Genomic DNA, 144,179 nt, shown 5'->3' on the forward strand with positions numbered 1-144,179 from the left:
CTCCTGCACTGTAAGTACAGGTACACATGCCTACACACAGATATCACACGCACACACACACACACTGTAATTTGATGACTTTAGATGCTAATGAGCTGTTGTGGTGTTTACCCGACACGCATGGTGGGTGTCGCATGGGGGCATCACTGCCTGTTTTTAATGATGTTTATTTGGCACACGTTTGAGGAGTGAATGAAGGGGATGAGGGGCGTGTGTGTGTGTTTGTGTGTAACTGACTGGCAGATGTTTAAGATGAAGGAGGGAACTCATCCAGCAGATATCTCCGGCAGATAACTGAACATGTCACGACCCGGCGTTCGAATGAGGAAACACGAGTGGCACTTTGTGTCTGTGCTGTTTGGGTTTTTCACTGGCATGCTCTAATTGTTATTCTCTTGTCTTGCTGATTGCTGAAGCGTGTTTGACTCTTTTGAACAGAAACAGATTTGTTAGGTTATCAAAAGGGCAGGCTTCAACTTGCATTAATGTTTCTGTGAAGTGGACCAAAATCCCTGAGCAATGTTTCCAGCACCTCGGAAAATCTCTGCCATGAAGAATTAAAGCAGTGAAAGGGTCTCCAACAACATACCAACAAGGTGTTTCTCACAGTGCGGGAGCCAGTGAGAGTATAAAAGATGATCAGAAACATATTTTTGCCACTAAATGATTTGTAGACAACAAAACTTTTAGTATGACATATTGGCTCTCACTATCTTGATTTTTTCAGAGCCAGAAAAGATCATATTTTGAGGAAAAAGCAGAGTCATAAGTTATTAGCAAAAACTAGGTAGCGTGGTTAATATGGTGCATCACACAGATACAGTTACCTGATAAAACAGTCCGAGTCATGTGGAAGCTAGAGCTTATCCCAGTTGCTACCAGCCAAGAGGCGGGGTACACCCTAGACCAGCGGTCCCCAACCCCCGGGCCACGGACCGGTACCAGTCCGTGAGTCATTTGGTACCGGGCCGCGAGAGTTGAGGCTCAGGTGTGAAATGTGTGGTTTGCAGGGTTTTTATCGGTTTTCAGCGTTATTTTGTTATTGTTTTTATCGTTAACTCGGTTTTCCTGGGTCTTTTCACGTGTGTTATGAATAAATCTTTTTTTCAGTACCGTTACTAGTTTTATTTAGTTGTATTTATCCGCGACACCTTAAAGGCCGGTCCGTGAAAATATTGGCGGGCATAAACCGGTCCGTGGCGCAAAAAAGGTTGGGGACCGCTGCCCTAGACATACCTATCCGGTTTTTAAGTGATGACGTGATGAATCCTGCTTCGCGTTTAATAAGGCAGTTGTGTATTTAACATGTTTTAATGCTTTGTATCTTATTTTAATTAATCTCAACAAGCCCCTAAAAACAGTCAGTGTCGGCCTCTCTCAGTTTTTATTACCGCTATTCATTTTAAAGCTCAGTTTTTAAAACCTTACGATGTAACTACAGCCCAGCCCATGCAGCGGTATATGAATGACTAACCTCGTGTTGTGGATGGATTATCTCAGTTGTTCTCCTGACTGAAGTTTGGTCCGTTTACAGCATCCTGCCATGGGATTGCATTTGTCCCTAACCATCGGGAACCCTCATGTTAACTTTTATCGAGTGGGAAAAAAAAGTTAGCGTTCATCCTCCAGCTTCACTGTTTATATTATGCTAACATAGCTGTGTTGCTAGTGATCACATAGCACATCATTATATCCCAGCTAGCACAACTTCAGTAACCCTACAAACGTTAGTTTCCTGTCTTCATTTATATTGGAAGTGACAGCAGAGCTGTACGTTTTTTGTTTCAGAAATCAGTCAGAACATGCTATATTATATTTAGATGGAAAATAGCGAGCTAACTCCGTTAAATTTCATAAATTCGGTTTTCATGGATGCCTGGATGTTAAACATAATTGTTACACCTGATAAAGCAGCAACGCTGATCACTTTATTACAGATGAAAGAATTTAGACAGTTTTTAACTCTCAGTGATGCCGCAGTGATCGTGTGACTTAGGGGCCCTGCAGCGGAGTTTGGGCCCAGGCACGGCTAATGACGTCAGACTTAAAAAGACCGAATGGTCTTGAATAAACTGGCCCTATCTTATCTTCAAGACCTCACAGTCTCTAGTCCTGTCTCTGTCTGCTCTCTTCTCTTTCCCCAAACCCTCAGTCGCTGCCCCTCCCTGAACCCAGTTCTGCCAGAGGTTTCTTCCTGGTAAAAGGGAGTTTTTCATTCCCACTCTTGCCAAGTATTCGCTGATTGGTTGTCTCATTATTGGGGCTTTCTCTGTATTATTGTAGGGTCTTTACCTTACATAATTTCAGTATAGAGAGATCACTTGGAAGGACTGAACATGATTTATTGAGACAGAAAAAATTAATGTGTTTGGCAATTAGACTCTGATGACCCATCACGGCAGAATGGAATCCCAGCAGCGATAGGATTTCGGAAAAGACCCCCGCCCCAGAATTTCTCCTATGTGATCGCACTAATAATCTCCCATTGTAGCCCAAAGATGCCCTACTGGCAGTTCAGGTCTGGTGACTGGGTAGTATGGGTTCGTAAAATCATTTGAAATGATTTTGGCAATTTTCATACTTTGAAGTTAGCCATTAGATGATGATAAGCTGTAACCATAAAGGGATGCTCATATCAGCAACACTCATCAGATGCAGTAAGCTGTGGAATTCACAAACTGTGACTGATTGGGCCAAAGATTGCCATGAAAAAGGTCTCCGCACTATTTCCCCACCAGCAGCCTATGTGAACCTAAGTTGCTGTAGCCCATCTAAGCCATGTATTTCACAGTTGTGCAATCTGCTCAAAAAAGCTTTCCTGCTCACCAAAGTTGTACAGACTTGTTTTCCAAGTCACCGTATGCTTTTTATTTAACTCCAACCACCCTCAGCTCTTTTCAGTCAGCAAAGCTGCTGTTTGTTGGAAGTCACTCACGTCCTATTTTTCCTCCATCCTGATATTTGATGTGAACACTGAGAACAGCTTTCGAACCGTGTCTGAGGGAATTTGTGCGTTGCATTGCTGCTGCGTGATTTGCTGATTGTGTGAAAACATGAGAATAGGCAGGTGAGCATACATGCCTGATGAGCAGATAATTTTGTAGTCCAAAACTTTTCTATAAGAAACAGTCAGTGCCTTGGAGAGTAGAGCATCTTTTTGCACATTACATCATAGAAACCTGAAAGAGAATCTCTTTGTGAGGGTGTTTGTGTGTGTGTGCTCTGACAGAATATAGATGGTTGATGTCAACAGATGTGACTCTGCTGAGTGCAAGAGATAACAATCAGTTTAAATGTGATCACATTTACAACACCATTTAAAGGCCCAATACAATTTTTATTTTTAAATTTAAATCAGTCTTTACAGTGAAAGGTGTCACATGCAGTCATTCGATTAGCCAGGTCTTCTCTTAGACTGCTGGAGTTACAGCTAGTAGAACACAGATGCATAAATGGATCAGTTGCAATTGCAGACTATTTGTCACCAAATATATCCATACAGTCAGAGAGTCACACATGAATGTATTACAATTGTTTCTGAGCTCTAATGTGCAGCTGTCATGTTAGAAATAAACGGTAACACCAAGTAGAAGAGTAGCAAGTATAGGAAACATGAAAGGACAGACTCCTGCACGGCATGTACCACCAGCAGAAAGAGGAAGTGGTTATAATCACATCACTGGACAAAGCTGGGCTGAAAGACAGCACAGGAACAAGCCTAAGATCTATGAGCACAAGATCCATAGATGCTGGGGTCTACCAGAGCAGCCAGGATCCAGCACATAACAGCAGGGTGCAAGATGCTAGCAGGAAGGGTAACACTGAAAGGCACCCGCATAGTATACAGAAATATCTGTGCTCAGTATGGCCTGGAAGTCCCGAGGTCACAATGTGACACGCCCTCCAGGGTGTTCGAGAATGGCCAAGATAAGATCATGTAGGACATCCAGATACAGGCTAACTCAATCGGACATAGTAGCAGTGAACGACTAGAGGATGAAGGCTGTAGTGATAGATGTAGCTATTGCAACTTCTTGTTTTTCACAAGAAGCTCAAGAAATACCAAACGCTGAAAGAGGATCTTGAGAAAATGTTGAGTGTGAAGACAACAGTGATAATCGGAGCACTCAGTGACCCGCAAGTTGGGCGAGTGGCACTGGCGGATTCCAGGAACAACATCCGAGACTCTCAAGCTCCCCGGACATTTCCAATCCTCTTCTAAGATTCTAGTTTCCAAATCCTTCATTTGTGCATTTAACTTATAATATGAACACACTGATGAGCAGGATAGAAGCACATTTTATTAAAACATCTCCTTTTCATCATTACTTCCGCAGGTGTTTGTGAGGGTCTAATAAGTAAATGGTATTATTTTGTCATTATGAAACAATGACATGCCTTTTTAATTGGCACAGCAGACCTTTCTCTACATATATTTCTGGGAAAACAAACACATGGCAGTTCATTAGTTTGCAGGAGAAGCGGTGCACCTGTTTCCTCTTAAAGTATGAGCTAATTTAGCTGTTTTTTTTTTCATACTGGCCTCTTTGAAGCCAGATGATTGAGATAAAAGAACACCTGATCCTGGTAGTCTGTTTCTTCATTTAATGCCACAATTAGCGAAGATGAGCTGGAATTTATGGTTGCTGTTAATTTTCTCTGCGTGACTGAGTCGTTTTTCCTTTGTCTCTTTTTTTAAACTGGTACTAAGAAAAATCATTTATCTTAGTCTGTAGGAAACTTCCAACAACCTCAGTGTTCCCACACTTTCCACCTGTTTTGTTTCACTCGAGTTATTTTAAATATTTGCTTTAGTTTAATTCCCCAATGCTGGTGTGGCCACAGGCAGAAAATGGATGAAAAAATGTTTTTAAAAAAGGTGAAAGACATGTGAAGTTGATCCAATGGTGCAGTAAAGAAGAAAAAAAAAACAGTCGGGAAGGACAGCAAATGTCAGGCAAACATCTCCTGAGTGGCTCTGCAGCAGAACTCCAGAGCAGACTCTGCATTATATGATTCCTGTGCACTCGATTGACAAATTAAAGCTATTTCCCCCCTGCCGTTTGTGGCAGGCACAGGCAACTTTTAGTTCCAATTCCACTTTGTCCATCTTGTTTTTCCTCTCATGTCTCAGAGGCTCCTCAGCCCCCATCTCACTTCATCTTCTCCCATCGTCTCATTTTCTTTCTTCCGTCCAGACACTCAGAGTTATTTCCCAAGCTTTTTGCTGTCTTGATTTTTAATTACAAAGTCTTTTGAGTGGGAGGGTTGCGGTGCGTCCGAGGTTGAGGTAATCATAATGTGGTTATTCATGTCACATCTAAAGGAAGGAAAGGGAAAGGTGGAAGTAATTGAGTCCGTGGCAGACGCAAGCACCTCTGCTACTGCCAGAGAGTAATGAGCGAGAGTGTGGTGGAGGCTTTGTTTGGATGTTTATCAGTCTGTCCATCCGCTTGTTTGTTTACTTGTCTATCACGGTGATTGCAGAAAGAATTAAAGATGCAATGTGCAGTGCTTTTGAAGATACTATGTAAACTGTGAAGGCTTGGAAAATATGCTTCAACTGGACACATCAACAGGAAAAGTATATTTTTTTGTACAGTTGTTATGCTAATTATGTGCTAAAAATTGTAACAGACCAATCCTTAGTAATTAACACCAATAAAAGCTCCTCACGAGCCCCAGATAATTATTGTTTTAGAATTGATAAAATGGCATACAGCTGCTGATTATGAACAGAGGTGGCAAAAGTACAAACATCTGTGACTTTAGTGGAAGTACAGATACAAAAAAAAGCTAACTGAACCTCAGGTCATATTAATATCATTATAAAATAATATTAATAGAAATAAGTGGAAATACAAACTTTATTTCAGCTTAGATTTAAATTCTAATGAATGTGCTCAGCTTGAACATTTTTTCTGTAGAAGACAAGCAAAGAAAAACCAAAGGGGGAAAAAAACAACAACAACTTTGCACCTAAATAGAAAAGTGAGTTTAGTCAGGGGTTAAATTTGAATTTAGCAGGTGGGGGAACCCTAAGAGGGGCTGTAGGTGTGGAGTGTTGGGGAAAAACCCCTTAAAAAGTCACATTCATTTTTATTTTGAGGGCAAGTACATTTTGAATGTGGGCTGTATTCAGCTGACCTGTGCTGCTGCCCTTTGTGGTTTTAGTGTACTGGATTCAACAAGGGAAGCAGATGTTGCAAGAGCTATCGTGGCTGAGTTCCCACCCCAGACAGTATTAATAAGATGGAATCCAGTGAGTGAATCTAATCAGCATCATCAGTTTAAATTTAAACTGATGTCCGCTACCTTTGATGCAAACTCACACTGACCATGAACAGCACAGCCTGTGTTGCCTTGTGCTTTAACACCGTCTTTAAGTGGCTCCCTTTATTATGTTCGTGCCTCTTCTGAAGCACTACGGAAGAGAATGTACCACCACCACAACTTGACATCTGCAACAAAGTGCCACTTTAGATTGTCACAACCTCCTTTTCTTTGCCTCTTTCATCTCTTCATGTGAAAAAAAGAACTTGCAGTGGACACACCAAAACGACTGTCTTCTCCCTGCCATCCCCCTTTTTTCTTTCTTTCTTTTCAGCTAACAGTACCGCACCCATCTATCGAGGCTTGAGACCAATTATGTGCCAAAAAGTGATATCCGATGTTTCTGTGTGTATTTTTCTAATATCTTTGCTTATATTGGTAACTAGACTACAGTCCACATGGTTTACAAAGGCGTTATATATATATATATATAAAAAGAACTTGCCTGTTTTTCAAGGGTCTTTATGATTACATTATAATCAATCTAGTATGTTTGGCAACTTAAAATATCTTTAGAGAACGGTGGGGTTACATCTGTTGCAATTTCCGCTGCTCTCTTGAAAGAGATGTCAGTGACTTTTTTTCTGCCAGGATAAATAAAGAATATATAGAAGTGACTTTGCCACCAACTGACTGCAACTTCCACCTTGACACAGTAGTGTTCTTTCTGGGTCAAAATGCTTTGATATAATTCATGAGAGATATATTTGACAGATTATAGGCCAACAAGACATTTACAGCAGTTTATATACCCATCAATCATTTTGCAGCAAATACCAGAAATCACTTTTTGGCAGACAATCACTTTTTCATGTGACACAAGCAGATTGACTGGGTGAGATATTTATATTAAAATGTGGGGAAGAAACGTAAAAAAAAAACTGTTAGAAAAAAATACTCAAGTTAAGTTGATACCTCTGAGAATCAACCTGGCCATTGCTGCTAATGATAAATGGAATATGTGGATATGGAAAAGCAGTTTCTGCATGTAGCTTTAATAAGGGAAATCTGTGTTTTTCTTCATCTGCCTGCATTTCTGGGGTATTCCTGTTGCTCTCTTCTTTTTGTCACACCTTCATTCTCAGTTTCATCATCACGCTACTCTGATCCAGTGATCTTCTTACCTGCCTCCTCCGAGTCGATCAGTTTCTGATCCGCACTCTTTAAGCCTTATTGCTATTCTGTCACTCTGTCTTTCAAGTCGTCATTCGTGCAACCCTCCTCCACCTCATCCTGGATGTTCTGGGATTCTGCTCCACCGCCAACTAGTATTATCTACACTCCTGGGTCCTGTCCTATTTCATGCCTTTGTTTTGCTATGTTGCCAATCGTCAGAATACTTATACTAATTACCCATGTGCACCAGTAATGTTCTCTACATTCAAATGATTCTGGGATGTCTCCTTGTCAATCTAAAACTAGAGATCATACAAAACACTCCCGCTTTTACCTATAAAGCTGTAATCCAAATGGAGGATACTGCGCATGGCAACAGCTGAGTTACCTCCTTAAGGCAGTGCAGTGAACACAGAAATATTAAACCACCAAAGGGCATCCCTAAACACAAACCTTCAACTAAGTTAGAATATAAACTGCAAAAATAAAAGCCTTCCAAACTTAAGTCAATTTGAACATGCCTGCATAGTGTCCCCAGATCGTCTGTGTGCAAGCCTTTCAGCAACAAAGAAATGGGTATTGATCATTTTATAACTGTGTTCCCATTTGGAAATTACCTCTTTGTCCTGAAGTTCTTCAAGTTTGAGGAAAATAACTTTCCAGAGCTTTCAAACTGCCATCGGTTTGTCTCTAAAGTAAAAGGCGAATGGAGCGAGTGACGTGACTTCTGCAAGCTTCCACCAAACCACGCATCAAGCATTTTGATGTCTGCATGCAGTTTTGCCCCTGAACAGTCTGTTTAAACTACTCTACTTGTCAGGAATGTACATACTCACCATTTAAACCTAATATTTGCTCAAGGTGGCTTAATACACTTGACTTTCATCTGTGACATACAAGTCAAAGACTAGCTTGTTGGACTCTGTGTTCATTAGTTTGCAGAGGTTATCTAAGTATTGAGCTTATGGTTGGGGCCGAACATGCCTGGTTGTTGCCTTTTGTGCAAGACATATCATTTATTATTTAAAGTTAGCATGCATCAAGCATTGCTTTGCACAATGCTTGATGCATGCTAACTTTAGCGCAGGAGGTTCTGCACACACTTGTTTACGTGACCACTTCATGTTCACATAAATGGCGCTGTTCTCCATTTCTCCTTTATAATGGAAGATAACAGCATGGTACCAACTGGTGATGTATGCGACTTATAACTGATAATGATACCTAGTCAGTGGGTCTGATTTGAGTGTCATATCAGGCACAAGTGCTCATTTTATTAAAAACGTTGTAGTCTTACTTCTGTGCCAAACTTTAAGTCAGATTACGACCGTCTCTACCATTGTAGCATCTCTCCCCTGCGTTCTTCTCCATTATTAAAGTTTCCTTTTTTAATGTAGTGGCATGGCCCTGAACTCTTCAGATTCACAAGTGTGATCATCTTCATTATTCCTGTTTTCAGGCTCTAGCCCAAAAGGTCTTTTGAGCTCCGCTACGTGCAGCCTTGAAACAACTTTATTGAGCAACTCAGGTGTTCAAGTTAAACTTTAAAACCACCTCTTGTTTGTCATTGCAGAACCTTTTCATCATCTTTGGTTTTTATTTGTTTTGATTCCACTTCCTCCTGTGAACTTTTTGCCATCCCTACCACAGTGTTTGTTACGATCAATGATCCCTTATTGCTCATTCTCTTTCATTGCTGCAATCTCACCTTTTGTCAGTCTTTCATTGCTTTGGTTAGGAAGTAACTTTCCTTTTAAAAAGTTCCTGCAACGTCTCAAATTATTGGGATAATGATTTATTGATGTTAAAACTGCTACTCTCTGCACCTTTTGAGCAGATTTTTTGTTCCTTTGTGTCACAAATAAAACCTTAGTCAGGGCTAAACTGCACAAAATGGTCAGCTAATTTCACCCGTCTCAGCAGCACTTTAATACACACTGTACTCGTGATAGTGATAAATTATCTAATCCTGAGAAGACCAACATTTGTCTTGTCCCTGTGGGTGCCAGATGAGACAATCAACCCGTCATATTTACGTCTGTACTGTGATTTAGTGAAGAGCATGCTGCTCACTTGGAACTGCTTACCTTCATCATTATGTCTCTATTGGATAGTAAGCATTTGTCTGTGCCAGTGTAAATATGTATAATAGGGAGCTACTGCTATTTTTGAAATAGTTATTTATCTTCTTTTTATGCAGCAAAATCCATCTTCCTCACCTACACACCTCATCCTCAGCAGCTCTAAAACAGGATTAACTACTTCAACATAAGTGTAATGTTTAAGTTATATATTCCTTTAAGCTAATATCATTTGTCCAGTGGATTTGAATTACAATCACTACCTCTTATTGCCACTTGATGGCAGTCTCAGAACACAGCAGGACTTGGTTAGCCTTGCGCATGCCAGAATACTGTATACGCACTGCATATTTGTATTTGCACTTCTTACAAGTGCCTGCAGTATCAGTCATGCAGGCGATCTGTCCACTGGCTCATTAATATATGAACAATTCTGGATAAAAGTGGAAATAATGAACTCTTTAATACCCCCTTCTTTTAAACATCTACTACATATTCTGAAACACATTTGCTCTCACAGTGCATGCATAATGCAGCATCAAGTTGGTGTCACATTCATGAATCGAATCCAGAAAGATTCACCTTGACCCGACTATGATCTGAAAACTACATTTTGTTTTCAAAGAACATATTTCGGCTCTGGCTGTTAACTTGTCATTGTGCAGCCGAACACTTTGAAACACTGCACTGCTGAAAAAGGCGCTCAGTGAAGTTGAAGTTCAAGCACTGAAAGAATATGAAACGCTGAAGTGCAAGCGATGAATAGCTCAGAGAAGGTCGGGTAATAATGGAAGCGCTGAGCGAAATTAACATCATTGAAGGGTTAAAAACCTGAAAGATGATGCTAATTTTGCATTTAATATAAGATGCGTGACCAAGAAAACTAGAACGTGCGTTAATGATGCTTGAGGGACCTGAGACCTGAAAGGGTTTGAGAGCCATAGGAGGGTAATTCTAAAGACATACCTGCCAAAAAACATCTGTTTATAGTGAGAAAATGCTGAAAAGAGTCCCAAATGGCATGTGTTCAATCCAGTGAAGACTGAATGGAGTGTAAGCACTAAAAGCAGAAGATGTGAGGAGCTTTGTCTTTAATTCAAATCTAAATGTCTGGCTGGGTCAGTGTCAGCTAGAATGTAAGACCTGGAAAGGACTTGAAGTGTAACTGCTGAAACCAGAATAGAAGGAAACAAGGAGCATGTTAGACAACTATTTGTTTGGACAGTTGGCTCTTCCTTTTATTGATCAGACGACGTGATGCGTCGCTGCACCAGCCTCTGTCATCAGCATCGATCTGTCATCTGTTTTTATTTCTACACACCCTGAACATGTGTCCGTCTCTGCGCTGACCGCCGGGTCGCCGCTCCGTCCCGACGGTCGCACTTGTCTTCTTACAAGGCTCCGGGTTACCATAGTGACACGACGTGGGTGAAGGAGCGAGTGAACCAGCGAGTGTTGAAGATGAAGATGAAAGGAGGTAGAAGGCTGTAATCAGATTGTCTCCTTCGGTCCTGCCTCGGATCCATCTTTTCGCCTCCACCGGCCCACGTCCCGCACAGCCAAACCCACCACCACATAAATCACAATTGGCCACAAGTCACCTCTCATTGCAGCAGCCAACCGCAGATCCACAGGAGGAGGGGGGGGAGTGAGAGAAGGTAGAGGGGGGAGAGGTTGCATTTAGACTTGGCCATGCCCAGACTCAGGCTTGCGGGCTGGGGGTGTTTAGTAGCCCTCGCTCCACCCCATTTCCACAGTCAACTTCCAGAAGGTCCACGGCTTCTCTACTGATATGGTTTCTTACAGCATGGTCAAATGAAGATTGATTGAGGGTTAATGGTGTAATGATTCTGTTTTACAGGCAGCCTGCTGGCACTTCTCTCAGTGAAAAGCCACGCTAAGAAGGCTACAGCCTGAGGGACCGAGGGCCTGTTTCTTTCTCCCACTTTTCCTTTCTCTAACTTCTAAATCTGTGTAACACTTTTCTCACGCCTTTAACTCCTTCACCCCGCGTTTTCCTCTCTCCTCTTCCTTCATCCCGAGTTTCTGCCGCTAATCCCGTGTGTTACAAAAGAACATAAAAAATAAAATAAAAGTTTCAGCAGTCGAAGCAGGACCAGCGAAGTGCTTCATAATTAGAAAACGGCTCATAATTACAGCGTGGTCACGGGCTGTTAGCTCGCTCACTCAGCTGCCCTGCGTGGGATGGTGGCCTCCCACGATGTGCGTTTGTGTGTCAGCCTCCCTCAGAGAGGTCAGGCTGAAACTGAGAAGGATAGCAGATGCGCTACCCCACACTTCCTATACACCAGCTGGGTGGTCTGCCAAAACAATGTAAACCTCACTCAAGGAACGACAAACATGTACATTTGGGAATATTTTGATCACACCGCTGTTTCTTCTTCAGGTGCACTGAGCAAAATATTCTTTCGCAAATGTTTGTAGAAGCAGTCTGCATGCCTATGTGCTGATTTTGTACACTTTCCATGGCCACCACGGAAGTGATTGGAACACCTGAATTCAATCATTTGAATGGGTGAGTGAATACTTTGGGCAATACATTGCCTTTCCCTATTCCTATGAAAATAGGCTCTAACTCTTCCACAGCTCTGAATTAGATCAGCAAAATGGATAAATGATGTGAAAAGATGAGGGAAAAAAAGGAGACAAAACACTGGTTGGAGCGCCAGTATTAGTTTAATGTAACCCATATGGGATGAGGCTATTACAGAAGCTCAGGTCTGAATCCTCTAATTAGCAACAATTAACACAACTTATGTTTTCTAGTGTCTAATTAAAAAAAATTGGAGATCACAAGATAACCCGACAGAAATCAAATTTTATTTTATTAATCTGGGTGTTTCCTAAAATTGTAAAAGTGAATTTCTATTTTCTTTGTAACGTCATCTTAACTTACATTTTTTTTCTACCTGTGCTGAATATACCCAAATAATTATTTTTATTATTCGAATATATTCAGGAGATCAAGTTTGGAATGAACTGAGTGACTGAGTTAGATTCCCGTTTGGCCTTTTTAAATGTTGTGAAATATTACATGGGCTGCTGCCATGTGAGCCGTTTACCTACATCGCTTGCCAGAAGGATGCAGACGGCGCCTTCTCGGTCTCCACGGCCACCCCCCGCATGAACGCTGGTTTCTGCGTCTGCCATTTGGCCTCCATCCCCTCCCATGACACCTGAGCATGTTAGTGACAATGGCCACAGGAGTGGAAAGTGGACATCTGGTGCACCTGTCCAGCACACACTCATACAGACTCCACAGCTCTCACAACTCCCGCTTCAGAGAGTGCACACTCAGGGTGTGTTTGTGTGTGATGATTTGGCGGTCATGCGTGGTGAAGCTAGGGATCATTGAGACCTGACTACTGGCTCGCCAACCAACTGGCCGACCATATGGATAGAAACTACTGCCCTCCTCTCGGCTCTCGCTCCTTCTTTTCGCCTCTTCAGCCCCGCCCTGCCTGCCTCTCGCCATGCTCCCCACCTGCCCAAGTATTCCTCCTTGCAGTAGCGCTCCTGCTGACTTGCTCATTCTTTTTAATGAATCATTGGGTTCACCTGCACCAGAGTGGAAATTCCACCCTCGTCATCCCCCATGTGTCACACTGGATTTTATTTCCTGCTCCTCGTGGAGATTTAGAGGGACAGGCAGGCGCGTGATGCATGGAAACTATTAGATGACATGAGATTTTAATCATTCCCCTGCTGAAGAGCGGGTGTTGCTTTAACAAATGATAATGTAAGGGAGAATAGAGTTTCAAAGATTTTTAAAAAGCTGTCAATTTTGATTTCTTTTTAAAGAATGCTGGCCCAGCAACACTGCTGACGAACTGAACCAGTCCTTAACAGCAACTACTACGTTAGCTTTTCTCATGAAGTAGAGAAAAAGCGTTTTCTCTTAAAGTATATACTTTTTATCTCTTTACTGAAAAAGTAAAGTTGTTCAAGAAGACTTTTTTAATAGACATATTACTAATAGTAGTGCTGTCAGTGTTATTCTCGTTAAAATGACGTTAATGGCATAACCGCATTAACGCGGTTCGCACCGTGCGTGGGGCTGCACGGCGTCAATGCGTTAGCGCGGTTAAGGTGCGCTAACGGAGATTTGCCGCGTTAATGCGGTTATGGCATTAACGTCATTAACGCTGACAGCACTAGTAATTACGAAAACAGTTATTTGTTTATTATTATCAACTAAAGGGAAAAACCAGTGCTTTTTAATGGCGAATTAAACGGCGATGAACAAAACTTATTTATATTTTCTGTAAAGGTTGTACTGTCCTCATGCAAACTTTATTCTGTGCCTACAAAAATACTTCTTATTATTAAGGCTTAGGTTAGTGTGGATGGCAATACAGTCATGTGAAAAAGAAAGTTTTCACAGGACTGTGCAATGCTGTGAAAAAGTACATCCCGTGTGTCAGTAGCTTGTAGAGCCACCACTAGCTGCAATTATTTTCTGTTTATCTTTATCAGTCTCTCACACTGTTGAGAAGACATTTTCTCCCACTCTTTTTGTGGCTTGCAGGCGTTCATGCATAGATTGATATCAGCATTTCGGGTTAAGGTCTAAACACTGGCTGGGCCATTGCAACATCTTGATTCAGCCATTCTGTTATAAATTTGCTAGTTGGCTTTAGGATCATTGTCCTGCTGCGTGACCTAATTTCATTCGAGCCTTCGGTGTTGGAAAGATAGTTTCACATTGAACTTTATAATATGTTGGTTAACAGAGGAATTAATCTTTGACTCAATGACTGGAAGGTGACCACATCATCAGAAACATCTTCACTTTACCTTCTAATATGCTATAGCAAATTAAGGCCAACTCTTGACACTTCCTCTACTCAGGCCAAACAATTTTAATCCGTTTCAGAGCTAAGGATATATATCGACTCTCAAAAGTAAAGAAAAAAAGATGAACAAACTTTGGATTAAAAGACTGCACACGGTGCTATATATAGCTACTGTATATTGCAAAGTCCCTGCCAGAGCTCAGCTTTCGTAATGCTTACATATGTGTTTTAGAAAATCTCTCTCGCTATACTGCAGCAAGGATGAAAGGCCTAGAAGCAGTTTGATCTGGACAGGTCAATAACGCTGCTGTTTGGGAAGTGATGGAGAATAAATACTATATCAAAGTAAAAGTAAATGCTAATAAGTCAATATTATTAACTACCTAACATTTACTTATTAAACCCAATAGTTTTACTGAATATCTAATGAGTTTAACATAATTAAGCAATCCAAAAATGGACAGCTTGGGTTGCTGTGGAGGAATTGTATGCAGTGTTGCCAACTTAGCAACTTTCTCGCTATATTCAGCAAGTTTTCAGACCCCCTTAGCGACTTTTTCTAAAAAGCGACTAATCTGGCAAACCTTTGCTGGTGTTATTGGAGACTTATGACGACTTTTTGACGTAAAAGCACGTATTGCTCTTACTCTTAGCAGGCAGCGGGTGCTGCCGTGGGCACCTCGCTCGTGCCAAGGTGCGGATAGTCCTCACGCAGCAGTGTTAGAGCAGATGTTCATACCTATGCGTCCAAATTGCAAATGGATCGCACATGTGTGAAGCCGTTGCTCCTGCCCTGACTGTAACGCAGTCAGTTTTTGTTTTACTGCTACTTTTTGTGGATCACAAGGTTTAAAACTAAAAAATACACACACAAAAGTAACTCTGCCAAAGTTCCTTTTTGGGGTCACTTTTGAAGGTCCCAAGCCCAGATAAAGGAGGTGGGCTGGAGTTGTGACATTAAAAAAAAACCCAATAATTGCTAAAAGAAATTTAATTTGTAGTTCTAAATATATTCTAAATGCATTTAGGGTGTTTTTTACTGTCTTTACATCCTTTCCCAGATGTTATTTCTCTCTCCTACAACTAGGTTACAAATACATAAGCATGCAAATTAGGCAATGACACCATTTAGTGACTTCTAGCCAGCCAATAGCGATTTTCCTTACTGAGGAGTTGGCAAAACTGATTGTATAGACCTTAATCTTTGCTAGCAGCTGTGAACAAACTGGGTGGCTAGATCACTCAATTCAACAAGTATCCAGTATTTGAGCTAAATTAACCAGGTGAAAGGCAACTTGACTGAAAATATCATATGAACTTTAAAACAGTCACGCTAACAATCATGCTAATGTCGCACCATTAGCCAGGCTGCCGGTTGCTAACACACACTCACTCTAGCCCTGCTATGGACTTCATCTGTGCTGTGTATAAAACAACAGGCTGTTAAAAGCTAAAAGCTACTAAATGTTTTACCTGGGGGTAACTGTAAAGTCTCAGTGCATTTATTAGAAGTGATAATACACGTTATTTGGTGTATTGCTACTCTAAAAATGTTCAATAGCACATCTTTAGATGACTTGTTAAAACACTGAGCACAGCAAAAAAGAAGCTAGCTTTGTTTTTGGCTCATGCTAGCTTCAGACATTGCTTTATATTTAGGCTACCTTTCATCTCCCTTTCTAAGAGATAAATAATCAATAATCAGATAGCCCTGCGATGAATGAGTGGAGATGAATGAGATCGATAATAAAATTAGAAAATGTTATAGTTTCATAAAGTTTAACGCAAACAGCTCCCATTGCATTAGCATCTGATTTCTATCCTCTGCCGCTGTGCTCTGTCTCACACAGCAAAATTTCACCATGTTATTGATTAAAAATCCTGGTGGTGTATGATGAGCTGGCTAAATCTAATAAACCCAACACAAAAATATTGCATTCACATCAAAGAAAACCAAGCCGTGGATAACAATACTTCTCTCCTCATCTCCATGCACCCCTCTGTGCCGGTAGGCCTCCATAAATCTCTACCACAGTCCTCCAAGTGATTTCTCTGCCCTTTTTATGACAAAGGTAACAATTAGTGTGAGTCCCAGTCAGCAGTGCTGCCTTCATACTTTGCTATCACATCACCCTGAACCTATTCCCAGGCTGCACTCACACGGCTTTGGCACAATGCTATTACTGAGGCCAGCCCATAGGAAATAGACTGAGAAGAGAGCTTATTGATTGTCTCTGTGTGAGAGCTCGTTGATTTTCTCTCTCACCTGTATCACCTACCTCTCTCTCTCTCCCCCCTTCATGTCTGTTGCTTTCTCTCTTCTTTCTCCTCACTGCATCACAATCCAAGGTTGCACCTGAGAGGAAAATCAGCCCACAATCATCCAGAAATACACACAAAAACGAAACTATCGCATTGCATCCAGCTATAGCATTTTTTTTTTCGCCAGGTGCATGCATGCAAAGACACCTGCATCCGAGTGTATACGCTTTATCTTTTCTAGTGCGTAACCTTTTTCGCGGTAGAGCGAAGGAATGTGTGCATGCGTGAAATGATGAGATCAAACCAGCAGTAATGCTCTGCTTGCTATCATTATTAAACCTTTTGATAAGAGTGAGTGTGTGTAGGGGGGAGATGGAAAGGCTGAGAGAAAAGGGGGGAAAAAAATCGAAGCCATTAGGCCTCTCCAACACTTTACCCTGTAGTACTCTGGCTGTATCTTTTTCACGTGGGGAGAAGCTTTTTTGGCTTTGGCTGTGAAAAGAGAGTCAATTTATTATCTGCCCTTTCCCAACTAATTCTATTTCAGTGCTCACTAACACACCATTGTTTGATTTACAAGAGGCCATTTAATATTCATACGTGCCCGGGAGACATCAGACAAGCTCTAGAGAGACAGCTGGAGATTTACTGGCTTTTTTTTTTTTTTTTTGCCATTTCTTGCTCGTGTCTATTTGTGATGGAATCGTGGAAACGTAAACTTGTTTCATCTGATTCCGATACGGTCGTCATTCGCAACTCAATCTCCGTTTTTCATTCTTTTATTTTCGTCTCTCTCTCTCTCCTTACATCTATTTCTGCCTTTCAGGTTCTGTTTTCCCTTCCTGTGTGTTATCTGAAGCTTTTCTGAGCCACAAGTACAGAAACATATCGCTGATGATGAGATGGGGTTCTTCTACCGCTCCGGCAGGCGTCGTGACACATGCCCTGACTTTTAATGACCTGCCCGCTCCTTCAGGGGAGCGCACGGGGAACAGACTGGAATCCAAAGAAAATCCAGTATTTCTGAATGTCATCAAAACTAAACAGCAAAATCCTTTAAGGTCTTTAAAATAAATGTAAAAAAAAAAAGAAAGAAGAAAAAGGAATGTATGTCAAGCCCAACAGAAGCAGCTGTGAATGTTGAAGAGGTATCTATGCGTTTTACGCTAGAAAGGGATTAATGGCGGGCGTTCGTTTGAGTGCAACCATGAGGCTTCTCCTCAGTGTGCATCTGCCTCAAAGGTGGAGCATGTTTCAGATTGGTTGGTGGTTTGAGGCCCAGATTCAACACTTCTTGTTTGCAGTGGCAGCAAGCACAACCTTTTTCCGTGACAGATCCTTATCCACACATGCCCTAACACACAGACATACATCGACACCTACATACGGGACTTGGAGAAGCTGAACTCGTGTGCACCATCATCTGCACTCTCCGCTGGTTTTGCGCGAGTGTGTATATATATTGTGAATTTGTGTGTGTGTGTGTGTATTCGTGAACATTTCTCTTTGAATCTTTGTGTGTTCGCGAATCCTGTCTGGCTGCATAGAGGGGCTGAGGTGAGTGATTGCCTTGTTTCTGTGGGCGGCAAGCTGTGGCGGTTTGCTCTCACTGTAAATTTAGAAGAATTCTTAATGGAACTCCAGAGCTGTCAGGCCTCAAAGTGTTGTACCTTTTTTTCCCCCCGATGAAAAGAGCGATGACTAGATCCTCCGTATACAACCTGATTCTGAAAGTCAGAAGAAGACATCAGTTAATGTATATGTGTTGTGGAAAAAAATACCACAGTGCTCTTAAACAAATGCGTTTTTGCTGAATAGATTCTGCTGTAAACTGCATAATTGAAGCAATGGGAGGTGGGAAAATAGTTTGTTAGTCTCATACTCTTTAACCATCAGTAAGCGCACAGTAATTAAATAGATTAAGTGATGCAACTCAGTCAGACTTGGACTGCAGTTGTTTGTAGACGGGTTGCTTTGCAATCAAAAGTGGGCAGCCAAAGCTGAGGGTGTTGCATGCTAAACTTCTGGATGTCCCCCCACATTTGGTGAAAGATCACAGATACTTGCAATCAGTCCCACAATGTGAAAAAATTTAACACAATCACTAGTGTTTTAGTTGCGTGGGGGTTGCTGTCTTATTTTTACCCTAGGACAGGGGTGTCCAACTCCAGGCCTCAAGGGCCAGTGTCTTGCAGGTTTAGACATGCCCTTGATCCAACACAGCTGATTTAAATGGTTAAATGACCTCCTCAACATGTCTTCAAGTTTTCCAGATTGCTGGTAATGAACTAATCATTTGATTCAGGTGTGTTGACCCAGAATGTTATCCAAAACCTGCAGGACACCGGCCCTTGAGGCCTGGAGTTGGACACCCCTGCCCTAGTGTGACTGAGCAGTTACTGAGCTATTGATTTAAAGTTAAGTTGCATATGTTGCCTTCTATTAGAACAGCAAAGCTATGACACCATGAGTGCACTGGGTCACTGGTGCACAGAGTGTAAGCTGATGAATTGCCCCATCTTAAAATCTGATAAGATAACCTTTATTAGTCCCACACGTGGGAAATTTGTTTTGTTATAGCAGAAAGTGGACAGTGCAAAGTTACATAGCAAAAAAAAAAAAAAAAAACACTGGAATAGGATAAGATGATGAGAATAAGAATAAGATACTGTACACAACTGAATAGAATAAATAAAAATGATGACATAGGAAGCTTATTGTGATGAATGATCAATTGGCATAAAAACTCATTTCAAAAGTAATAAACAATTCAGATTAAACATCAGAATCTGTAATTATCTATAACTCCATCCATTCATTTGATTAACTGCTTATTCATTTCACAGTTGCAAAGGTTTGGAACCTACATGTGATGGCTGCAGTTACAGCCACACAATGGTAATAGTGTTACAATAGAGGTTTAAATATAACACTACATTTACATTTTTCTTTCTTTAGATACAGGATTTAATTTACAGGATAATAAAGAACTGGTTTTGGTTTAGAATTCATTCATTTATACAATACATAATACCGTATTCAAAAATAAGTGCGCACATTTTAGTTTACAGTGTTATGTATGATTTAATCTTTTTGTTTTCTGAGTTACCTCAGTGGCAGCTGCTCCAGTGTCTTGGTTGATGAGCTAAGAGGTGGAAAAGGGGCGGAGCAAGCCTATATGGAGAACTGCAAATTGGGTCATACCAATACTCTGGATCATGGGGGGGGGGATGGAATTTGTTATGTTAGTTTCAGTTGGGTATTTGTGTGTTTTTGTGAGCTGATCAGCCACTATTTATGTTTCCCCTTTGTCTTATTCAGGTAGGCTGGTTTCTTTGAGTTAGTAGTATTGTTTGCTGTCAGCTTTTCAGTCAGTTTAACCAAGTTTGTTTTGCGGTTAAATAAAAAGTCTTTTTTTTAACTTTAACCTGCGTCTCATGTTCCTTCACTGCTCGATCCACTACACACTTACAACTAATGTAGAATTGCCTAGTATGTATTTGTGTGGACTGTAGGAAGAAACCCACCCAGGCACAGGGAGAACATGCCAACTCCATTATTAAAAATAAGTACGTACAAAAATAAAATAATACTACTCCTTCTTTACACTCTATTCTCTTCTCTGTGAAGAAGATCGTCTGATCAAGTGTGTCCATCTGTTCATCAACAGTCCTTCAAGTAAGGAAGTCAGTACGAATAACGATCGCTCCCAGCAGAAATAAGATCACTACAAGAATTTTTGCAGGATGGAGCCTATACCAAGCCTTCATGACAGGCAGGGCACACCCTGGACAGCCTTAAACTAAAAGGCACGTAACTAGGACAGCCGGGATAGGCTCCAGCTCCCTAAAAGAGGAGGAAAATGATGAAGAAAATGACGGCCGGATGGATGTACAAGAATTCTCTAGAAACTCCCAAAAAAGTTTTTTGTCTGCTCAAACTTTTATTTGTTTTTGATAGGATGTGGACTTTTCAAGCAGTGACTGTTTTTGAAGCTTTTCACTTACCCTGTCTTGGTGTTCCTAATTGGTCAGTTGGTTAGTTGCTCTTTCAAGATATGCTCATACCAGTGGCTGAAATACCCAAAATACCCATCGTTTCAGGAACCATAATGAAAATATCCCCTCATTAACTGTTTGATGCAGATGGAAAACATTGCTTAACATGGCACCCATGTTGAGATCTGTTGACCTGTCAAGGCCAGAGTATCCGAATCACATGCTTTTCATACTTTCAGAGATCTATCGGGCCCTTGCGTGGACACATCCGCACTCACCCCGTGCTGCTCTTTGTGTTATCCTGGACATAAAGACGATTATTTTAAGAAGTAGCGAGGAAATGATGTAGGAAGGAAGGAACAGAGACATGACGGGCGATTAAAAACAGCGCCGCAGATTACTTTTTGATAGTGTGCGTGGAGCAGGGAGGCGACAGCCAAGATGGATATTTGATTGGCTAATGCGTCGAGGCGGGTCGCAACAGAGGGCATCCCGTTCTGGCCCCGCTCGCTCGCCCGCTCTCCCTTTCTCTTTTCGCTCGCCCTCTCGTTTTCTCTCAGCCTTGACGGAACAAGACCACCCATTGGGGACGTCTCTGATCAATGCAGTCATTATCCTTTCTGCACACACACACACACACACACACACACACACACACACACACACACACACACACACACACACACACAGACGTAGAGGACAAATGAGGAAGAGATGTGCTATGACTAGGTCAGAGCAGCAGCAAATTTAAATGTGTCCAGTGAAATATGCTGGAGAATGTCGCACCATTAGCCAGCCTGCCGAGCGAGCCGACTCTCTGGCCTCAGGTACAATAACAGTGGAGATTTAGGTTTGCCTTTCTTCTTGGCTTGCTCTCTTCTTGTTTTTCCCCTACTGTGGCTTCTTATCCTTCTTTCATTTGTTCTTGGACAAAACAATTTGATTCTCACTTCCTGTGTGTACCTTTCTACATGTATTGACATATTTTCATGTACCTGTTACCCACATATGATTTAATCTCTACTAGTGTGTGTGTGTGTGTCTGTGTGTGTGTTCCCATCTGTACATATGCCGAGCGCGCTCAGTCCCAGAGGAATAGCAGCGATCAGAGTAGAGCAGTGTAATGATTCCTGTCTGTTAGCTCTGCACCACCTGTATGCACACCAGTGTTTGCCGACTCGACATAGCTGTTTGCCGTTTCTTAATGGCTTCGCCCAGCGGCAATACTCTGGGAGTTTAACAACAGCGAGCGGGGGAGAGAGTAAGAGGGGAAAAGAGGATGTTGTGGTGGAGAAGCCAGAATCAAATTGAATAAGCATGAGATTTTTGAAGATGAAAGAGATGAAAAGAGGTGGATGGAGGTGCCAGAGAGATCCTGATGGGGGCACTGAAGGACCTGCTATGATTTAATTTCCCCAGAGTGCTCGGGTTTTGAAAGCAGAGGACACGGCACCGTCTGAAATGCTCAAAAGATCTATTTGCGAGAACTCCGTGGGATGACTGAGTTTATGGAAAAATACAAATTAAATCCATTCTGCATGGCGGCAGGTTGCTCTTGTTGGTCTTACAAACACCTACTATGGAGTGAATACAGTTTACAGAGTGAAAGTGATGCCCCGCACGCATCGCTCCTCCGAGATGCACAATTTCGCTTTCAGAAATAATGACCACCTGCATGACGAATATGCTCTGGCAGGATACAGTATGAGAGTAAACACCACAGATAAGAGACCGCATGCACAAGTTGGATGTCTGCTTCTGAGTGTGGGTTGGAAAAGGCAAAAACCAGGCTGCAGTTATGGTGATAGAAGAAGGAAATGTTAAACAAGCATGCAGTGCCCACCGTAGATGCACAGACATCCACACCTACCTTAAGTGACTGCATAAAGAGTATTTTAAGAAGAGTAAATGCAGAAGCTCTGTCCAGATGATCATGTTGTGCTGTCATAGCCAGGTTCTTATTACAGTTAACAACCTGGCTGTGAGTCTTACACTGGCTAGACATGCATGCTTTATGCCACATTTCCTCTTTTTAACAGAATAGATGGTTGCAGTGTGGCTATCATCTGCACAGGTCACCCACTAAACCAATATAATACTGTTAGGGGATGAAACCTTTGTAAAAAAAAAAAGAAAAAAAGAAAGAAAATCAAAGTTCTAGTAATACTGCTGGAGGCCTCGAACTCATCACCCCATCATTGCACTCATGGGACTGAGGTTGTCAGCATGCTTCAAACGAAGCAGCTGCTGAATTGTTAAGGTGCCTGAAATGTGCCTCCCCTCACACTTCTGTGATACTGGGACAATCGATATTTATGACTTTCTTTTTTTTTAAAATTACAACCCACCGAGCACAACCTCTTCACAAAAGCAGTTTCCAAGTATGCAAAAAATGGGAATGAAAGCAAGCTTTTCTTCTGTGGGTCTGTCTTAGTATGCACATCCAAGTGCATCACCTGTTGCTAAGGCACTTTTCGCGTCACTTCCGAGTGTGGCAAAAGCTTCTGCCGTGTTTGTATCTGTAATTTGGAGGGAAGATACTCTACATGGTCTATTTATGGGAGAACACGTTCCATGTGCTGAAAACCACAAACACTGGAGGTCAAAACACTTGCTAACACAATATGCATCTACAGAATGTATATAAAAGAAGGATATAGCCATCGTGGCAACATCAATTGGCATTACATTAGAGCAGCGGTCCCCAATCTTTTTTGTGCCACGAATCGGTTTATGTATGACAATATTTTCATGGACCAGCCTTTATGGTGTCGCGGATGAATACAACAAAGTAAAATCAGTACCGGTACCAAAAAAAAAAGAAAATTTATTCATAACACACGGGAAAAGACACAGGCATCGTCTGTTGTCTTCATCTCCATTATCAGTCATCATAATTTTACCATCTCTGTGCAAGTCTGCAAATTTCTTTATTAAAATCATAAGATTCTTAAATCTTATGATTTATTTATATAATCAAGTCTCTCTGTGCCTGGGTCCTCGTCACAAAACATCACTGTTTTGTACAGTTGAACACAATTTAATCCCCACATTTGTGAAAGAAAAACAAAACACTTTTTTGAAAAGTCTGTAACAAAACCATCAAATCTGATAAAGGTTATTTAAATGCTGCTAAAGAAGAATGGATTGGAATTTGAAGAAAAAAAAATACATATCCTAACCTTAATTACTGGGGGAGAATAATGAATGATGCTCACAGTGAGTAAATAGTAAACTGAGTGCATTTTCTGGACAGAGATTCACTTTTAATGTGTATGTATAATACAATACAGATACATAAAAATACAATCCAAAAATAGAAGAGTCCTTGAAATGTACAAATGTACAAAATACTATTAAAAAATTAGAAAAATTGAGACACCTTGGCCTCTGGTACAATGTATACAATGTATGAAAAGATCTTTACTGCAGATGCTACTATGGCTTTGCAGATTTTTTTCTTTTCTTTTAACCTGAGGTTGGTAAATCTGTCTATCACATTTTGGTGGTCAAGTCTCTCAAGCATCTCTTTCTCAACTGACATCACAGCCAGGTGCTGGAGTCAGCTTTGACCCATGGTCCTTCTCAGCCAGTTATGGAGCTGACTCAAGACACTAAAAGACCTCTCACAGCTACAGCTGCTAACTGGGTTTGTTAGGGCAACCCGAATAACAGTTTTCAGTGTGGGGAAGATCTGATTATCCAGAAGATTGTACAATGTTAACATATCTGGAATGGCACCAGCCTCACTCTTGAGCTTCAAAAAGTTTTTGGCAACCGTGACTTCCTCTGACTGAAGCTCAATATGGTAATGCAGTGCCAGGGCTGACAACCCAGTTTGTTTAGCAGATTCTGTATAGCAGCTTTAATATAGGGAGAACACAACTTCCAGATTGTACGAGTAAAATTAGTTGGGTTTTTTTCTTTGCCAGTTTAACAGTTTCTGTTTTGCCTGTTTTGCGGGTGCTTTGCACTTTTTAGCACTTCTATGTTGGCTTTATTTTTCTTCCCCGGACATCCCCCCCCCGTGTACTGTATGGTGAGAGCTGAAATGTAGACAAAATACCTTTTATCTAGCATTACATTAGATCAGGGGTGGGCAACTCCAGGCCTCGAGGGCCGGTGCCCTGCAGGTTTTAGATCTCACCCTGAGTCAACATACCTGAATCAAATGATTAGTTCATTAGCAGGCCTCTGGAGAACGTCAAGATATGTTGAGGAGGTAATTTAGCCATCTGAATCAGCTGTGTTGGATCAAGAACACATCTAAAACCTGCAGGATACCAGCACTCGAGGCCTGGAGTTGCCCACCCCTGCATTAGATTCTGAGGTTTGAGGGAATTGTTTCTAGTTAGCTATTAGAAGGCTGCACTCTAATTAACTAACGCACTTATAAATATAACAAGGATAAATACAGCGATATGAATTTTCCATATCCTACAAAAAATTGTTGAGCAAATTGAATGTACACAAACAATAGGTCTACTACAAGTTTTCATGTAATAGTGCAGCTCTTATCATGTGTGTTCACTTTTGTCTTCTGCAAATTGAGGTTTTCCAATCAGCAGCTTAAAAAAACATGATGAATACGTTTGTTGAAAGCAAAAAAAAAGTCAAATAACCTTAATATTGTAAAAAGAAAAGAAACGAAAAGAAATGAAAGCACTACTCCCATATTGAATGAATTCATGCTGCAGAATGTAACCTCCCATCTTTGGTGAGCTAGTTACTCCAGTCAAAGCGGTGAGCTGATTGTTACATTAAGCCACAGCTTTTCAACATTTCCTCTAGATGCTGGGTTTGAATTTGGGACTTTCTGGATCTAAATGCTTCAACCAGTAATTTATCATGCAATGCAATCAAAGGAACAGATTTGACTGTACTGCATGAAGCCTGAACTTTGAGTCACCCGTGTTGGGTTTCACCACTTCTCCACACACTTTATATCGGCTCAGTCATGACAACTTACTTTCTCTCAGACAGACATGACATGTTTCAATATTTTGGCTGTCTTTCCCTCCATTAAGTCACAATTTCGATGTCTCGTGGAGATGGACAGAGATGTCTGGTTGCACAGTAAACTAGGACGCCCTATGGTCCTGTCACTGTGGGTAAATCAGAGGGTCTCATAGCTGTTCTCACCCACAGCACATCTTTGCACTGACATATAGCCATTTTTTTTTACCCTCCAGACGCCGCTAAGATAAGATGTCTACCCTGAGGGAGAGGACTGTACACACACTCACAAACAGAAACACACACCCAGACACTCATCCCATCCAATGTCAGTCGAACCCCTCTTAGAAGGTGATAGTTTTTGTTTGTCCGTGTCCTGCTGAGTTCTCCCCTGGAGCAGAGCTGACACCGGAGCAATGCACCTCAATCATCCACAGTCATAAACAGAAAACAAGTCTGGGACATCAAATGGATAAGGAAGACGAAGTGGAGAGGAAGGAGGAGAGGCGCAGACAGAGGAGAAAGCGACTTAAACAAAATACCCCGCAGGGGTTTGAAGACTTGGGTCATGAGGGTGATTGGAGGCTGCGGAGGGGAGGTATCACTTAGAGTTTTCTGGAGGGCACAATGCTTTAGTCATTTCAGTCACACTGATGGAGGTGCATTAATATTGGATTGTGCGATATCCATGCTTGACACAGACCAAGACTCCCAAAGAGAAGAAGCTTTTCTACACTGAGCTGTGAGCAGCCAACATATACAAACTGTGGTATGTTGAAGCCAAGTTTGCAGGTCAAGTAAGACGGCAGTAGAGGTCATGGGGCAGGAGTCCTCCAGTTTACTTGAGGCAAGTGAAAACTTTGTGGCAGACTTGAAAAAACTCTCTGCAACACTGAATATTCATGACGGACTAAACACTAAACAGCAATCAAGGTCGAAGTTTGGGCAACTCATTTTTAGTTATTTATTTAAAGTTACTAATGAGGGAGCTAACCGTTCTTGTGTTAATAAAACAAACCCTTCCATAATTTTTTAAGGAGCCTATTCAACCCTCCAAGGAGACCGTCTGTTTGTTTGCTTGCCTGTCAGCAAGATTACAGCCGAATTTCATGCGACTTAGTGCAGACACGGAGAGCTGGCAAAGAAAGAACCCATTACATTTTGGTGCGCATCCAGATCAGTTTCTTTAAAACTGCAACATAGGTCACTGACCTTGGGGGAGCTCTGTGTTCTCTTGAGTACCCTTTATGCATAAATGTATCAATGAAGCAAATGTGTTTTAAATATAGTGCACATTTTGTAAATCTGAAATGGCATCACCACGAGCTTATTTTCAAGCAGTTGTTATTTAGTTTTACTTGCGACCCATAGATCTGTCAGTGGTAGTCTTCTTCTTCCTATAGTGACATACTTAAAAATGGAATCTCATTCAGCCATTCAGTAAAGTTTCATACTATTAAAGGTTTACGCGCTGCCTTACATGCAAAAGATCTCTGGTTTCATCCAGGGAGGTGAGGTTGTGGGGTTGTGTCAAGAAGGGTATCCAGCCCAAAAAAGATCTGCCAAATCAAATAGCTGGGGATCTCCTCACCTACCTATCTGCCAACTGTACAGTTTGTACATATCCTGTTCTACCTCCTGAGCCACTTCAGCCCCTAAAAATAGCATAACAAATAATTTAAACTTCAGTAAGAAATTGGAGCTTTGCAAGCTCTGTGTGAACCATTTTTAGCGGCAATAAACTGATCGAATTGTTTTCTGTTTGATTTATTCAGTCTCTCATTGTGGATGACTCTTCTTCACAACGTTGCCTGAGTTCATGAGGTTTGCAACGGATTCATTCAAAGCTTTGTTAAGGTCTTGCCACAGTTTGTCAGTTGGGCTGAAGACTGGACTTTGGACTGTTGCGATTGTCCAAAGTCTTGATTCTTTTCTTTTTCAATCGATTCAAATTTACTGCTATGCTTGTGTTTGTTGTTCTGTTGCTTGACCCAATTTCATCCGAACTTTAGCTGTCGGACAGTTTGACTCTAGAATACTTTGATATATAAAAGTGTGTTCCGGAAATCTTTTGGGTTGTTCAGATGCAACTTTGCAAACCAAAACTGTGCTGCCATGTTTTTTTGTTGTTGTTGTTTTGTTACAGGAAAGAGGGTTTCTGCTGACAGGCCTTCTAAAAGAGCCATAGTTGTTCAGTCTTTTTCTAATAGCTCTATTAACATTTAAAATGCTAACCAAGGCCTGTAGAGTCTAGGATGTCGATTTTATCTATTTATTCATTTTTTTTACAGTTTCTCTGAGCATTGCACAGTCTGACTTTGGGGTATTTTGACGAGACATCCACTCCTGGAACGATTGTGCCACCCGAAGGCTCCAGCATCAATATGCCAAAACTCCTGCTTTTACAGAGATGGTCTCACTTGGTGACGATCAACTGCATTTGATTACTACTTACCTTCTTAATTCCTATGGAAGCAATAAAGGTGCACTTACTTTTTAACAGGACTGCCCTGTTTTTCACATGACTGTGTAATGCATAGTGACATTAAATACTCATAAACTGATATACCACAAAAAATGACATCGCTGTGGTGAAATAAATGGGTGAAATTGGACCCACTGTGTGTGTAATGGACCAAGTTGAAAAAGCAGGAGTCACAGGAATTATTAGAAAAACAGGGTTTTCATTTATTTAACCGAAAAATTATATTTACAAAAGTAATAAATGTTGAGCTCATAAAAGCGGTCAAAGAAACAAAACTAAACTCAGGTGAAAAGAACCGCAAACACCACAAACCAAACAACTGCCCCAACAAACATAACTGACCTAAACAGGAAATGACAGACAGGGTTATATATAATGGCTGATCAGACCACTACGACACAACAGGGGTAACTAAACAAAACACAATCATAAACCACAAAAACGATGCAATACAGTCTAGTTTATTAATAAACTAAACACCCAAGAAGAAAATCAAAATCTACTAAACCCTAAACTTGCATATTTAATTAAGTACAAAAGCTTTTTTAATGAAAGAGAATACACATTCTCCCCCTTCAGCAGGAAGTGGTGGTGCAGTCCAATCATCCCTCTTGTATTTAACTGCTTAAAACCCTGCCCACCACCTTTTGTCTGGCAATTCTCAGGGATCATGGCAGGTAAGAAACAAAGGTAGTCAAAAAATCAAACAAAGTAATGAACTGGTGTGCATACATAAGTAAACTAAATGTGTGCGCTTACAAATAGAACAAATGTACTTAAACCAATCAAACTAATTAGAAACCAAAGTGTGTTATTGTGTTCAAATGGAGAAATAAAAATACACAAGAGTTACCGACACTAGGGTGTGGCCATAGGTTTGGCCATCACAGTGTGCAAGCTGTTTATTTGTACGATATTATTAGAGATAAAGTATCTGAATTTCAGGAGTGGGACCACGCCTCCAAACACGCTCCTTCTGCTTGTTATCGATGTGTGATCTCCCAGTTCTATAAGTTGTTTGTTCTTGTTTTTCGTGCCCCACTCTTCCTTCCCTTTTCACTTCTTTACTTCTATGTATTGCATGGGGATCTGCCAGGCCCGGGAGCCGCTGCCAGGCCCGGGAGCCGCCATCAGTCCCTTTCGAGGCCTTCCCCAAACCGCAGCTCAATTCATGTTTAAGCCATTAAAACGCTGTCAAACCTAAATGAGGACGTGGGCCCAGCAAGTGAACACTACATTACATTCATTTAGCCAATTCAACAAACCAGTTTAATATTGTGCAAATTATTACATTCAAATACTGACTCCACTATTTCTAAACGCAGTGAATTAATCTGCCTTTTGGTCAAAACTGCAAATGAAGAGAAAGATTGCTGAAGATTGCATCAGTGCTTCGGTTTCTCAAACGTATTCAATTACCGTCTCCCTTATTCATCAACTATTTGCACAATAAAAGTGTAATGCATTTTTCTTTGTACTGGACATGTAATGAAAGGTTGTGTATTGCTCGATAAAGTCTTCAGCATCCTCATCCAATAACAAATATGACTAATAATTTGTTTGTTTCCTCTCAGTGACCAACTACCCTTTGTATGCAGTCAGTTGGGCTTTTATTGAAGCATGCCTCATATTCTCACACAAGAAGAAGTGACTGCAGATGCCTTCTGGCTAATGGAGTCATTTAGTGGAGAATGGTGGATTGTGCATAGTACTTCTGAGCTTCCATGCTGAGGCTTGCTGGAGAGGACTAGACAGCGAGTAACATTACAGGGTGTAATTACTTCAAGCACCATTAGGAACGCAATAACGTCTGTGCTTTGCAGAAAAGCCCAGTCCAGCATGCTCACTAAATGTGTTTGTGCTTGTGCAGCTTGCTTTATGTGTGTCTGCGCAAACAGGTCCTCCTATTCAAGTGATTAGCAAGTAATGAGTAGATTGCTCCAGCAACAGATTCCCTGTTTGCTAACAAAGTGCCAGCTGAGGTAATGACTTGTCACTACAAAGCACTCTGCAATAGCCTGCTGGCAGAGGCCAAAGTGCCACTGTGGATTCAGCAGGAAGGACTCTGTCCACTCTTTAGTTCATAACCCAACTTCACAAGTTACTTTGTAAAGAAATTTGTGAATTTTGTGAACTCCCCCAGTTAGTGAAAGGAACAAAATTGGCTGGAGTTACCAAAAGAATAAAAGATTCTTCCTGAAACTGATGCTGCACAGACAGCATCAGACAGAGCAAAACTAAAGTGCCCAAAACAGTCTGTATATAGAAGGAAACAAAACACTGAACTTGAATTTTATTACTTGCGGATCAGTCGTGTCACAACCCAAGCAGCTCCATCGTGTTAGCGTAGCGGGTGAATCATTCCTCTCAATACAGTTTTGGCAGACAAGTCACATTTGAAATTGATTTATTATATAACTACAGGTGGATGTTGGGTGATGGAGGGGCTAAGACAGCAGACAGCGATGCAGGGTTGTGTGTTTAGTATATGACATAAGGACAGATAGGGATGTTGGTGTAGATGACCAGCTCGACTTTTTTGCCTGAAATGTCTTGGAGGCTTCATGCCATTTTTCAGTGAGACTTTTGGGTCTGTAAAAAGTTCAGTGCGGGGAACCATTTTTATTCAGTCTATTTAAAAATGTAACTCTTTCAGACTGAGCTTGTACTTGAAAGAAGCGTTACCTCAGTGACAGTAGGTAAGCACCGACAGTATAAAATACGGATGTAGCCACAGTAAAGTCTTCCATTGCTTTTGGACTCTAAATTTTGAAGCCTCAACATTAATCTTTTGTCTTTTAATGTTAGTTTTTTGGAGCCAGAAGCTACCATATTTAGAGAGAGCTAAATTGGAATGCTAAATTATTAGCTAATTGCTAGGTTAGCTAAATTAAGCTGCCTTCTTTAACTGTAGTGGTGTAAGCAATAGCTTTGTCCCAGTTCTGGTATTAATTTTTCACGAAATCATGGAAAATTTAATTTAAGTATTGACCGGCATATAAAGTAAATGCTTTAAAAGCAAGTGGGGGCACCAGTTTAGCTCACTGGGATGAGCAGGCCCGCTCTCAGCCATACGGTCCTTCCAAGATCCCAACATCCACCTGGGCAGCGTTGGTTCAAATCTGACGCGCAGCCCTTTGCCGCATGTCTTCCCCGCGTCCTCTGCTTTCCTGTCACTCTTAACTGCATCTATCAAAATAAAGCCAGAATTGTTTTACTTAAATGTGCATTGTTTTACTTAAAGTAAGAAGGTAAAAGTAGCTATTCTTGTGCAAAGCTAACTGAACCGTAAAATAATATCAGTAGATGGGTTTACTTTTTTCCATTCTAATTATACTCAGCTGGAATCTGAGGAAAAAGTAGGAAAATGAAAAATATATATGTATTTTCTGTTGCCCACATTGTAGAGGGTGATTTTAACTCTAAACAGGAAAATGTGCAAATGTGCAGTACAACCCCCCCCAAAAAAAAAAAAAAACCCCCCAGCCTGCAGACACGTAACACAAGAGTTAAAATGGGATTCAGCAACGGGCGGCTAAAATTGGTTGTAATGGCTCAGTGTGAGGAAATGAGTCATAACTCACATTAATTTCTATTTTGAGAGCTCCAGTAGATTTTCGTAGTTTCCAGGCAGTGATCAGCTGACCTGCTGCTCTTTGTGGATGTATACAACTTAATTCAACCAGATGTGAGCAGATGTTTCATGAGCTTTTCATCCTCTACGCTGACAGTACACTCTTTATGCTGTCTTTATGAAGGTGGAATCCAGTCAGTTGATCTCAGCATCATCAGCTAAAATTCATATGAATCTCTGCTACGCTTGATGTAACCTTACTGTGACCATGAAACCACAGCCACTGTGCACCAGTCACACACGGTTCTTTACTTTAAATCCATCACAGAACAGCAAACTAACGTATTTATCCTGCACTAACCTGCAGAGGTTTTTCATGCAACCTTTAAATAACAAAGTGAGTCTACCTCAGCTTGCAGCTTGTTTCACAATATGAAAAAACATAATGTCACATACAGACCCAATATTTGATTTAAAAACACGAGGGCTTACATGTAAGCTTTCAATTTCCAGTTTATCAAACACCACTGAGCAGTACTTACCTTTAAATCTAACCTCTCTTCTTCCTCTCCTTTCCTGTCTTTCTTATCTTTCTCCATCTCTCTCTGAAGTTAGCGCTCTTTCTTTTCTCTCCCTGTCAAATACAGCAGCTGGACTTTCAGCTAGCAACACACTGTGCCACAAACTGCACACCATCAGTTTGTGTGTTTGCTGATGTTTGTTGAGCTGATAGAAATGTCGAATTTAAAATGACCTGATATTTAAAAAAGTCACTCGTTTTATGTTCGCTCTTCTTCTGTAAGGCTAGCTAGATGCTGAAGTACCGCAACTTATGGACACCTGCAGTCATTCTGGCTTTGTTTTTTTTAGTTTTTTTTAACAAATGTACCGCTAAATAACTAGTTGAGATAAAACCCAGTACTTAATGTTGTTTCTCAGCTGTTTCACTTGAGCTGTTCACCAGTTTTGGAAAAAGTTATCCACCACTGCCACTGTGCAATGAATCTTAGGATAGGGTAGGGTAGGTAGGTTAGATAATGCATTTCTAACAATACTGTTGCAAGCTGAGGAATCTTAACAACAAAGCACCCACACAGAGATCGAGCTTGCTGTTCTACCCCAAACAGATAGGGAGCGCTCTTTAATAAACACTTCAGCTATACTACACTGTATACAATAACTGTCGGTGAATTTATACTGCAGCGTGGGGATCCTATCCACAAAGGGCAAAACTGTTCTTTGTACAAAGCTGTAAATCTGCTTTCTTTAATGCCATAAAGCTGGACATTTCTACATGGGCGCTTGCTTTTAGAGCCAGCCTCACGTGGACCTTTGTTCGGGTGCTGGCTGGGCCTCCTAGAAACTTTTTAAAGTAATTTACCCTTTATTACCAGAAATGTAGTTCTGTATGTTGATCATGTATAACATCAGTTATTGTGTGAAAATGACCAAACTACTATTCAGCAGGACCGAAGCTAAATATACTGCATGTCAGCGGTCCCCAACCTTTTTTGCTCCACGGGCCGGTTTATGTCCAACAATATTTTCACAGACCAGCCTTTAAGGTGTCGCGGATAAATACAACAAAATAAAACCAGTAGCGGTACCAAAAAAAATTAGATTTATTAATAACACACGTGAAAAGACCCAAGGAAAACGATATTTTTAAAAAAAATTGAGGTTTAAAAAACCCTAAAACCCATAAATTTCACACCCGAGCCTCAACTCTCGCGGCCCAGTACCAAATGACTCATGGACCGGTACCAGTCTGTGGCTGGTGGGTTGGGGACCGCTGCTGTATATGGCAGGAAGAATCAACCCGTCTATTGGCACTAACAGGAAACTCTGTGTTAGAATGAGATGTTTTGCTTTCATGTTTATTTCAATTAGACTTTGTCGCTGATTATTTTTCTAATACCGTAATTAACCTTTTTGAGCAATTACCAGTTTTTAAAATATTTTTTCTGTTCCCAGACAATGTTTTCCATTATAAAACAATTAGCTGTGGTTAGGTCACACACTGACAGCAGCAATAGAGTCAGACTCAGGAGCAGCTTTCTTGTTGGTTTGTCTTCCTTTCATCATATTTTGTCATACTGACATGTTTATGAGACAGGAAGCTGGGTACTGGTGATATTTATGGGAGTAATAACAACATGATAACAGCTATTTAATGACAGTTGAAATGGGTGTCATTAGTTTTCAATTGCTTAATTTTCTCTATCAGTTAAGTAGTAGAGGCAGTTTTTTTTTTCTTTTTTTGACATGTTATGTTTAATATGATCCATTTTTTATATGATTATAGCCTGACAAGAGACAAAGCAAGGATTGTGATAAAGCCTAAATAAGAAACAGAATCATTTCCATCTGTGTAAATGCTGTAGTTACTACAAAATACAGGAAACTGTCATCATGTTCAAATGAAAACTCAACTCACTTAAAAAAAAAAAAACCTCAAAAAAAGTTTTTCCTCTCCTCAAAAGAAGGAATGCATTGTGGAGTAAATTACATATCACGGCATTGCTTTGAGAGGATTATTACAATTTGCAGGATTAAAAAGATGCTTGGTGTGTGGCCTTGTTAATTGCTGTAATAATGCTGATTCAAGGACCTCTCACTTTGAGTGTTGGCTTTTACTCAGAATTTACATAATGAGGACGAATGGCTTGCTGCATAGCTAATAAAAGATAAGCTGAACTTTTTGAGCTTTTTCTTGTCGCTGCTAAAATTGCAGATACAAAAGAGTCACGAGAAATTAGTGATCTAAAAAAGAAAAACAAAGAATGAGTCCAGCCATCATGGTATGCTGCTCGTCACAGCTGTTTAATCAGCGGGAAGTTTTCCACTCCATTACTCACTATGTTCTTTTTTTCAGATGTTACGTTTGTGTAATAACCACTCACTTATGTAATCTGCTTCACCTGCATTTAATTCCTGATGAACTGAAGTGTTAGGATGGAGGTGGATTAATGCCAATGGCATTTTTGCGCCACGGACCGGTTTATGTCAGACAATATTTTCACAGACCGGCCTTTAAGGTGTCGTGGATAAATACAACAAAATAAAACCAGTACCGGTACTCAAAAAAAGAAGAATTATTAATAACACACGGGAAAAGACCCAGGGAAACCAAGTTAACGATAAAAAAGTAACAATAAAAACCCTGAAAACCATAAAGTTCACACCCAAGCCTCAACTCTTATGGCCCAGTACCAAACGACTCACGGACCGGTACCAGTTCGTGGCCCGGGGGTTGGGGACCGCTGACTTAAATGACCCATAAAGCATTGGTAAGTATTGAATATGAAATGTTACTTCCCTACCTTTTTTGTAGAGTAAAAAAGGTCAAATTGGATTGGAATTGTCAAAGTGTCCTTTATCACATAAACAGATTTGTTTTAAATAATGAAATAAAATGTAGTCTTCAGCTTAAAGGTATACCCTCTAACGTGGGTGACTGCATCGGTGAGATGAAATGTGTAAGGAAAGGCCTGGTTGTGTGTCGGTGTGCATGTTTGTGTGTGGGTCAGAGACACAGAGTGAGAGATAAGAGGCCGGTAGTGGCTCCTGACTGAGAAGATGGACTGTTATGGCCTCATTGATCTAGATCTCTCACAGGGAGCTCATTCCAATCAATATAGAGAGAAGTGGGGAACGGTGCTGCTGCTGTTTTGGACCACCGCCCCTGCAGTATCTGCTCCGTCTGTCCTTCTAACTCTTTTTCTCACTCACGCCGCTTTCATACCACCCACCTAATTCTCCTCAGGCTATCACACAAGCAAATATTTCCGCTTTTGTTTGTCTCTTGTTAGACGACCTGCTGTGAGAAGATTTTTTTTAATCAAGATTTTGATGCTGTATTTATTACTGTGACAGAACCTTTAGTGGAGGTCGCACTGCCTGCCACCGCATCACCTTTTCTGCTTCCCTTGATCACATAACAGTTTGCATTGGCACACTGGATGTTCCTGTTGTGTGCATAAGAAACAAAGACAAAGGTTGCAAAAAAAGTATTTATATATGTTTTAAGATGCAGAAATCTGTCATACTTGGACAAATAGGTTGAAAAGGGCTCGATTAAAGGGAATAGTCTTGATGTAGGCCCAAAGCATCCTTTTTAGGTGTCCCGAGGCAGGGGATGAAAGAAAAGACGCAAGCATGTGCTTTCCTGTTCCCTTTTGTCCCACTATAAGTGTGAATCTTTATGTGGAGGGAGAAAAGGGGAGACTTGTTGATGCAAGGGTGGGCGTGGACGTGTGTGTGAAGGTGACAGAGGCACAGAGTGTGAATGAGAGCACTGGGGGAGGTGTTTTAGGGGGCCACTTTGGGTAAGGACACTGCTGAAAATTGAGGAGAGCCGACTGCCTTTTTATGTGCGTGTGCATTTGTTGTGTGGCAGAGAGGGTGTTTATGCTGCTGTTTTGTCTCACCTTGCGTCTCAGGTGGGATGCGGGAATGAGAGAGTGGCTCACGGTGGGCTGCGGACAAGCAGATAGAGAATAAATCAATAAGGAAGTAGCAAAGCAAGAAAATGAGGGAAGAAAGATGGGAGGAGGGAAAACAATTTGGTTGTCGCTGCGGAAAAGACAGGCTGGAAAATCCGTCTCGTCTCAGTGCCATGCTAGCTCTTGTATTAGAGTAATGTACAATCATTTTGAAGCCAGCCTGTCAGATAGTCACATTCCACAATACCTGCTTAGACGAGCAGCTTGGCAAAGTAACATTTTGGCAGAGGTGTTAGCAGGAGATAACTTTTAAAATTTCATGGATGAAAGAAACAAGTAACACTGGTGACCTTTTAGTTTTCCCATGTGGAAGGTGTACCGCCAAGACTGCACCGCAGTACACCACACTGCAGTCTTTTACACTCTGGCTTTCTGCTCCCTGGTGACAAATCAGCAAGGTTTTGGATGTAATCCTGCACACAAACCCTGGAAATTTACATGGACTTGAATAACAGTGTGAAAACTTCAGGGACCATACTTGTAACTTTTTTATTGTATAAAAAAAGTTAATAAGCTAATATTTTTGAACACTTGAACACAGTCAAATGAATTTCCTCTCAGTTAGACAGTTTGTTTTATGTCATTTTGAGTGCAGTTTCAGAAGGGATACTGTCAGAAATGGCACCTACTGACAGTAAGAAAAAAATAAATCCTTCATTTCTTTAGATTTTGCTTCCTTACAAGACTTTCTAGTCATATTTTAAAGTAGTCTTCAGCAATATTTCTCCAGGCTTCCTGAAAGTTTTCTTTGGACATTGGCTACTTTTTGCACACATTTTTGATCCAGTCCTTGTAGCTGACCATTTTCAGAGGAATATTTTTGCTAAGCCACTTGTTCAGGGATTAAAAACGGAGCTAACTCAAGGAATGAACCAGTGCTGCGTCTACACTTTGCAAAGAACCAGTTTTAAATTGTATCTTTAGGCGATGTTATTACTAGCAGCCTGTCGCAAAAACACATTTGTTTGACTGTCTTTGCTTGAATCTATGAAAAATGCCAAATCATGTTGACAGGCATAAAATGGTTACTCTGCACCAACGATGTGATTCCTATTAGCCATTTGCCAGGGTCTTTTCAGTGTCAGGTGCAGTGTGGTCTTAAAAAATTTGAGGAAACTGGACAAGCAGAGGAAAAAAGTGACAAGTGTTAGGCCCCCAAAAATAATATCTAGAGCAGATGAACAGTATCTGCAAGTCATAAGAAGCCATAAGAAGAAGGGAAAAATGCAGCAAAGGACATGCGAGATGCATCTGGACCTTGACTTAATCAATCTGCTGTTCACTGAAGCCTCATCAGAAATGGTCCCGGTTGAAGGTGTGTGGTAGATGAAAAGGCAGGGCACAACCAAACAAGAAGCTTTGAATGTCCTTCAAGAAGCCCAGAGAACTATTCCTGAAGACTACTTAGAGACATGACAAGATAGCCTAAGACAGCTAAGTCTATCTGTGTTGAAGAATAAAGTTCATTTTTACCAATTATTGACTTTCAGACTTATTAGAATTGCAAAAACTCTTTTTACATTTAAATAGTGTTTTGCATGTTCCTATAAATCGCTGCACCTATTTCCCATTTTCCAAAGTAAAGTATAAAGAAATGAGGGGTGGCTTGAAACTTTTGCACAGTACATGTTGCTCCATTTTGGTAATCACCAAATTAGAAGGGGTTAATTGATTATTAGAGCTTTAATTTAAAAGGGGCTTTATCCCATTAAGATGTGTTTACTTTTAACTTTTTTAATTTAACTTTAAAACTTTAGCCAAAAGTTGTTTTTTGTGCCCTGGTGTGAGCTTTAGGTCGACAAGAAGAAAACCCTGATAATGTCAGTGGGTTTGGAGTCGGCGTTATAAAATCAATGATGGAATTTGAAAGCATTGTTTACTCGTCATGGAGGGTTTCACCAAAGACGATAACAATTTGTATCATGGGAAGTGGTGCCTTTAAAGCTTGACAGATATAAGGAACTAAAGGTCACATCTCATATCTCAGCCACTGCCACACCAATATAGCTTCTTTATCTAACTGTTGTGAGTACTTTGCAAGCACAGTAGTAAACTGTATATCCCTCCAGATTCCATATAATATCTACTTTACTTTGTGCTGTTTCACACCATTAAAATAACTGCTGATTGGCACAAGCACCTTCGACCTTTGGTGTAGCACATTCAGCCGGTGCACGGCCTGAATAGTTTTAAAAAGCAGCAAACTAGGGCCCAATACGGATAAATCCATTACATGTTATTGCTACAACCCGTTTTACCTGAGACAAGTTTGATTTGTAGACTTGCACTCATACCCAGGGTGAGAAATTTTAACTGACATTACTTTCCAAATTTAGATTTCCATACTTGCCTATCTCAGTGTCAAAAAAGAAACAAGATCCAGTCTGTGGGCAGAATGAGCACAGCTTGAAATACCACTCCAACTCAGCAGAGACCTTTGATGTCTGATGTTCTTTAATGAAACATCTCACTCACATCACAGCACCCTATTAAATCCCACTCATACAGGGAGACAGGTAAAGAGTGAGAGTAAGAAAGCCAGATCAGGAGACCGCTGACCTTTGTGTGCATGCGTGGGAGAGAGTGTGTCTTTAAGAAGTAGAAAAAGAAGGGAATAAAACACCACTGGCATCAGACGCACCATGAGTTCAAAAATCTGATTTCAAAACAACTTTATTGCAGTTCTTAGTTATATAAAACATATCTAGTTACATCACAGCTTGTTTTGTGTACAGTGTGTACTAAAGTATGAAGAGTCAAAATTAAATTAACTTTATATTTTGATTTAGTTTACATCTTTATCATACACTAGTGGGTTCCACTAAAAAAAACAAAACAGTTTCATTGCCTGCAGACAGTAATGCACACAGTGCAATAGTCTGATAAACAGCCGTCACCTAACTGGACCCATGAAAAGAAGGCAGCTAAGCAAGGCAATAGAAAGAAGCCCTAATGTGATAACATACAATAGCACATATCCCAGTAAGTGCACAGTGGTGGTTTTATCCCAATAAAATTCCCAGACAAAGTTGCAAAAACCTTTTTTTTTTTTTTTAAACTACATTTAATAGTTTAACCAACAAGTAACCAGTAATGTGTGACGTTACCATCTCTTTGTTTTTAGTTGTGAGCACTTGAGCAGCCAGCTGCATAGAGCCAACATGAAAGAGCGCTTGTTCTCACATCAACTACTTTATAACTGTTGGAAAGTAGCATCATTTATGGTTTTACAAGATTTTGCTCCGTTTCAAAGTCTTGCGCTTGACTCTCTCTTTGCATAAAGAGTGCTTAAGTTTCTACGTGACAACAGCAGCTAAGATGGCGAGCTAATTCATTTAGCATCAGATTGATAATCTGAAAAGATAGCGAGCGTTAACCTTTGACTCTGGATATGACAGTTAATCAAAATACCATTGTAAGCGCACAGAAATTGCACCAAACACCAGGAAAGGCATTGGTGGAAAAATGTAAATAAAAGGTTTAAAAAGTTTAACTTGGATTTAACTTCCATGGCTTGTTACCTTTTTAGATTCCCATCACAAAATTAAAAAGGGATTTAATTTTGTTTTATATTATCTTTCTGAAATTATACTGTATGAACATTACATACACAAAATTAATGCTCGTTAATGAAAAATAACGTTAAATCAAGCTTTTTAAAAGCTAAAATGTTCATGCGTTTTAAGATGTCTGACAGAAAAAAAGGTACCGATTATTGCATTAGTTACATTTGTGCGTTTGGTCATCTATAAAAATTTCTCACAAGACATCCTGCACATATTTGTCTGTGGTCTACCATATTGGACATGATACAACCACCAATCTCTGAGTAAAAAGTTTAGCGTATAGTTGCTATAGTTTGTAACTGGTTGCAAAGAGGGCAACCAACTTGCAAAAGTGCAAAGCAAACCAGAAACAAAATATTTGCCTTCATAGTAAAAGTGCCTCAGTGCTACAGCAAACACATTTAATTAAGTGCAGATTTTCTTTACAAGGTCAACAGCTTCAATTTCGGTTCGTATCATACTTTTAACGGCCTTACTACCGCTCGGAGAGTAGTTGGCAAACTTGCATAATCCATGCAAATTACCGGTGAACGATATCTTCTACCTATCAAAGCACTGCTAAGGAGGTTTTGTCCAGCTGGTCAGGGATATCTTCCCTAGTGACTGGTGGTTTCCAGGGAGTCACTAACTGATCTCCCGGTCTGTGTGACTAAGGCTTTATTCGTTTGACCCTATGTTGTAACCATAAATGTCACACATCCAAAATGGGGGACAAACAAACATCCCACTGTTAGTGATCATGTGTCTGCAAAAACCTCAGTAACAACAAATCTGAAGCATCTCAACTATGGTGAGACACCATCTGAAAAAATGGCAGCTATGAGCCCCTGAGTAATAAAATCCAAATTATCATCATCACTGGCATCTTCACACACGCACGCACGAATCCCGAAGGACCTGCAGAAAACCCACTTTTACTTTAATCACATATACATGGACCCTCATGTATTATTACCATACACACAGTTTTATATAATCACTGTAAAAATAAAAGCTTCTTCTTATTTGCTGGCGACCGTTCTCCTGTGATATCAAGACCAGCTTGACCTCAAACAAAAAAAAAGAAAAAAAAAAGGAAAAAGCTGAATAAGACCAATTTCAAAGCAAAGCAATACATTATCTCTAATGATGTTAACAATGGATAATTTTAGCTAATCCCAGGTGATGATTAAACTGTTGGTAGTTTAGCCAGAGACGAGCAGAACTCAGAGCCACAGGTGCAGCGCAGCGGTGCTCAGACACACCAAATCACTTAGCAACCACTTTGCCTTATCACCCAGCAGTCACCGGGGTCCTGTTAGTGTATTAGCAGGGTACTCAGTCCTTTTCATTAGTGCCCCTGGCTCATATCTGCTTCCACCTGGGTCACAGATGAAATGATTTTTTCCCCCTTTTCCCCCTAAAAGGAGAGATTTGTTTTTTCCTTTTAGCCTTGCTACTTTTTTCTCTACTCTTTTCAGTTTATCAATGTACTTCACAGGGATTATTCTTCATCCTTCTTACAGAGCTGCATCTCCTTGGCTCTCTGTCCATGCTGTGTAGGGAGAAATCCCATTTATATTCTCCTTCATGGCAGGGTAAAGACCTTCTGGGATAGTTAAGTCCAGTTTCATCTGTTTGTGCGTGTGTCTGTGTGGACTCCCCTGCTTCAGATCCTTTGAGCTTAGACATCTTAATTTCCCAAAAAGTACAAATACAAAACCTGACATTTTGGGTTTCAATGTGGCAGCAGTAGGTACATCATATCTCTGCTTACTTCAAGCTCTATGAGGCAATTTTGTACCTGAAAAGCCCCAAATGTCAAAGGGGAAATGACTAGTTGAACTGAAAACATGTGATGAAACTTTTCCTTGGATTTAAATGTTCCATCCTCTTAATGGGATGCTTAAGTGCTTTTTAGCTTTGCATTTTTCAAATAACACCTTTAACCCTGGAGAACCCATGGGGTCAAATTTGACCCCATGGGTTCTCCAGGGTTAAATTTCATTCCCCCTTTTTTTTTTTTTTTTGCATGGATAGGAGGCAAGGAGACATCAGCATTTAGGATTTAAACTGATATGACGAATGTGTTTTTCCAGGAAACTTTGCCAAGTTCAACTAAGTTGTTTTTGAACGGCTAAATGTCCTCTTCAGCTCTCAATCCACTGACTAGTCTGTGGTTGGCTCCAAGGCACTGAGGGTACACGGGTCGTCCGACACACACTGCTGCTGCTGCTGTTCCTCAATACCACGGGCAAACAGCCTGATCAACTGGCACTGGACACTGCAGAGATAAAGACACACACAAAATGCACCATTTAGCCTGAATAACAAACCATCAACTTAATGACTATGTTCTTTTCTGTGAGACTTTACTGCCCATGTGGCCGCAGAAGCAACGGAACGGCACCCCTGTGTTAGGACTCGACACGCAAACTTGAAAGAGACAGTCTGACACGCAGAAACCTTTAAAGTGCCGCCTATAACAGATGGAGTATATGCACAGAAAAAAAGCTGTAAAATGGCCGGTGTGTTGTACAGTCTTAATTACTACCTGTGCCTTTTTCTCCTAAATGATACCTATATTTATGTCAGAACACCTGCTGTTTTCTTGGAGGCGTAAGCAGCAGTTAATATAATGGTTTATCTCTAGATTCTATTTATACATGAAATGAAAACACAAAATCAAGCAGAGGCATCTTCAGGTTGTAATTACATAAAAAGGTACCCTAGCTTGTTTGTAAGTATTTGTCTTTTAAGTTTAACTTTTGCTAAAGATGTACTTCCTACATGGCACTCTTTTTTTTTTTTTCCCCCTCCAACTTTCCTTCCGTCGCACCCGGGCTATTGCCATTTATTATCCAAGCAGCACTCTGGCTGGCTCACTCCAAGAACGATTAGTGGCGAGGAAGAGGCAATAAAAGGACGGACTTCTGCTTTAATTAAAGGGGAGTAGCCTTTTAACATGGGGAGGGCCGTTAAATTAGCAACATTACAGCGCCATGCATCATTGGCAAAGTACAATGGAGCATGAAATAAATGATGCGTCAAGCGGTGCCACGCCGGCTGTATAGAGATCTGATAGCGGGGAAAGCTGAAGTGTGGACAGGGCCAGAATAATGAGGGGGGCTAATTCCATTGAGTTGCCAAGATTGTACAGCGGGGAACAGTGAAAGACTCTCCTGACCAGAAACTATTGGACACTAGTGGTGCTAATGGCACTGCTGCTCTCGCTTCTGTCTCGCCACACAGGAGGACATCTTTATCACCAGCCCTTCTTTTATATTGACAATTTAGCTACACACAGAGTATTGTCGTTGTTAGATCTTTAAATCCTCTACATGTTTTTTCCTGCTTTTTCTTTCCAAATTCAAGTTTTCTCATATAACTCCTAAACATCTAGCAGACCACTCGAATCCTCTTTCGTTTTTAGCCAAATAGTAAAACTGTAGATTTGGGCATTATAGTTTCTTTGCTAAAAACCCTTCCTTTTGCCTGTACCTCTAACCCTAGATGGGTCACTGACAGATATTAAAAGTTTGGATAGCTTGTAGCCAAGCTAGCATTGCCATGCGAACATGTTATCAGCCTAATAAGGCCTCGGTCACTTAGGCCAGCGGGCCATGGACCGATACTGGTCCGCGAGTCGTTTGGTACCGGGTCACGAGAGTTGAGGCTCAGGTGTGAAATTGATGGTTTTCAGGGTTTTTTCGTTATTTTTGATCGTTTTTATCGTTAACTCAGTTTCCCTGGGTCTTTTCCCTTGTGCTATGAATACATTTTCTTTGTTTTGGTACCGGTACTGGTTTTATTTTGTTGTATTTATCCGCAACTCCTTAAAGGCCAGCTCGTGAAAATATTGTGGCGCAAAAAAAGGTTGGGGGCCGCTGACTTAAGCCTGGAGCCCAGTTGGTAAGTCCCTGGCAATCTCCGCTAACTAGGTAAAAATGTGCATTCCCCCAACCAGTTTTCTACTTGTCGAGTAGTTTGGTATCTTCCATGTTAACTAAAGTGACTGCAGCTAACTCCAGAAACCACTTGCAAACAGTTGAGGAAAACTCTCCCGACTGATGGTTGCCAACTGGTCTCCATGCCTGTGTGACTAGAACCTAAGGTCCATGTTCACCATCCTAAAACTCAGTCCACTTAAGCAGTCATCACTTTGTCAGCGGCAGCTGCTCTTTAGAGGACATTTCAGGATCTCGTTAGTTAGGTAAACCTTTTGTATATTGCCCACCCTCTAATATGCCAGTCAAAGGTATTCTTTGCTTGCACTGTTAGACACTTCTAGGTCTCTGGTCATCAGTCTGCTGACCTGTTCTGGCATGTAACCATGCTAATGTTTAACAATTCTCACTAAAAACAGTTATCTAAGGCTGATCTGAATGTCTCGATCTTTAATGGCTAAAAATCCAGGATTCACCGAAGTCATTGGGATCAAGGAACATGCATGTCTGAACAGCTTTTCACAGCCATCTACCCAGTACCTTTAGGTGTTTCAAAGCCATAAACGACCAAGGCGAAAAGGCAAAGTCACGGTCACCCGAGTCCACAGGCTTTTTTCTACGATTTCAGTTTAGATCAAAGCAGCGGCTAAAAGTTGTACATCTGAGTTTTACTTCAGTGCACTGTGAATACAGAGTTGTCAGGCATACAGAACATAATCTGTTTCTACTTACGCTTTAAGACATAATACTCAGGAACATTTGGGGCAATTTAAGCCAAGATTACAGCTTAATACCCAAAAGGAAAGTCTTTACCACAAATATCCAGCCATGATGATGCAATAGGTATGAGCCCTGCACGTATTTCAATACTTCATCCATTATACTGCTCCTACAATATTATGTGCTTCAATTCAGAACCATTTGCCAGTCGTCATCTATGCCGAGTGATCCAGGCCCGTCTTTACCGCTCCGCCGCACAGAGTTCATTTTTAGTGACAAGCTTCATAAGACGGTAAAAAGAAGTTATCGAGGTTTGCTCCTCTTTACCAGGCAAAGTAGAGTTTAAAAGCATTAAAATGTCTAATATATGAGCAAAACATTCATCACAACTTATAAATAAAAATGCATTTTATTGTTTTTCCAGTGTTTGTTTCCCCAAGTTTGAGAGATTTCTTTTCTTTTTTCATTTTTTTTTTTTTTAAACACCTTAGTCTATTCCAGGCAATTTCACATGTTCACTGCAGTCACCAAATGTTTCTATAAATCACCCAGAGGATCTTATACGAGTATGCAAATGTGCATCTAAGTAGACCATGTAACTGTACTGAAAGTCTTCCTTCTGGGGTTTAACCTCTTACCACAGAGGTTTCTTTGGTCCGGATATTCCCAGGTATTTAACCCCTAGTGGGATTTTCCGCTTGGAGGTGGTCCTCAGAGTTAATGACCCACCTTGTAATCATTTGAGTCTCGGAAGGGGTGTCAACATTATAGGTGCCACCTATAACGCTGCCCTGAGAGTCTGAGATTAAGACTACCATCACCTGGATGACATCATTCCTCACCTGAGCCAAATGCAGTATTTCTACAAGTCAGACCTTGGTTGAATCTCTTATGATGCCTCGTAGCGTACGTCGCACGATTGTCTGTGCAGTCACACATGATTCTGTTGTCATTTACCTGACTTGAATGGCAACCTCAGGCAGGATCTCCCCATCGCAGCTCCAGCTGCCAAGGGGAGTGCTGTAGCCAGTCTTTGTTGCAGGCTCGCTCAGGTCTTCCAGTGAAACCAGTATGTGGCGCTCTGGCTGGAAGCGAAACTTCCTCACCCGGTGGACCTCTACAAAAGGGTGGTCAAACTGGGGGAGAAAGGCAGAGACACATGAGAAATGATGAAAGGGGAGAAGACGGACAGATAAGATGGATAAAGGAACAGATGTTCTCACAGATGCTGCAGATGTTATGCTCCCGGATCACCTGAAAAGGTTTCAAAGTGAGCAGCTTGAGAGCCGACACAAGAGCTCATCTTTGTTTTAGTGCTCGACTAAATCAACGTTTCTTCATTCAGAGTCACAAGGAAATAAGACGTACTGAACAGTGAGGATGGAAAACAGCATTTTAGAAAAGAATTTCTAATTAGAATTTCCTCATAATAAGTGTCTCCACCAAAATTTTGAACTACAGCTCAGTATATAATGTATAAATGCTTGTCTAACAACAATAAATGAATGATTAACCCTTGATTATGGGGAACGGAGCCTTCAGTCGCTCTGCTCCTTGGCTCTGGAAATCTCTTCCTCCAGCAATAAGAAATATAAACTCTCTTCCTGCATTTAAGTCACAGCTCAAAACATCTGTTCAAACTGGCTTATTCGCTTTAGTGCTCATTTTATCTGTTGTCAAGTTCTGTTTTGCAATTTTAACTTATTTTATGTATTTTATGACTGTTGCACCTTTTATTAATTTTGTTCTTTTGTAAGGTGACCTTAGGTTTTTGAAAGGCGCCCTCAAATAATATGTATTACTATTATTATTATTATTATTATTATTATTATTATTATTATTATTATTAAAGTTTCACAGAGCAAGCACATCTACTATCACATGTCCCGTTTTTCCTAACACATGACAACATTATAGCCATAATGATTTACTGACATTTTATTGGAAGTTAAAAAACAATGGCATGAACAATCTTAAGCTGTTTTACTACACAACCATCTGTAACCATAACAACTGTTAAACACTGTTCTCACTGTTACAGTACATCATAACTCCTGTCTACAGTGATCAAAATGTATTCAACATTCATTAACAGAACACTAAACAGACAAAGAAATGCTTATGACACATTAGCCTGGTCGTTCAAAGAGGTTGTAGAGACCTTGCACATGTGGGGCATCCACACTTTTCCCCCACATTCACTGCAGCTCAGGTGCTGTTATAATATTATGGATGTGCCAATCACGCGTATGATCGTCGTTTTAATCTCAGTTTGCTCAAAATAACGACAACTAGTTCATGTTTTGGACAGTGTAGTCACATTGCAGGTTCTTGTGCATCTTCTGACCTCTGCATGACCTCATTTTGTGCACCATATTTCCCCAGTCATACAGGAAGCCGTTTGCACTTCACTGACTGTTAGATTTGTGTTTTGCTGTCATTTTTCCCCCCCCGCCTGCTCATTTCTTTATGTGTACTATAAGACACACGCTCCCTGTCATTCTTCATTTCCATTTGCTGTGCAAATGTACAAACCATTCATATGCAACACAAACCCTAGGAAACAATGCCGCTGTTGTTTTGTACATTATCATTGTCATTATTATTAAATCCTTTATTTGAACAGTGCTCACTGATCTCTTTTTCCAGCTATATATCAAAACTGCACTTTATGAGTGATCACAAATCAAGAACAACGTTGAAATATCCCAGAGACTGCTTTGTTTTCCTCAATTATAGCGAAGTATTTAAATCCAGTTTTGTCAAGTTCGGCATGAATAACACGCACAGCTCAAGTTAAAGTGTCCTGTGACCCGATATTCTAAGCACCGTCTTTAAATTTGATTAAGGAGCAGAGGCAAGCAGGCAGTCTTTGCAGCACTTTTTCATACACGATGCCACAGCGAGTAAGAAAAGAATCGCCTGTAATAAATCGTGATGGACCGTGACACACAGAATCGAGGCTTCCAGGTGGATAAGAAGTATGCATACAAACAATATCACCGTAATCAAGTGCAGACAAAACAGTGGATTGTACACTGACCTTACGACCTGCGAATGAGAAACAGGATTCGTTTCTGTATAAAAACCCATGAAAGGCCCTTTATGCTGTTTCACTTTTCTAAAATACCCCTGCGATCTTTCAAAGCCCAGCAGGTGCCCATCACTGCAGGAACCTGGGCAAGTGTGGTAGTGGGAACGCAGACGGGTCCCATGACTTTGTCAAGGTCCTCGTTGATCTCCGTCTACACTGCCCCAAACCAAGACCTCTTGTTTCCTGAAGATTTCTCAAACTGATGGATCCATCAGGAGAAACTTGGAGTTCACCATCTAGTTCAACATGCATACTGGAGGAGCTGGGGATCAAACCACTGACATTCTGATTGGTAGGTGCCCCATTCAGGGCAGGGATAGCTCAGTAGGTAGAGTGGTGGCCCCATGATTGGAAGATCGGGGGTTCAAATCCACTGAACGGCTACCCTGAGCAAGATACCGTCCCTACACACTGCTCCCCGGCGCCCAATTGCTGCCCACTGCTTCACTGAGTGAATGGGTTAAATGCAGGGAGGAATTTCCCCACAGGGATCAATAAAGTATACATTATTATTATTCTACCACCTGAGCCACATCCCCATCCAGTGATCAGAGAATCCCATTTTCCTGAAAAATTGCACTTAAATTTAGTTTACAGGCTCCTTGTGTAGAGTAAATATTGTATTTTTCCTACTGTCTTCTTACGGAACATCCTTATATCAACATGTGGCTGTTTTTCCTTCTTTTTCCAGTGACAGATGTAAACAGGCAAAAGGGAGAGATGCGGGTCAGATAACATGCAAGTGCATGAAAACTGTGTGAACGCTGGAGGAGTGAAGGAAAAGAGAAAAGAAAGATGAAAAGAAATTATTTTGTCAAAAATCCCCTTTCATCTCCGTCAGTGTTGCAGAAAGCGCACGGACAGAGCTGAACCTATTTTCTTAAACTTCACAGGGTGCCACTTTCTCTCTAAACTCCTCTCTGTTTTGTCTTGCTTTCTTTCCGTACCTTCCTCCCCTCTCTTTCTGACCCTCTCTCATCCTGAAAGTGGAGTGAAAGCCATTTATTTCACATCAGACCCGCTTTATGACTGCAGCCGCTTTGCATTCATGCTGGATGGTCTGCCTAAAAGGCTTTCTGACAAGGCCATGAATACGCTTAGTGGCTTCTCACTCCTTGTTTCTCTCTGCTTGGCTGGACAGTGATGCTGATATTAGCTGAACTCTGACGCAAAGTCCCGATCACCCTACTCATACTCGTCTCCTGTTCTGTGCCGCAAGTAAAGCGGCAAAGACAGCCTAGAGATGCAGCATGTCATCATTTTTCGTTGCCATTATCACATTCAGACATCTGCGATTCCTGGACGGTGGTTAACGAGACTTCTTTTCTTTTCCTTACACAGCTGTGACAAGTGAGTGTGTAATATAAAACAAGCTTTAAACAGCAATGCTAGCTTATCAAGCTCAAATAGCCAGGGCTAACATGCTCTCTGAAACATACTTCTATGTCAACATCTACTTACTATGATGATCGTAGCGTGTGTGTGTGTGTATATATATATGGACCTGTATGTACCCGTACCTCCTTAACAGACGGGCAAACAAACTAACCCCCCAGAAAAAATGTGCAAACTCCATCACACACACACACAGAGCAGTTATTAATGTCTCTGTGTTTTTAAAATTTCCCTTATGTGCCATTCAATGTGTGTTGCCCGTATGCAACACACTCGAATTTAGTTCGAGTTATCATTAAACACAGAATTTAAAACGTTCTGTGTAATCATGTAAAACAAACCAGTTGCTTGATTTGCAAACATTAAAAGGGAGGGAAATGTTGAAAACTGCTAAATAAACATCATGTATCATTTCATTAATAATTAAAACCAAGTGAAAATTCTGTTTGTTTTGTACCTTTACTTTGTAAAGGTGATTCAATGATCCGTGAATAAAAATGGAGCGGCATTAGTTGCACAGTCATTCAAACTGAATTCCCCAGCTCATGGAATAATAATGGCAATCTTATTACTACCATATATTCAATGTTTTTAAATGATAATTATTTTTTTAAATTAAGACACTGTGGTACTCTTGGTAATAGTGGTATTTGATTATAATTGATAGTTGCTGATTGTTTGGAAAAGTTGCTGATTGACAAATAAATATTCATTAGTTACATTGTTTGTTGTTGAAAACAGAAACAAAGAGCGACTTCTCCATTTGGGAAATTGGGACAATCGAGCATCGCGCTACCGTTTGCTAATTAGACCCAGACAAATCGGAGGTAATAGATAAACAGAACCAAACTGTGTCCCATTGCTAATATCTTGCTTTTGACTCTCAGCGTTTGGATTATAGCATTCAGGGGAAATCCTCAGCAGTCAAAGTCATTTTAATTCCTACATTCAGCAGCATTGCCAGTGAAGGCTGGTAATTTTATGTTGTGCATGCACATTTCTCTGAGTCATCTAGATGCTAAAATATTTAATTGGGACTGGAGACACGCTCCGTGTCACTCGGAGCAGCAAAATCTTTCCCTTTGCTTGATAATTTCACTGTAACAGCACCCGCCTCTGCGCTCTGCTCTGAATACCATTTTCTTTACTTTATCATGTTTGCCTTTCTGTGCCGCTGTATAATGTCAACTTTAAAACTGGAAATCTATCAAATCGTCGAATCAAACCACATCACAGGTAATATTTTACCTTTGTGATTTAAATATCAGGGCACAACTGAAAAGGAAAATCTGACATTTAGAAATCGCCTCACGATGCCGGCTTGGGCTAAAAACACTGGAAATTCACACTTTTACCAAGGCAGCCGGTGCAGATAAAATTACTTGAGATCCCTCTGAATGGGATAAACTTCCTGTGGTCCTTCCTGAGGTAATAATTACTAATCACTAGACTACCCCTGGTAATACTTGTACTATCCTGTGAGGGCATTAGTCTAGTATGAGCCTGCTCTCCCATACAGTGTATCCCTGATGCAGCGATTACCGGTGCCTCTCTGGACTAGGGTGGAGGTTATTTATGATACGTGGGAAGGCATAAGGGCTAAGGCATTTGAACTAAAGTGAACCAGAGTTGAGAAATTGAGCAGAGTCAGCAAAGGGAGGTGCTAGCACAGCAAGTGGGCAAACTCTTCCTTCTGCTTACTCGATTACAGGCTCAACACACTCAATCCATCTGTGCACAGACTGGAAAGTCATCATGTTGAACTCGATGCTGTGCGTAGTGTTTAACACGATGATTGACAGAGGACTGCTTCACCGTTATCTGAAGATTCCTTCTGTTATCCCTGCCGGATCCGAATTGCAGTCTTTTCCATTCAGTAAGATTACGCACAGCATGCCCCGCGCTTTACATTTATCGACAGTTTAGGCATATTAGGGGAAAAGCATCTTAACTGCTGCATGGCTATTAGGTAATAGCAAGTGCATTGAGATTTGATTGCACACAGCGCAGCTGCGTACGCCTACCTGATCGTCTTTGTTGGTGTGTCGAAGAAGGTGTTTGAAGAAGTCCAGGCGGGAGCAGTTCCTCACCAGGATCAGGTCTGCATTGCCGTCAGCGAGGTGGGCGAAGGGTGACAGGCCTTTTGGACTTCGAGGACAAGCGCAGCTCATGTTGGCTGCGTTAATGGCAATAAACTTTCCATGGATCTCATTCCAGTCACTGCTGTCATCTGAAACCAACATCAATGCATTTAGGTTTACAAGTAAGAACAGACTAGATGAGGTGAAGTCATTCATACACAGATGTTACTCCTCAAGCTGCAGTTCCTCTGATGGCCACTTGAGGCTGGCTCCAAAGGTGAGTCAATCCACACAGACTGATGTTAAAGTGCACGACTTTAGCTATAAAAAGAACGTCTTTGCAGCCCGTTTACATACACTTTTCCCCTTCTTAACATCTTTAAGGCAGTGTATTTTTTTTTTTAAATGACCCACCTGTTTGGATTTAGTTTGGGTGTAGCCACTTTGACCGTCACGTGTGTCAACAGAAGATAAAACTGTTTCAGCAGTCTGTTGCTCAGCGCTGACTAAAAGATATGTGCGTCTGCGAAGTGCACCTATACAGTTTATGGTTGCAGTTTGCAAGCCAACTTGGAAGTCAGCAAATATGGTGCTTTCCAGCTTAAACTTGTGCAGTTAAGAAATCAAAGGGTACAGTTGATGCATGCGTTATATATAAGTGTGTTAGGTGTTACATGCAGTCTGATTGCAAAACTGTGGGCACAAAACAGCTTAAGCTGCAAATTGTTCTGTGACACTTGCAAAGTAAACTTACATGTAAACACTATTAAATTGTGCGATTACTGTTGATTTGCATTACCTGTAATGCAAAGCAACCATAATTACCCTTTTGTGATCATAAGAGGCACGCAACCCAAACAGTACTTTTCACTTTAAACACACCTTTGCAGAAGAGTTCAGTTTCATATCAATGCTGCAGAGAGATATATTGCCTTTAACTCAGAGTTACGTGAACTTTACGCATGGCAGTCTTCTCCAATGAAGTTTGGACGCCTAAGCATAAATTCGTCCAAATTCCAAATTTCCAGAATTACTCCTGGAATTACTTTGGTAGAGCGTGCAGGAGATGGGCCACTTCTCCTCTCCAGCTCCTCACCTGACACACCTGCTCCATTTCCACACAAGCGCAACTGGACATCAAATAGGTTTACACACTAGGAAGCTGGCATTTGTTGTGTTTGAAAAGAATCTTTGCTACCAAGGTCAACAGTGAGTTCAGCGAGTTTCATTCAGTTGCACATTTCTAACTTTTGATTGCTGGATGTCAGCATCTTTCTCCTTAAAACCTTTAAAAACTTGACTTGGTTTCCAGTATTCCATATTAGGTTGCCAAATGTGTAGTAATCCATTGCACTGCTGAACCACACTACAGAGCTCCAAGCTGCCGGTGCTGTATGCTCCAAATAACCACACTCACTTTTATTTAAGTGCACTCCACTTGGAATTAAATGTGTCATGTTGATGGAGGGAAATGGTGAGTTAGCAGCAAAAAACTAAAAAAATCAAGCGGTGGTGAATGAGAAAAAAAAAAAAAAAGACTTTTTTCACAACCCCGCCTCAAGCGGTCGAAGGTAATCTTTTAAAAGTGTGAGGTTATCAGTTTGCTTTTGTCCATTTGTGCTTTTGCTTAACTTCTTCTGCTGTCTCTGCAATATTCAAACTCCTCCGTGTGACATTGAGACTCTTAAACGAACAAACCTTGAGCTGAAGAGATTTTAAGTTCACTGGAACTTTACCTGCAATTCGGCTGCAGCTCTGCCACATTTGCAAAAAACGCCACATTTTATTTCGTTTTGGAGAATTCTGAAAACCTCAAGCTATGTACTTGTACAACTGAGATAAGAGATGGAAAGAACCCTCATTGAGCCTGATGTTTGGCTCGTCCAGGAGGGTCCATTATCAAGCTGAAATGAATAATCTGTGCACCATCAGATATGTGGGTTTGAAATATTTTCTGCATTTTGCTAAGTCTTTATGAGTCCTGGGGTTAAGCTCCAAGCTTGTCACAGAGCAATAGTGATGCTGATGAGGGTCCATTAAGATCCAGATGTCTTGGCAGCCGTTCTCAGCGCAGCTACCCCGCTGACTGAGCCAAGATAGAAACTTCCCCGCCGACACCAATCTACCAAGGCTGCGAGTCTTCCGCTACGAAACGCAATTAAGCACGACGAGGTAAGGGTCAACAAAAGAAAGAGGAAGTCGTACAAAGGTGGAAGGCTGATGGGTTAACCGCGAGTTTGCTCGTTATGATTAAATGGCACGCGTGGCCTCCCGTACCGCGAATGACAGACGCGATGGTTGCACTTCACAAATCACCACTCTGTTCCTCCGAGATTAGTGGCTGTTTACTTGTGCGATGGCGTATCAAAGACACAGTGCTATCACCCACGGGACCGCCAGTGTCTGTCACCAGGGTGATAGTCGCTGCAGCAAGCTGGAAAAAAGTGATCACAGACATCCAAATTAGCATCTGACTGCTCCGCGAGCACCTCAGAGGGAAAATTATGTGATCTCGGAAAGCAAAACGATTCATTACCCACCCCCCCAACACACACAGACACACACACACACGTTGCAAAAGCAAACTTACAGAGGTGATAACGCGAACCAATGATAACAAGCCCACCGAGGCTACTTTAAAACAACAGTATTCTAATTGGAAAGCAGTGATGTAAAAGTTAAAGAACAACAACAAGACATCCAACGGTGGACTGTAGGCTCTGCGTTTGGAGAATGTTTCCAAAGGAGTGTTTGCTTTTGCAGGAGAGGCTGGCTCATTTGCAGTGAGGGAGTGTGTCGTGCCTCATTGATTTAGCAGTTGTCTGAGATTTCCCTCACCAGAGAAGAAGACAGGAAGAAGAAAAAAAAAAAAGCACAAAACAAACAGCAGCAGTGGCGTGAGGCAAAAGCCCCGTCAGTGCTGGCAGAGCCAAATTTTGTTCTGATTAGTGGAAACTGGTCACACGGCCTGCACAGATACACAAACAGGTTGCGCTTGCTTTTATATTTAAAACAGGCGAAAAATAAAAAAATATAAACACAAACACTCCAGAGGAGCCCCGAGTGCCAAATAGCCAAGAGAAGATACTGCTGAATTTAACATCCTGGCACTAATTAGAGAACACACACACGCACAGATCATCTGCAGCTCAGAGTACACACTAACACACACTAACACACACTAACACAGGAGTCAGTATTTCATCTGGCTCCAGAGGGCTTCTGCTGCGGTGTCGCGGTTTTGAGAGGGTTGGGGGTAATAAAGTGTGTGTGTATGTGTGCAAATGGTCAGAGGGAGAGCAGGAGGTGGCTGTCGTCCTCGGTCCTGTGCAGACAGAAAGAGTCCGACTGGGAACATGTAACCTCGCAAAGTAGGCGCGAGGGCTGGTTGCTGGAGATTCGGTAAATCAATAGATTAAAAAGGAAAGAAAAAAAGAAAAAAAGAAGGCGGCTCCAGGGGGCATAACAGGGGAGCTATGCACTGTCACTAAAAATCACTTTACGTTTTCTCATCAATAACTCATCAAGAATCTCATCAAGAATTTTGCCGTGCTGCGGGAGAGAAAGAGGAAGAAGAAAAAGGAGAAGAAAAAAAAAATCAACCCAACAGAAAACCCAGGAGCGAAATGTTGCGAGGGAGAAGATGATGCGGTTATTTACACTCAGTCCACCTCAGGTACTTAATCTTTCGCAGAAAAAGAGAGAAAAATGCAAATCTTCCCCTGTTTTATGTGTACGACTTCAAGGGAAAAGACAGCCAGCGTGGGATTGTCTCCTCTCTTCTTTCCCCCCTTCTTCTCCTGTCTCTATTCTTAAAACTACAGCCTGTAAAAATACTCATTTTCACATGTATCAGAAGCCTGGCAATGGTTTCAAACTAGACAAACAAGCAGATAACGAGGTAGAGAAATGAGAAATGCACTTTTTCCTGTGTGATTAAGGCGGTACATTTCTAGTAATAAACCCGAACCCGTACCTTTGCCTGGCTTTTCCTTCTCCTCCGACACGTCGCTGTGCGTGTCTTTTGATGAGCGGTTGTGCTGACAGATGCTGCACCTGAAATATCAGCGAGACTTTGATTAAAACATCAGTCTCCCTGCTGACATTCCAAACTTTAACAAGCCTAAATGATGCATTTGATAGGAATGCATTCGGTCCCGGCTCGGCTTATAAGTCTAAAGCCTTTTGTAGCTCGGTCATGTCACATTTTACGCTACAATAAGTTGTCGAGTTACACAGTGATGGCACTTTTTGGAAAAGGATGAAACTTTCCTGAAAACCCGAAATAAAGCGATAGCTTTTTATTTACCCGGATCGACACTGCAGCTTGTCCCTCGGATTCCCCACGTCGTCCTCGGCGGGGAGGAAAGAGACGGTGCCCTCGTAGTAGTTGTGGCTCAGAAAGGTTTTCACACCTGGAAAGGAGACACAGTCAGTGTGAGTGAAGAATCCAAATGTGCCAGTGTGTTTTATTTTGTTGTGATTAATTTCAACCTGAACTCTTTTGTTTTTTTTTAAGGTTTTACTAGAAAAACAAACAAACAAAACACAACACATCAGCTTTCACTTTTTAGGCAAGTATGTAACCCCCCTACCCTGCAGAACCACTTTATTGATCACTGTTGATTACTGCATAAAAGTTTGATTTTTAAAAACCAAAAAAAACCCCAAAACCTTTCTAGCTTATTGCATTCATATTATTTATTAATTGCACAACTCTCTTGCACAATGTCCTTTCTTCTTTAACTTCATTTTGATTTTCTGTAGTTGTATATGTAAAGTTTTTGCACTCCCTCACAGTGCTCCTGTGGCACTTTTATTTTAACTATGCTGTTTATTTATTGTAGGCTGCGCTACCTTTTATTCTTTATCCTGCTGATGCAATACAATTATTTCCCTTGTGGGTTCAGTTGTCTACCTATACTAACTACCTGTCCATCCATTCATCCACCCATCTGTCTCTTATTGCATCACCATATCAAATGCTGGCACTGTGTCCGAGCAAATATGCAAAGGGTGTTGTTTGGTCTTTGCTGCTATCGCATGCAGAGTTGTGTCAATATTTAGAGTTTTTTATATACTCCTCCTACAAATGATCATAACTGCCAAATTGTGACACCTGTAAGGATGCTGTGTTAAACGTGAACACAATAAAGGTGTTATTGTTATTTTTAAACAGGGCTAAACGTAAGTGATTTAACTTTGGTCAAGTTTTCCATTTGGGAACACGTCTAGACAGCTTCCAGGGTGGATGCTATCTTAGCCTCCTTCTGTCCACTTGCGCTGTGCGATTTTACGATAATCCTCAAACAGCAAAAGAGCAAACATCAAGCTCTCTTTCAAATTGACTTGAATTTTGCTTGGAGGATCATTGTTGGTGAGAGCCGGGCCTACAGCTACATCTAAGCACTTTTCTGCAGTTCACAGTGGAATGGTCCACAGTTTCCAAGCCCAACGGTAGCCCGAACCACTTCCATGTGAGTCCTTCCACTCCTTGAAATTGAAAATCAATGACCATTCTGACACACAGCACACATCACAGGCACCAAGTACACTGGGACATAACATGACTAGAGAACATTTTGATCACACCTCATTTTTTTGTGCCTACCTGCAACCAGGAAGTGTAAATTAAAGTAAAAAGATGAGTTAAAATTTATGGATTTCTATTTTGGATAAGTGAAGCTCAATTTTTGTGGATGAAAATTGCTTATTTCTGTTCAGCTGGCTCTAGTTTAGTTTCCCTATCTGTCATCATAGCGTTGAAGCCTAGACAAAAAAAACAATAATAATAAAAATAATAACAATAATATGTAGAGGTTTCTGCAGACCATCTCATCTAATCATGGTGTTAGGAAAACTGTTGATGCTGCTGCTGATGTCTGGACCCTTTACAAAGCCAGCAAGCCCTGGGATGAACTCCAGGTTAAATCTTTTTTAAAACAATTCATTGTGAGATTGATAGCGTTTAAGAACAGTGAGCCAAGAGTTAAAAATAAAAGGTTAAATGATCTAGGCAGATTTTAGAAAACTGATGGCCCACATACCTGCCAGGTCGTATCTGGCAGGGCCAAGCCATCTGTTCCTCTCACTGTCTGAAAGCACATCTCCATAGAAGCCGTAGCCAAGCAATGAGACTGAGTATCTGAGAAAGACGTCATTGTGATGAACTGAACACACATCCATTGGCTGCGAATCACCTGTTGAGATAGTCAAAAAAAAAATAAATAAATAAATAAATAAAAAAAAAAATAACATGAATATGAAACTAAAATTAGTCTAATCTTTCAAAGGTTGTTGGTTCTTGTAAGTTTTTCATATTCTTTCAGCAATTTCCACTCACCCACAACGATGTGTAAAGCAGAAGTAACTGGATCGTTGGTTCCCACTGTAGCAAAGCAGATACAGTCAGTAGACCCTGTTGGGTTACGGAAACAAAGATACGCTCCGGTTAAAGAAATAAAAATGACGTACTTCTTTAATTTACCAGAAGGTTGTATCCTCTCTTTGTTTGTCTGGGTTTTCAAAGATGTGGATACATCTAATCAGTGGCTCTGGAGTGTAGTGGTTTATACAATCAACTAATAAGTCAACGGTCCCTTTCCTGCTAATTATGCTTATATTTAATATTGAAAAAAGCACATCTTATTCTTTATGCTTTGTTTTTGTTTTTTAATGTGCCAGTATTGGTTTGGCTGTTTGATGCATCTTAGTAACTTTCACCATGTATTCACAGGTACATACTGAAAGGCCTTTTTCCTTTTAAATCCATGTCTTCCTCCTTAAGACAGGAAGTGGAGCAGATACATGATATTTTCCTGTCTTCAACTCTCAGTAAATCTAAAGGTTGCAATATACACTCAGGATATGTGATGGGTACTCTGTCATGAACGCCTTCCAGCTAATCAGAAGAGACTGTGTAGCAGCTTAGCAGACACTGTTGGCACTTAAGTTTTCCAAGATGCTGATAGTGTGTGTAAAACATACTCTCATAAATTAAATCAGTCCTTACACATCATAAGCAGGGTCACGTCTCTCAAATCTTTGACCAAGTGAAGGGAATTTAGTTGAATAATTTCACTAGACGGAAGCAAGGAGACATCGTAGTCATAAAGTTAACCGATCGGATAGCTCCAGGCTCCGGGCTATCATCAGCTCTCTTCAAGCAACAAATGAGGGATAAGAGGCATCCCCGCTTTGTGAGAAATGTTGAGTTTGACATTAAATCTTTCAACTTGAGAGGTAATCAGCCAGTATCTCGCTTTCTGCACCACATGGTGTAATTTCAGACCTATCTGCCCTACTTTGATCATCCTCAAGTGGTAATATAGACCTACTGCCACTGATGAAAGACGGAGAGCGCGAGCAAGAGAGCAAAGAGAGGAGAGTGAAATCTAACCAGTGATGTTTTGAGCTGGCTCACAGAAGCGTGACAGGGAAGATCAGGCCTGTCATTCAGTAGCGGACACACAGATGAGTATGAAGATGAGCTCCCTCTCTTGCTTTTTCTGACTTTCTATGAATATCACTTATCTGGCCTTTGCTTCTTCCCCTCCGAGCTTCATAATCACATCCGAAACACTTTCCGATTGCTCCTGACAGCCCTGCACTGCCTGCTATTTTGCTGAGCATAAAAAAAGGTGACATGTGCCATTTCAGTCTTCTAAAGCTACTCCGTAAAAGCCAGCTGACTTTGAATGAATATAACTGCTGCGCACAGATCTTCAATGATGTTTAGTGCTCAGATCTTCAATGTTTTATTCCCCTTAAGTTGCTCAACCACAATAGCTTGCTGGCATATTCTGAGGAGAGAGCATAGACTGTCACAAGGCAAATCCTCAGTGGAGATGCTCCATTTTTTATCTGTGTTTCCCCTAAAACTGTCTTGCCAGTAAAATCATCTCAGCAGTTAGATCATCTTTGTCTCTGGGAAAACAATGGACGCTAGATGCTTTTAAGAGCTGCTCCAAAAAGGATATTTTAGCTGTTTCAATCCTCAGTACATGAATATATTCATGGCTGCACTGGCAGTATCTTAAAAACAGCCTCAAACCAAAAAAAGCAGACCTTTGATTTAAAATATTTTTAATCAAAATTGTCTAATTTGTGTTACCTGAAAATGTTTCCAGTAGCAAAGAAAACTAAACGAACAAATTAAGTGTTCAGTTGAGATAGATGCTGACACCCAGCTGTAGTTAGTTCATACTACAGTTAGCACAATAAAGCAGCAGTGTCCCATCAGGGCAAGCAAGGGAAGGACTGCTTGTCCAGTGAAATCTATAAATAGTCATCAGTTAAAACTCAAGTAAATTCAATCTCTATTCTTTCATCTCAAACAGTGTTCTGTCTCATAAGTTTGCCCCTTTTGCATCCACTGTTTAAATTACTGTCATGTTGTTGGGCTTTTGTCTCAGGAAGCAGGATTAACTCTGCTTAATTCGGATTTCACTTGAATCTGTATTATATATACACATTTCATGGGTGTGTCCACTTCCTGGTGTTAACGGGCTGGAGCTGAGCAGGCTGAGAGACCAGCAACTTTTTCTGGTTGTTCTGTTGCACATTAAGGATAAACCTCTAGTCTGTGATGGGAGAATTATCTGAGACTAGCAAGACAAACTGCTCGTCTCTGGTCCCCGCGGGCTGAGATCAGTTATGATCTATGCATTTATTACAGTAACAAACAAGTTTCCTCTCGTTAACCACTGACATGTTTGATGTGGAGGATTTAGAGTGAAAACTTTTTTTATTAATAGGCAGGTTGACCAGCTGCAGACTTCAAGTACACTTTTAGATTTAGTAACTCTGAAATCACTTAGTTGACTGAACGACAGTTAAGTGTAACCAGCTGTTTAACTAAGATACTGACAGTTAACCATGTCACCCAATGCTCAAGCCTTTTTTTCTTTAGCAGTTTTGTTATTTATATATTTCAATATACTTTAACAGCAGTTGTGTTTTTCTGGACTTATTACACATAACGTCCTTGGGGATTATTAAAGTATTCTGCTTCTTATTAGAGATATGAGGTCCTCACATGAAGCCACTACAAACACTTTTTATAGAATATAATGCATTACTACCATTAAACAGTATGTAAAGCATTACGCTGAACTTAACCTTACACACCTGCAGCAATAATAAAATCCATATAACAGTCATGGGGAACATTTTTCTGCAGTATAACAGTGGTTATGTTCAGTACTTTACAGTTTTATGTGTACGAAGGTGTGTGGTATAGCTACTAAAGGAATGGTTTTAATACATTTCTTCTTCAATCATCCTTGTCAGCTAATGGTAAATATTTTAAGTATAATAGTAATAATATTTTTAAATTCTTCAACCAGGGAGGCATGCAGAAAGCTCAAAATTTCCATGCAGTGTGCAGCATAAATAAAAGAATAAAAGAGAGGCTGAACTAAATCATGAAACGCTATATTTTAGTGGTTTAAGATCTATTATTCTTTTTGGATATTCATCATCTCTCTTTGCTTTTCTGTATAAGTCACCCTGCACCACTGCAATCGAGTCTGTTCCTTTTATTGGATTTTATGATAACTTTTTGTTTACTCCCCAAAAATCTAATGTTGGACTCTAGAGGAAGTATTAGAAAGCCACGGCTCAATGCTGAAATATACAGCATCTTCACAGGTGTTAGGAGACTACCTTTCCTGTGCATATAGGGTGTTACATATGACCACATTAATAAATTAATTCAGGCATGGAAACAGAGTACAGCTGAGTTTCACCCACACCAGAGGAAAAGCAGTTTATAGCTCTGACTTTGTATTGAATGACCTTGTGAGTTCCATCTGCTAGCAAAAAAAAGAAAAGAAAAGAAAAAAGAAACATCGATAGAAAAGTAGTGCAATAAAATGTGTAGGATGAGTGGGTAGGAAGGTGATACTCAGTATGCAAAACATGTATGTGTAGCAATGGGTGTGATTTTTAAAGTATGATGCAGGTTTTCTTCATAAGAAATGAAACAAAAACAAACAAAAAAACAACAACTGTCCAGCAGATATGTTAAAAAAAAGAACATTTGATTGAAAGTTCAGTGGTAATTCCACAAAAAACTTTACAACCAATTCCTTTTAACTTTAGCCCACGGGTCAACTACCCACTCAATAATGGTTCAAACATGTAAACAAATGCTTTCACCAGGTAGCCATGGGCCCCAACACCATTGTGTTATCTCAGCCAGTGACAGACATTCATTCAATATATACCAGAAATTTTAGAAAAAAGTGGAAATTACACACTTAAAATTTTAATTTATCTGCTTGTGTAAAATGACAAAAGTCCAAATTGTGCTTGTAAGTGGCCTAAAAATCACTTACTGTGTGCCCAGCAGCTTTTTAAAAACCTATGTCATTAACATCAAGCTGTGCACAGGATAGCCTCATGCACTGTATTTCTATCCTCATGAAAATTAAAGATTTAAAAATGTCACTCAGCACGTTTCCATTTATGGCACTTGGACTGATTGACCCTCTGCAGGCCCCTGTTGGGAGCTCCTACCCTGTTGCCATAGAGATCATTGCTTTTAACTCAGAAACCTGGGATGAGAGAGTGTGAAGTTATCGCAATTAGACTCTAAATCATGTTCTGGTGCGATTTTAATGCATTTAAGACTTTTCTTTTAACTGTAGGACTACTTCAGTCCAATTTTATTAAAAAAAAAAAAAAAAAAAAATCCTAACCATCCATCATCCAACTTGCTGTAACTCAGTTATTTGAGACAGCAGGCCCTTATGAAAGAGTCACAATTGATTTCTGACAGCAGAGAAAAAACAAGTGTGACCTCAGTTCATTCAGCTGTGGGTTATGTCATGTGTAGACAGAACATAAAAAAAACATGGATTTTTCATTTGAGAACAAAAAATAAAAATTGTGTAGGCTAATCACAATGTCTCGGGGCGTTATGTTCTACAAAGGTTTGTGCTGCAAAGATTGTAAAGTTGCAGGTTTTAAAAAGAAGACCTTGACTTCAGAAGTTGGTGTTTACCTGTGATTTTGTAGTTTTTCCATCAAAAAGAAAAAACAAAAAAACAGAAGAAAAACCCCCCGGAAAAAAAAAAGACTAGAAAGTGACATCCATCCGCTCTTTTTAAAAACATCTTATTCAATCCAGGGTTACAGAGTAGATCGAGCCCATCTTAGCAATGGTGGGGAAGAGGCAGGACACATCCTGAATAGGTTGCTAGTACTAAAACATACAAAAAGTTGGCTACCTATAACATGCATGTCTTTGGACTGTGGGAAGAAGTCACATATCAGAGGCCCCAGTCAGTGGATTCTATCCCAGCCTTCTTGCCGTGAGGTGACAGTGCTAACCGCTGCTCCACTGACTTCAATACATTTCTAAATAATAAAGGCGACATTATTTTATCAAAATGTTGCTCAAACTTCAATGGAACATAAGTTTGTGATGAGTTAGTATAAATGTCTTCTGTCAATATTTTTTTAAATTAAAGTTTAACTCTTTTTTATTACATAAACTTCACTAGAAAAGTCCAATTTCATTTCAAATATTTATTTTGTGAAAAATAAGAGACTGAAGAGACTGATGCCACTCTGTCTGTACAATACATATAGAGCAGATTTCCCACGCATTTTTCATAGTGACATGATTCCCAAAGCTCACCTGCAGGAATGATTCCTATCCGTAAAGAACATGGCACCAATTCAGCATCCGGTTGGTTCTGGTCAACACCGTGGTCATTTTGCGTCCTGGCAACCAGCCCGTGAAGGACCTCACTGAACATCCCATCTCCACCAACACACACCACCCTTGGCAGAAAAATGAAATCAACAATTCAGTAAGTGTTTGTGTCATGACTCTTCTAATACACAGATTCCTGGTCATCCGGGAAGATCGACTGGATGTCACGTAATGACTTGTGTTACATGTACTTGAAATGACACACACATGCTAGAGGGAAAATAACTACACAGCTGGAGAACTGACAAAAACATCACTGAAGAGGAGGCCCAACTGTGCAAGGCCAGTAAATAAGAATATCACACTGTTCTATCAGGCATAACAGCTTCTCAAGACCAACTCATCTATAAATCTATAAATCATATGAGCTGCAGAGTAAAACCATAATGGACTCTAACCCTGCTCTGGGAGAATGAATAGCTGATGAATAGGAGCTGGAAACAACGGGGAACTCAGCTGGAAAGTAGGAGACCCTTTATATTCCATGATAAACTGTATTTTGCCATTGAATGCCAACTTTGGATCACAGACCTGAGCAGCTTCATGTACAGTTTGAGCTGAAAACCTTCATTTATTGTCAAGATTTAGATATAGAAACAGACAAATATATATATAAAAAAAAAAAAAAACTATAGAAAATGTTGAAATTCCAGTAAAACTTACTAGTGATATTGCTTCATTGTGACTTTTAACCACTTCATTTTACATTAACATCATCATTGACACTGGATCACGAGTATTGTTTTATACACAGCATGTGCTCCTTTAATCCTGTAGAGTGTCCCAGGGATTAGTCATGGGTCCTTTATTATTCTCCATTTACAAGTTACCTTCGGGTCAAATTTATATCCAGATGATATGCAGCTCCATTTCCCCTTCATAATTAATAGTGCTGCTAATAAAATTGCAGGTTTTTCTTAGAGAAAAACTTCCATTGGTCACAGATGTTGAGGCTTGTCAGTAGGGCTACCACGATTAGTCGACTAGTCACGATTACGTCGACTATTAAAATCGTCGACGACTAATTTAATAGTCGACGCGTCGTTTGATGCTTTGTAAGATCCCAAAAGACGCAGGAATAAGTAGTAGTATTTAAGAGTGTAATATCGGACTGAAACAGAAGATGGCAGCACTGCATGTACAAGGATGCCAGCTGCCGTTAAACCCCGAAGAAGAAGAAGCTGTGTCCCAGAATTCATAGCGCGGCCCAGCTCAGTTGTCAACAATGGTGGCAGCTAGTTAGTTTTAATATTACTCTTATTATTCTTTCTGGGTCACAAAATAAACGATTAACATATTTTCAGGCGAGAATGTAGCTGTGTAAACCTCAAACATCTGTTCAGTTTATCAAGACACCACATATTTTCAAAAGCGCTCCGATGTTTTCGGAGACGTCTGTTACCCACTAGCTCGATAGCTAGCCGGGGCAAGGCTAACTAGAGCCCGTGAGAACACCGGACTCCGTTTTCAAACCCACCGCCGTCTTTCGCTACTCAGGTTAAACATGATATATAAGTCACTTAGATAACTTAAAAATTATATTGTTTGGTTTTTTTTTAGTATTTTATTTGTTCCTGATTAAATCGGTTTGGCTGAGATTAAAGTTATAGTTTTTACACAGCTGAATAAACGTCAAGCAGATTAAACTCCATCGAAACAATCTGCAAATGTCATTAAAATTTAATAAACTCTCATCTTGTCTTTATTTTTAGTTAGCACATACCTTAAACGCTTAAAGCTGTAAGCTAATGATAATTATATAAGTGCAGACGCATGCTGGTGCAATAAGCAGTACTTTTACATCCAATGGATGCATGATCTGATTAGTCGACTAATCCCAAAAATAATCGGTGACTAGTCGACTATCAAAATAATCGTTTGTGGCATCCCTACTTGTCAGTAATTGTAGAAAATGTGTTACTCCACTTGCAAAAAAGCTCAACTTTCATGACTGTGAAATTAGATCAGACAAGTATGGAAGCCCGTTTCCGCCACAAAAAAAAAAAAAAAAAAGGATCCATAACTCAAAATTTCGAGTTATTTTCTCGAAATTTCGACATATTAACTCAAAATTTTGAGAAAAGCAACTCGAAATTTCGAGTTAGCGCTGCCAAGCAGTAATCTATGTGAATGACGTCATTTCCATGTTACCCGGAAGCTGAAGCCCTCAGCTACAAATGCTACAGCTAAGCTACCGGTATTACATCCAGTCGTGAATGCACAGATTGCTGAGTGTTTTCAGCCTGGCTTCACAAATGATGAAATCCCCGTGTTATTAGCTGAATCACATGGTGTTACTATCAGCAAACATACTTTAATTTGTTGGGATCCGTTTTTGAGTGCGCGGTCCTGCGCCATATGCTTCCGGGTAACAAGAAAGCGACCTCATTCACGTATATTTTTGATTGGCAGAGCTAACTCGAAATTTCGAGAAAATAACTCGAAATTTCGAGAAAATAACTCGAAATTTCGAGTTATGGATACTAGCTTTTTTTTTTTTTTTTAGTGGCGGAAACGGGCTTCCATAGACAAGAGGTTTGTGCCCACATGATGAATGTTCATCTTGTGACCATACACATCCATTTAATCACTTTTATTTTGAAATTAATCACCTGCTTTTAATGTTGCTTGTTCCACCTCCTTTCTTTGTTCCCATTTTCCTGTGAATATTTCAGCCAGATACATTTCCTACCAGCTAATTAGCCACCTAGCATATATACAGCCATCCTCCCCTTTCTTCCCTGCCTCACTGTTTAAAAGCAACTTTTAAGATTGGCTTGTTGGAGTTTTTAGACCCTACCTACCAGTGTATGACCCAAGCTTTGAACATTAAAACTGAGTTATGGATCATTACCACGAAAGAGTTTTGAATTAATGGATATGTCTCAATCTCCTTTTTCTTTGCAAAGTGTTTTTTCACACTTATATTTAGTTTTTAGTTTAATTTTAGTTATCTAGAATAACCTTGAAACGGGCCAGTATTGAAAACACGAAAGGAAAGAACCTTTCATTTTTATCATTTCCTGTCACGCTATGATACAACAGCACCAAACCTTTTGAACATTCCCCTACAATTTCAAGTCTTACCATAACACCAAACTAAACGGAACTTTCCCAACAACAATAGATATGCCGGCAACATAACAACCCCCATTCTACAAAAGAAACAGCATCAACAGCTACCAATATAAACCACCAGACTGATGTGTTTTTAAGCTTTATATCTCAAAGATGGCTACAAACCCTTAATCTTACATTGGAGTGCTTTTAGAGCACTTACATCCAACATCTACTCAGTTTAATCTTCTTTTATTATTATTATTATTATAAACCAATAAATTTTCTTTGTAAGCATTTATTACTTGTGGCATAGAGAGACCACGCATGAGATTTAAGAAATGTCCTGACAAAGCAGATTAGTGATTAAGATGATCAGAATATTTTCCCGTTGTTAAATATGAGAAACACAAAGAACTTTGTATCCGTAATCTGTCACAACACAGACTGCAATACAGCAGAGGTTAATACAAACTATGGCCGAGTTTCTCAGTAGCTTTATTAAAGTACGAGCAAACAAAGAGTCAAGTTCATGTCCCGGTGAAGAACCAGTTTTCAAAGCCTAAAAGCAAGAGCTACCTAGCTTAAGTACCTACCCGTCATATTTATCTAGATTGGCCTCAGTTTTCAAGTGGTCTTCAGCATGATTGGCACTCTCTGTAACTATGGAAACAAATCAAATGGCAAGCATTAGTAGGCATTCAATGAAAGGGAATATACTGACAAAATAACTAGGCACTTTGTGGCTTGACTGGTAGAACAAGCACTCTATTACAGGCATTTTGAAATACAAGACAAGGAAAGTACTTCACCTTTGAAACATTCACTGGAACCTATCGAGCAGATTAATGGTCAGAAGAGGCATAAGTGTGCTGGCAACCCCCCCCCCCCAAAAAAAACCTCAACCTAATCCAGCTACTGTATACTAGCAAGAAAAATGAGCCTATAAAACCAAAAACAATATTTCAACAGTAATTCTGTTTACCAGGCATATAATAGCAACACACACACACACACAATCCTGTAACCTACAGCAGCTGTAGGAAGCCCAAGGTGAATAGTGGTCCCTCTGATGGACCATCAATACCCCAGACTATGTGTAGCTGTAACAAACACTTATTGAATAATAGATGTGTTTGGATACCCGAGCTTATCAACTATCACAGCTTCCATTAAGGTGGTGGCATGATTAATGGCACTATAAGCCAAATCATATCCTTGCAAGCCTCTCCAGTCCCCACGAGAGGCCACAGTGGCAGTGGAGATCTATATGGCAACCATCAAGACTCATTTTTTATTTAAATGTTGAGGAATGCTACTGATAGGGACTCACCAATCACAGTGGTCGCAATGCCGGCAAGGCGAAACATTGGGGCCACCTTCTGCTCGTAAATACGTTTCCCACGACGCTTTCCACCGAATGGATTGATGTATACCAGAAGGCTCTTTGGTCGATTGGCTGCAAAAAGAGGGAGGGGCATGAGATCATCTTTTAAAATGTGTAGAGTTTACCTTTTTTTTTTTTTTTTTTTTGAAACAAATGTCCAGCTGACAAAAGCTTGATGAAGTTTTCATTAACCAGAGACCTTTCTCAAAATGCTCAGTCAACCTGACTTGTCCCCAAAACATGCCGCTCAAGAAATAAATGGTGTGTCTACTGACTGTAGGAGGAGTGCGAAGCAATTCAGAGGCACTGCATCATTCGGTGATAAACCTACAAAGAGCTGCGATGGAGAATACTAAATGGCTTGTTTATGGCTGTTGTGGAGGAGTGCATTTAGGACAACAAACTAAGATACATGGGATGCTCAAAGTGAAAATGAATGGATTTGGATCAAGTGTTAAATGAGTACAAAGAAATATAGGGTGCCATATTGTTTGGCAATAAGACAAAAGTTCCATTAGATTACATAAATGGATTGTAAATGGGCGATGTAAAGGTGTGTGACTAATACTACTGAAGATGCAGCGACTTATTCAAAATGAATGTGGTTAATTACCTTGAATTGATTTATCCTGCCAAGTGAAATGGGACTAAGAGGACCATTTTAAATGGCTTAAACCCACCTTCCACTCTTATTTCAGCATGTTAGTTAAACACTAAATTCTGTACAGCCTAATCATGTGATGCTTATTAAACCCAGAGCATAAGAGAGCATTTTGCACTCAGGTGAAAAATAAAATGCAAACTCAATATGCTTGAATAATAGTCTAGTAACTTTGTATCACCATGTAATCTGTTAGTACACAAAAAACATTACATTTAGCAAGCTAATTATTTTGTAAACATGTTGATGGATAATGTGCTGCTATGTTCGTTTTTAGTTATATACTGTATATGCCATTCTCTTTTACTGTAGGACTGCCCATTAGCTATCCTAATTATTTGTATTTTTTTTAATTTAATATTTCTAAATAGGGCTGCCACGATTAGTCGGCTAGTCACGATTACGTCGACTATTAAAATCGTGGACGACTATTAAATTAGTCATCCACGATGTCAACAATGGTGGCAGCTAGTTAGTTTTAATATTACTACATGCTGCATTATTACATGCTGGTGCAATAAGCTGTACGTTTTGCGTCCAATGGATGCATGATCTGATTAGTCGACTAATCCCAAAAATAATCGGTGACTAGTCGACTATCAAAATAATCGTTTGTGGCAGCCCCATTTCTAAATTAAAATTCAAAAATCGTTAGTCGCAGGCTGACACTTACAGACAGACAACCATTCGCACTCACACCAAAACGGAATTTAGAGTTTCCAGTTAACCTATCATAACTAACTGCATGTCTTTGGACTATGTGAGGAAGCCGGAGTACCCGGAGAGAACTCACTCAAACATGGGGAGAAGAACTCCACACAGAAAGACCCCTGATGGTGGAACTGAACTCAGGACCTTCTTGCTGTGAGGCAACAGTGCTAACCACCGTGCCAACCTTCTAATACACCGTTTCCTGTAAGAGTGGACCTTAATGACCGCGTGCACTTGGCTAAAATACAACTTTCATGGTGCGTTGGGTCAGTACATCAAGTACAAAGTACAAACCCATATCTTTTACAGAACATCAGATGACACGTACTGAGTAGTGACAGCTGCTCATTTGTAACTTGGACCCACTCCTCGCAGAGTGCCTGGTTGTCACAGTGAAAGGTGACCTCACTACACCGCCACTGGTGCTGTTGTGTCCTTCGCACATAGAAAACTGTAAAGAAACAAAACAGAACACTCCAGAGACCACTTATCAACAAAAATCAGAGACGAAAGATGCTTTTATCATTCCCATAGACCATCTTATCAGACAAATGCCTCCAAATGTGCTAAACAAAGCCTCTGATAATGTCTTCTTTTCACATCATTTTGCCTTGCTTAAAGTCATAATCATAAAATACCCAGATCGCTTGTGACCTATAGTTTATTTAGTAGGCAGGTATTTTTAACAATTCCTACTTTTGTCGTTTACCATATTACCTGGCTTTGGCACAGTGGGGGCTTGCCCTGAGAATAAACCTGGCCTTTATCCTTAACACACAGATTATTCAGATATGCGCTTATGTCAGAAATAGAATAGAATAGAATAATCCTTTAAAATGAAAGAAATGAAATAGAAATGAAAGCATGAAGAAATTAGTTTCCTAAATGAAACAGGGCTGTGCTCATAATCAGACACACACACAAAGTAGAGACAGAGTCCCATAATATCCTGCTAGGAACATTACTGAAATATTTACATTAAGAAGGAAAAATTCACTCACTAAGCATTTTGACAGCAGATTCACTCGCTAAGCATTTCAAAGGGAAATTATCACACTAAGCATTTTGTTCATCAGATAGAAAAGTTAACTTTTCAGGAAAGTTGTGCTGTCCAAAATCGCTAACCGTACCTCGTACTCACCATGGGGTATGCAAAGAGACGCTCAGAGTGGGTGCAAAATTATCCTTTAATATGTTACATAATCAGGATGTAAGTGATGGGGTGCGTCTTTGAAGCCAAGTTTCCACAGACTGTGGAAATGCAGTCGTGTCAGACTCGACGCACTTCATTGCCAGTAAACGCTCACATTAGTGAGGTAATTTTTAAACATTTGGCTGCGATACATAATGTAAATCCGATCTTGTTTGGATATAATCTAATGGCTCCAAATCAAGCATTAGCCCCAAAGTCGCTGGCATGCTGCCATCTTAGACCCAGTCTGCTAAGCTGTGAGGGACTCTCTTGTTAATGCATTACTTCCTGACTATGGAGCTGTCTACAGGCTTATTCCCAGTGTCACATCACTTGCGACTTGTGGCACTAAACACAGCCTCTTGGCACGCTTAACCAAAGTGCAACTGCAATGTAGCATTAACATACTATAGGAAATTCAAGGCAACATTGATATAGACTGGCCTCAGGTTCAGTTGCTGGAAGAAGCAACAGAGGTTAAAGTGGCAACTTTATCAGTTTAGTTTTTACTTTAATAAGACTGAGACATAGGATAGAAACTGATGCGGGTTTTTAAAGACAAAAATGCTACATTTTTTACTTTGGGCTTTGCATAACTTTTATAAAACTAGTGATAATGAAGTGCTTCTGTAAATGTCATACCTGTGAATGCATAGGGATACAGCTGTTTTGTCTTTTTTTGATGTTTCCCAGTCTGCGCAGCGTCTTGGTCATCGTCTTCTGTCTTGCGGACAGCAACAATTTCACACACCTCAACAGAATAGCTGTGTACTGAAATGACATGAAATGGCTCTTTTAGTTCACTCCATTCCACAATGACCAAAGCACACAAAACTATACACAAAAGCATTCGTGATGCATGCTGTAATCTATAAATCTCCAGTAATCGGTATCTTTTTTTTTCCTTCATATGGACAATAGATCCTGAAACTAAGTGGTCTGTGGAAGGGGTCACTCTGAGCCAAGCTGACAAAGAATAATCATTCAACTGCAATTCCCCTCTACACCGTTGAGAATGTGGCACATCGATATTTTAGTTTTATTCTCCACTCCCTTTATTGTTGCTCTTATCAGCCCCGTTTACCGATGTAACATGCAGGTGTTTTGTCAGAAAGCCATGATAAGCCTATTGTATGCTCCCTGCCCAGCACCAAGCAACTGAAGTTAGTAGCTGGTTAAGAAATTAGAGCATTTAGCAGCTAAACAGCCAGATGTATCCAAATGGCTAACTGGGAATATCTGGAAACAGCAGCATTTCCCTTACTGGCTTCTTGAGGCTGTCTCACCAAGCCTCAAGTGGCCAATCCCAATCTGCACTGAAACATAGCATGAAGTCCACACTGCAAACCGTGGTCCCCATGCGAGTCACAAACGAAGACCTCATTGTTCAGCAACTTGTGACTGACAAGTTGGAAGTCAACAAGCACGCAGCCTCATGTTGTGTCTCATTATATATATAAAAAAAACAAAGATGGACAAAACAACAAGCCTCAGCCTGAACATCCATAACAGGACCCCACCAAGCAACGAGAATGCCACAGGTGCCACGTCTGTCCTCTGATGATCAGAAATTAAAACAAAGAATGTAACCGTTTCTGTCTCCTCGAAGAAATTCTAGTTTGTTTGATGTAAATGTCCTGTATATTCACTCAAATTTAGAGGAGAAACAAACACATCAGCGCATTTGGTATCTATAACAAATTGCATCATTTATGAAAAATGCATAGGACTGCACTTTTATATTACTCACTCATTTAAATTACCTCAGGCAGTAAGACCTGAGGTTGTGCATCCTGGGTTTGAGTTACATTTTGTCAGAAGACTAACTTTTGGTAACCACATTAGCATTCCATTCAATCTCCAGGTACATCATGGATACACCTTGCAAAGCAGGTTCATTATCCATTGCCAGCATTAGCCGATAATACTGCCGTTCAACTCGTCTTATTCCACTGCGGAAATGAACAAAGTGCTTGAGTCAATAACCCGAGTCATCTTTTATCCTCTCTATAAACTGGTGGAGACTAAAACAGACTTAAAAGGGGAGTGAATAAGCATGCTGGATGAATCACTCTGTATACTTGCTAATTTTTCTCTTTATTTCCAAGCACTGCCAGAGTTTCAAGCACAGAAATGTTTTCAGATGCAAGCCTGATAACTTGTAATCATACATCAGTGGGTTGTTTTCATTTCCCACTGCAAAAATAAATAAACAAATAAATCAGTAAGCTTAGATTTCCCTCTAAAATGTCAAAACTGTTGGATACTGTATCCAAATTCAGAACAGCAGCCTGGAATTCATTTCACAAGGAGCAAAATGAATGGGAATAACACTGTCATGTCCCAAGAGGTTGTGAGTGTTTGGGAAGGAAATACATCCCTTTGTTAATGTCCCCCATAAGCGTGAGAATGAGGTTTAACAAAATTTTCTGAGCACAGTGTGACCTGGTACCTCCTGGCAGTAACAAGACGGGGCAGCTCAGCTGACTTGAAGGGCTCCTAAGTGACATTAAAGAACCCTGCGTTGAAAAGTGGTGTTAAAGGATTTGTTGGTAATGCATTCATCCATCTTCACATCCTTACTAATATGAACACACTTATGTGACAGACAATGCAATATAATCCTTAAAAATCATTTTAAGAAGGTGGAACCCAGTGCTGGGAATTTGATGCCTAAATATTGCCAGGCCTGACGAGACAAATTTCCCTTTGAACCATTTCATTATTTAAATATTCAAATCCCGAGCATGGCTAATAACAGAACAAATTCAGCTGTGCACTTTTGTACTATGGAAGGACAATATTACTTGCATTGAGTTTTAAGTGACCTGTTCAACTGCGTCACATACAGGCATTCCAGTCTCTCCTACAAATTTATTCAGCTGATATGGTGAAATGGATGGGAGGGAAGCATGACATATTATTTCTCCCCTGGGAGTCTGAGGGAATAGGATTTCATTTCTTTTTCAAATAAAGATGATACGCCATGCAGGCATGAATAACTTTATGGCCATCGATATTCACACTTTGACAAATAGGAAGAAGAGTTATGGCCATGTGGGTAATGGCTTTATTTCAGGAAAAAAAACCTATTTGAAAAATAGCACCTAGTTCTCCTGCCAAACAGATTGTTGGTATTGAATTAAAATACATAATGAATTTCTAAAAGTTTTATATTCCATTTTTAAACTGTTAAACTGGAGCTCTGGCCTGTACGCCAAAATTCGTTTGGTTGTCCATGTATCATACAAATCAACCACTAGATTTACAATTTTCAATTCAAAGCTTTCAGTTCACATAAGCAGAAATTTGCTAGAATTTGCAGAACGTGCTAGAAAATTTGGATGTTTTTACATAGACTATATGGACAAAAGTAATTGGCCACCGACACACTGCAGTTTTAGGAGCTGCTATACCATGATGGTCCCGGTGCAGTTTTTGTGCTGATCTGAATGTCGGAGGTGGTTTGGAACTCTGCAGTTATTGAGCCAGCAGAGCATTGGTTTAAGCACCTCAGCGGCCACACTCTGTGACTGGTGATGATGATGATGATGATAGTGATAATAACATAAGGCAAAGATAAACAGCTGTAACAGGTTCCAGATAATTCATTGTGAAATTCTGAATTTGCACTTTGTTTTATATCTCAGTACCAATCTTGTGCCTGAATTGTGTCTAAAACTCTGAGAAATATAATCAGAAAAATCTTATCTTGTATTTTACACATTTACATACGTATCATCCTAAGCTCCCAGGCCTGAATCCAAAACAAAACATTAAACATATGATATCTTCAAAGAAGTAGGCAAATCAACCCCCGCCAAAACCCCCCAACAACCACACTCATGATACCATCTTTTCACAGTGCATCCGTAAAATATTCACAGTGTTTTACTTGTTCCACATTTTGTCATGTTGCCACCGTAATCCAGATTCATTGGATCAAATTCATTTTCACCCTAAAAATTCTACACACAATACCCCAGAACGAGAGGGAAAAGTGAAAGAACAGGTTCGCTGAAATCTTTGCAAATTTATTTAAAATACAAAACAAAAATACAACATATACATGAGCATTCACAGCCGTTGCCACACAAAACAGTCAGGGTGTTCCTCTGAACCACTTGGTCAAATTAACACAAGAAACAAACAAAACCGACACCCCAGTGAACATAGTTGGGGAAGAAACTGGAAACAATGGCTAGCATTCCCGAATTCTAACGCTGCTCTAATAACCCTGGCACATACACACATCCTCAGATATGCACACACAAGGACACAATAATCGCTTCACCACATACACAGAGCACATACCCCCACATAAATTCTCCACTTTTTAGCTCAGTGCGGTCCCTAAGCTACATGCTAAGCCCTCGGCCATACAAGGCAGATCCTCTCTGCTCTGACATACTTTTCTTTGTGCTTGAAAAGAATCTTGGCACTGGTAGTCAGCCATGTGTGCGCTGCCTATTCATACCACAGGGCTCAGTGTGCTACAGCAAACCGAAGAGGTCTGCTATCTGCAAAAAGTCAGCTTTTCAGGAACTGGAGGGAAAAGGGTCTTTTTTTTTGCCCAATAACTAGAAATCCTGCACACGAAGGAGAGAATTCAGATGTTTGTTTTCATTGCTACACTGATACCTAAGAACTCTGAAAGGGAATATTAATGTTCCTGCAGCCTTTTATTTAATCACTTTGAACATTTGTAAAGCTAATTACTGACATCTGTCAGTTACTTTTGCCACGCTTGGATGGTCGTTAAGTGACTCTTGGAGCTTCCTTGACCTTTTGCCCTTTTTTTTTTTAAAAACCTGCCCAGTGGCAGAATTGTTTGTCCCTGATCACATCTTAAAGGTCTTGACCTGTTCGAGTTTCCCTTGAACTCCTAAAAGCTAGACAGTATATCGTGACACAGTGTATACAGGTTGAATGCTGATTGGTAGAAAAGCAGATTCATCTAGAAAAAGAGGAAGAATGCTAAAACAATAAGGAACAAAGAAGCACGAATAAGGACGATGTTGACTGGTTTTTAACACTCTCTTTGTGTGTTTACGTACAGAGTTCTCTTTTCTGCTGTTAGAACCTGATCAAATAAACAAACTTAACCTGATGTACCTGTCGACTGAGCTCTGTCTGTTTCTATTTGGTTTTAACTTGGTTTAGTCCTCCTTCCACCGAGAAATCGACATGATCATAATTTTGTACTATGTGCATTTTGCTAGCCAACTGTAAATAAGCTCTTAGGTATTTGCTCAGGCTTCTTTTTCCCAACAAGGGAGCGGGCAGCTTAACTGGCATGGGATCAAGGCCAAGTTCAAAGACACACTCACATGCAGTGTGGATCAGGAGAAACATAATGAGCAGTTCTCCAACCCTGCCATCTAACTCTGAACCTCAAACCCTGGCAATGGCAGTGCGCCGCTTTGCCCCAAGTGTGCGTGTAATCCCCGGCTCAGGCACCGTTAGTGCCTTTCTCTACTGAGCCAGAAACATTCATATCCTCAGGGCCTCGGCTGCCACTAGTTTCCACTCAACCCACGTGAGATGAATTAACACCTGCGATGCAAAAGGGAACACTATTAAAAGGCAAGACCAGTCTGAAGACTTTTTACACCATCCCTGAAGTTGTCAGACAGGATTGTATACTAAATGTTATGTGGATTTTTTGAACTTGTAACTCTGTTATAAGACTTCTAACAGATTTGATCAGTTTTAACAAAGAGCGATTATTCACTCTGAAAAAAGTTCAAAAACAATAACAAATTTTTTCCATGTGACTCAGTCCAGATTCCCCGAATGGAAACCACTTTGGTCAACGCCATCACCCTACAGTCTCTCTCATGCTCGTTCCAATTACTTAGGCTTTTTTTCCCCCACCAGGAAGTGAAACTCTTAATCCAGACACTTCTTTTAATACACTTTCACATACCAATGCATGCTTTGGTTTTAAATCTGACAAGGCAGGTTTCTCATGCTTCTGTCCACACCCTTCTGCAGTGAAGACAACAATTACACAAGCACGAACATTGCTTGTGTAACTGTTGCATTCATAAGCTATGGTTTTAATTCCCATGCCTAGAAAAATCTAGGTAGTTGCAAGAACTGGCTGATGACGTATGGTAAATGGACAGGTATTTGCACAGCGCTTTTTCTACTCAAGCTGAGTGCTCAAAACGCTTCCTATTACAAGTCTTACTAAGTCACACACATATGCATTGGGGTTTTTTCTAGATGGATCAGGAGCAACCTGTGATTTAGTATCTTGCACAAGGTATGGACCGGTAGGACAGGATCAATCGACTGACCTTGCAATTGGTAGATCATCCTCACTCGACTGCTCCCGTCTCTCTACCAGCCGAAAAGTGCTTGGTAGTCCCTCTCTTTCCCCTTCGTCACGTAGTGATGTGTACGACACCCCAAACTTTGTGACTTCATGTATACAAACTTGATACTGTGAATGCACTTATGCACTTAAATCCGTGACTTATTTTATTAGAATCTCCACTTCCTTAATAGTAAGATGGATTACTATATAAATAGGCCCAAGTGTGGGTAAAATAGTGTCTTTTCCACCCACGACTATCACCCAGGTGCAGGATTTTGTTAGCGTGTTTGTCAAAAAGAGCACAGATTAGTGCAGTCATTTCTTTAAGTGTGTCATATTTGAAGAAGAACACGGCAATGAAGTGCAAAGTCAATGAAGTGGCCCTTCAGGTACCTTGAAAGGTAGATATTCAGCAGCACTTGACGAGGATTGAGAGCCACAGGTCTTAGCAATACTAATTTCCTTTGGTAATGGAACAAAAAGGATCTTTTGTAAATTTAATGGAGTTTAGGAGGTCAGTTAAACTTCATTCCTTTGGTAAATACTTTCAACCATTTAACTCAAGAGCACAGTTCTGAAGAAAAGCTATTGTTCATTTTGGCACACTTTGAAAAAGGTAAGGCAGAATTGTGCCTTTTGGCTTTTTCTTTTTGGAATTCTGAACAGTACAATATGGCAACTACTCATGCAAGCATTTGGCCATCTTGCCTGGAAAAAAGGCCCCAAAATGAGCTGCAACAAATCAGTCAATGAATGTCCGATTCTATGGTCCTGCTGTCTTTATTGTCAGGATTTAAATTTGTCATAAAGGATAGCATTTTTGATTTAAGACTGATGTCCAGTCAATCGAATTTCACAGGTAAAATGTTTAATTAAGACATTTCGGTACTTTAATCCTTAATGAAAACAGCTGCAAGTTTCAGTCCTACACACTTCATAAACAAGGCTATGATGGCTCCCTCTTTGAGAATCTCTTTGCTCACAAAGGTCAAGACAAGACTACTTCCTGTTGGGAAAAGTCACAAGTTCTCCAAGCCCAGAGGTCGAGCCGGGTGTCAAAGACGCTTTCTGACCAAACAGTTACAGAGACTTCCTTAAGGTTTGCAGCCACTGCTGTGTTACTCTGAGAACGATGCACCTTTTATTTTTGCTGCTAGCATTCAACAGTGACGAAGCACGTGAACTGGCTAACACAGCTCCATAACAAGCTGGAGGGTGTGATAATTGGAGCGCTGCACTCTGTGTGTTTTAAAGTTTTCAGGTCTAACCAATACAGGATTTTTAAGAGCAATACTAATAATAAAGATGTCGCTAACATCTGCTATATATATATATAATTATTTATTTACTTATTTATTTACGCTCCGGCCATCATATCAGCAACCAGCTGATCATATCACTTCGTTCCAAACAAAGTGCTCACTGACAAACTATACAACAAATGATTCACATGGTTAAAGAGTGTTTCTCTTATCTCTTCTTTATTTTACTTCCACTTATTGGCTGTTGTAAATGCCTCTACAGGGGGAAAATAGTTATATAAGCTGATAATATTATCACACGCATAAACAGGTTGGACTCTAGAATAACAGAGTTGCAAAAGGAGCTACATGAATTTAGGCTAGTGGCTGAAAATGCCCTTTTTGTTTTTCTTAAATTAAATAACCTTTCTTTGCCGGTAGCCATTTTTGATCGTAACACATAAATACAGCAACAGCCTATGTATACAAGAGCCACTAACTTTATATGGGCCATCTTGGACAGACTGCAGCTCTTTGTGCTGGTAGTGATTGCCTCCAACAGCTCAACTATTGCATCCTTTGTGCCTCCATTGCCAAAATGTGCCGGTCCAAATGTGGGAAACCAATGAACCAAACCCATTCAGATCCCCTTTGACAGCAGTGATCTTACGTCCTTGTATTCATATTTCACTTGCCAAAGCAAGTTGACAGATATTCTTGCAAAATTTATGTCACTCTGATGCTCCTGAATCAAACATGCAATTCCTCTTTTGAAGGGAAGTGCAATAAAGCCTGGACTTTACTCTCAGTCCATTTCTGTCTGTTTTATCACTTCTTGCGGCTGTCTGTGGTTTACACAGCTAATGTGAAATCCCTTCTGTGACATCTCTGCTTATGTTTCCACTGCACTAGTCACCATATACTGGTCTCACTGCTATGTTCCTCTTGTATTCGAAATTACCTACCTGGATGTAGGAGCAAAAAATAATATGTGTGTGGGATTTCCTCCAAATGTTCCAAACTATGAAGAAAATGTGTTTACTTACTTAGGTACCCAATTTCATTTTAATTCATGGGCTAAACACTGCTTTGGTTTATTGGAGTAGGCTACAACTGAAAGTATTTTACTTAGAAGCCTTTAAAGTCCCCTCAAAAATTCTCAAGTATTATAGCTCACAAAAGTCAGTGTTTTATAGTCCACATTTAATATACCCACCATTTATAAAACTGATGCTAAACAGCCAGGACAGTATGAAGTAAGGTGAGTGCAATTTCTCAATATTATGTCTCATTTATCCACACTGATTGCAAAGAAATACTATAATCCCTGATCAAAGAAGGTCAGCATATGGTCGTGCTGCCTTAATTTGGTGTAAATGTGACAATTCAAACCCCTGCTAAAGTTTGGACAACAGCTCTTAAGATTCAATCAGTGTGTAACAACAAAAAGTGTGAAATACAGTGAAATGCACAAAACAGTCCTAATCTCTCACTTCCACAATTTGCAAAGCCATCCAGCAGGCCAGACACTTCTGGTAATATGCCTGACACACGTGCGATACAGTGAGGTGTATTAAATGTTAGTGTGAAGCACTGCTGCTGGGCTTTAATAGGCATTCCTGTGGCGCAACATAATCCTTTTTCTCCCGAGACTTGCAGCTACTTTAGCGGCAGCACCTTTAATTCAGATTGAACTGATAAAAAACAGTTCGATCAGCAAGGAGCTGCGTCTCTACAGGTGCATGTGTGAGGCTCGTGATCCATCCAGCTCATCCTGCTTCCCTAAAGCAAGATGGCATCCTGCTCGACTGGATTCCGCTGAACACACCGGTCTCCTACACAGTCAACGCAACGTCTGAAATCCTTGTCACACCCCAGCTGTTTTTCACTCGGGCGTTGAAGTGACGCCACCCCGGACATTTTCTCCTCAGCCCCCCTCAATTCGAGTTGTGAAATACACGACAGATTTAGACACGGCTCCTCTGAATTTTGATCTTGAGTCGGCGAACCCTATGCGTTCGTGCACGTCCGCGGGAGACTTCGCTTGTGTTTATGATATCTCCGAGAATACGGTGCGTGCCCTTGCCTCCTTTCAGTCCTCTGACAACAATGAGCTGTCATCATATTCATATTCTGCTGCTGTTCTCGGCACCCCTCCCTTTACACATTGGTTCACTATGTAATCCCTTTATTTATAGTGTGGTGTGGCACTGACAGTGTGTTAGAGGACAAGCCAGTGCAAGCTTAAGGAAATGCTTAGGTGTTCCCTCCTGTTTGTATTGTTTCTATGTTATTCCGTTTTCTGCTTCGATCCCGAGCCTTCCTAGTTACATGTGTTTGCAAAAGATGAGACAAGATTTAGCTGAGTGTGTGAAAGTTACCAAAACTGTTGCTGATATTACAAAGCTTTCAAATAGCTTGGTGCTATCAGTGCCACATCATCATGCAGCTTTACTGCGTGATTAGTTTTTCCTCCTGTTGACCCAAAGCTCAGGTGAACAGAGCAATCACCGTAATGACAGATCCTGCATTGCTGCTGTCAGTGATGCAGTGTAAACCTGCGCAGTTTACCCAATCTCCAGCTGTCGCTTTCTGGCAGTGTTTATTTCTCTGTATCTCTCCCCCTCCCTCCCTCTGCAGCCGTCTCTCAGCATACAGACAGGGCTGTGCATTGAGCACCAGCTTTAGATTACAAAGCGCAGATCTGCCTGGGTACACATGGCAGTGAGCTGTCAAACAAGACATGTGGATTTCTCCCAGGCACAATGGGTTTGTTAAGCCAACGCTTAGGTAAACAGATGGAGAGGAAAGGACAACCAAGGTGGAAGATGTAACAGGAGAAGAGTGGTGCCAGTGATGCTGCTAGTTCTCTACTATGCTAAAAAGTCACAGTCTATGATTTCAATATTTATGTTCACTGCAGCTCCGGTTGCTGCTTTTGGAGACATGCGTACGGCACTGCTGATCAGGTCGCACCCCCCCACTTTGGCCAGGTGGAATGATATACTAATGGATGGTCACGGCATGTGGTGCAGACATTCATATTACAAAAAGATTGACACCTAAAAGTCTCCGCCCCACCTTGTCATCTAGTGTAACCAACAGGTGTAAATCCATCCAGAATTATTTATTAGATGGATTGGTACCAGCTTCCAGTTTGGATTCGGGAAACAGACACTATCTCTACTTTTAAGATGTGGCTTAAAACTTTCCTTTTTGCTAAAGCATAGAGTTAGGGCTGGACCAGGTGACCCTGAATCCTCCCTTAGTTATGCAGCAATAGGTGTAGGCTGCTGGGTGATTCCCATGATGCATCGAGTATTTCTTCTTCAGTCACCTTTCTCATTCACCTCTCTGCATTGAATCATATTTGTTATTAATCACAGCATGTCTTTTATCTCGTCTTCCTTCTTTCACCCCAACCGGTTGCAGCTGATGACCGCCCCTCCCTGAGCCTGGTTCTGCCGTAGGTTTCTTCCTGTTAAAAGGGAGTTTTTCCTTCCCACTGTCACCAACGTGCTTGCTCATAGGGGGTCATATGATTGTTGAGTTTTTCCTCTATATGTATTATTGTAAAATTGAAATTGAGTCCAGCCTGGTGTCTTTTCTGTGTAGGTTTTTCACGTTCTCCTCATATCTGCAGTGGTTCTCCCCGGATACTCCGGCTTCCTCCCACAGTCCAAAGACGTGGAATTAGCAGGGTTAGGTTCATTTGTAAATTCTAAAAACCGTGAATGTTCCTGTGAATGGCCTCTGTGTTAGCCCTGCCGCAGGTTGGTGATCTATCCAGGATGTTCCCTGGATAGGGTAAAAAGCATGGTTGGGCTTTGAAAGCCTTAATTTATAAATCCAGAGACTTTTGGATTGCCATTTATGTCACCCACAGGATGGACTATAATAACTTAAGTACAAAATTTCAACTTTTGACCAAATACCAACAGATATACACACACCGACTTTGCTCGTCAATGTTCTGAACTAACAGATTGTGACGATGGAAAAACATTATCTCAATGATAACATGGTTCCCTTGTAATAAGCCATTTTCATCCACATTCTGCACAATGTTAAGATGTTTCTCCCAAGTAGCGCACAACATCCACTCCTCCACCTCACTACTCTGATAAAAAAATAATAATTTGGTTAGCTGAGCTGAGGAAGCTGCCTACGTAGATCAGGAGCAGGTCGGAGACACCAGTGACTATGGAAGACGGACTATTACCTGAGCTTTTCTCACCTCTGTGCATCCCTGCATTACGTGGACTTTGTACTGGCAGGTTAAACACAGTTTACTGTCTGATCTGAATATGTCAGGCTTACGCCCTAATGTGCACCTTTGTTGCGCAATGTCTAGAAAAGTGCAGGGCTCTGCTGATTGCGTGACAAGGCACTATATCACCATTTCTGTCTTTTCACAACCCTTTGTGACCGAGTTGTAGTCCTGTCTGACTAATGGACAAAAATCAGCCTAGGTTTGCTTTGTCTCTTAACTTTGTTTTAGGCCGATTTACGATACTTTCAATATTGATAAAAGTGAAGCCCTGCACGCCGGGTGTCTATGCAGCGCTGACATATGGGAAAGCAAAAATCTAAACCTCCCCCTCTGGCAGGGAGAGACATTCAGGCTTAGAGGGCCTGAGGAAGTATTGCTTGCTAAGCATAGTAATTTGGAGGGAAGGGGAAGCACTCTCTAAAGCATATGCCATGATTTATTCACGACTTTACTCTGATCTGAATTGCATCAGAGCAGTGACTCAACCATTATGTGGACAGAGCATTTACTCCAAGGCTCAGAGGCTATCTCAGACTCTGGCTTTTGTTTGCCTGTGTCTGTATCTGTGTGCAGTTTACATCTGGAAGCTCCGTTTTAAACAAATTCACATATAAGGTCAAGTGGTAACATCATTATTATCATGTTAACACAATTTATGGTTTCGGGTGTCAACTTCATCTTCTGGAAAATCCTCTATGGAATATACAAGCTGGGGAGGATCTGTCAAACTTGAGTCATGCTGAATCATTTTTGACTATGATGTTTTTTTCCGTCTCCGTCGCGCAACAGATTCCCAGAAATGCCTAGCTTGGTTCCAGTTAGGAGTTACAAAAGCTAAATTGACGGTGATGAAGAAAAATGCTGCTATTGTGACCTGACTGAGTTCATTTGGAATATCCCTACTGTGAAAGGCAACCACAAGTGCGATAGGGAAAAGTGTGGAATGTTTATGACAGTTAGGTCACTGGCGATAGCACAGAAACTGAGCACTTGTTTACGTGGGGGAAAATTCCAGCCACCATCCTTTTCTTCATTAAAGTCACTGATTAACCACACTGTACTGGCTGTACTTGTGATAATCGCACTCCACAGAAGTGTTATATGTTGAACCCACTGGCAAAGTGTCCTTGCTTACTTCCCAACTCCACAATAAAGCTGACCTGCTCTTGTCACAGAGATCACTAGGGGGTGGGAGAGGGATTTTGATGTAGTTACACTGAGCATAGACTCAATAAATGGAAGTCTTTATGGCAGGTTATTATAGGGCGCTTGATACCACTTTGAGGAAGGTCAATGGGCAGGTTTAAATTTAAAGTGTGCGGAGCCAGCTGTAATCACTCTACTCGATCGTGGTACAGTAATTGCAGACCAGGGAGCTCATCTCGATGAACAAACATTAGCCTCTGGAGGTTATCAGAGTGTCCGGATTAAGTGGAAGTTGTCTGATGCGACGATGGGAAAGGGCGGAAAAAATAAAATAAAATTGGGAGCCCTGCTTGATAACCACAGCAACGAGAAATGAATGCACATGCCATTAATCCAGTAAATTAATCTCGACCACAGTACACCAGCTGGGTGTAAAACCATAAAAGATAAATATGTTAGGTAATCAAAACTGAGAGAAAGAGAAATGAGAAAGCCATCCAGGCAAAAGCAAGGAACTATGGACGGACAGTCGTAAGCTAGAAAAGAAACAGACGCTTCTAGGTTGCAAAAAACATCACTGCAACTACAACTATTTGTCAGGAAGTGTGTGAAATTGTCAACTACGCAGCAAATGTTGTTGTTGTTTTTTTGTTTTTGTTTTTTTAAAAATGGTGAAACCAGTTCATAGTTTTGAAAACGAAGATTTTTGGTTTTTCTCATTTACTGAACTGTTCATATCATGTGTGGATTGCAAGCAGCAACACATCCTGAAAGTGATAAAACCTGCAGTTCTACTAGTGGCCACTTGGACTCCAAGACAGCGAGTCGATTCCCATAAAGCTCCTTATTAAAATCCCCAACAGCTTGTACATAAAAATAAATTTGGTCTTTGAGTTTAAAATGCCAAACTGTAGACTTCTTCAAGGTATTCACGCAAGCTTTAGGTGAGGTTGCTGTGGGTAGAAGGCCATCTTTTTATGGCATGCATACAGCTGAAACAGCAGTATGTGGTTATGTAGATCTGCTTACAACTGCAGTACTTAATGAAACAATGCTTGGGTTAAACTTGTAAACAAGCAGCAGACTTCTGGTTTGGACAGCCTGGAGTTACAGTAAAGTGGATATAGTGAGGGTAGAACTCAATCCCGGCTTTGACTTCTTCTTTTCCTCTTGCCTGCTCAAACTCGCCAGGTTATACTGACCAAGCTTAATGTGTTTTCTAAACGAGCTGACACTGTGAACGTTTTCAAAGAACTCACCGGACCATTTCATGACTGAATTAATGAATGAAGTGCTTCCTGGAGGGGGGCATGTCAAATAACAGTGAACCCTGCAGGCTGCACATTAGAAACACCGGCTGCTAACGACCTGCGACTTAAAAAAACAACAAGAACAATAAACCCCCCACACCTGTGTGACCTGCACCTGTCAGTGAACGGAGCTGAACAACCACAGCTTCATGTCCTGATTGAGGCTTTCTCAACATGTGCCTGCTCTGATCAGGAGCCCGAACAGCTGCTGCAGTTTTTTTCTTTTTGCATATATAACAATGGTTTCATGTCCTGAAGGCAAATAGTGGATGAACATATAGGCAAATATGCTGCGCTCTAAAATAGCATTCACATTCACGTTTCCACTTTGCCATGTTAAATGAATACTGATGTGTTTAGCCGGTGTTTATTTCTTCAGTTTCCCCCATGAAACCTACACTTATGTCACACTTACCTGAGTCACAAGTCCCCGAGCATGGTTTTCTACTTTTCTCAACCGGTTTCCACGCCAAAACACTGCGACCGAGAACTACTTCTACCTGCCTGTGCTTCTGAAAGAGCTGCGATGACAGTAACGTGACTTGTTTCTCCATATTACCGATCCTAGGTGTCACTCGTTACGCCGCTGGATGCTCCCCATTGCAACTTTATTATCGCCCGCGCGTGCCAAGTGTCTGCGCTGTTTGCAGTGGTTACGCCGGTCGGCCTGAGCCGTCAGGGAAAGGGAGGGGGGGAACTTAGGATGAAGATCGTGTATGAGAAAGATGACTCACTCAGTAATAAAAATCAACCTGGTCTAATAATAATAATAAACTTTATTTATAAAGCACACTTAAAACCAAGGGTATACCAAGGTGCTTAACAAGTAACATAGAGAATAAAAGGAAGATAATAGAAATAGAAATGTGACCATAATATGAAAAAAATAAATTTAGAGCCTTTTTGGGAAAACTTTGTTGACTCCATTTACATGTAGGGGATTTTCACATTCTTCTCTAAAGAGGTATGTGCCACCCTGCCTAGACCTCATGCCCCTCCTTTGCCCCCATGTAAAATTTTAACGATCCACCACTGATTATGACTCACAATGTAAATAACATAAAGGGAAAATTAGGGCAGAGTGAGACCTCTTACCTTTAAGGCTACCAATTTCAAAACAAAGTATCTACAAGGGTAAGCGTGTGTACGGAAGATTAGGGCCACTGGAAAAATAAAAACAGGTCTGAATTCTGAGAATAAAAAGGTCTGAATTCTGAGAAAAAAAGTCTAATTTCGGAGAAAATTTGATTAATGTTGGAATTCTGACTTTTTACTCAGAATTGTGAAAATAAAAAACAAAAGAACATTTGTTTTTCCCTGTTCTGTACATATGAGCACACTGACTCTGACTTAAAGCATTTGCCTTTTAACAAAACACACTCTAGAAGCAAGTCTCACCACTAGATAGATAGATAGATAGATAGATAGATAGATAGATAGATAGATAGAAACTAACAGCAAATACAAACTAAACTTTATGCAGGTTGCCTTCATTGGCACTAGCTGTAGATATGTACACGTAACAATAACAGTGGGTTGTTTTTCTGATGAGCGGAGCTAGAACTTAGCAGAACAGAAAGGCCAAACGTGTTGTTTACCGAGTCAAGTCATCCTCATATTCACATAGTTACTCCACCATGATAATCCATTTGCTGTAATACTGTAATATTAACTATTACTTTATACAGCCAGTTTATTAAACATTTAGTTGATATGTGGCTTCCAGGACAGTTTATTGTTTATTATAGCCTCAAAAAAGCATCATTCAAGTTTAATTTCCAAATTCCCAAGCACATAAAACCTGTATTAATAGAATCACCTGTCAGTTCACCAAGTTCATAAAATAAGTTTGAAAAGCCTAAAATAAACCTGACTTTATTTTATACATAGTGAGAACCAACATTCAATATATGGCATCACACAAACTACAGATTTATATTACAAAAATTGTAAGAGAACCGATCTATTTAAAGATTCTGCCTGAAAAACAATGTATACATATTATATGAACATTTCTAAATATCCAAAAAACCCTCCTATGATCCTGTCCATGTATTTTCGTTGGTGATGCTGTATGCCTTCCCTCTGGTCCTGATGCTGGAGGGTCTCTTTGATTCACAGTCGGAGTTTCTGTCAACACAGCAAAGGCCGTGGAGCATGACGTCAGCGTCCTATTAAAAAAATGCTCCTACCGACAACCAGATCTCACTTGTGATTGGGTTACAGTGAGGAAGTGTCACCCCAGCCAATCACAGTCGCGTTTACTTGCCGATTAGGCAGTATCAACATGGCAGCTTTCTGAGTTTTGGAGGAGGGGAGCTGGTGTAAATAAACAGACATTTAACATTTTTGAGATAACGACAGCGTCGGGGTGTTTGAGTTTAGGACTGAGTGGACCGCTGCGGGAAGATGTCGAGCGACGGAAACAAAAAACAGTTCTGGAAAAGGAATGCAGCGAAGGTTCCTGGCAGGTGAGTGACGTGTTCCCTCCTGCTTGTTAGCTTAGCGTAGCTAGCTTCACTCAGCTGACGCTGCGCTGCTGCTCTTCAAACGCCAACTTTCACTTTGATTGTTGGGGCTTTGCTGTTGGACAAAGTTCCCATTCTTGTCACTGGCCAACGTCTGTGGTAAAAACGTCTCGTAGACGCATTTTACCCCTTGCAAATGTTAGCTAGGCTAAGAGCTAGGCTGCTAACAGTGGCTAATAGTTCATCAGTACTCCGTCGCAGAGTTGTAACTAATGACACAGTAACTATTTCACAACACGAGTAGTCAAGGTCTCACGGCAAATTATTGCACTTCGGGTCACACGGAGTCTCACTCCTGCAGTTTAAACTGGTATTGTTTTAAATAGCTTAAAGCTAACATGCTAGCTTGCCAGCCAGTGATCGAATAGTTCATTCATTTCCATTCTATCTTTTCCACTTCCTCAGCATTCAGCATGTGTACGGTGCACAGCATCCACCCTTCGACCCGCTCCTTCATGCAAAGTAAGTTAAACCGACTTCCTTGTTGTAAAAATAAATACCATGTGATCTTGGTGAAGTTCTCTGGCCCAATGTCAGTTTTTGTGTCATGTGATAAACTAGACTTCAAAGCCCAATTGATGTCGACCCGGTACTTTGCTTCAGATTAAAAAAAGTGATGTACTGTTGAGTGGAGAAAAAAAACTGTCCCTACCATGGGAAATTATTATTGTTTTGTGTTAATGGTTGGTTTTGGAAAAAAAGTTATTATCCATTTAGATTAGGTCATTCTCTTTGAATGGGATGTAACTGTATACTTGTTTTTTTTTGTTTGTTTGTTTTTGCTTGAGTTCTGTTGTTGTCACTAGCAGAAATCATTTGCCTTATGCTGAAGGTTTAAAATCAATGATCTGTCTCAGTTGTTCCATCTGTATCAGATGCTGAAACCAGTGTTTTATTGATGCTTACCACTTGGGAAGGGGGGGGGGGTTACTTCATGATATCATGAAAAAATACCTAAATGTCTTTCAGCTCTTTTTCACACTACTTTTAAACATTTTGCCAGCACAAAATTAATTTGACATAACAAAAGAAAAAAGATTCTGCCTCTGCTGTCTCTGCTCTGTTCACTCTGTCTATACTCCAGCTGTCAGTCAGTGTGTCTGTTTCGTGGACGATACACACGGCAGACGGGGTGAACCCTGCTGTTTGGTTACATTCACATCAAATCTGGTTGTCTGGCGCCTTCCTGAAGGATTACATGGAGGTGTGGCTCTGTTTGTGTGATAACACAAAATTACTGTGGGGATTAACTTATTTCTCTAGTTTACTTCTTTGTTTTGGTTAATGCCTCCCTGCAAACGCCACCGACCATCATTGCCTTCTCCCACAGTAACCAGTAGGGCTGTTCGATATAACGATATATATCGGATGCCGATATAAAAACGTCTATCGTTTCATTTTACGCTATCGTTTGTTTCGTGGTGTCGCAAAATGAACTGTTTACAGCAATATTCTTTCATCGTTTTGATGGTCACTGTAGTGGCTATATTAATTTCTTAAACTTCTCTCTTTCTCTTATATTTTATATAACCACACTACAGACGGACAAGCGCCTGTTTTTATGCGTTGTGGTTAGCAACAACGATGGTAACACCATCGCGTGTCCGCTTGTTTATGTTCCACATAAACCTTTCACCATAAAGCTCAAGATCCTGTTGAGACTTTTCAAAATAAACTGAACCACGTGAAAGAGCAGATTATTTACGGATGAGAAGCAAAAAAAGAGCCGCCAGGTGCTAAAAAAATAAACCTTAGACTCAAACGTTAGAACAGGCTTTTCCCCGCAGCACGCCGTGTATAAATACTCAAAAAGAAAACGGCGGCCGTTACAACTTATGTCTAAAACTGTATAGTTTCATGCATCTGTTAAAACACTCGACTCCAGCTACATGACGCGCAGCTGGAAACACTTCCCGCAAGTCGAGCTGCCCGAGATTCACAGAATTTAAAGAAAATGTTACATTTTTGTGATTTATATCGTTATATGATTTTGGTCATATCGCACAGCCCTAGTAACCAGCACTTTCTGCTTTATGTCATAAGCAGATTGTTTTGTTTGTTTTTTATCAGTTTTTGTGAGATAACTGATAAATGGCTCAAATGCTATAAGTAGGCTACTTGAGCAATTTGACCAATTTGAAATGTTCATTATTGCACCTTCAGTTTACCGGACCTTGTGAAAACGCAATCCTGTGAGCAGCAATGTTTTTTGTGGGGAAAATAATTTATGTACACTTAAAAAGGCGGCTAATTTCAGCTTATTTAAAGGTAGGCCTGTTTTATCCAATGTATTGGTGCTGAGATAGATTTCTTCTACCTCAGTTTGTCACGGCACAAAACGCTCAGGTGTGGCTGAACGGCTGCTGTATTTTTAGCCACATCCCAGTGACGAATGTGGACGTATATGTTTTTCCATTACACAACTGACGAATGAACATACCATCTGTGACATCATGGGCTGGGTTGAGCCTATTATTACTTACAGTTACTTCAATGTGTGTAATGTCATTTGTCGAGTCTTTCAGTTATAATTCTGGTAATCTTCTGTTTTGCACTTTGAAACTGCAGAACTGGAATGACCACAGAGGCAGTGACTCTACAAGAAAGTCCAGTCATTTTGTGACTGGGTAAACAAGTTGAAGAAAGTTGAGCAATTCTAAGCCTTGATTATACTTTCTGTGTCTGCATGTCCACTAAGGCTCCAAGTGATGTAAATTTCATCATTAGATGGTGGGCACAAGGGTCTGTGTGCACGTCTGCGTGCCTGTCTGTTAATTGTGATTGTCTGCGGAGACTTGTCATTACAGTGCTCCAACTATACATGCTCATGTGTGGTTGGAGCATAGCAGCTCTCCGTGTCCATGTCTGCAATAGAGTATAATCAATAGTGATGAAACGGTTGATTCTAATATAAGTAGTATTGGTATCAAAGCTGGTATTGGTATTGGATCAATACTGGTGAGATACCTTGTTTCTGTCCTCAAGGTTCAGTATGTATCCCACTAAACTGTTTTGAAAAAGATTATTTTTATTGGAAATGAGGGAAAATATATCTCAAAAAGCACTAGTGCTGGGACGATATGACGATATATATCGTGTGGAGGATAGAAAAGTGTCTATCTTGCCATTTGTCTTCTATCGTTTCTAACCCAAATTTTAGATATTATTACATAAAATATATAATTAACCCTTTACAACCGGTCGGAGCAGGCACACTCCGTTTTACCTAACTATTTTTAAATCCCTGTAGAACTGGAACCACGTAAGGTAGTGCAATAAATTTTTTTGCATGTGAAACCGGAGGAGTTGTACTTACATCTTATGCCATTAGCTTGTCCTAGGTCACGGTTTCCTTCCACATATAGCTTTGCAAAAATTGTATAAGAAGAAAAAAGCAAAAACATAATATTCCAGAAACACGCTTTGCTGATGTTCATAGCACTTCCTACGTTGGCATATACGTCAACGCGAACTATTGCATGTCCGCCATTACCTGCCCGAAACTGGAAGTGACGTCATTTTTGCAAAAGGGCCTTATTAGCCTTTGTTGGTGTTTTTAAAAGTCATGTTTGACTTTATGCTTTTCTGTATCGTTTCTGGGATGGTTAGAACTCAAATTACACTGTTGGAAATAGTTTATTTTGATGCATTATAATATTTATTTTCATTTTTCCTGTAGTATATAAAAATTAGTGTATCTCAAAAATAAAACTATGAAGACACTCAAAATAAATTTCTCGTGGTTGGAAAGTATTTTGTATTTACAGTTTTGAGGGGATACACCTCTTAATTTTTTCTAACTAGAAATATATGTAAAAAAACTAAACAAAAACGATTTTAAATATTTTTTTGTAGTTAATTGCACTACAATTTTTTGCAATTTATGTAGTTATTATGGACTTAATGCATACATATTATTAAAATTTGGGCTATAACGGTTGTATTGATATATGGAAACTTGAAATGCTCCCACAAATTGGACTACAGCATGTAAAAACATAAAGATAAGCTCTGGCGGACTTGGTTCTATGGTAGGTCTTAAAGGGTTAAATAGCCTGTGGCAAATATATTAGTGTTGTCTTCTCACTATACATGCTCTTAACTTTATGCAAGAGAAAATAAAGTATAAAAAAATGATATTTTTCGCAACGAAACTCCGTCTCGTGCTTTGCGAGCTGGTGCTGCTGTACGTGCACCCGGATTTGCGACATACTTTACGGTAACTCAAAACAAAGACTGCACCCTCGGCACTTGCTTTTTACAGACTGCGTACTTTCTAGATGACCACAGGTCAGGTGGTATATCATGATATATATCGTTATCGTGATATAAAATAATTCATATCGTGATAAATATTTTTTCCATATCGCCCAGCACTAAAGAGCACTATAAAAATATATCTTTAAACAGAATTTGACCCAAAGTCCTTTAAAGGAAGACACAATCAAATTCCAGGTCTAAAACAAAATCCAACTTCAAAATACATGAAAAGCTGAAAGGTCTGTTTTGTTGCTTTAAAGTAATTTGAGAAACATCGTTCCGTGTGGACAAAAGAAAGTTTCACATTATCAAAAAATAAAAGTGGGGCCTTGAAGTTTGTCTACACAGATGTCCAGTGTGTTGTAGAATAGTATAGCATACCATATAGTGGCATTAGCAGTGTCTCTAACATTAGTAGAGGTGCAGCATTTATGAAAGTCTAGGCAGATACCAATAATATTGTTTAAAATGATAGCTTTCATGGCATACATACAGTACAGCACAGCTTAATTTTAAGTGGCCTGAACTGGACCGTTAATACTAGTGTCCTGTAAACTATTGAAAAACACTTACAACTTGTGCCCCTTTCTTTCAGAGTAGCATTCAAAGAAGTGCTAGTGTAACAAATAACGCCTGTCAGCACAGCTCTATGGGCTGTGGGCTTGCAACTGTAAGAAATAAATGAGTAAAATCACAAAAACCCAGACTATTTTATTTCAAAAACAATAATTTTCTGTGAATTTGCAAAAAAAATTATTTTTCTTTTTATCGTGAGCTCACTGTTTTTGTTGTTTGTTTGTTTGTTTTAAGAAAAAGAAAACTTTGTAGAAAACAAGAAAGGCTAGAGCCTTTCTCTCTTTTTAATAGAATACTAACAAAGCGAAACACATCTACTTCAGTCATTTACTGGTTTATCTTTTACTTAATTGGTTTGGTGTAGTATGCCAGACCATAGGTAATGACTTCAGAACTGATGAGAATACAGTTAAAAGCTCTCCTCTGACAACCTTAACAGCTTAAGAGTTTTGCAGTCAGCAATGTGTCTGTCCATTCATTTTATAATTTCACTTGAGGTTTAGGTTTGTCACTTAGACTCACATTGGCTATTTACTTTAGTAAACTCACTTCTGAGCAGGACATAGTGTAGAGTTCTTTTTCTCTCTGGATTTCTCTCATACACGCACTCAAATAGAGGGGAACACAGTCTCCTCTTCAGTAATAACCCTTTTCTTTCTTCTGATTAATGTTTACTCATGTAGATTTCCACAGAGGGTTGAAATTAATTTGCGTGTTTTCAAACTTTCCCTTTCTTTTGAGTTAGGATGGAAGTTGGCAAACGTGTACACGTCTCCTGGTTCTTTCTTATGGTAATAACCGTCTTTGTAATAGGGAAATTACAGTTCGGGGGTGGTAGTGCTTTGGCAGACCGTGTGCATCTTCAGACTGCAGAGAGTGTCTGTTGTCAGATGAGGGCAGTGTCAAAAATGTGGTACAACCGGTCTGTTGTACACTTCTTGCTTGTGCTGCTGTCAGTCCTTCATGTTATTTTTATGCTTTTCCCATTCCTGGTAAACACCGCTGTCGCTCACTTCCCTGTTCCAGCTCACTCGTCAGCCAATCAGCATTTGACAGACATGCCGCATGATCCATGTCAAGCAGCGTGCAGTTAGGATTTTGTAGGCAAATAGCAAACAATTGTGTTACAGATGAAAACGGAGCTAAATTAAACTGTATCCTTGCAGCCTCAATAAAGCAACTCAAAGAAATTTTGAGTAACTCAAAGAAACTTTTAAGCTAATGATGTACTTCAGTTAATGTGTCTCTGTGCACGTGTGTGCTTTTGTACATGTGGTAATTCGCACACTGGGTTGATTCGTGAACTGGGTCTGCACGCAAGGGTGATCTGAAGTAATCCTTAAACCTGTAAAATAAGCCAAAGATATGTTTGGAGAGAAAAAAAAAAGAGCAGCGTTATATGAAAAGAACACCTTGCAAAGTGTTCAGCATGGGGGTGGAATTATTCCGCTTCGGGCCTGTGTGCATGCTGTTGCACAGGCAGGCGTTACACGGATAGAAAGAGACGAAGGGATTCCGCTAAATCGCTGCAGATTGTGGATAGAATTATGAAGAAGTCAGTCAAGGAAGTGAAACTGATCCAAAACATGCTTCGAAATACACCACGACCTACCTCAGGAAACAGAAAGTAGAAAGCGGTAAAACCATGCTGTGCGTACATCACAGCCTAAACATGGATCAAACTTGAAGTGAAAATTACATAATGAATGGACAGACACACAGCTGTCTGCAGCACTCTTTTAAGCTGTTGTGTCTGTCAAAGCGGCACTTTTGCAATTAAAAGTATCCTACTGACTTGGAAAGGCGTCCAAAATGTTGTCCCTGTAAGAAGAACTGTTTATTTGGTTTATAAAATAAAAAGGTAGCAGTCATTAATAATTGAAGAATGACTCATATTGATTTGCTTATTGATTTTACCTAAAAGCTGCCCTTTTGATTGGTACCGGGATTAGCTTTACTAAAATAAAGCTAAGCTGAGTGTTTTTGTGTAAAATTGAAATATTTTACAATATGTGAACGACAAATGCTAGCTCATTTATTAATTCCTAATTTTAATTAATTATTCATCTCACATTCTCTTTTCTCTTGTTTTCTTTCCTTCTCTCACCCTCTGCACCCATCCCTTTTCTCTTCTTTTTTCGAAAACCACTTCTTTTTTCCCCCCATTATCCTGTTTTTCTCTCTGTCCTTCAGTCTGATCAAAGCAGGCAACAAGCCTCCTCCAGCCACTCCAGGCAAGCCCAAGAAGGCGACCACCTTCCAGGAGTTTGAGAGCATCACGAGCGACGCTTGGGATGTCGGGGATGACGACGACGAGCTGCTGGCCATGGCTGCGCAGAACCTCAACATCGAGGTGGTCATGGAAACAGCCAATAAGGTAAACTACTTTAAAGCAGTTTTGCCTGATTGATGTCTTTCCACTGCAGTAGCACATTTTCCTATGTCTGTGTAGAAGGAAGCACTCATCACGAATCAACACAGCTTCAGTGTATTTTGTGAAATACTAATGATTCTTTTGTTCTGGGTATTCATTTGCTAGCGTTTATTCATATTCTTGAACACAGTTTTTCATCTCTGCTATTTTACATGTTCTTATTTGTGTCCATAAATAATATGTAGCAACTTTTAAAGGGCAAATAGGTTCATATTTGAAGGCTGGAGGTGTTGGTAGGTAAGCTCACAACACGAAAACTTCATTTCTATTGTTTTAACATACATATCATTTGAAATACACTATTAATTATCATTAAAAATGACTTGGATAGGCCCTTAAACCTACAGCGTTAGTTTTAAAGCAATGTCATGGTAAAGTCTTCTTTTAAAGCGCCCTTGTCTTGGTTGCCAGGGTGATGTGTCCTCTCTGAAGAGTCTGGACAACATACATGCTGCAGACATAAAATAAACTTCGTGTTAAAATAGATTCCTCTCTAAACTATGCCGCCTGCCATGAAAGAAATGGTACAAGTTGTGGCCTTGAGCGCAAACAATTCAATGGCTTTTTTAAAGATTATTTCAGATTTTGCTGAATTTGCTGAAATTAAAATATTGGAGATTTACTAAGGATAGTGTGTTCATTAACTGAGGTAAGGACAACTTTTAACAAATTGAAAGATTTTTCTTTTCATAGAGTTATTATGCATTTTGTCTTTAAGAGGGGAAATTTTACAAAATTGCACAGTTTGCATTTCTCTCAAGCAAGTAGCAGCTGCAAAAAAACCCACGTTAGTTTACTCATCTAAGCGAGTTGTACGCCTTATGTGTTCTGGGGAGGTTACCAGCCTTAAGCTCACCAAGGTTTCACCTTGTTTTTCTATCTGCTGAACAGGTGATTGAGAATCACAGCAAGCAACAGGAGAAACAGAGGCAGGATGAGACATCAGAGCTGGATCGAAGAGAAGACGACACACAGGAGGAGGTGGCAGAGGACGATGAGGACAATGAAGAAGAGGAGGAGGAGGACAGGGTGGAAGAGGGAGACGCGACCAGCCCTGAGGTATTATTTGGATCCCAGAGCAGCCCTTACACTGATGGCCGCCTAGTGAAGTCCCACAGCGAAGCTCCAATTGGGTCACCTAAAGGTTAGTGAGCACCATTACTCAGTGTTCTGCGAGTTTTTTTTCTTTTTTTAAGCCCAAGTGCTCACTAAGAGAAATTTCTGCAAAGATACACTTAAATCCGTAAATGAGTTTCTGAGGAGGGCAATACATGGAAGGTGAATAGGGCATCTTTTAGAAAATGTCACCGCTGTAACTTCTAATGCAACGCCATAAATAGGTTTGTTGCTTTGCGAAAAATCCATTAAACACAATTAAAAATGATCGGCATAGTTAGGTTTTTAGTGATGATGCACTTTTTATAAGCTCAGAAAGTTGGAGTGTTTGTTGCGCCAGTATTTTTAGTGGGGTTTATTTACTGTGCCTCACAGCTGCTTTGAGACTTGGCAGATGTTGTCATTCTACAGTGAGAACATCTGCTAAGACTGCTAATGTTGTACTTTGAGCAGACGTGTTTGTGTAGTGCTCAGCATGAAAATTACTTTAAATTTAATTCAGTGAAAAATTGTAGAATTTATCATTAACATCACTTCAGGAATAAGAAAATAAATAAAACAGTAATTCACCCGAGTTCCGCTAATTTAAAGTCTTGAAATTAGTTGAATTATATTGCTGAAATTGAACTCAAAAAGCAATTCAATACAATTCAAAAAGCATAAGTAGGAGATGGAAAGTTAAGCTATTACTGCTTCTTTTCATATTATTGAGAACAGCTCTTTTCTATGTTGAAGTTCAGTCACTACACACGCATATTTTTAACTGTCAAATGGTAAAAAGAGTAGCTGCAATATCACATTAAACCTCAGCCACAGGGGCCTAGAGCCTGGTTGGCAACCACCAGGCTGGTTGCTATGGAAAAATGAGTATTCCCTGACCAGTTGTCGCAGGTTTGCTTGCTGTCAGTCGATGAAATTGGTAAGAAAGAGAAAGAGAGAGCAATGCTGTACCAAAAACGTGATTAGTGCTAGCAGATGCCACGGTTGCCGGTAATTTGCATGGGAGTTGCTGACTTGTCTGCAAACACTCTCCAACTGCTTGCTAAGCAGTAGTAAAACTATGAAGAGCACAATGCAAACCAGATACTGTCTGACTTCACAGTAAGAGTTGCATTTTTGGAAATGTGTTGCTTTGAGCAGTAAAGGTGCTTGATGAATATTCTCAGCTTTCAGTTTGTGTAAAACTTCAGTTTCTCTCATGCTCTGGGGTTAGTTTGTAAGTAGGGCTGGGCCATATCATACTGTTCACGGTAATACAAGTATAATATTAGGCAACGATAAGAAAATGAAATATCGCAATAGAATATGAAAAAACGCACATGCGCAGTGCCTTTGTTTTCATATGCACATGGCAGAAAAAGCATGGTGGCGACGGAGAATGAGAAGGGCGAAAGCGGATCGTTGAATGAAACAGATGAACCAGAATTCGTTTGTAAAAATGCTGCAACTTCAGTGGTGTGGAACTGGTTTGGTTTTCGACCGTCAGATACGCAACAAAGCACTATTTTTGGTAGAGCATGCAAGCAGGCCGTCGTTATTACCATGTTTTTCAGAAAATAAGGCACACTTAAAATCAATCCTTTGATTTTCAGAAAAATCGACAGTGCCCCTTATAATCTGGTGCGCCTTATGTAGGAATTCTGGTTGTGTTTACTGACCTTCAACGGATTTTATGTGATACACGGTTAAAAAATCTGTCAAAAATGTTTTAGTAAAACTTTGCTAAGCTACGAAGCCGCACCGCTTGATGGATTGTCAGAGCATTACGGCTACCGTAGTCAGGAGCCTCACGGAATAATATGTACTGGGCTTGCACATAACATTACTGTATTGTGTGTGTGTATAACCTCTTTTTAAGTTTTGTGGATATTATACATGGTTATACTCAGGATATGTCAGCTAGTTTCCACTGGAAATGCCTTTTGGTTAAACTGTCAGCAAGGAATTTGTGAAGATGTTTCAGCTCTCATCCAAGTTCTAAAAACAGAGGGTTGAGAGTCTCAGGTATTAAAACCGTAGTGAGTGTCGTCCGCTTTCGAAGTGACTGTTGACCCACTGTTGATCATGTGAGTCATCATGTGAGCCAAGGTGCAAAAAAAAAAAACCCCCCCAAAAACAGATGTGGGTCATTACAATCACCGGGGGTTAAAGGGGAAACCACTTGCCCCACCCTATCGTGTAGCCTATCAAGGTCACCTGAGGTCGATAGGGGAAGTGCCTGAGAAGGGATCTCAAGACTGCATTTTATGTAGCTGATAGCTACGCATAATATTGACACTGAAGTCTCAGAATCAGCAAACCTGATGATTAGTCTTACATTAGAACTCATTATTCATTAATAAGTTGTGTTAACACATTTTAAGGCAATAGGGGAAACAAGCAGACTTAATGAATCAGACTTAATCAGAGGTCTGACTGTCAACACTGTTTTTCCACTGTAAGATAAAAATATTCAAAGATAAGAAAAGGAAAAATGTTTCAGTGTAGAGCAATTTTTTTTTTTCGTAGTAACATGTGTTTCTCCCCCCTTCGCTTCAAGTCCCTTTCCTCTTATATATGAACATGGGAGTTGAAAGAAACACCTTCCCACCTCCTGCACAGCTTCTCTGAGCGACCTGCCATGACCTCATAATACACAACAACTGTTCTGCATCATGGCTCCCTTTTATAGATGCGTCACTGTACGAAGCCTGCTCCACAGGTCACGTCAGTGTTCGTGTTTAAATGTGACACTGCGTAGCGCTGTATAGCAACCGGGTATGTCTATAGACCGCAGCACCAGCAGCAGTAGCAGATGCTGAAGCTGTACATGGTGAGCCGTGTAGCCGACTGTTGTCCTGTCTGGCAGGTCATCTGTCTGTCTGCCTGGATGTCTGCTCCACTGCCTGTTGCTGTGTTTAGATACAGATAACACGAACAGCCCTTCGCCTTCAGGCAGTTCCTCTTATCTGGCCTCCATGTACGGCTACATCATCTGTTGGGACAGGGGTATACAAGTCTTCTCTTGTCTTCTCTTATTTTGTCTTCTGTTTTGGGCTTTTTTTCTGTTCTGCTTGTCTTCTAAAATACATACTCTGCTTTTGTAACTGCCTGTCATGTTTGGGAAAAGTGCTCTTTATAAATGTTTGTACACTTGCTCATATTTATTTTGAATCCTTCCTTAAATGTAATATTTGATGTCTTACCGTGGCTTACGTAGTCATCAATTTTAAGCGTTTATTGATACTTACATAATTATTTGTAATAAAGATTTGTCTAATTTAATTTCTTTCAGTTAAAAATCATATTGTCTTTTACATGTTTAGCCAGCACAAAGCAGAAGTCATGATGATTGAACATTATACAGATGTTGTACAGTTGGACCAATATTTTTGGCTTTCCTTCAGTAATGATGGATACTGGTGTTGTTGAATGCTGGCTGCATGTTTGTAAATGCAATTTAAAACTGTGTAAGATTTCTTTCTTTCCCTGGTATTGGTGCAAAATTTCACAATCAGTGCACCGCGAAATGTAACTTTCTCAACTTAGCTTTGCTCTTAACAGCCTTTTAAAAGGAAAGTTATTAAATGAACTATAAAAAAGGGCTTATTGTTAAAATGACACAAAGGGCTCCACTAGAGAGAAGCTGCTGCCAGCTTGAATAATCTTCTTTAATTTTTCTAAGTGCAAATAAAGCACTTGAGAACAGATTTGTAGCCTTTTATTTGTTCTTGTAAAAAGTGAAAGGGGTATTAAAATCGGCAGCATTCCAGTTTTCTTAATTGCTGCCAAATGCTTGTGTGATTCTGGTTTTGCTTTAGGAAATGTTGGCAGTGTGGACGACAGGGCGTTTAAAAAAATTTTTTTTATGAACTTGCCCAGTGTGATAGGAGCAGTGTCCATCTTCACATTGAGGTCCTGATCTCACACACTTGTCTGCGTGCTGTCTCTGCTTGGTTTTGTGGGACTCTTTCTGTTGTTTCTTCTGCACATCTGGTAGAACATGTGGCCTTCAATACTGAATTAATGTGTTTGTCTATGCATTATAGAGCCTTCACGGTTATAAAACCACAACTGCCGCTTTACTGGAAGCTCATTCCAGAACAAGCCACCAGCCGTAACTACATCTGTTAACACCTGCATACAAACAATACAATAATGTTATATCTAAGTACTCTCTTTGGGCTCTAAAATGATGTGCATAAAGTGATTCTCACACATGAATTGCGGTAGAAGTTTATGCCAGAAGTTGCCTTTTCTTACTAGTAGTATGATCGACATTAGGGGCATGACTGTCCTTATCTATTGTTCCCACTATATAATCCCGTATACAGCTCTGTTGCCATGACAGATTTTGTAATCATTACTGAAAATCCTTTGTTTGGTTTAGATGAAGGTGACAGGACAGGAAGCACACAGTGCATCTGATTGGACTATGTAGACAGTGAGACAAGTTTTGTAATTTTTGCCTCAGTATACCACCATGTTGGACCTTTAGCTTTAATTCAACAGAAGTTTTGGTTTACCAGTTTAGGAGTTACAGCCATTTTTATACATAGTCTCCCATTTTCACAGTTAATTGGACAGCTGACTGACAAGCAATTTCATGGCCAGGTGAGATTTGTGGCCTTGTTAGTCCATTATTAGTAAAGCTAAAAAGTGTTGAACTTGAATTTGGTGTCTTTTGACTGGAGCCTTTGAGTGAGGTCCAAACAAAACTGATGCGAAGGAGTGAAGTGAAGAGATTGCAGAACTTTAATCAAAAGCACTCTAGAGAGGTAAGTGAATCATTGTCAAAGTCTCAAATTGAGAAGTTCCTTCATTAATGGAAATACAGACAGTTTACCCCCAGGTTACACAGAAGAAAAGGAAGGACAGACTAGATAAATAAGATACCATCTCTTATTCAAAGCCAGATAAAACAAACATTAACCTGTACCAGAATGATGGGAAGAGAAGGAAAAAAGCGGCTTTTGAGGCAGTGTTACGATGAAGGCATGCATGACTGCCATTGGAAGCGGGAAACCAGTGTTTATTGATAATGGGACTGCTGATAGGATAAGCAAGATGAATATTGAAGTGTACAGGACTATACTCTCTGACAGCTTCAGCCGAATGGATCAGACAGCGCTTCACAGTTCAAATGGATAATGACCCAAAGCATACCGCAAAAGCAATCAAAGAGTTTCTAAAGGCAAAGAAATGGGATAAAGTTAGCGACCTAATCTCAACTCAATAGAGCATGCGTTTCAGTTGAGACAGCACTGAAAGCAGCAACAGAAGGTGGCTGCAGTAAAAGCCTAGCAGAGCAGCTCAAGAGAGGAAACGCAACATTTGGCGATGTCCATGTGTTCTAAACTTTCAAAAAAACCTTAGGATTTGTCCAATTATTCTCTTTGAGTCTTTAGAAAATATGGCTACTATATATAAAAGTGGCTGTAATTCTTGAACAGTTAATGCTCACATTTTTTGGAAAACCCTGTGAAATAAACCTGAAGTCTGCAATTGACAATAACTGTAATATTTAGACTTGCTGGCCAGGCTAATGTCGCTTTCATGTTACTGCAGCTGTTCCTCTCACATACTGACGGACTGACTTCCCACAGTAAATCAGCTGTTAGAACTGAATCCCTGACCAGTGCAGCTCGATGCAGCTTTGCTGTTACAAACATTAGAGGTGGAGACGAATGAACCATCGAGGACTTGATTTTTAGTTTAATGACATATTTTCTGTCTGCTCTTCACGTGGCTTTTCTGCTCATCTCTTGCAGAGTGCTCCGAGCTAAAGCTAGCTGCACAGTTAAACTGACTTCACTCGCAGATGGGCTCACAGTTTGGCCTGAGAGAGTCGCTGCACTGCGTTGCTGTTTTTACAATTAAAACATGAAATTACTAAAACAAAAAAGGAAAGTTATGCGTGATATGACAGATTTAGGTGTCACACTATTATCCTTGTCTTTTGGCCACACTAATCCTGCATGAAAATCTGTTGCCATGACAACCCTTGTTATCGTTGCTGTAAATATTTAGTTTAGTTTACATGGAGGTGACAGGACAGGAAGCGCACAGTAGACATCTGATTGGACCGCATGGACTTTTCTCACATGTAGTCGATTGGTGCAGCAGGCAGAAGGGTTCTCAGGCTGCAGTGCGTGCGAGTAAATGGTTCTGTAATTTGATATCAACTGAATTAGCTTGAAAAAGCCGCTCTTCAATTTAACTTTGTCTGCTGTTCACAGCAACCTCACGTTATCTCGCCTGCTGTTTAACTTGTTATCACCGTACAGCTACCTATTGCTGCCAGACACGGTGTCAACTCACCACAGCTCAAATTAAAGTGCAGCGAATGCCCTGCACATTCAGGAGGCAGAGCATTTTTAAATTGCAAAAAGTGATCTTTGAGTAGACACAATTTTTGCAGTTGAAATTTTTCTCTAGGAGTTTGATGAAGATAAAAGCCATCTGTCCCTTTTTACATGTGGATGTATGTTTTCTTTAACGTAGCAGCAAGCCGTAGACCTTCATCACATATTCCGTGTTTTCTGCATGATGTAGAGCTGCATCGTCTCAATCCTTTGGATGTGTGTTTGTGTGTTTATGCAGCCCTAATTTCTCTCATCTCACTCCTTCCACCAGATGCAGCAGGTGAGCATGCAGCCCTCCACAGACAGCGGTCTCTGCCCCATCGGCCTCCTGTCATCCCTCTAGTGGCTCGCATGGCTGACCAGAACACATCTGGCACTCCAGCCATGACCGAGAGGGAAGCGTCCCGCCTAGATAAGTTCAAACAGTTGTTGGCAGGACCCAACACAGATCTGGGTAAGAGAAATTCGTCCACCAGTCTCCGTCTGTCAGTGTTACAATGTGTTCTGTTACTTAGTTCACTTGTCTCGCTATTACTTTGTCTCTCTAGCGTTGCCTTATTTCTTTTGTTCCCTGAACTCTTTCACGTTTTCATTTCCTTGCACTCTTTTGCTTCCCACTCTGTCTGCCAGCTGTGTCGTGCTTTTAACAATGCTGCGAGGGAGAAAGTCATCCAGCCATCTGGACATGCAGATTACAAGGGGGGAAAAATACCCCAACAACAAAAGCCAATGACAGGCCTTTGTTCTAACCAAACGACAGGCCTTTATTGTTTATCCAACCCAAGAGATGTTGTTTGCTACCACTGCTTACCCCAGTGGCCGTGAAATCCTTGTGAACTCTTTGCATTTGACTTTGTGTCCTTTGTAACTAACTTTTGGCAACTTGTGCGCATTAGCTTGTTGCATCGATTCCCTTGTTTCAGGTAATTAAGTTACATCGAAGTAGTCATCAAACGAGTTATCTGAGTGCAGAATGCTGAGTTTTGCGATCCATCCAGTGACTAGTCTGCAATTTGCAGAATGTTATGTGATGAAATGTCTGTGATTTTGGCTGGAGAACATTGCTTCTGAATTTGTGGAATTATTGCAGTTGTTATAGCAATGGTTTAAATCGCAGCAAGGTGGGAAAGCAGCGTTTTCTGAACGAAGAAAAATCCCACATTTTACTGAGGTGTCTGCAGTTGTATTCAGGGTTGGATGAACATATGTCAGTCCTTCATGAAGAACAAAACACTGGACTGTGGAACTGTGAAATATACATACGTAAATACTTAAGTGAGGCCAAGCTGAGGCTTAGAGCTGCTTGTCTCAGCGTATATACACGTCTGTCAGTTACCTTTGACAAAATCCAAGTCAGTGAGTTGTTAAGAAACAAGTAGTAAAAATAGCACCCACAATACAGTTGTTTTATCACACGGAAAACCTATAGAGACCAACATAGTATATAATAAAAAAATCACATATTGACATTTGAACAGTAAACCTGAGACTAATGACCAAAAATTGTAGATGTTTGTCTTCTTCCTCGTTAGTTTGACCTGAGGTTACCTTTGGTCAGAGCAGAGACTTTTAAAAGCGGCTGAGTTCGTGTGGATTATTGGTGCAGGATGAACTGTAAAAGTCGACTGTCTTTTAAAAGCCCTTTTGCTTTTAGACCCTCGTTGAGATTAAAGACGTACACCTGATGTCCTTGGGTTGTTTTTGTGTATTTAAGCTGCGTGTATGTGTTTGTTGAATGTGGCTGACAAAACGTAGCGAGGCCACTGTGGTGAATTTGATAAAAACAAAAACAAAACAAAACCACAAACTGCAAGGCTTATGAGGAGAATTGGTTATGTGCCTGTCTAAATACACTAAATATGCTAAATGCAAAAAGCTGTGTCAGACGTATTTCAGCGCAGAAACGACACAGTTTAAATACCGTGCCTTCCATTTTCAAATGACGACTGTGGTCTTAATTTACCGCAACCGAAAAGCTTTCAACGTGTATTTGAGACAGTGTATTATTAGAGACAAACATTTTCTTCAGGTTTTTCTTTACTTGATCACATTTAAGTAATTTCCTTGTTGTTTTTCTCATCTACTGTTTTGCTCTTGGTGCAAAATCAATGCTTTCTCGATCTGTTTCACATTAAACTGCATCCTGCATTCATATTGTCTTTCTTGGAAACATTTGAATTACAGGCCAACTGATACTGGAATTTTGAAGCTGCTTGAAAGAAAATAAGGAAAGTAATTTTCAAAACAGTTGTTGAGTAATAACAGGTTGAGGGAGCTAAAAAGGCAGCAACTTAGCTAACCTGGCTCCAAAAGCAAATCAACCTCTACAAACGTCCATATATATTTTACAACAAAAATAAACATGCTGTGGCCAAAAAAATTTCCCTCCTAATATCCCTCCTTATAATAACTATAAATTCAATTAATTTTATATCCCTTTAAATTTTATTTATGCTTTAAGATGTGCATTATTAGGTTTAAGCCCCTCTATGTTGTACTGGTGCCTTTGGGTATATTTAATTAATATGCTAGCACTAATGATAACATATCGAATATCCCGTGAGATGTATCCATAAATCATGTCAATGCATCAAGCTAGCTAGCATTAGCTAATAACCTAGCACTCCACCCTTGCATCCAAATATTTTACTTCTGGCTTCAAAATCTAACAAGCAAAAAGTAATTTGCAAGTTTGGTCAAAAATATTAGTATGCAAAATAGTGACATCATAGTGCCTACAACCGTCTTTTATATACAGTCTATGTTTATAGTGGGCACACATACCTGTTGTGTAGTTATTCAGGCTTTAATTTGCAGCAGTGTTTTATCCAGTTTACTTAGAATGTAATCATTCTCAGTAAATTTGTGCTATTGCCATCATTATTGTTTGCAATCACATCTTAATTGTTACATTAATCTGCATTCTCATCACCTAATGGCTTAATACATGGTACTGGTTGACTTGCAGTTTGAATCAAAGTGTGCAAAATTAGTGTCCCTTGGATGACTTTGCGGATGCTTAACTTTGCACATGTAGACTGTTTTAATGTGTACACACACACACACACACACACACACACACACACAGTGGGCATTAGCTACGATCCTAAAATGTAAATGTAGGATTTCATTAGGCTTGAATAGCCTTCGTCAGCACACTTCTTCACCCCTTGAAAACTTTTCTAACAAACTGGTTCACAAGTCATCAGTGTTAGTCAACAGCGGTTGCGGCCGGCTCGGGAAAAGTGTATCTTGCACATCAGCAGAGTGTCTTGAGATGTCAGCCCCCATTAAGGCCTGCCAGGCATCACATGCTGACTGTCTAAATTTAGTTTAGTCCCTGCACCATGATTAGATACCCCAGAACGGGCGAGCCACGCTGCCGGCTGCTGGCAGCATGAAAGATGAACTTCATTCACAGGACATAATTAAGTGAAGGATTGGAGGAGAAGGGGGGTGCTGAGAGGTGATGGGGAAGGGGAGAAGGATGGGGCAGATAAGATAAGATAAGATGAAACTTTAATGATCCCCGTGGGGAAATTGGGTCATTGCAGCTCCAAAGAATAGGATATAGATGAAAATACAAAAGGAAAAAAATAAATTGCCAACATCTGATGGAATTTAAGCCTCTTATAAAACACAAAGGTAAATAATATCACTGTGTGCTCACAGTTGGATGCTTTGCTTTTGCCGTTACTTAGATTATTTTCAAAGACTTTTACAGCTCCTTTTTTTTTTTTTTTTTTTTTTACAATTTAAGAAGTTTTCATTTCAAAGTAAGATGACCAGACACATACCACTCCTTGTCCTTTAAGGGACAGGCCATTATTTCTGCTGCTGCTTGGGACGCATTAATGCTTATACAATTCGCACATACATACCAGCAGACTGTGTCAGCGGGGATGACACCCCCTGGTGTGAAAGGGAAATTTGACCGACTGTCCTTGAGCTCAAAGGACGAGGGTTGGGATGATCCATTGGCTGGTTGCTCGCTTGAATGGTGTAATTAATTGCAGAGGCAGCCATGTTTTGGGGCCAAGCCACCTGACATGGTTGGTCTGCCAGCCTCTAGAGACCAAATGTAGAGATGTGCGTGACTTGGTGCACAACCCAGCACCATTGGTCCCACAGTTTAATACTTAGTTATGTACTACTGGTATTTGGCCAAAAAATAGTTTAGGTGCATTATATAAATATTTCACCTGTCAGTACATTATTTCTTTTTCTTGATCAACTTGCTTCAGGATCTCCTTTGCATTCAGAACTTTAACACCGCTGTCAGTTTCTCTCTTAACTGTCTCTCTCTCTCTTCATTGAACCTTGCGACAGGTTGTGACAGCAGTCTGTTTAGCATGTAAGGTCATGTAGAAGGTGATGACCTGTACGCTTGTAAGAGTAGAGTGATTGATGTCAGGTTGATCTCTGCTAATTATTCCTGATGTCCTGAGGCGAGCCGGTCTGTTGAGTGAACCTGAACACAGCACCCACGGTATGCACAGTGAGGGGGAAGCTATTTTAGACAGAACTGAGGGGGAAAGGGGGAAAAAATGAGTCCTGTCTACTACAGAGTAGAACTTTTGCAGTTTCACATTCCATGTTACAAGTGAAACACTGAATTTTTTCCACAGTGAAAAAAATATATTTAGCGAGTTAATAGAGGGTTGTTTTTTTTTTGTTTGTTTGGGGTTTTTTTGGGGAGCTGTACTTCAGATTCAATGCAAATCGCATCTCAATGAACCCAAAATGTACTTATTTTTTCCATTTGTTTTAGAGAAATGGAACAAGAGATTTAACCATTAATTATTTTCATGATTAATCAATCAAGTGTAAGCTAATACTGAAAAATTAAATACTTGGACCCCATGGTGCTGAATAGCCCAAAAACCAGTGATACAAATTATTCATTATATCAGAAAATATTGAAACATCTCCATACAGCTTATTAAACGATCTTGTTTCTCTTACAAATGCTTCAGAAGTGACAAATGCATTACTATGGCTATTTATAAGCACTGATGGATTCATTGTTGGGATCACCTCAGACTGCTTCAATTAAAGCTTTAATCGGAATGATTAAAATTAGTCACCGTCAAATTAACAGATTTATTTATTACATTTATTAGATATTTGGACCGACACTTAGCCTAAATGATTTTTAATTGGCTTGACAGGTGGCATTGCAGTTCAGTTCATGCTTGGAGGTATGACTAAAAGTTTTTATCACGGTGCTTCTGAAAAGTTCTAGCAGTTTTCATGGTGGCATTATTATTACTCTTATTACTGTTGTTATTATTGCTTGATTGGCCTTTATGTAGACTTATGTTGGCTTAATATACTGTCCGGAGTGCTTAGAATAAACATTTTATTGTGATAAAAGCTAAACTGTTTCACCATCTTTACGGCTTTTATTCATTTGTCAGCGTGCGAGGGGGCAGTCTGGACGCTTAGCTTTGCAATTGTGATAACTTGAGAACAAGATGACGTGGGATTTTGAAATTGTTGCCATAGGCGTATCTACTAAAAATCTCGGACCAGTACGAATTGCAGTGATCTCGACCTCAAAGTCAAGGTCAAAGGTCAGCTTTTCTGAAAATTCAATTCAGTTCAATTTTATTTATATAGCGCCAAATCACAACAACAGTCGCCTCAAGGCGCTTTATATTGTACAGTAGATCGTACAATAATATGCACAGAGAAAAACCCAACAATCATATGACCCCCTATGAGGATTTTCAAATTCATACCATAGCTGCACCTAATAGAAGGCTGAGTCGTACTGGCAGCTACGGCTACAGCTGTTTGTGAAAGGTGCCCGTTAGCCCACAATAGCACGTTAGCTCCACCTTAGCTGCTTTGCTGTGGGTGCACGTAGAGGAGCCGGCTGAGCATCTCTGACAGGAACTTTTAAGTTCTTAATTCATTACCACGGCTCCACAGTTCATCAAACTTTTTGCTCACAGAGCTCTAATAGCTGTTGATTGGTGATTAGTAACAGTCCATGAAACATCCAGCTGTTTATGATGCGGGTAAACATCTTGACAAATGCACCGCTATATGGCACGTTGTGTTGTTGAACATTTGTGCATGTGTGATATGTTTAGAGACTGTATTTAATATTGGAAACTCTCTCTAAGTCACTCTCTAGGAGAGACTATAAGCCACAATTTTACAGACTTTATGCATATCTTTCTCTTTTAATACATTTTAAGACCAAGAGCTGGCATCTGACATCAAGCAGTTATTGCTGGATAGCAGAAATACTGCTGTTGCTATGGCAATGGTCTTTTCTCCTCTTTTTCTTTTTTGGCAGTTTATCCTTTCACTTCCACCTTTTCATCATTTCTTTTTCTTTCTTTGAGTCTTTTTTTTTTCCTTATTTTTGTTTGTTCAGTATTTGGTCGCTATATGTGGTCACTTAACACACGTACTCCCACACATGCCGGAGATCTGTGGGTCAGCAACACTGTAAATAACTTACAGAAACACATACAACACACACAAACTGATATATAACATTAAGAAAGAGGAACAAACCAAACCAAACGGCTGCTCAGTGCGCAGGAACACACTTGCTTCCATTACCTCGCTGCCTGTCGGTGTGTCTCTACCCTCTGTTGGGGGTGCTGCAGCTCTTTGTTACTCTTGCAGCATTTCAGCGCCCGACTACCATCAGCCTCATTGCAGCAGCGGTGGTTTGGAGGCCTGCTACTTTCTGCCACGCTTTGCTCGCTACACACTTTGTAGTGCTACAATCTGCAATCCCGTTACACAGCAGTCACCATATGATAGGCTTACCATCAGGACCGTCTGCAAAGTTAATAGACGCTATCAAAGTGTGAATTGGCGATGTAATTCAATTCAGCTCGGTCTTAAAGCTTTGCCTAAAAGCACTGATCATGTGTGACGATTCCAGAGGTGTGTGTCACGAGCTCGGCAATTATAAAAAAAAAAAAAAAGAGATGATGTAGCTTCAGACTGGCCATCCTGCAAAGAGAGGGGACTCCATGTTCATTCTGATGAGACGCCAATAAAATCTATTTAAAGGAGCAACATTTTCCTTTTATTTAAAAGCTGGGAGAGATATTGTGAGAAATACTACATTTTTAAGACTCTGCGTTTTCTTATTTCCCCTTTTTGCTTTAAAATTGTATGCTGTGTCAGTCAGTGAACGAACATTTGTTTGTGCACGCTGCCTCCTAGCATGTCCCCAGGCGTAACACCTGACTTGATAAGGTTGATCCAACCACCAGCTGTCTCCTGTGTCAGTATCCTCACAGATTGTCTGGCTTAGTTTATTCATATGTTACACCATGTGGTCTTCCAGGTGAGTTTTTCATCCTCCCTTTCTTTCTTTTTAGGAAGCTTGACTGAACAGACCTCAGCTCTTACAGTTCTCTCCCAGCTGCTGAGAAATTTCTGCTTTATGTGCACGCTGGGCAGACGTACACATCTGCAGCCATCAGCTTTACCCTTCAATTTAGTATCTAAATTAATCCATTTACTAACTTACATTTAAAATCGTGACAATTCTCCATTATAGCTCTGCCCACAGCCTAGTTGTGTAGTAATTTTATTCATGATTAATAACACAGCGTTCCTTAACAGGCTTTCTTTTACTTCCTTAAGGCTAAATCGAGATAAAAAAAGATTCCCATTAAGTGTCCGGTTTAATTTCAAAAACCATATACAGTGAATAAAAACCAGCAAGTTATAAGGCAGATTGATAACCTTTTACTATTGCAGAAACTTTCAGTATATTTTTAATTAACCATTTATTCTGCAGTAAAGGAAAAAGTGGATTTCTGGATTCAGAATCGATGCTTATTGTGTTCGACAGCCCCGGTGGTGGCGGCTGACATTAAACATGGACACAATCTTAAATAATGAGGTCAGCAAATGCAAGTAATCCCTGTGAGTCAAAAGCTCAGGCTGTTTCCCACTGTTTGTTCTGCTCTTGGCTCTATAAACTGTCATATATACTTGATATGAATATCCTTAGAATGGTCAACTCATATAGGAAGTGACATATGCTGTGCAGACCTGTTTCAGATTGAGGATAAACTGAGCAGCCTGACCAAAGGTGAATTATTCTGAACTGCAAATCAGCCTGAGCTTCTCGAGAATTCGAGAATAAAAATGTGGAGCTGGACATAAGCATAATAGGTCCCCTTTTACAGGATCAGTTTCACCTCAGACCTTTGCTCTAGGCCAAAAGAAAACAAAGCCTCCCTCTGCAGTGATCAGCGTGCGTTTCAGATTTTGTTTTGAAGCACTTTAATGAGGAGTATTCACTGTTAACTATTGCAGTTTGGTAGTTTATATATAATCTAAAATATATAAATATTTGTGGACAGCAGCTCTTTCAGTCAACAGAAATGTTGCCTGCAACACTAACTTACCTGCAATTTAATATGACTGCAGAAAAGGTGTCACCAGGCCAGATATTTTTGAAAGTGTTTCACCCAAACCAGTTAAAGGCAAGGCAAACCTCGGGGAATTAACTATACAAATTCTCTGTGTTCATGCAAAAGAACACGCTCTCTCACTCTCTCTCTCTCTCACACACTCACACACACACACACACACACACACACACACACACACACACACACACACACACACACACACACACACACACACTGTCACACCTGTATGCTCATCTGTGTTCCGTGTCCTCTCCCAGCCATCTGGGCCATCCATCAGGTCTCCTGAGCAGGTATAATCCAGGGAGGGAGTATCTTTTTACAAGAGTCCCATTAGTTTACGAGCCGTCTGCTCCCTGGCGCTATCGCTTTGTCCTTTAGATGAGGTAGACCATTCAGGACTCTCTCACAGCATTCAAGGTTTATAGGAGGAGAGCTTAACTTTTTAATATACTCTGTGATAAAGGTGTCTGTCCTGATTGTATTGTTTTTCTGACCTCAGTGACTAAATATCTTCAGATGACTTGAATAATAAGCTCGAGAAGATATTGCATTCGCTGACTTTATCACTGAGGTGTTTCCCAAAACAGGTACTTTGGGAAACACCGTTGTAAAATGTGCTTTATAAGCTTTACGTTTAATACTACACACATGAAGGAAAGATTTAAGAAATAAATTGTACTGGTACTTATTGCGTGTAGATCTCACCACTATAGGTCAGTAGATTTTAGATTCAGTCAACAGAATTGTGTTTTCTTACACCTCCCAGTTCAAGTGTATATCCCTAGCTACAGTGGCCACTGTAGGATAAACAGTGGTTGCCAACGTTCATCTGTAGTGAGTGTGGGTGGTCACCTCAACTGCCATGCATCATTTACTCTGTTTACTTTGGAAGAGGCTGTAAAACTTTTGTTAAATGAGTCGATACGGAATCGATTAGTCAGTGATGCTCACTTCTGTCCAATGACAACAATACTGAGGTGAGGGGTAAAGGATATCCTGAACTTTTCTGCTCTGCTGTTAGCTGTCATTAGCTGCTGTTAGCTGTCATTAGCTGCTGTTAGCTGTCATTAGCTGCTGTTAGGCAATGTTAGTGAAACTTTCTAACACTGTTGCACTCGGACACTGCCGTCACTGCCATGTGATTTCTTTTTCTTTTTTAATAGGAAACTGGAGCCTGACATTAGCTGGCATAAAATTAGCTTATAATTGTTGTTTTTTAGCTGGCTAGTTGTCAGCGATTTGCACGTCTAATCTGCTGACAATAAGTAAATGGCATACTGTGCCTTTAAGATGGAGCTGATGCTCAAAGTTTCATCAAATTGGTGTTTGTAGGTTGACTTTATCTTAAGCTGATGTATGTGGAAAGCTAAGTGTTCGCAGGATTGAGTTTGGATTTGCTGAAGAAGCTTCTGGAAGCTTCTGTTGCAGAACACAACTCTTTGGCCAGGTGTGTTTAGGTGTGTGTGTGTGGTATTCACGTGCGTGAATATGTGTGTTGTGTTTTGCCCCAGTGGTCGCGCTCCGATTGAATGATGCCTGAATAGTGCATGGCTCCGGCCCGCCAACCGTCTTCCCTCCTGCTCCCATCAGCTCCCTGCTCATCCAACACTGACTGACAGCACTTCTTCCCTCTCCCGCTGTCTTCTATTCTTCTTCCTGGCCTTCACAGAACTGTGCACACAGGCAGGTAGACTGACTGACAGGCAGGTAGACAGGCAGACATGGAAGGGGTGCAGGTACACACTCTGACATGCACATTTACAATCACACATGTGTGCACACTTCCTCATAGGAGCTCCATTTGATTTTCTTTTTCATTACTTGGTTGTTTATAGTGAGTCCTCCCTTGCTGAGAAGAGCTTCTTAGCTCTGTTGTTTCACTCTTTCAGTCCTTTGTCATGCTTGGATGATTGTATTGGTGGCACTTGACTATATACTTTGTGTACACTCAAGATCCCAATAGGTGATAACCCAACAAATAACCCGCTCTTTGTGGAAAATGCAACAAAAATTCCGCTTTGAGATTATTTTAGTTTTGAACGAAGCAAGACTCGGAAGCCCAGAAGCGTACGTGATGCTGACAGATCCAGGATTTCTTGCAGCATCTAAATGAGCAAATGGAGGTAACATATGCTGTTAAATCATTTGGATGCACAACCTGTAACATGTGGCAATGCTGGTGGAAAAAACTAGCAACATGCAGCTAGCTTACCTAGAAAGGCAACATTTTTGATCTTTGTTGGCGTCTATGAAAAACTTGCAATTATGTAGCAGTTTCACTTAAAAACTTAATTTAAAACAATACAAATCATCCAAGAAAATTGCCGTCCAACCGCCTAGCCCTGAACAAAACCCGTATTTAGGTTGTCAGTCCAGACAAAAACAAGGGACCAGAGCATCTTCTCACATGTGCTGTTTCTTACATTAGGCTTTCTGAACACAATAAAGTGTGTTCCTCAGGATTTGTTTTCTTATTTAACATCTTGGGTTACGCAGTAATTTTCATTAGAAGCTGAAATCCTTTTTAAATTGAGGTAAATTATGTTTAATTAGCATTCAAAAACCTAAGGGTTCAGTGAGCATTACTAGTGTGCTTACATCCAAAAATTCATCTAATATTGAAATTGAACATTGGTCTCACCTTGTTTGTTAATGAATGCTGCTCGTCTCCTAATTGTTTAAGGTCTAACAAGCTAAAAAAAAAAAAGAAGAGAAACGTATCTGTTGAGCAAGGTTCAACAAGTCCTGCAAATTAAGAGACAAACTGGAATGGCACACTTGCAGAGCACGCTCTTTGCCAATGCACTGCACTCTCTCACAGTTTTTAAGAAACTGATCTGGATCAGCATCATAATCTAATGGGTTCTTTCTATGCCTGTGCTCTGCCTGTCTGCCAAGTTTCATTAAATTGGTAGTGTTTTGCACAGTCCTGCTGATAAACAGAGACAAGCAGCACCTCTGAAGGGGCTCTACTCGGCCTTTTGCCTTAGTGGAGGAAATGTATCATTTGTTAAAGCCCTTTGTGGTTTATGATCTCATGTTCCTATTTGCAGGCTGATATGGTTTGTCTGCGCCTTCTAAAATTGCTGTAAATCAGTGTTAAAAAATAAATCACATTGATGTGATTGGGCATTGTTCAAAAAAAGAGCATGGTTTTAGTTAAAATAAAACAAAGACTGGGTGATATGATGTTAAATCTGTTAATTTTATATATTTAGAAACAGATAGGACTGTTTGCTTTTTGAGCCAAAGTATCTCAATCTGTGGACTATCTGTATATCCTTTTTGGAATTAGTATGTGACATAATTAAAAGATGTTGAGGTACCAGTAGTAAATATAACCAGATTCAGACCTTTTCAGAGTTCAGAAACCCAGAGGAAGGAGAAACGCAATGAAACACGCAGCCACAACACTGCTAGAAGAACAAACGAGAACTGGGTTTCAAGTTTACAGGTGTATGAGAGTCAGATTATAAATTGTTATAACCAACAAATGGCCAAAAACACTCAAACAGATCGTTTGCATAATTCCAAAAAGAAGAAATACAAGTTGTCAGTGACATTGTGACACTGAGAGCAGGTGGATATGTGTGAACCCCGCCCACAGCCGTATGTCAGAGTACAGACTGTTCTCACACATGTCATGGATATAAGGTTCAGTTTCATGTGCATAGGGGCTGTCAGCTCTTCATCTAGAAGGTCTTCAGAAACTTCAGGAAACTATAACTAAAAGTAAAGTACACTGGATTTATGGAGAAAACAATGTTGCTTCACCTGCCTCAGCTGATGCAGCCAGTGGACTCAAACAGGAAGGTCATAAGGTCACAAAATAAATGTTAGATTTAAAAATACTGAATTTTTTTTCTAATAGAATTAGTTATTTTTCTCATCTTTACCTGGTAGTTAATTCCTCAGTTTACTGTTTTTAGAATCGCTGTGGCCAGTGGCTTTGTCACTTGTTCATGAGGAAAATACTTGAGGCTGTGTTCTAATGCAGGTTTCTTAATAATTTAGAAGTAGGATTAACTTGTCTTTACAGTGCTGCAAACCCTGGAATTTATTGAGAAAGGCCTTTGTCTTTAACAATGTCTGAACTAGCTAAATGTTAAGGAAGTGATCCTGTGACCCACATGTATGTGCCAGAGAGAATCTGGGTCAGAGAGGTGACAAAGACACATTCTCTCCTGCTTTAATAAGCACAGTTGAGGTGGCCTTTATCAAGGCAGCCAGCCCCGTCTGCTCAGTGAAGCCGCTGTCTGCGACGGTACATGAGTGAATGCACTGGAAAACTCCGCCTTGCGCTCATTTGACGTGACCTTTACGTCCCCTTGATACTGCTCTCAGAGTTTGGTTGTGTAACACTTTGGGTTATCTTGGCTGGTTAAATAAGTTTTAATGAAATATAAACACGATAAAACATATTGCGCCCTTTGAATGTTTCAAGAGTCACTGAGCATTTGCTCCCTCCGAGCGCCCCCCCCCATCAGAGGAGCTGTTGTGGGTGTTCAACATAAGGTACATGGTGTTCTAATCACCCCCTGTGGTCCCGGCTTAACTCCAGCCAAGACAAAGTGAACTCCTGTAAGTTCATGCATAATGGAATACAGTAGCCACAGAGAAGAGACTCGCAGCACTTGCCCTTGAGTTGTTACAGGTGTTTGGTTTTTTTTTTTGTTTTTTTAATGGTGGTAAGAAATAAGGCTTCCTCCAAGGTTGGGTCTGTCCCTCCAGAACAATCCGTTGAGATCTGTGTCCAACGTGAAAAACACCCACGATACTGATCATGTTAAGTCCAAAGAACCTTATAACATAATGAGATGTTTTATTGGTCTCCACAGGGTCCCCTCTTTCACTTCTCTATATGTGCTTTGAAATAACTGCCTGTGGGTTGAATTGACTTTAAATAGAGGTTTTGCTTTAATTTTGTCTGTCTCCAGAGACCTCTTTAAAAGAAATGTCCTTATAGTTTTTTTTTCTCTTCTAGATATTATGATGTATAGCGAGGAGTGACAAATTTGTCAGCTAAAAGTGTCTTGTTTGCATTGCTAACTTTGTTCGGTGAAAGTGACGCCGACAGCTAGTCCCTCGTCACCTCCGGGACAGTTGCAGAAACTTCTCCGCCCTTCATTTTGACAAGTGCCCGCTGAGCAAAAACAACAGATTAATTTTCGAAATGTCACGAAATGCCTTTAATTTATTCCAGTGGAGTTTGGGTTCGGCTGTCTCATTCATAATGCACAAGAGATGCCCTAGAGAGTTATATGTTTTTTGAGAGATGAGCTAGCCTCGCACTAATGAAACGACATCTGCAATTTAGCCTGTATGTCAGCTATGCTCATTTTGCCCTCTCTATCTCTGCCCACTGTGGGAAATTGAGTTTTATTCCTTAGCAATGAGTTCTTGGGAATTGCAGTATGGTTGTGTAGTATTCATTTAGGAAATGGCAAATTATTATTTTTTTTTTAAAAATCAGTATTTAAAGACTCTTGTGGAAGAATAGTGCGTCACCTTGGAGTAGATTTTACAGATGGATTATAGATTTATATATTTCCTCATGCAGTTCTCAGCTCAAGGAAGCCTTTTAAGCCAGGAGTAGTTAGAATGTGTGATACTGGAAGGTTGGTCCATTGTATTTTCATGTACAGAACCAGTGTGGTGCATACGTCCTCCTTACAGACAAGCTGTGGGTCTAGAACCATCAGCGCTCACATTGGGGTAACTAATTTGGATTCTGTAGTCGTCCGGCTCTCTGCTGGGGAATGTTTGGAAGACGGTGAATTGCAGGAATAGAGGTCGTTTTCTCTATAGGATGTAGGGCACCTTTCCTTGTTCTGCTAGCTGCATGGTGTAAGTAAATATTTGCACCTTGCCCTTCGGACGCACCGCTGCGTATCTACATACACAAGCAATGCAGTCCTTCTCCCACAAGCTGTTCCTGCAGAATATTTGACCACAAAGGACAGAGGCGTTTTGAAAATCACTGCAAAATCAGGATGTAAAGACCATTAGCCAACTTCTGCCCCATGCCCCTTCACTCCCCTCCTCTGTGCAGCCTATGGAGAGATTAATGCTAGGTAGGTGAGCTATAACATAGTTTAATTAAGCCCGAATCACCAAGATTCATGGACCTATTTCTTTGTCTGACAGTGCAAATGAAGGTTCAAAGGGTGCAAGGCAAGAGGAGAGACACCTTTTGACAGGCTGTTAGGAGCATAATGAATGTGGAGGTACACATAGGATAACTATTTCACCCTTAAGGACTGTTGCAGATGATTTCTGCATAACCTCAGTGCAGGTATTCTACTCTACATATCTGAAAGGTAGATGTCGTGGCAAGCAGCCTCGTGCTAGATTCAGATATATGATCAGCCACCTGTGGTAAAGATGTAAAAGTTCATCCTATAATGGGGAGGCGTTAAAATAATAGAAGAATAATATGCTCCGGACCCTCTGACGTGCAGTCGTGGTAATCAATATGCGGAGTACTTCTCCAGCCTGCAAAACAGGATGTTCCCCGAGGACAAGCACGGGAGCGGAGCGATTCGAGCGCAAACAGAGCGGCCGCTGTGCAGATCGATCTCAGCTTCTGTGGCATCAGGATAGCGTTATGCGTTGGAAGTAACATGAAGTATCGCATTATGAGTTATTCCCCAAACAGAATGCGAACTGTGGAGGAAAAAAATACTTTTGAATAGGACAGAAGATTGTTTCCTGGCACAGTGTCAGGCACAAGATGAATGGCTTGGAAACAGAAATGCCTCAAATTGATGTTTTTACTAAAGATATAGATATTTTTTTCATTTCCATCCGTTCTTTTTACTCGTGAAAACCCATAATTTTTGGGGTTGTATCTCCAAATATTTGTATCATGCTGCATTTTTAAAGATTCCAGCAGTTGCATTGTATTTTTTTTCTCTTTTCTAAATGCATTTATTTATCTTTTGTAATGTCTGGTCCAGTTTGTGTCATGATTACATAAACTCCCCCCAAAAAGTTTTAAGATGAGTTGAAAGGCACATGAAACACGAATGCAATAAAACCCACACAAACAAAACCATAAATACAAAGTAATATGTCTATCTAATGTAAAATATTAAACATTTGGCTCCGGGGTGCAGGGAATCATTTTGTTTTTAACACTTTCTGCTATTCTTTTTAGATTTGTTGTTTGCGTTTTTCAGAATGTAGTTCTGAAACCAGTCCTGCAGCTGAAATTACATGTTAATGTACTCTTTAGTTCTCTGAAATAATATACAGGATTCTTATGTATCAAACTACATTGTCATTAATAATCCACAATGCAGTTTAAATGGTAAACATGTCAATGTGATGTCCCCCTCTCTGCCTTTAATCAGGACAGTAGTTTTGCAGAATCAACCTTGTGCTTTGTTCACTATGACCTGAAACTAGCAGTTGAGCTCATAATATCATCAGTAAAGTGTTTGCTGGGATCACAATGCAACAGAACTGATGACACAACTCACTGATTTTTAACCAGAGGTGGTGTTTCTTTAGAAAGAATTAATGCATTAGCTTGACTTTTCAAAGGATGCTATGCTCCTTTTTTATACTGTTAGAAGCTAAGTAGTGTGCCTGAATAGGTACATATTACTGCTATTCATGCAGAAGTATGTTGAATGATAGTACACTTAGAATATGGGATTTTGAATGCAACAGCACTGATATCCACAATTTTTAAAAATCTGGTGAGTAAATAATATTTCTGTTGCAGTTGGGTTTGATTGGACAACTTTGGTGCTGCTGTGATTTAAATGTCCACACCATACAATTGTAGCAATAAAGGAAAAGCAGCCTCCCAAGTGCCGTCTTCAACTTGTTGTAGTGTTGTGGAGCAAAAAGGGAAGGAATCCATTCTTTTGCTTTGCGTTTTTTATGGTCTGTGTGATGTCTGAAGGAGTGTTTTTTTTTTTTGTTTTTTTGTTTTTTTGTTTTTTAAAACTGCGACCTGCTGCTGCACATGCTGCCTTGGGGTAATCGACACCTTCCCACATCACGGTGCTCTGACTGTCTCTGAACCAGCAGACCCATGCTGTGCACTAGATCACTGTATTGAATTTCTATATAATTAAAGTCACTGGGGGTAAGGTAAGAGAGAAATTTTAAGTGGAAGATGCGCAGGAACTAAAGAGAATAAATAGCTGCTCCCATCAGCTGAACAAGCTCTAATGCGTTTCACTCAATTTAGCCAATGGACTTAGCCCATTGCTGTTTAGCTGATTGCTATTTCCTATTCTGCTATCTGTCACTGGCTCTGCGTTGCATTTGCCTTGAAGAACAGGCAAGGCAGAGTCATTTGGCAGCGCTAATCAATACTGTTCACTCTGTGCAAAGACCTTATCAATTTCCAGCCGGTTCCATGAATAGGAGCAGAGGAGGAACTTGGCTTATTTATTAGGTACATTTGTTTTTTCTTTTTTGTTTTTTTTTTTTCTCGCAGAAAAAAGTATGTTAAGGTGGTGGCATTTCCTTTGCTCAAAAATCAATCCTCTCTCTTTCTTTCACTCGGAGAATGCAGGTAAAACAGTGGCAGTGCAATTACAAGTGAAGAGATTTCCATTCCTTTTTTATGTTTCCCTCAGTTTGGTGAATGCTAATGGGGGCTTGTAGATTTGCAGGGCACGGGCAGAGCGAGGCCCATCTGTGAATAATGGATGAGTTAATGTTAGCGAGAGCTCATCCTGGAACCCACTCCTCAAAAGAAATACATATAATTTTTTATCTTTGGTTTCCTGGACTGCGTGATTCTGATTGGCAGGGTCATCCAGTCATCTCACGTACCTCTCGTGTAGAGCTTCATATCAACGAAGACCAATGCAGTATACCACAGTACGGATTTCTAGCACGTCCAACTGTGTGGCGTCATGTATATTTACTAATATTTCTTTTAGTCGATATCAGTGTTTCCTTCAAGCTTAAAGGTTTCTTTTTAATTTAGAGGGTTTGAAAAGGATTAAGCTTGGTTTAAATGCTATTTATTTTCTGTCAGAAGTTTAAGGTGCTTTATATTGTAAGGTAAAAACCCTGCGATAATACAAAGGAAAAAACCTTTCAAATAAAACGAAGGTGAACATAAACAAAACTGACACTCGGTTGCGGTCTGCTTATGCTCGAGGAGGAACAAATCATGAAGTGCAGTCTCAATGAAGTGGGCAGTGAGGCTCATATGTGGATCAGATGTGTGACTTGTTCATGAGCAGCAATCCGAACACAGAAGTTCATCCCTCTGTTTACGCTCGGGATGTTTACGGCCTTGGAGTTGGTAATGAGGCTCAGCTACTTTAATCAGCTGCTTAAATCGGACATTTTCAACTGTGGTTACCGGCGTCGTGTATTGTAATGGTGTTAGCTGCCTTTGTAGAAACATGCTTTTGCAACAGTGTGTGCTCTGCTCTGCTTGTTTGGCGGAGGTTAAATAGCCAGATTATCTCCACGCTCCCGATTTCCTTAACAACGTCCTCGTGTTTTGAGTCTGGGGTTGTGAAGTTGGGGTGTCACATGTTCGATATCACTGTTGCTTGAGTTTTCGCTCAACATGCTGGTTTGTAGCTTCTCAAACATTAGCGCTGCTGCTGCTCGGACTCGACTCCAACCACAATTTTTTCCGCGCTGCACTCTTCTCATTGTCATTGTCATTCTGTCAACTTTATATTGACCATGTCTCATATTATAGAAACATTTTTGGTTGATAATCCTTTTTATTATCAACCAAAAATGTTCTTTTTTATTATTTTTATTATTTTATTGCCCAGCTCTGGATGAGTTGGAAGTCCTCATCATCTTGAATTTCCTCCTTAAGAGGAACCTGTTTTATGAGACGTTATGCCTTTGCTAAATGAATTGGGATGAAGCTATAATTTTGTGTTTTCAGTAGACACTGGGTCATGAAAACGGCGTAAAATCACTAGTTAAAATTTTTTAAAAAGCAAACCCTAACAAAGCAAAACAAATAAGTAAATGAAGTTTGCCTTAAAATAAGGTTTCAAAAGCCTCCTTCCAACAGAGATTCTTGTACCGTGCGTGTGCCATCACTTGAACCTTTCATTAGCCCAGAAAAACAGGGAGATCTACCTAATCTTTGATGTGGTAGTGTATACATAAGCCTGTTACTACACAGCTGAAATAGTAGCACCACAATTAACCAACATGTTTGCTGGTTTAGTTGGTGATTAACTCTTCGGGGCAGGGAACTTTCATATTTGCCAGATTTATTTATTTTTTTAGACTGTCTTTCCTCTGATTATGATTCCTCTGCTAAGACCAACCTTTGGCCTTTTACTGCTTTTACTGCTTTAACATTAAATCAGTCAGGACCCTTTCAAATGATGCCATAGTTAGTTTTAGTTTACAGTCTAGTAACCAGTAAAATCACCTCACTGTTTGTTGTGAGCATCCTTTGCCTCCTGCATTTCTCCACAGTTTTTAAAGGAATTGGAGAACTCTTGGAGGATTCTGTGGACTTAGCCTGTCTCAGTCGTTTCTGTTTCTCGCTGGTATTTCTGGCTCAATAATGTTGAGATCAGGGCTCTGTCAGCCTCTCACCATCTGCTGCAGGAATTCTTCCTGCTGCTGAAGACGGTTCTTTGTGACTCTCTCTTTGGGCTCGTCTTTGTGCTGCAAAACGAATCTGAGACCATCCAGACACCTTCTTTATGGTGCACAGATTCCAAAATATAAACTGTCTTAAAGCTTTTCACTGTATTGCATTGTTGTGAGGAAATTGAATACCTTACAAAGAATTCTACAGAAATATTAGATGAACGTTTTTGATATGACAATTACATCAGAGGACAAAAGGATGCCCAATATGGGTCAGAATTAGGTGACAAATGACACGTTTTCTAATGTAGTGGGTGGAGACCTTATGACACGAGTAGGATTAAGTTTGTGCCTCGAACACAAAAGTGGTGCTCCAAACAATAGCTTTAGTTCTGTTTATGAACATGACCTCTTTTTGGTTCAGGGAAATTCAAAGTGACACTTTGCCCGCCAGAAGACAGTGGTTTCTAAATACCACACGACAAAGTGCTTTTTCTCGAGTCATAGCTGATTCCCACACTCACACATCCTCTCACACTGTGACTGTGGTTGTGTCACAGAGGGGAAAAAGAAGGTCCGGCCCGGCTAACACTTAGCACTAAGCCTTATTTTCTGTGAATTTTTTTGTCAGTTCAGTTAAACTATACAAGATAGAGCCATGATGCTTCACAGGCATATAGCTGAGATCAAAATAAAGGCCATGTTCAAAGATATGTTTAGTCTTACCATTCATGTACAGATGATCGAGTATGAGTTGGAACCAGTGCTGGTCGTAACACATTAAACGCAAGCACTGAGTACTTTTTTCCTGTAGTGAATAATCGAAGGCGTTTAATTTACAATACCAGTAATCACTTATTTACCTACTTTTTTCAAATGACCAATCTGTCAGAGTGACAGGTATTACCACAGTTCCTTCCTTGAGACATTATACATTGTTTGTCTCTGACTTCTTGGCATGCAGCTGTATACTAGTGGAATACACACCCATCCAGGGCCAGAGCTGTGTCTTTGTGCATGTTAATGCCAGCTAGCTTATGCTCTTTTATTATTTGTGGCAAGAGTGATAGAAAATGTGTGGGCTAAGGAGCTCTGCTTTACATTTTGAAGAAACGCCTGCAAGCTAAGCACACTGATGGTGAGGCCCACTGAGGAAGAGAACCACAAAATTGCTTTTAGCATCGCTAAAGCTTGTCGCTGGTAATTTGATGGAGGAGATGCTACCAGTGTCAGCTCACTGTGTAATTAAGTGATTTTTATTTAGCGCCTTTTCTACTCTACTCGAGTACTCAAAGTGCTTTATATCATTCACACAAGCCCCTTTTCATACTTCTGAGTGTTTTCTATGTAGTCTAAGAAGGTTTGATAGAAAAGCATCTGGACTTCTTTAAGTTGCTTGAAGATGCTTCACTTCTCATCCGAGAAGCTTCTTCAGTTCTAAGGTGAAATGGTACAGAGTCCCAGATTTAAGCCCTATGGGAGTGTCCCCGAAGAGGGACAATGGACCCCCAAATGATCCTCTACCTAATCCCATGAGCCAAGGTGTGAAATGGTAAATGGCCTGTATTTGTATAGCGCTTTACCAGTCCCTAAGGACCCCAAAGCGCTTTACACATTCAGTCATCCACCCATACAAACACACACATTCACACACTGGTGATGACAAGCTACATTGTAGCCACAGCCGCCCTGGGGCGCACTGACAGAGGCGAGGCTGCCGGACACTGGCGCCACCGGGCCCTCTGACCACCACCAGTAGGCAACGGGTGAAGTGTCTTGCCCAAGGACACAACGACCAAGACTGTCGGAGCTCGAACCGGCAACCTTCTGATTACAAGACAAACTCTTGAGCCACGATCACCCAAAACGGGTGTAGATCCCAATCAGCCAAGGTTTCGACTGAACTCATTGTGAAACCTAGCCCCACCCTATCATGTGATTTCTTGAGGTCAGAAGGCCCAGGATGTGAGTGGGCTTTAACACCTCTGGGCTTTCTATCTAGCATTCACACGCCGATGAACCCAGTGGGAGCAACTCGGGGTTCAGTATCAGTATCTAGTAGATTGGAGCAGCCAGAAATCGAACCACCAACCCTCTGATTAGTTGATGATCTGCTCTGCCCCCTGAAGCAGTAAATATAAACTCCCAATTGGAAGCTAAATGCAAAGCAGTGTTTATTTTTGGTAATGAAAAAATACCCTGACAAGTTAGCCTTCCCATTAGGTAACATTGTCTCATAACATAACAAGTTGCAGTGGTTGGATTGTCAACATGTTGACAAGCCTGATGACAGGTTGGGTCAAATAACAAGAAGAGATTAGCTTTTCTATTAACTGCTCATTGTATGAGGTTAATTATTTAATAAAATCCATCAGTGACTTCAGTTTGGAATGCACTGTTAATATGTTTTAATGCCTAAACCATAGACATTAAGTAGTATACAGGATGGTTTATATCATATTTCAGAGAAATGTGTGTAAAAAGAGCCTCTTGTGTGTTTGTTTTCCAGATGAGCTGCGGAAACTCAGCTGGTCCGGAATCCCTCGACAGGTCCGACCGATTGCATGGAAACTTCTCTCAGTAAGTTATTTATTTATTTATTTTTTGGCTATACACACAAGTGGTCTACGTTTATTACATGAAATATTAAATATTATATTTAGATCCCAAGAATGCTTTAAAACACAAATTTCTGTAAAACATAAAAACACATTTACACAAATACAACAAACGCACTCAGACATGCGTAACCTCACAACCAAGCAGAGGAGGAAAAAGATTAATCAAATATGAGCCAGTGTGCACACACAGATCAACGCATTACAGATGATCACACACACACACACACACGCTCAAAGTTCCTGTCATGTTCTTTCTCCCTAACCCCTCCCTTTTTTGATTTATGAAGACTGGTAGCAGTCCTGCTTTTTTTTCCTCCAAGCTTCAATAGGGAAAATTAATTGCAAGGCACAAATAATTTATTCATGAGACGCACGGTGTGTTTACTCATTAAGCCATTGTTGTGGTGAACAGCTTCTAGTCTGCAGAGAGAAGACTGGCTTTTTGAACACCATGACTTTCCCATTAATTACCGCACAATAGTTAATGTGCCGCAGAAAAGATGTCATTAAAGGTGTGTGTGTGCGCACGCGTGCGTGTATATGTGTGTGTGTGTGCCTGTTTGTGAGTTGTTTTTTTTTTTGGTAGTGGGAGGTTACCAACTGGGTGCTTTAACCATTAATGGCCGCTTTGTTTGGTACTCAACTGAAGTAAAGGCTCATAACACTGTATGAAGTTGCACAGCAATGACTGTAATGCAGGCAGTCAGACAGAAGAGAGGAGGGGGGCATCTCAGGACTTTTAGTGTACTAAGGTACCGCAGATAAGAGTTAATTTATTGATTTAGCATCTTTCTGTGTCTCCATGCACAGTGTAAACATGCATGCATACAATCTGTATGTGTGTCTGTATGTATATATATGTGTATAAATATATATATGTAAAGTGAAGACTGCAGCAAAGTTTGGGCGTGCAAAGAACAACTGCCCTGTGGTGTGTTTAAACAATGATTGCATCACCTCTGCTTCCCTGGGGAGAAAAAGATAGAGCTAGCAGAGGTGGGGATTGTGTGGATGGCAAGGAAATATATTATAAAAAAAAAAAAAACAGAACATGAAGGATTCAAAACTGAAAAGGTTGAAGAGTTGGAGAAATTAAATGGAAAAGAGAAACTGTTGCTGGATGCTGTAGAAATGATCCCTCCTCCACAAGTTCTCCTGCCCCTGTTACACAGCACTCAGTGCCTTATGGTTTGACAGCTGTAACAGAAAAATCTAATTACATTTTTTCAAATTGGCACCAAATTGCTACATCAGGTTCTTCCTGCTAAAATATATATGACTGTGTTTGGATTGCTGTGACACTGAAGAAAAGCAGGTTCTCGCTTAGTCACAGTCAGTATCTTTTCTCATGGGCTGTATATAAAAGATGGGTATTGGTAAAGTAAGATTACTCATACATCTCTGGACTTGGCATTGATTTTTGTAACATCGTGGTTTTTGTTTTGAAGGGTGAGGAAAGGATAAAGTGTTAAGTCATCAGCAATATGAACCATAAAGTTTAATGCATTATATTTTGCTTTGGCCAAAATTTTTACATTGGATGTCTTTAATGATGCAATACTCCCAGAGATTATGTCTCCAGCTGGTCTCCAACAGTTGATCCTTTATAAGTTAGGCAAAATGTGTTGACTGCTAGTCCTCATGTTGTCAAACATGAGGTCCAAGGACAAAGACTTCAATCTGGTCCACAGGATACTGTGAAAGATGTGAAAGAAGGCATTCATTTTATCACTGCATTTTAATAGGTTTTGCAACTTTTCCTGCTAATGTAGACCTCCCCCATGGCCGTTTATTCTACACCAAAATAATTATGTGTTATAAACAATTAAATAACAGAAAAAGTTTCTTTTTATTCCACAGTTGACTTTCTGTTTTTTACAGTGGGTCCTCAAAAAAAGGGCATTTTCTGTGAATTAACAGAAACTTTGTTTTTATAATTACAGGAACATCTGGACAATGGGCTAACAGGATTTTGTTTTTCTGTAATTTTACACATTTATTTCTTACAATTTAAGCTCAGATGCTGAAAGATTTCTTTCATTTACCACAGCACCATTTCTTTGTCATGTGGAAAAACCGATGCAATGTTAAAATCGCATTTCTTTTTCTTACATTATCATATAAGCACAAGGGATTAAGTGTGTAGGTAAAGTTCTTTCCACTGACAGAAAGGAGAGCTTCACTTGTCCAGCCCACTTAAAATCAAAGTGAGATGTATGTGGAGCCGCGTGCGTACGTAGTGCTAATTAGTGCTAATTAGTGCTGTTTTATTTGTTTGGTAATTCCATCAAACTGCTCCAAAATGCACCAGCTCCAGAAACACGACAGAGAGTTCCAAAGCAGAGGCTCAAAACAAACAGAAGCCAGGCCAAGCAGCCTGCTGCCAGTTACAGCCTCCAGTGTTGCAACACTTGTCAAAGCGAGCGCACCCCTAACTTTATCTTTGGCTTCTTCTTTTGGCTCCTCCCTTTAGGGGTTTCCATAGCAGATCATCTGCTTCTATCTCACCCTGTCCCTATCTGCTGTCACACCAACCCTCTCCTTCATTTCATCCATGAATCTTCTCTGAGGGTTTTCCTCTTTTCCTTCTGTCTGGCAGCTCCATCTTCAACATCCTTTGTCCAGTAGACCCCTCCACTGCACATGTATAAAACAATCTCCCCCTTGCCTCTCTTAGTGTGTCGCCAAACTACGTAACCTGAGCTGTCTCTCTGATCTACTCATTTTTTTTAGTCCTTTCCATTCTGCTCACCGCCAATGAAAATCATCAGCTCAGCCTCCATTTTTCTCTGTGTCACTGTGTCCAAACCCTACAACCGTGGCAGGTATTACTACCATGTTTTCACTTTTGCTGCTATCCTTCAGTCACAAATCACCCCAGATAACCTGTTTCCTTCAAAATTATTCTTGCTAAATCCAAATTTGTGACTTATTCAAAAAATAAGTACAGAATAGTCTTTATAAATGGAGAAATTAACTACAGTGGCCAGAACTGCTTTATTTAACAGCACATAAACGTGAGTTTTGTGGCTGTTGTGCATTTTACCATGCTAGTCTATGGTATCAGTCTGCCTCAAATGGTCATTGAAGAAACTGCACTTATTGTTTTTAGCATCATTTTCAGCACCATAGGTTGTAGCTTGTTATATCTCAGCAAACTTACTCATATTCATTTGCAATAGTTCTAACAAACAATCAGATTGACAATTACCTAGCAGTGGAAGAATTTGTAATAAAAAACAATCGCACACCAGGAAGGGGAAAAAAAGTTTAGTTTCCTTTAATCTTCACATGTTTATTATTTCTTACGTTTTTCCATTTGTTGCCCAAATAGATGTCGGTGTGAGCAAAGGATGTCGACATCAGACTCAAAGCAAAACACCCCCCCCCAAACTGTTTACGCATATGAATGGATCTCTACTTCACCTCTCAAGGTCTTGTAGAAAACCAGATCTTGTAGCCTCTTGAGGGGTGAACTGTCCCAGGGTTAAATCTAAAGTTTGGATGAAAGTAAAAAAGTGTGCAAAGTGTCAGAAGCACTAATATCGTCTGAGGTGTCATAACACTTGACTGCTTTTTCTGTCCTGCCTGTGGTATGATCCAATGAAGAAATAGATAGGAGGGATCAGCCTCAAAAAATCTATTCTCTGTCTGGTACACACACACAGTGAGACTCACAGCCCACGCTGTATTCCATAAACTTGGCTGAGGCACCTAATAAAACTTCACTCCAGTGGCGTCCCTTGTGCCCTTCTCCTGCTCACCAGCGTGCACTAACTTATTTGATTTTTTTTTTTCCTCTTCCCCTCCAGCAGGCATGCTTGAGCTGCACTCTTCTTTACTTGACAAAAGCGAGAAACAAGTTTTCCCACTGCAGTCAGAGCTCGCTAATGCTCCCCCAACGGGCTGCATTTACCACCACATCACAGAAATCGTCCATAACTGTCTTCCCTGTTATTAAACGCAGTGGAAATGAAGAATCAGGCAAACAAAATCTTGAAACCAGGCTACAAAAGAGAGGGCCAATTTCTAGCCTCACTGGATAGCTCCCTCTACCTCCCTTCGCTATTTGCAAGAGGCTCCACAGGTTGCCCGTGGCATCCAGTTAAACTTCCTATTATTTCAGAAATAATACCGTCTTATTTCATTTGTTTAAAGAGCATTTGGTGTCCGAGCCTGAAGGAGAAAGAAATTAAATGGCTTTCCTGCTTTGTGAAAGAATGTCAGCCTGTGGCAATATGTACATTTGTTAATGGAGTGTGGCTGTTAAATGTGAAGTGGCGGGAGAGGAGAAAACTAACTGGCTGTGGAAATATTGATAAGGCTAAAGGGTTATATGAGATATATCAAGGCAGTGGGAGAGGGGACAGATTTAGAGGTTATGTTAAACTTTACTACACTACATGTAATTATAGTGCCTAAAAGAAGGAGTAAGCAGTGCTTTTCTTCATTTGGGGCTAACTTACGATCAACCTTACGGGCACTTCAGCTCGCTAGAACATTTTGTTCCATTCTGCCTCATTCAAAAGTGAGAGCCATGCTAATATTAACTAACGAGACAGGGCGAGTTGCTTTTAGTTAATAGATTCATGACCAGGACATGAAAAATGTTGAGTTGTATATGTCTAATATTTGAGGTGAAATATGCATTTTGCATGTTCTCTGCTCCAAATCTTTAAAGATGTGCTCTCATTAGTCATGAATAAAACGCAATGCTATTTGCTAATCTGCCGTGTTGTGTCTTTTCCAGTTATGGATTGCACCATTCGATCACAATATTAAAACTACTGAGGGGTGAAGTCAACATCACGAGGGCTGTGCAATATTTCATATCCCGATAAAAGACATTTATCATCCCGACAACGATATATATCACAAAAATGTTGCATTTTCTGTAAATTCTGTGAATCTCGGGCATCTCGACTTGCATGAAGTGTTTTCAGCTGGTCGTCATGTACCTGGTGTCAGGTGTTCTGACTGATGGACGAAGCTGATGGCTCTTTTTGGCCTCTCATCCGTAAACACTCTGCATACTATTTCATGTAATTCGTTTTATTTTGAAAAATCTCAACAGGATCTTCAGTTTTATTGTGAAAGTTGCATGTGGAAAATAAACAAGCGGACGGTGGAGCCACGCGATCGTTGTTGCTAACGACAACGCATAAAAACAGTCGCTTGTCTGTCCGTAGTGTGGTTATTTTAAATATGAGAGAGGGAGCACTTTAACAAATTAATTCTACAGTGACCATCAAAACAATGAGAAAAAAAAAAAAAAGATATATATCGTTATATCGAACAGCCCTAAACATCACTGATCTCATCTTAATATAATGCAGGAAATCTTTTGCCTCTTTTGCCCTAGCACCTACTCGAATTGACTCAACTCCACTCGGTTTTTAGTATTTTCCATTAGGTGGTAGTACCTGGTACCAGGACTTTTTAGTACCTATTTGACTTGGGGCTCCTAGCAAGCGGAGTCTAGCCAAAAATATGACATCAACAGACTGCATGCTTCTGATTTGTCAGGGAGTGACGTTGCTGGATAAGTCATGAGAAACCTGGCAACAAGGAAAACGTGCACATACAAATCAACCATGAGGTGTAGACGTTTTCATGCCATGAAACACCATACCATGGTGGCTTGGTGCTTGTGTTGTGTGTGTGTGTGTGTGTGTGTCACATACAAATGATGTCAAGGAACCTTCATGCCACGTTGCTACAACAACCCCACCCAGATTAAGGTGGTACTCAAATGTTATGGAAAACAGCTAAAACTGAAGCTAACCAAGCCGAGTACGTACTAGTAGACACATTTGTGTCCTGGCATATGTGTGGCTGGTACTTAGTCACGTGTGACCCACCTAAAACCGATCATGTGCCCAGTTGCAATGGCATTATGGACTTATGGTCTACAAAAACTGCTTGGATATGGCTCGAAGATCTAACCTCTAAACTCCAAAGATCTCAATTTTATGAAGCAATGACAGGATTCTGTCTACAGGCATCAGGCTCCAAAGGTTCTGGTTCATTAGCAGAAGTACCACATCTGTGGCAGCAATGTTCTTGGGGACTAATTTCCTTTATAACATGCTATAAATCTATGGGACGATGTTAATATTACCCATAAATTGTGCATTTGTGTTTACACAGTGTTTAAATGCTAGCTGACTGTGACACAGCCTACATACTGCCATCCATTTTTATTATTTTTTTAGGTCAAAGTCCTGCAGAACCTGCTGGGCTGTCATCAGTCTTACCTTCCATGTTGCTTGTTTAGAACTTCCTGTCGCTGAAAGAGTGGAGCACATGTCTGCTGGAGCTGCAGTACAAGCCCTGTAAAACATCAGACTGTTATATAGCAAAAGTTTTTTGACTAAGGACCTGTGCTGTCTGCGTTTGTGTTTGCAGGGAATGTACACCAGTACTTGTCCTCATTACGCTATAATGCACTATTGGTGCTCACGTAGCGTAGTATCACGACAAACTCAATTGCATTTGTCCTCCAACTGCAAATCTTCCATCAGTCAGAGGTTAATAAAGAGACGTGAGGAAAGGATTGTGTAGGTAATTAATAATGAATATCATGCAGTAGAATTTTGGATCAGTAGAATATTGAATCCCTGATGATTGAAGGGTTTGATATCTGTAGTTGATAGGCAGTGAGTCAGCGTATTACATTGATTTTTCAGTTGGAGGTTTCCAAATTCCTCAGATCTTGCCACGAAGCACTGAAAAACTCACATTGTGTTTATAGAAAAATGTGGACATGCAGAAAAACAAGCATTTAAACACAGAAAGTAAAGTTTTGTTTGTTCAACTTCTGCCATGCCTGCAGTGGGACAGTTTATTTTGGTCTCCTTCTAGAATAATGTGCTCCTTCTAAGTAGAAATCAATTTAGAGAGGAGACTTGGTATAAAAAACCCCTCCAACAATTTCATTTAAATTCCCCAAATGGATTCCCCAAGCATATTTCCCCTGGTTTTTTTTTTTTTTTGGAAGACAGAGTTTACTGAAGTGGAGGATCCACGGGAGGAAGAGTAGATTGATGCATTAAGAATGAAGAGAGGAAGAGATGAGGTTTATGTAGACTGATTAACAGAGGCAGGAGCTACATTTTGCACCACTGGCAGGACACGTAGAGCTCTCGTGCATTTATGCCTCGCTGTAAGTCTCCCGTCTGTCTTCTTAAAATCTCCTTAAAAAAACAAACAAACAAGAAAAAAAAAACAACAAGTAGATCACAAATTAAATAAAATATTTGTCAGATTCGAGCATAAGTGCTCTTGAGTTTTCTGCTTTCTAAAAGAAGGCGAGCTGCTTGTGCTCTCTGCATCCCTTTCCTTCAACTAACTCTAAAACATTTACATTTACAGGATGGTGCAAAAGGCTTTGGTCATTTATTTGTTCCTTTACTTTGGGGAAATTACAAATTGGTGCAGTGATTAATTGTGCAGACATAAATGGAAATACACAGCCGGAACTCTCAGACAAGCTTTCTTGTTCTCCGGGCTTCTTGAAGGAGGATGTTTCTGCCTTTTGTTCTGTTCTCTGTCAACATGATCCCACAATGCTTTAACAGTGTCGAGGTGCAGGCTCTGGGGAGGCCAATCCATGACTGATGGTGTTCCACTGTGTGTTTTTTCTGTATGTTCCTATGTTCATAATTCTGTCAATTTCGATAAGATTCCCACCACCACTGGCTGAAATGCAGTCCCAAACCATCACAGATCCACCATGTTTGACAGATGGCTCTAGAAACGCACTTACTGTACCTCTTCTCCGTACATATTGATGGCAATTTGAACTAAAATTGTCATCAGTCTACAACAGCGGTCCTCAACCTTTTTTGCGCCACGGACCAGTTTATGTCCAACAATATTTTCACAGATAAATACAAGATTTATTCATAACACAGGAAAAGACCCAGGGAAACAGAGTTAACGATAAAAACAATTAAAAAATAATAATAAGTTTGAAAGGGCAGCACGGTGACATGGTGGTTAGCACTGCTGCCGCACAGAAAGAAGGTCCTGAGTTCAATTCCACCATCAGGCCGGGGTCTTTCTGTGTGGAGTTTGCATGTTCTCCCCGTGTTTGCGTGGGTTCCCTCCGGGTACTCCGGCTTCCTCCCACCGTCCAAAGACATGCAGCCTGTGATGATAGGTTAATTGATTAATCTAAATTGCCCATAGGTGTGAATACGGGAGTGAATCTCTGTGTCAGCCCTGTGATAGACTGGCAGCCTGTCCAGGGTGTACCCTGCCTCTTGCCCTATGACAGCTGGGATAGGCTCCAGCGCTCCCCACGACCCTGAAACGGATACGCGGAAGCGAATGGATGGACCCTAAAAACCATAAATTTCACACCCGAGTCTCAACTCGCGGCCTCGCGGCCCAGTGCCAAATGACTCACGGACCGGTACGGTTCTGTGGCCCGGGGGTTGGGGACCGCTGCTGTATAAGACCTGGCTGCTGGTTGTTTGCTAAGTTTAGTGCCTTCGTAATTGGAGACGGAGATGCTTATCATTTAGGTCAGATGGCAGATATCTTTTAGCTGGTCATGTGAATTAGTAATTGTCACTGTGATTTCATTTTACAATACGTTCATGGTCGTGTTTGGGTCTCCTCTATATTTGTCAAATCCTCCCATGTGTGTGTCCTGCTCTCCTATCGAGCAGTAATACAGCTGCAGTGTGATTGACCTCCACTAAGCTGTCCATTAACCTTCAACACACACACACACACACACACACACACACACATCCCTCATTTGGCAGAGCGCACCTAATGTCTGAGCCCATTGCTTTGTAGCTGCCCTGTACTGATTTGTGTTTGTGTGTATACAAGTGTGTGCGTTTGCATGTGGAGCAGTTTCAACATGTGACGCATGGACATATTGGCAGAGACCATGTGTGTGTGTTGTCAGGGATCTGGGTTGGGTGGGGGGGTCATGTTGGCACAAATGTGACTGTCTGGATGAGTGGCAGCACCGACTGAGCATTGACAGTCGGGTGGATGAGTAAGAAGCAGGGCAGTGCTTCACTGGATTTATGTTGCTGCAGGGAATTTAAAATGTCACAGGTCACGAGAAACACGTGAGAAGAATGTTTCTGATTTAAGAGTGTGTGCGCATATATATGTTCACATTATAATATAACTGTTCTATAATATATTTTACAGCTAAGTTTAACTGTTCTCAGTGTTTGTGCTTGCCAGGTGTGTGTGTGTGTTCAGCTTTCTGCAGGCAAAGTTGTTGTTGTGCCGCAGACAATCCTCTAGACTCTGCAGACTTCTCTTGGGGCCTTGTCTTTGTAGGATTGAACAGAAAACAAATGAAAGAGAAACTTTTGTCACTACACTTATTGACTGTCTTGTAGACAGTTGCTCAAAATTGATGGTTTGTGTGCGTTTCTGTCTGCTTGCCCGCATATTTCCAAAAAATGGCTTCCCGCTTCCTGAAACGAATGGCAACAGCATCACATCACAGACAGACGCACACATTGATGACGAACACACAGTGAACATCCGCGTTTTAAGGCCTGTTCTGATTTTTCCGACTCTCTTGGAGCAGGTAGATGAATTTAATTTGATGGGGATTCCACTAAAGCCAGTCCAAGACACAGTTGCTCTAACTTGCGTGTGATCAGCAGCCAAATATGCTCATTTTAATTGGAAGTGATGACAAATCCGTGCACGAGAGCAGCTGTTTGCTGAAATATTTACAGGAAAGGCATCTTTGTAAGATTTATGTAGGGAGTTTTAGTCCTGACCTATGGGAGCAGCATATGGTCTGTACTTAAATGCTAAGTGCTCTGCACTCGTATGGAACCTTTTAACCTTATCTGTTCCACAAAGGGCTTTACAGTGGGTCGCTAATTCACTCATTCATCCATTCACTCGACCACCTGAGCCGCAGCCACGTCAGTGTAACAATATAAGGGCAAAAATCCACTTGCTAGCTTTCAGGATCATTTAGTAACACATCATGGTCTTCTTTAGTGAGATATGCTGACTTAGTGGTCACGAAAAAGCAAACTCATCACTCACAGAAAACTTGAGTTCTTCTAGTGGCCCACTGGGGCTCAGCCCCCACAGACCCGATGTTAGAGTGCCCAAGTCTACAGTAGAAATAATCATGTTTACAGCCTGCTATAAGAACAGTTTCAGTCTGTAGCTGAACAGGATTTTTATATAATCGTCATGGTTAAACGCTAACAAAGTTCTGCATTATTAGGAGCATGGCTGTCTGGAAGCCCTTGCCTTTGTTATTTATGTGACAAATATTATAGTTTTAACTGTACTAACAGCCTGGCCAGTCATTTTATGTATTTATTTGCTGCAAAATGAGATTGTCAAGCATAACAATTAAATCCTGCCTTAAATGTTGCCATAAGACGGAGTGGGTCTGTGATGGAATGGGGTCGATTTGGCAATTAGATACGATTGGTTTCTGATTATTCAACAGTTGACTCTGATAAATCTGTTGTTGTCTACATAGGTGGAAATTCACATTCAATTATTACTTCTGCACTGAGCAGCTTTCCTTGTTCTATATATAACCAAAATACAATCACCTCTGGCTATCAGCTGAGTTGAGTCCCCTCCAGTTGTGCTCTTTGCAAAGACTCATTCAGACTGATAGGAACATGGAAGAAACTGGTGGGCAACACTGCAGTGACTATATCTGAGTTACAGTCAAGATTTCATTCATTCATTCATTTTCTTGACCGTTTGTCTAATTCAGGGTCAAGGTTCGGCTGGAGCCTGGGTGTCATAGAGGAAGAGGCGGAGTATATCCCGTAGCCAGTACACTAGTCTGTCACAGGGCTAACATATAGAGACAGACCAACCATTCACGCTCACATTCACACTAACAGTCAATCAACAGTTAACCTAACATAGCTTGCATGAACCCACAAAGGCACAGAAAGAACAGGCAGACACAACACAATAAGCACAATCTAAAACCTGAAGGCGCATTTATTATATTTCTTACAGGGCTTTTACCTGCAGCGGGTGGACGTTATTCAGTCTCTGAGATTGCTTAGTTGTCATCTAACAGGCGGTTGATAACAGGCAGTCGTTTTGTCTGTTGTCATAATCAAAGCTCTTCAGAGAAAAATGGCAAAAATGGTTCATTCATAGATGTCATTTTAAAATAAAAAGGGACCCTTTGAATGTTTCACAGCTAGATGAACCAGCTTTTTCTCACGGGAAGTAGTTTTCAGGGCCTGAAGTCATGTTTGAGTTCAGTTTTGAAGATTGTAACTCTCTGAATATTTCAGAACGCCTAGCCCCAGCTCTCACTTTTAATAGATGTATTTTTTTTTTGTTCATTTTAGGGCTGACTTTCTCCTCATTGCGTAAGCCTGACCGCATAACCAGGATACAGTCTTTCACAAATGCATGCTCACATATGCCGTCTGACAAACACCCCCCTCCACACGCGCACAAATACCCATTTAAAGGTAACTCCCTGAAGAAGCAGAAAGCATTTGGGCAGGAAGCAGAAAGTTTTCTTTGCAAAGTGAAGTGTATCATTTACAAACCATGCAGTCCCAGGTGGTGGAGTCTGGGTTGTGATTGAACTTGGCTCAAAAAATCCTCAAAGCAAGTTTTTTTTGAGAGCAAGTTTTAAAATAAAAGCTCATTAAATGGTACTAAGAGAAACAAATAGTACTGAGATGGGAAACCTAAAACCATTGTGTGTTTTTAAACACTGGAAAGATGGCCTCCCTGAAATTTTCATTTCCTCTGCATACCTTGGCAGAAGAGCATTACTTGTAATTAGCTTATTAGATATTAATGAGCATTTGAGCTGGTGTACCTAATAAAGCGTACTGTCACATCGGTTGTTTTTCTACTCCTGGATCTTTATGCGTTAATAAACAGTTGATATCTGTAATATATGTTCTCAGGCATAGACTATCCTTGCTGTACAACAGGCCCGCCAACCTGCTGTTCAAACCTACTGTTTGTGAGTGACAGCCAATGAGAAGAACATGACTCAAAGCGAGAGCAGCTCTAAAAGGTAGCTGAACCGAAGCCCAGAATAAGAAAAATTGGGATTATCTTGAAGTGTGAATTATGCAAAGCCACTCAAGTCAAGTCAAAGTTAAAAGTTTGGAGTTGAAAATGAGCCAAATAGGTTCTTTTCAAGCTAAGCTAACCAGCTCCAGGCCTCAGCTTCATCAATAATACACAGGCATGAAAGTAGTATCAATCTTCTCTTTGAGCTGTCTGCAAGAAAGTGAATTAAAATACAGCATTTTTTTTTTCAGCTGTAACTTTACTTCAAAACTGAACTCTTACTGAATTGAGTCGGATCCAAAAACAAGAATATATGAAGAACTAAGAAGATAAATGGAAAAATCAAATCTACAGTGTGACTTGCGTCAACGTTTAAATGGGTGATGTTGTATGTTTCTCACTCTCTGTCTATCAGGGTTACCTGCCAGCCAACGCAGAGAGGAGGGAAAGCGTTCTACAGAGGAAGAGGCAAGAATATTTCGGCTTCATCCAGCAATACTACGACTCTCGCAATGATGAGCATCATCAAGACACATACAGACAGGTACATGCATATACACGAGCCCACACATCTCGTATGCCTATAGCTTCCTGAATCCCCCAACTTGAGGGACAGAATGAATGAAAGTCTCCAGAAAGACTCTTTCTAATTACAAGAGCATCCTCCCGTTGCCAATGTATTAGCTCAGCATGAATTTAGGACACAAACAGTGTAAGCATTTGTTTGTTTGTGTATATATATATGTGTGTGTGTGTGTGTGTGTGTGTAAAGAGTGCCTTTTTACAGAATTTGGCCCTGCAGTCAGGATGACTGCCACTAGTTATTTGGCAAAAATGTGATCTTTATTGCATTTTTTCCCCCCCTTGCTTGTGTTCCTTTGTTCTCTCGTCCTTCTCCCTCATGTACTCGTCTGATTGTTTGTTCGTCTGTGTGTGTCTGTGTCACAGACCAGAGACGAGCGGCTTCAGAGAGATACTGAAATTAACAGTATTCTGTTTGGTTCTGAAAATATCCGTTTTTACCCCCCACCACCACCACCACCACACACGGATACACACACACACACACACACACCATCCCCTCGTTCTTACACTCGACTACTTCCCATTCATTTTGAGCCGATAAGGAACATCAAAGTGAACTGTCGATAGCAAAAACACACATTTCTCACATTCCGTCCAATTTCCCATTGATCTCCGCTGCACCGTGCCAGGGAGCTGGCATACTTTGTTTTGATGATTGTTTGGATTGTGTCTTGAAGCCTCCTTTTTCTGCCAGATTCTACTTGTGCTTTAGTGATTTCTAGTTTGTTTGTTTGTTTATTTATTTTTGCTGTGTGCCTGATTATGTGTGTTTGTACATATGTTACTTTGGCATTCATGTTGCTCAGGATGGTGGGTTTGTATTGGGTTTCTGTATTTTTCTTTCTTTTCTTTTTTGATTTTTTTTTTTTCTTTATACATATTTACGTGGTTGTATGTGTGTTTACATACAGTACTCAACAGATCGGAAGACGCCCCTGTGCGGTTTTGCTTACTGTAAATAAGACTGGATGAAATAAGTACAGAAGTAAAATAAAATGAGATAAAAAGTAGCTTACTGTATGTAATAGAAAACAAAGTGGTGTTATATGCACAGTGTGTAAAGTGCAGTGTTTGAGATGAGAATGCACATTCTCTGTTGCACAGACGTGTTCATTTGACATCATTTGAAACTGTGCGATCTCTAAATAGCTGGATTTTCTAAGTAGATCATTTCCTCTTATGAAGAGTCGAAAACAAAGACTTTAAAAACAATACAGTGTAAACAAAGACTCCCAAAGTAGAAACTCAGTTCAGCAAAATTAAATACCCATGTTAATCACAGTTTTGCTAAAAAAGCAAAGACTTAAAATAAACTGAAGTGATCAAGAACTTTCTTCATGTTGAATCTACGTGTCTGCATCATAGCTCCACGCGGAGAAGAACTGCCCGAGGAGCTAGACATGCATTTATTGTGAGAATTCTCCCACATGTAAAGCATACAGGAATATCAGTGACCAACCATAAATGAGTCGAAATGAGACGGCTGCAGAAGTAATCAAAAGGTATAGCACGAGTGTCAGACTCAATTTTACTAAGGTTCACGCCAGGAAATGGGGATCACACCAAGGGTCAGGCATATGCAGTTTAATGACATGGTTTAATTTAATCCACAAAATAACATCCCACGTAATGTTGTATATCCCAAAAGTCTGTCTTACATGCAATTTGGTTCACATAAAGGCTTCAACAAAACATCTGCAAGTTTCCCAGCTGTTAGTGTTTAATGTAGCAAAATACTGCAATAAACCGCAGTCGGTAAACTTTGCAGAAATAAGACAGCTACTGAAAGTATCGGGAAAAGACATCATATTTAATTATCCATATTTAATTTGTTTTTTTGAAATATTTCTAAAGGTTTTCAACAGTCTGTTATGAGGTGGGCACCGCATCACTGTGCAGATGTATTTGCATGTAGGCAGGCCAGAATTTGAGCACCGAATGTGGGTTAAGGTACATAGCTGCAAAGGGGCTCGGACCTTAAGTTTGGGCAAGTACTTCAGATTTGGCTCAGGGTTTATCCATGGAAAGAGTGTTTCTGTGGTAGCTCAGACAGTGTAAAGGACAGTTTGTAATGTCAGCCTGTTCGAACAACTTAAAAAAGAAAAGAAAAAAACCCGGTGTAGACTTTAAAAAAGAATCACAAAGAGGAAATTTATTTTGGCTCGCCCGCGGTTCAGCAGGACCACTACAGTGAATGCATCGTCCCGACAGTGAAGCACAGAGAGCGCAGGGGTGTGATGATTTGGAGCTAGTTCAAAAGTGCAAAAGGGAGATGACATTTATAGATGGGACCATCAATGCCTGTGAATTTACCAAAATACTGGCTGACAACATGAGAAATACTGCAGCGTGATGGCGATCCAAATCACGCTGCCAAAAACACAAGAAGAAGGAACACTAGGAGGTTCATTTGCTTCACTGAGTTTCTACTCTGTGGCCTGCAATTATTAATATAGTAAGTCTGTGTAGTCTTTATTTTGTAAAGAGAAAGTGGGTCTACTGTTCAAGTATGTCATTAATTTTAAGTGATATCACACAGGGCTCCGCTCATTTCTGTTACATGTCATCCTTGTGTTTGTGTGTCCATCATCCATTCTGAATGTCCGTCTGTTTCGAGGTTGTTCTTTTGTCTCTTTTATATTTTTGTTTATGTTCCTTGTAACTTGCCCACACAGTGTGTGTGTGTGTGTGTGTGTGTGTGTGTGTGTGTGTGTGTGTGTGTGTACATGTGCATACGGATGTCCCAGCTTGAACTGCAAACCCTTTTGATGTACTGCAGCAGTTTCATTCTTCCCCAGGAGAAAGTGATCTAAAAAAAATCTAGCTTTGGTCTTTTTTTGTTATTTTTCAAGCAAGCAGAGGAGAGTGTTGTGTGGAGATGGCATTTTGTTGGTTTATTTCTGGTGCATTAAAAATATTTGGACCACTAGAGGATGAAAATACCGACCCTTCATTTACGATGGCCTTATCAATTACAAAATGTCAAAATACAATTTTAAAACAGTGAGCTGAATGCTACTGGAACTTACATAGAGAATTATTATATTCTCAAAGAGACCACCTCGTCCTGCTTCATATGACCACGAAGCACGACGAGGAAATACCACAACTTCCCATTTTATAGTGGCCTTGATATACTTTTAGCTTATTTTCTGTCAAATATACTATGAAAATTGTGCACGCTCATATTAAACATGACCAAAGCTTCCTTCCATACCTTGTTTCAACTCAGTCATTAAATCCAGGAGGATTTAGTATTGGTTTGTAGTAAGTTTTGGTGGCTCTGTGGTTAGTAGTGCGGCTTTGTCGCAGAGGGACGCATGCATGTGCCAGTCCATCTGGATCTGAATCCAGATGGACTGGCACATGCATCGGGATATTAACCATTTCTAAGATGGGCCGCGCTCCACATTAGATATTTTTAATGCAAATCTGTTTATTACATTAAGTAATTCTGGAAACGCACCAACAAAGAGACAAGCCAGACCTCTAAAAACTTCCTCGCTCGATGTAGAAACATCACTATATGTGGAAGTCATCCCTGTGAGCCAAATGCTCAAAGTTCTTCTTATTACTGCTCTTGACTATGTATGCTATCAAGACAGAAGATGTGTAAATCATTTGGCGTCTGAGGCCCCACCCATCTTTTGCTCAAACCTTCTGTTTGTGAGGGGCAGCCACTAGCTAGAGTGGCTTGTTGAAAACAGTGGATGAACGGATACACTATAAGACAAATAAGGATTATAAGTAATCATGCAAAGCTACCCTATACATTCCAACATATAATATAGAACTGGGTGTGAGTGTAATAACTCCACTTTATGTCCTTTGTCATTTCTTTATAACACCTGAAAAAGTCTGAAAATGCAGTACATGTGGAGGACGTTTATATTGTGTGTGTTTGTGTTTATGTGTGTGTGTCCGTGTGTGTCTAACACATTCTCTCCCATGTTGCTGTCAGATCCACATAGACATTCCTAGGATGAGTCCTGAATCTTTGGTGCTGCAGCCAAAGGTGACAGAGGTAAGGTGGACTGGATGTGGACCCAATGCCCAGTCCCGTAACCAGCCGCGCACTCTTACAAACAGACCGGGCTATTTCAGTTGGCTTGGCTCCAGCTGCCGCCCTGCATCCGCCTGGCTCCCTTCTGATGAATCTGTCCGCCTGTCGTATCGGTCGTCTGCGGGGTAAACACTCTGAAATGGTGTAAATGTGGTCTCGTACATGCATAAACGCACACACACACACACACATTGATGCAAGCACATATTATCGTAGAGGCATCTCAGCATGCAAGGGCACTCATATGCAGTGCTGCATTCAAGACCACAGCTGCTATCCATTTCAGAAAACTGAAACCCCAGTCCGACTTCAATCAAAGACACCAATCCACTAACTGTTCCTCTCGCTCTCCGTTCCTGTCACTGTCTGTAATGGCCAAATCTGTGCTAACCTGCCCGTTGCTTCAGTGTTTGTCTTTTTTTTTTCTCTCCTTCTCTCTGCAGATTCACATTGACATACCGAGAACTAATCCTCTTATTCCTCTCTTTCAACAAGCTTCTGTTCAAGAGGTGAGACCCCTCCAGCTGCACACACACCACCTCACCTAGCAGGGTTTTCCCTTTTCTGCTTTTAGGCAGATTTGGTCCTGGAATCAGAGGCACTGATGATGTTGGACACCTTAAAGACAGAACATGTGAGATGGCTTACAAAGAGGGGAAAAACATGACAATAGTTAAAACGATATAGGTCGAAAAAATGGGGCACAAACTGTGAAGAGTAGTTGAGTGTTAGAGTAAAAATACCGTCTCAACTCAAGTCTCAGTATCTTGATTTATTTACTTACTTTATTTAATGTTTTTCTATCTGCCTGCGAGTGTAAAATGGGAAGACCCTTGCTTAAGCACTGCATGATTTGGCATGGGGCACATACACAGCTGCTCAAGCGAAGAACACACATGATTTTAATAATTACATGCATGGGATTAGATCCCTTTTAACTTTCACTCTGCATGGTTGGCAGTTTCATATCTTTTTGTTGTGCTTCGTTAGTTCTACTGAAGCATTTCTTATTACAGTTGGGTGCTCTGTTATGGCCGATATAAGAAGTCATTTTCTTCAAAACATCTTGAGCATTATGTTTGAAACATTGAACTATTAGTCACGGTTGTGCACATTGGACAATATGGTTAAAAGCTAGGAAAACTCATAAGCACCTTTTTTCTCATGGTGATCAGTAGAAATGCATAAAAAATACTTTAAAGGCATTTGTTTCTCACACAGAGCTGCTGCGCTTTTACATATTTTATCATACGTATAAAATTAATATCAGCTGATTTCACTCAGATCGGGTTTGCTCAGTTTCTCTGTTGATGGGTAAATGCAGATTGTAGCTACTTAATATGAATCAGTATCACTTTAAGTCTACATATACTGTGTATTGGATTTTTTTTGTAATGTTCATTAAAAAATAAAAAACAACTTTTCCAACCTGTCATTACACTCTATTAGTTCAATTCACTTGAATTGAGTTATGTTCATATAGCCACAAATCACAACAATAGTCACCTTGAGATGCTTTCGAAGAACCTACAATAATCAATACTGATTTTACCTTAAAAAATACAGTTTTAATTACTAGATTTTTGGCTTACTAGGTCATTTGTATTAAATGTGTGCAGATGGTTTAGTTGGCTCAGAAGTAATGTGTTAACACTCGTAAGTTACACAAAGTGACAAAGTTGTCGTAACCACAAATCAGTGGTTTTTCTTGACAATAGTGATTTCACATGTAATTTAATAGTTCTATCAATGAAGACATTTACAATCTGATTGATTTGTTGTCTCCCTTCAGAATGTCACACTTCAATAAACATGAAGTGTAAAGCCAGAATAGGGTCGGGGCTGTGTGAGAAACTATAAGCCAGGTTATGGCTTGAAACCTTTAACTATCTACTCATTGTAAGTTACAGAATAACTTGAAATAATGTAAGTATGGTTAGTGGTCTTTTAGCTATGAAATTCTTGTAAGAAGTTACTCCACTGGTCTGAGGGACTATCAGTGCAGCATCCCAGTGCAACTTAACATGGACATTAACCTGATTCCATTCATTTATATTGGGTTAAGCTTATCTTATTATTCTAGTGCTTCAGGGATGGCCTGTCATGAGTAGAACCACTGGCCTGAGAAGCAGAGAAGTGAAAACACAGAAAACTCCATAATGAGGTGGAGGCTAATGAGGTGCCCAGGGCTCCGAGCTGCTTTGTGTGTATACCTGCACAAAGGTGCGAGGAAGCACGCACATACGCACTCAGACATCCATACAACATAGTGGGATTTTTGCATTTAGGTGAAAATGTGGTTGATCTTCATTGAACACATGAAGTAATCAATCACAATGCAGACTAGAAAAAATTAACAGAACCTCTGTCCTAAAGCTTGGAATCACACCAAGAACAAAGTCTGTAAATTTAAAGAAAACATAAGGATCCAAAGGTAACAGCAAAATGCAAGCAGAAATCTCTAAGTTACTAAAACCTTTGCTCATGGAAAAGTAGCACAAAGGACAAGAGTCAAGTTGGCGGCAGGTCATTAAAGAGTCTAGTAATGTCTTGACTTTTGTTAAAAATAAGTCTTAGTATGTATTAAAGTGTTTGAAACTCTGTTTTCTGCATTTCAGCACCTCATATGACTACACTGCTGAGGTCATAATATGTTGGCAACACGCTAAACTCAACTGTTGCTATAGCTGGGGAACATAAAGGGACAGTTATCAGCAGAATAACATACAAGGTTACGAGAAAAGAAATCGTGTCATGTGTAGTTTTTTTTTTTTTTTTTGTTGTTGTTGTTGTATCAATCCAACTGATAGGATTGATATTTTGATTTAAAAGTCCGATATCTCAGCCGATGCGTCCGTTCTTTCAGACACAAACATAGGCAGATTTCCCTAACATTTGTTAAGAGTAGTTTCTTATTTCCTAATTTATGATCTACCCAACAGTGCGGGGATCATCTGGTTGTTATAATTGTTAACAGGGATGTTGCCAACAGGGAAATTGCAGAGCGCCCTCTTTATATTTATTAATATTTATTAATATTTATTTTTACCATTTTATTCATATATGTAGTAAAAACAGTAATCATGCCAATAATATACTTTAGCAACTTATGGTTACTTATGTCTGTAAAACGTTTAAAATCCCAAATTCCCCAATGGTTATGCCTCATTTTTCTCTACCTCAGCCAAATACCTTTGCTTTAATTATCATGGTGACTGATGCCAGAATGCTTACAAAGAGTGTATTTTCACTTTTTCACATATCTGAAGTCTGGTGCTAAACAAATTTAGAGAGGTAATTAACTTCTTCATACCTATAGGACAGACGTAGAACAACGATCTTATGCCACAATGTGCAATGTTGTGTTAAAAAATAAAACAAAACGCCAAAAATAAGTCAAAATATTTCACACCAATACCAAAACTTTTATCCACACAGTGAAACATGGTGGAGGGAGCATCATGGTTTGGGTCTGCTGTCCTGCCTCGAGATCTGGATGCTTTGCAGTCAGTAGGGGAATAATGAATTCAGACTTTTTTCAGGCTTTACTTAGTAGATAAGTAGATTAAACTTAGAAAAGAAGAAAGGTAATATCTTGGAATGGTCAAATCAAGAAGGCTGCTCAGTTATCCAAAGAAAGGTGGATGCACTGAAACACTCCTGCAGGAAAAAGCGTTTCTAAAAGCCTCCTGTTGCGTTTGTTTACTGCTGAAAGAGGTTGCACGAGGTGCTGCTCCTATCTGGCCTCCACTGCACGTGACTGCTAATGCAAAAATCAGATTGTGTATTTTGTTTAGTCAGACTGCTGTGACTTACATGAAGACTTATGTTAATTCCAAACTTTCTCTTGTACCTGTAAGTGAAAGAAAATGACGAGGGTTGCTGTCATTCAGGAGTGCACAGACCTATAATATGTGCAAACACTTGAATACATACGCACGTTGCCCCAGGCAGCGCCACCTCCCATTGCCCCTGTTTTGTACAGGATACATGTCGAGGCTGTAAGCAGGGAGCTTAGCGTGGAAATGAGATCAGACAAGGAGGAGGCTGGGTGCTTGTTTTCTACCAAGTATCTTATCTACAGTATGCACTATTACTTCATCTGATGTTTGTATTTTTCCTTTTACCTCCATTTCCCCTCTCCCAGATCCCATGTTTTTCTCCCTCTCATCCCCACACATCAGCTCTTCCCGCTTACGTGCTAAATAAAAGCCACCAGCATACACTGAAATATTCAAGCAGTGTGCTCCTCATATATTTTGGTATGCAACAGACTCCCAAGGCCCCCCTCCCTTTTTTTTTTTTTTTATATGGTTATGCTTGCTGCGGTGCCACCTGAAAATCACCTCTGCTTCATTTCATTCACTTGTTTGTCTCTGGGGCTCCGGAGATTTAGTCAAGATGGAAGGCAGTCAACAGTCTGTTCCATTTCAGGGAGAGAGGGATATTGAAGCAATTCTGCAGTGATTTCCTAAGTGGTATCTAAAGCGTTGGAGTTTTTCTTGTTTTCGAGTACAATATTGTCTTCAGGAGATGACAATATTGTTGATAATCAGCAATTACAAGATTCAAATGTGTTGTGTTTTGCATACAATTTGTGATTACAGGCTAAAAGAGCAGGATTTATCACTCAGCACAGTATGAGCCTTATACCACAAGCTTTTTTTAATTTTAGTCTTTGCATAACAAATAGATATGATGT

General features: G+C 40.4%; 2 protein-coding genes and 1 long non-coding RNA gene across 5 annotated transcripts in view; 1 reads left to right on the top strand and 2 right to left on the bottom strand.

The window, feature by feature from the left end:
- Positions 1-13,767: 13,767 nt before the first annotated feature.
- LOC120735604 lies at positions 13,768-20,824 on the bottom strand. The gene is made up of 3 exons (XR_005696313.1): positions 19,719-20,824; positions 18,280-18,336; positions 13,768-16,703 (listed from the first exon to the last, which is right to left on the bottom strand). It is a non-coding gene; the product is annotated as an uncharacterized LOC120735604 (long non-coding RNA).
- Positions 20,825-40,060: 19,236 nt separating this feature from the next.
- Positions 40,061-84,607, bottom strand: cerk (ceramide kinase). The gene is made up of 13 exons (XM_040035043.1): positions 84,353-84,607; positions 70,285-70,413; positions 68,779-68,901; positions 67,025-67,150; positions 66,288-66,354; positions 62,557-62,702; positions 57,253-57,327; positions 56,957-57,109; positions 55,219-55,324; positions 54,886-54,965; positions 50,853-51,058; positions 45,297-45,475; positions 40,061-41,956 (listed from the first exon to the last, which is right to left on the bottom strand). The coding sequence occupies exons 1-13, from the start codon at positions 84,489-84,491 to the stop codon at positions 41,842-41,844; spliced, it is 1,644 nt and encodes a 547-aa protein (XP_039890977.1). The 5' UTR covers positions 84,492-84,607; the 3' UTR covers positions 40,061-41,841.
- A 1,544-nt stretch (positions 84,608-86,151) lies between these two features.
- The window catches only part of tbc1d22a (TBC1 domain family, member 22a), a 159,100-nt gene continuing 101,072 nt past the window's right edge, over positions 86,152-144,179 (top strand). The window contains exons 1-9 of one of the 3 annotated variants that reach the window (XM_040035039.1): positions 86,152-86,408; positions 86,871-86,927; positions 93,495-93,678; positions 94,627-94,879; positions 101,467-101,649; positions 122,688-122,758; positions 135,245-135,373; positions 139,376-139,438; positions 139,921-139,986. In XM_040035039.1, coding sequence (XP_039890973.1) covers positions 86,347-86,408; positions 86,871-86,927; positions 93,495-93,678; positions 94,627-94,879; positions 101,467-101,649; positions 122,688-122,758; positions 135,245-135,373; positions 139,376-139,438; positions 139,921-139,986 — 1,068 coding nt within the window. In that variant the 5' untranslated portion in view covers positions 86,152-86,346. The remainder of the gene's footprint in view (positions 86,409-86,870; positions 86,928-93,494; positions 93,679-94,626; positions 94,880-101,466; positions 101,650-122,687; positions 122,759-135,244; positions 135,374-139,375; positions 139,439-139,920; positions 139,987-144,179) is intronic. The other 2 variants (XM_040035041.1, XM_040035040.1) reach the window with 2 other exon arrangements.

This window comes from Simochromis diagramma, unplaced genomic scaffold, assembly GCF_900408965.1.
Source record: "Simochromis diagramma unplaced genomic scaffold, fSimDia1.1 OVJJ01000816.1, whole genome shotgun sequence".
Lineage (NCBI taxonomy): Eukaryota > Metazoa > Chordata > Actinopteri > Cichliformes > Cichlidae > Simochromis > Simochromis diagramma.

Bases quoted from the DNA above. Each gene is read 5' to 3' on its own strand.
- cerk (XM_040035043.1), bottom strand. From the start codon at position 84,491: ATGGAGAAACAAGTCACGTTACTGTCATCGCAGCTCTTTCAGAAGCAC. The intron at 66,355-67,024 runs GTGAGTCCCTAT...TTGTTTCCATAG, and splicing joins CATTGCGACCACTGTGATTG to TTACAGAGAGTGCCAATCAT. The intron at 54,966-55,218 runs GTAAATAAAAAG...CTGATATTTCAG, and splicing joins AAGCTGCAGTGTCGATCCGG to GTGCAGCATCTGTCAGCACA.